At 40.0% G+C, this 136,667-nt stretch overlaps 1 protein-coding gene and 1 long non-coding RNA gene across 7 annotated transcripts; one reads left to right on the top strand and one right to left on the bottom strand.

The window, feature by feature from the left end:
- The first annotated feature begins 24,538 nt into the window (after window positions 1–24,538).
- LOC129734098 (serine-rich adhesin for platelets) lies at window positions 24,539–125,659 on the top strand. 6 transcript variants are annotated; one of them, XM_055695830.1, is made up of 8 exons: window positions 24,539–24,622; window positions 34,211–34,441; window positions 96,734–96,904; window positions 97,017–97,151; window positions 117,368–117,728; window positions 118,194–118,334; window positions 123,523–124,438; window positions 124,860–125,659. In XM_055695830.1, exons 2-7 carry the CDS (start codon window positions 34,436–34,438, stop codon window positions 124,371–124,373), a joined length of 1,665 nt encoding a protein of 554 aa, XP_055551805.1. In that variant the 5' UTR covers window positions 24,539–24,622; window positions 34,211–34,435; the 3' UTR covers window positions 124,374–124,438; window positions 124,860–125,659. The 6 variants fall into 6 exon arrangements, with proteins under 6 accessions (XP_055551805.1, XP_055551802.1, XP_055551804.1 ...); XM_055695827.1 differs by having other exon boundaries at window positions 24,539–24,870; XM_055695829.1 differs by lacking the exon at window positions 24,539–24,622 and adding an exon at window positions 24,663–24,870 and having other exon boundaries at window positions 34,152–34,441.
- LOC129734099 (uncharacterized) lies at window positions 62,212–82,361 on the bottom strand. The gene is made up of 3 exons (XR_008729779.1): window positions 82,271–82,361; window positions 81,963–82,143; window positions 62,212–62,521 (listed from the first exon to the last, which is right to left on the bottom strand). It is a non-coding gene; the product is annotated as an uncharacterized LOC129734099 (long non-coding RNA).
- Window positions 125,660–136,667: the final 11,008 nt, after the last annotated feature.

Genomic DNA, 136,667 nt, shown 5'->3' with positions numbered 1-136,667 from the left:
AGGGGATGAGTTTAATTCCAATCTCCCTTCCCTCCCCGTGCGCACGACTATGGAATTCATAAATCACGTTCCGCGTCTCCGAAAGCGTTTAACTGGTGACGAGTGCTTGAGCGTTCTCCGGGAGACAAAATTTGCTCTAACGGAAATATTTTCGTTCAGGGCAATGAGCATTTTTCAATTGAAAGAAAGGCATCCCTGCTGGAATGCTGCTATCATTGGCTTGGAAAGATTTTCCTCTAAATGGGAGTTGGTGGGGCAGAAGGATAACGAAATTCAGCGTTAGCGTTTTTATTGTTTTTCACCCTATCATAAACGACTAGCATTATCTTTGCTCTGAGAAAGAACAGCATCTGCAATCGATTTTTTTTATATCCTTGTGTAAAAATTTATTGCAATCAAATGGCCTTGAAACAGACAGCGTGAGCTTAAATCTAATTTGTATTCAGTAATCAAATACCATTAATCAATCCAATTTTCAATGTGTCACTGTGCAGCAATCGTTGGTGAGATAAACGCGTCGTCTCATGCTGTCCTCTGTTTGCAGACTATGTATACTTTCGAACTAGTTCAAAATTCAAGGCTTTCTCCGTATCGAAAAAAAAAACAAAAAAATCAATCACTATTTGATACGTTCTTTGGGAAAAATAGGCAGCAAACTGCGCTGAAAAATGCAGACCAATCATTCCGATAAACTAGCTTAAACACTAACTAATAAATGACCTACTTTTTTTACAAACCAGCCAGTGACAGATAAAAAAACACCGTGGTAATGTTTTTCCTTCATTGACACAACAAAAAACCTAACTAACCCGCCTTGAAGGAATGCTATTTTCAGAAGTCGGTGTTTGATTACTTTTCAATACGCATGGGCTTTCATGTTGCACTGAAGGTGTGCCTAGGAATGCTCAACAGTTCTGGCTACAACAAAAAAGCAAAATGGATCACCTAATTGGAAACGGATCGCCAATCCGGTTTTCTCTGGCCGCTGGCTGCTGCAGCACTTTGTGGCCGCGTAAGAGCAGTTAATTCGCTTGCCGCTCGACTGTGTCAATCAAGAGTTAGAGGAGTACAACTTTTCGAACAAATCTTTCCATTTTCAAGGAGATTTACTTCTACACCCCGTAGTAAGTGAAACATGTTTGTGACCATTGACAGAAATCCTTCACCTTGGGTGTGCGGGTCATTATTTTATTTCGTAATAATAAACCGGGCGACGAGTAAAGCTTATTCATTGAATAATAAATTATATTTATGTTCAGCTACAAGCAAGGAGTCATAATTTTTGCAATAGTGCAAAAAAGTGTGCGCGTAAGTTTACTGCAGCTCGTAAACTAGAGAAGCAGGCAAGGTCTAGCAGATGTGTGACATCCTGAAATGCTTTATTTTGACCTGAGGTAAATCTAGTTGATAATTGGGTTGAGCAACAACTATGGAGAGCATAAACTTTAAGATTACAGGGTCAGAAAACCGTATATGTCTTGTGTCGATTTCATCCTACAAGCTTCGTTATAAAATAAACACTTCCTAGCAAATAGAGCTTTAATTTGAATTGTGATTTCAATTGAGGAAGAGATTGTATGGATGACAATTTGATACTTGCAGCTACTAAAGACCGAGGAGTCCTATGCATCGTCCACAAGTATACATAAGGTGCACAATGAAGTGTCTCTCTCCGAACCTCAATTGCTCTCTTAGGGAGATATTATTTTAGTCAGTGAACTCTAGTATACGTCCAAGAATTAGTTTTCTGAATAATTTCGAAATCAGTGATAGAAGGGTAATGGATCATTAGCTTCTAGCAAGATTTCCCATTATTACCATCAGCATCAGCAGAAATTTTCGATTCATCTGTGACAACTGGAGGTGTCACAGCAGTTGTAGACATTATCAAAGGGGCTCAACAGGGAACGGCCAAGGCTATACTATACTAAGCTTTTATAGTTCTCAAACACAAAATCGATATATGCAAACAATAGGTACATTGTTTTTACTTACCAATCTTGTTACAAACTGTACGCCCTGAAATTCATCAGTGCCGTATCGGTTTCACATTAAATCGAAAAGCAGGAGGAAAAACTTTCGCCGCGGTGGCCGTTTTCCGCTATGCCCTGGCCAGTGACCGCCATTCGGTTAGCTAATTTGATGTCTGTCCCAGATATGCCTCCATAACTCACCCGGATGATGTAAACGGTCTTCAGTACACGAGCCTGGTGCGCATTCTTTACCATAGCTATTTCTTTTCCTAGTACGGCTGGTATATCGCCAAAGGGGGTGTACGCACACAGTAAACACCCAAACTGGCGCGTTAAATGACACTGATAAAAACGAATCTCATTACCAGCGGGGAAAAAACAACCAATTCCAACTATCCGTGTGACATTTGGAGAAGCAATCGGAGCAAAAACAATTCATTTACAGCTCAAATCACAACACCATCTCGCGCCAACATAATTACCAGCTCACATCACACTGGCCGGCCACTGGCAAAAACGAACGTAAAATTTGAGCTTTATTGCGGCTTAATGAGCGGTGCGAAGGGTGATAAACGTACCACAAGATGGTCGTTACCGTGTGGGGTTGCAACACAAATTTGCACCTATTCAGTAGTCCATAGCAGGATGCATGATCTTTGTACACCTTTTTTTAGGTACAGGTATAACAATGTTTATGCAATCATATTGATCCTAAGTCAAAGAGATGAGATTCTTTTCTCGCAGGACAATCGGGTTAGATTGTGTATAGCAATAATCTACAAATTCTACGAATTTATTTGAGAGTCATCGGTGCTATTAAATACTATTCTTACCTTTATTTTAAATGAAACGTTTAAGTAAAAAAATCAGAGTGAAGCATTGTCGATTTTTTCATACAAACTAAATACACAGCATTTTTAAAATTTCAGTTTCGTTGTTCTTCGTAAAAGGGTAATCGTATTTTACTGTTAGAAGAAATTACACTCAAGCCTGCACACTTAACCGCGTAATGTTCTCTCGGTAAAGTAAAATACCGAACTACCTGAAAAAATTTTAGTTTACCGTTGTTCAGTAAGAAAATTACTGAGAAATTGGAAACCGTACGTGTTTACCGGAATACCGTAATTTTTTTTACAGAAAAAATCCGTAAAACCGAAAATTTCCGGGTTTAGTAAACTCAAATACCGAATCTCGGAACCCTGACATCATTTAACCGAGATTTCGTCGAACAAAAAAAAACTCTTTATTCTACCGTACTCGGTGATAAAATCTAAGTGTGTGTTTTACGCTGGGGATTCGTTCCAAATTGGTATGGAACCGCGTCAAAAAAAACTTTTTTGCGTTGGAAATACAGCGAAGAAAACCATCTCAAAATGTTTGAACTTTGCTTGACTATTATAGCTAATCCAAAGGTCAAAATACAATGTTTTAAATTTATAGTATATACACTAGAAATTATGATTTTTTTTAAACCAGATATAGGATTACTTATGGCCTAAAACATAACATTATTGAAATGAGCTTGATATATTACACCATTTTCGAATTATAGTAAAAAGCAACCCGAGTAAAAAACGCATAAAAATGCCTTAGTGTACTTCATTCAATTCATGTTATACATTAAAAAAATAGTTTTTTTTTCTGGAACGTTTCGGCGACGTGCGACGTTCAAGTCCAAAGGCCGAAACGTCGGACACAAAACATAGTAGACACATTCCAGCGTAACGCGACACCATGAGGAACCGACTTTGGCCTACATTTTAGCCTGAATACTGGAAACTAGCTTAAAGAGTATATGAATAAGCAGGTCGTAAATAACGCCAAATAGATGTAACTAAATGGTTAGAAATTAAGATAGCTGTATCATCTACTGCAACTCGATACATTTTGTAACGCGACACCATCGCAGAATTTCAACCTTTGAAGGCATACGTTTAAATATCAGCTCTGCCGTAAGTTCTTGGACCCGGGTTTCTTCTGGGCATTTGTTCCGGGGACCAAATCCAACAAAATGACATATCGCAACATAGTAAATACTGAATTTTTAGCGAAATGTTTCCAAAACCATTTCGGTATGTCAATAGTGTCGCGTTACGCAAAACAGTCTCCTTCAAATGATGTCGCGTTACGAAAATGCGAGCTTCGTAAATGTGGGCATCCGGATTTGTTTTTAGTCATACTATCTTTGACAAAGTTGTTGTTAAGACTAATACCAATAAGTATATACTATGACAATTACATTTAGTTTAAAATTACACAGATGAAGGCGTTACAGATTTACATAACTTTAGCCCGTATCGTACTGGAAATGTTTTCTTTCATAAAAAAGCTATATCTCACTCAGATCTTGACCTTTTTAGATACAGTTTCTTTAAAATCAAGGGGAATCAAGTAGTAAACAAAGAGGTAAACGAAAGTAGCTGTATTTTTATGCAAATTTGGGCCCTTTTACAGAGGCCTCGTTTGAAATATATGCATTTTTCAGCTACAATTTTACTCGAAATTGCACGAATTGGTCTCTGTCCAGAATAATTGTTCCCGTACTGTTTGTTGTTTGACCACCCAAATGTCCTTCCTGAATTAGGGTATCGCAAAAAATCTACTTTTTCACCAAAATGACTACTTTAAAAAAAAGTAACTTTTCAGTCCCTCGACCGACTTCAAATCTTTTAGCGAAAAATGCAGGTATTTATTAAGACTTTCATGAAAAACTATTAAACGTACTTGAAGTAAGAAAAGATATGTTAAAAACATGAATGAATCCGTTTTTTGGGGTTTTGTGTGTTGTCGTTAAAATATTAGGTAATGTCGTGACCATCAGGTATTGAGAGAATTTGGTAGGAATATTTTTAATTTATGTTGTACCTAGGGTTTGATGAGCTTGAATAAATGTTGAAAAGGTATGAATCAGTGACTCTCTAAGAAACAAGCTGGAGTCGAATTATCCTGGTTGTTTTTGTCTTTTAGCATTGAGAACCAAACAGAACCATCCGCTTGATATATTTCTCAGAAAGCTCATACAAGTTTACAAATAATATGAAGTTTTGAATGATGTATGCGTTTTATCTTGGAGATAGATTTTTTTTTTGCAATTAAAAGTCATGATTTTTATTTGAATTTTGGCCAACAATTGAGGTCCTCCAGGGACAATATTTTTTGATTTTTGAATAACTCTAACTCCAAGCCTGCTCATCCGCTTTTCAATTTTGGGGTATCAAAACAAAAGTAATTGAAAGGGGTTTAAAAAAAACAGAATGCGAAGGCAAGTATTTTTGGCTTTATATTCGACACGTCAGCGCAAAGCGCTATGAGATGTAAAATGTAACTTTGAGCCAAATATATTGAATATGTTTATAAAAATTAAATATTTTATTATTGATGTATTTTTCGTAAAATACATGAATGCAAAAAGCAGTAATTACGCCAAAAAGCAAATAAAAACTGGAAACTAAACCTAACAATTAAGTCAACTGCTTAAGAAACAGCGTAAGTCTATTTGAGGTTACAATAGTCAAATACACTGTTTTACACTATCTTTGAAATTATAATCCAATCGCGTTTCCATAATTAATTTCAATTTTCAAGCACGAAGACTTTTTAACATTTTCAATATAATCTGAAAACCATTCTAGCAATCCCCATGGAGTTTCATTGGCATAATGATCTAATTTCTTTGAAAAGCAAATTCCTCACTTCTAGGTGGATGTAATTTGTTACAGATGACTATTATACAACATGATTCCATGTTGTATTATCAATATTCACTGATAAAAGCGCAAAAAACTCGTTTTCGGTAACTTTATAAAAACACATACAATTTCCGTAACGCGACACCATAACTTTGACCCTATTGTAACTTTGACTAGAATGCACCAATTTCACATACCAACATATGCTAAGAAATGTCTCATCGAGTACTAAGAAAATCCTGAATACTTCTTTTCTACAGTGTGTAACATTTGCATAATACGAAAAAAACAACCATTTTTGTAACGCAACTTCAACGCGACCTGTTTTTCAGTGACCTACCAATTAAATCTACTAAACAGCAGTAATAACTACACTTAGGCCATAAATACGTGCATAAAAACCCTTTACTTTCTAAAGTATCACATGTCCATAGCTCTAAAATAAATGATATTAGGCATATTTTAAAAAAATGGTGTCAAAACTATGATTTTTTTAATCTTTTATGAGTGTTTTCATTTAATCGTTCAATCAAGTTTTGCATGTCAATTCAAATAAAACCAACGTTTTCCGTGAAGTTCAATATATCCTTTTTTACCCACACAACAGTTCTGGACTAAATATGCAGTTTGAAATTTCGATGTCTTGGCGTAGAAGAGCGTGGAATGTGTCAAAGCATTTTGATGCACCCTTAAAACTGAAAGAGCCGTGTTTCCTTTGAAAGCTACATTTTTCTAAGAACAGGATTAGAAGATTTTGATTGATGCTATCACTGAAGGCATCAAGCAACTTTTGTACTGAAGATTTTTACATCGTCTGCAGAAAAATGCCGAGTACCTCGTGGAAATATCGTTGCAACTTCATTAATATAGAGTGAAAGCTAAAGAGGGCCTAGGTTGGTTCCTTGCGGCACTCGAGAAGAAATTATGACTACCTTAGAATGTAATGACCCAAGACTATCACAACTACAACTATGCCACAGTACACAGTTTCCACTGAGCAATTTGAAAAAAAAAAACCTGAATTAATTCACCTATCGGTCGGACCCAGCCTTTCTCATTCAAACTTATTATTTGTAAAAATAGATTTACATGAACGCTTCAATCCAATAAATGTGTATTCACTTTTTGGGTTCTAAAATAATATGTTGTAATATAAGTATAAAATATGAAATTTGACGTAATGTAAATGCACAATAAATAGCGAAATAAAAGTAATGAGCGATACCGGGAACATTCAAATGGTACGATAGCACATTTAAATTATATTGTGGCCACATATATTGATCAAAGCAGGTATAGTTTTAAATAGCCTTTGAATTTCTTTTCTTTCCATAACTTTTGAAATACATATTAAATTGTTATGAAGTTTGTTATTTGTAATTTTGAGAGATGACTCGTTCGTATGTCACTAGTTATGTTCAAATAAGTCGTGTAATCTTTGAGATAATATAATTTCGTTGTTTTCTTATCAATTTAATACATAACGGTTGCTTAGTTCGTTTATAATCAAATGAAATGGGAACGTAAAGGGCAGCCGAACTTTTAAACCACGTGTTGAATCATAATTCATCAGTTAACCCTTAACTAGCCTGTTCATCTGATAATACAATTGATCAAATCGGTTGTGTATCTTCTGAGATAATGAAGTTTCGTGATTTTCACAATCTGGTACTTTACAGACGAAGTTACAGTCCGATTACATTGAAATTCGATAGGGTGTTATGAGGCAGCTAGACCTTTCATTTGATACTAATTTCGTGGAAATCGGTTCAGGCATCTCTGAGAAAAGTGAGTGAGTTTGAGTAGTCTTCGGAATATGTTCCTTTTCATAGCTGGATTTCACATTTTCACAGTTTCCAAGAAGTTGGCTCTGTTCATTGAAGCAAGAGAGAAATCAACAAATTCATGTAAATTTGTTACCGTATACCTCCCGTTGGTCTCGAGCTATGATGCTGGTCGAACAAACCAGTCATCGTATGTTCGAGTCCCGGCCCGGGGAAAAACTGTTAGTGTTTTGTACACCAAAGCAGTTAGTTCTAACTCTGGGTAAGAAGAAGAATGGCTACCGTAGACCTTTCATTGTAGAAAACTTGTTGTCGATCACCGGTCCAAGGATTGGGGTCCGAGGACGAGAAAAAAAGTAGGAGGGTGGCATTCAAGACACGACCGCATGACGTTGACTACCGTATTCTTAAAAAAATAGTACCGGTCATTTCGTGCCGGTTTCACCCGTTATGCTGGTGGCTGTTAGTAATAAATGGCTACTGCAAAATACTAAAATGGCTGGAATTCTGGACGAGAATAATCGGAAACTGGTACCTTTTGGAGCCACGAAATTTTGTTACAGAAGTTTTGTAAAAGAAGCGTTGCAATTCCCTCTACTATTTGCTTCAATGGAATATTTTTTTTAAGAATACGGTAGTCAACGTCATGCGGTCGTGTCTTGAATACCACCCTCCTATTTTCCGCTAGCAGCAGCATTTTGTAATAAAACAGAAAATTCAATTAGCCGCTTCTGTAACAAAATTTCGAGGCACCAAAAGGGGCCAGGTGCCGAATATATCCATGTTTTTGGTCAGTCCGTTTAGAATTCTTTCAAGATAGCGTCCGTATGTAGCCGGTACGGTTTAGTAATGAAACTGATGGGGTGAAATGTTCGAACGGTACGTTTTATACCAAGGCTTCGTCAGATAAATTAAAAGAGGGATGGGCTACGCAAATTATGGAATGGAAGAGACAAATGTTTCTTGAAAGCTGCGCCGGCCGCTGTCATAATATTAACACCAACACAAACATGCATTTTTGCAAGGTTTTTTCCGCTAGCAGCATCATTTGGTAAAACAGAAAATTCAATTAGCCGCTTCTGTACCAAAATTTCGAGGCACCAAAAGGTGCCAGTTGCCGATTATAGTTTCCTGGTTAGTCCGTCCAGAATTCCAGCCATTTAAGTGTTTTGCAGTAGCCATTTACTACTAAAGCCACCAGCATTACGGGTGAAACCGGCACGAGATGACCGGTACTATTTTGTATTTCCTCCTTTCAGCTGCTATCACCTAGCGTCCGCATGTCACTGGTGCGGTTTTGGAATCAGAATGATGGGGCGCTGGCCGCTGTCGTAAAATTAACACCAACAAAAAGATGCATATTTGCAAGGTTTTTTCCGCTAGCAGCAGCATTTTGTAATAAAACAGAAAATTCAATTAGCCGCTTCTGTAACAAAATTTCGAGGCACCAAAAGGGGCCAGGTGCCGAATATATCCATGTTTTTGGTCAGTCCGTTTAGAATTCTTTCAAGATAGCGTCCGTATGTAGCCGGTACGGTTTAGTAATGAAACTGATGGGGTGAAATGTTCGAACGGTACGTTTCATACCAAGGCTTCGTCAGATAAATTAAAAGAGGGATGGGCTACGCAAATTATGGAATGGAAGAGACAAATGTTTCTTGAAAGCTGCGCCGGCCGCTGTCATAATATTAACACCAACACAAACATGCATTTTTGCAAGGTTTTTTCCGCTAGCAGCATCATTTGGTAAAACAGAAAATTCAATTAGCCGCTTCTGTACCAAAATTTCGAGGCACCAAAAGGTGCCAGTTGCCGATTATAGTTTCCTGGTTAGTCCGTCCAGAATTCCAGCCATTTAAGTGTTTTGCAGTAGCCATTTACTACTAAAGCCACCAGCATTACGGGTGAAACCGGCACGAGATGACCGGTACTATTTTGTATTTCCTCCTTTCAGCTGCTATCACCTAGCGTCCGCATGTCACTGGTGCGGTTTTGGAATCAGAATGATGGGGCGCCGGCCGCTGTCGTAAAATTAACACCAACAAAAAGATGCATATTTGCAAGGTTTTTTCCGCTAGCAGCAGCATTTTGTAATAAAACAGAAAATTCAATTAGCCGCTTCTGTAACAAAATTTCGAGGCACCAAAAGGGGCCAGGTGCCGAATATATCCATGTTTTTGGTCAGTCCGTTTAGAATTCTTTCAAGATAGCGTCCGTATGTAGCCGGTACGGTTTAGTAATGAAACTGATGGGGTGAAATGTTCGAACGGTACGTTTTATACCAAGGCTTCGTCAGATAAATTAAAAGAGGGATGGGCTACGCAAATTATGGAATGGAAGAGACAAATGTTTCTTGAAAGCTGCGCCGGCCGCTGTCATAATATTAACACCAACACAAACATGCATTTTTGCAAGGTTTTTTCCGCTAGCAGCATCATTTGGTAAAACAGAAAATTCAATTTGCCGCTTCTGTAACAAAATTTAGAGGCACCAAAAGGTGCCAGTTGCCGATTATAGTTTCCTGGTTAGTCCGTCCAGAATTCCAGCCATTTAAGTGTTTTGCAGTAGCCATTTACTACTAAAGCCACCAGCATTACGGGTGAAACCGGCACGAGATGACCGGTACTATATTGTATTTCCTCCTTTCAGCTGCTATCACCTAGCGTCCGCATGTCACTGGTGCGGTTTTGGAATCAGAATGATGGGGCGCCGGCCGCTGTCGTAAAATTAACACCAACAAAAAGATGCATATTTGCAAGGTTTTTTCCGCTAGCAGCAGCATAAACATCGGAAACAGAAAGTGACAACAACAATAACAACAAAGTCAGATCGATTGTATCCGTTAGTGTCGACTGTGCTTGGGAAGAGAGGTAGTGATTGGCTGCGCGGTATGATTTAGACAATCGATATTAATTACCAATTTTTCAATAGTGTATCTCAAACAATAGTTTGTTTTTGTTACATAAATTTAACCGTAAAAGAATTTCTGATCGATTGATGCCAAAACCTCGACAACCTGATTATAGATGACTGCAAAATAAGCGCTCAAAACCTGACCACTTTTCTCTGGTTTTCCTTGGTTGAATTACTAGATTTTTAAATTCAGGGGCCTAACTTCGATATAGACGTTAGTCAACGTCAAAAGCGATGCGTTTACTGTAGGAGACTACACGGCGCACACCTGAGGAAACGCACTTCGAAACTGAGTTGCTGTTTAACACTGAAAATCCAGACTCTCCTGACAGTTACCCCATGGCTGTCCGACATCTGGAGGTACAAGATGTAGACTTCAACGAGGTCCAACGCTGCAAGATCCATGGAACGGGGTGAAATTGAACAAGTACTGGTATGTGCTCCAGTAAACCTCTATGGCTATTGGTGAAGTTTCTATCGTCTACTTCATGAAATAAATTCGATAAGAAGTTCTTGTCCGCGCCGATCAATTGAGTTCTTGTTGCGAAAAGTGCCATGATCGCATTTCGATTAGTGTTTCGGTGGTGTAATCACAATTTTTTAATAAGTGTAGGGGGTGGAGAAGAGGGTTATAGGAAATGAGGCTGTTTCGTCTTGCCGGTGTGAAAGTGAGGCCATTGCTAAAAACCTCCTGTTCTCGGTGGCGGAACGCGTTTCTCGCACGGACTCGCAAGCGCTTGCCGTGTGTTTGTATGAGTGAAGTGTGAACTTGGGTAGCAAGAGGAGCGCGTGTGCAGGAAGATTGTGTCGCACCCATGCGACGATCCTCGACTAATACCATAGCTCAGAGAAAAGACGCACGATAAGTATTAGTATTTTGCTTGTTTTTTTTTTATTCGAATGGCAGAAGGAATAGGGCGAGAGAGAGCAACTTTGTTCTCTCAAGCTTTGATCGGGTTTTTCCCTCGACGCTTGGGCCGAGGATGATGCGGCGCGAATAACGTTGAAACAGTTCGGGATATTTTCGGACGTGCGTCAGTTTTGACTGTTGAGGCTATTTCTACAAGTGGGGAAAGACGATGCTCGAGCCGCATCGTTTCCTGTATGACCTCGGTCTTACTGTGTGTGCTAAAACTTGAGGAGCGCAGACTGAAGAATTGTTGCGAGTTTGCGATTCCTTCTGTTTTAGTTTCTCTCTTTCTCTGCAACGCATACATCCTTTTTTCGTTCGATTCGACCGGTGGCCACCGCGTGGGAGAGTTTTGTTTTTTTTTCTGCAGCTTCGAATAGGCTGATTTTGAAGCTGTTTAGTTTTTTGCGTTCTATCAAGTTGTCTCGCCAGTCGTGTGCGCAGTGGACTGACGTCGATAGGGATACTTTACGTACCCTGCCTGCGTTGTCAATTAGCCGTTTCGCAATCAAGCGGTCTATTTATTTATTTATTTATTTTCGTTTTTGGTAAATGCATATCTGGCTGCATTGCTCTCAGTATATAGAGATTTGTTAAAGCGTGATTTTATGGAGTCGATTCATTTGCTAGAGTCTATACTCGAATAGACAGAATTGCTCCAATAGGTGGGATGTTTTAGGCCTTTGAGCGCGCTAGCTTTCACATTTTGACTAGTTTCGTGCCCTTGTTTTGTGATTTTTCTAGCTTTTGAACAAATACTGAAACACATGGACATTTTTAAATTTAAATCTGTTGAAATCTTGTCGGTCAGCATAGCAACTGGATTTTGATTGTTTTGGCATTTTGTAAATTGTACTGTGTCTTGTTTAGTATGCATATTTGCATTTTTTTCTAGCTCTGAATGCATGAAACTTTGCCAGTTTTTATACTCAGTACTTTATTATTCGAGAATTAACTGGTAGTCGGCGCGAAACACCGTGTCCCTGCGCGCGTGCATCGGTGGGAGGGAATAGAGCGGTCGTGCATAGCGTTCCGGGGTGAACGTGTCTTCGGCCCGGATGAGCTTTGCTCATCTATGGTTTTTCGGTGTGTTGTGACTTCCAGGGTGGACCGGGTCATTTATTCGAAGACTGTTCGCTCAATAAATACCGTAATTAATTGGTCGCGACAATACATCGTAATTATTCGCCACAAAATATCGTAATTATTCGTTAAATATCAGAATTATACGCGACTCGTATGTTAACGTACACATCCTTTTTTTGTTCGATTCGAACGACGGTGGCCAAGCGAATAGGCCGTTTTTGAAATTCTCTTGCGTGATCGCTTGCAGTATGTGTTGAGGGTCTTTTTATTTATTTATTATTATTTTTTTTTTTTTAGTAGATGCATATCTGGTTGCATCGCATACAGTATATAGAGATTTGTTATATCCTGGTTTTGCGGAGTCGTTTCGTTAGCTAAAGTCTATACTCGAATAGACAGGATTGCTCCAATAGGTGAGATGTTTTGAAACTTTGAACACCCTGGCTTTCACAAGACGGAATGGGTAGCATTACAATATAATTTAGAAATTTATCGTTCGCGCCCCGACCGGACGGTTACGAACATTGTGCCCAGTTTTATGCCCTTGATTTATGATTTGTCTAGCTTTGGAACGATTATTGAAACAAGGATTGATTTTTTTTTAACTTTGTTGAAATCTCGTCGGTCAGCGTAACAACTAAATTTTGATTGCGATTGTTTTGGCATTTTGTAAATCTACTTAGAACTCGGTCTTGTTCGATATGCATATTTGCATTTTCATAAATTTTCTAGCTATGAACGCATGAATCTTTGCCAGTTTTTATACTCAGTAGGTATCTTCGCTTAATTATTCGAGAAGTAAGAGATAATCGGCCGAAATACCGTGTCTCCGCGCGTATGCGTCGGTAAGAGGGAATAGAGCGGTCGTGCATAATGCGTCTAGGTAAACGTGTCTTCGGCCCGGTTGAGCTTTGTTCATCTATAGATTTTCGGTGTGTTGTGACTTCCGACGTATACCAGATCATTTATTCGAAGAATGCCCGTCCATTAGTTCTATACCAGTACATTCGATTCAGAGATGGTTCCGTTTGTTTGATAAATATCGTAAATAATTATTCGCGAAAAACATCTTCATTGATCGCCACAAATATCACCATTATTCGCAATAAATATCAGAATTATACGCGATATATACCTTTTCAAGTCCCGCATCTACTGAAGAGCGTTTGCTTTCTTGCAGGTATTCGAGTTTGGTAATAGACATTTATTCAAATACGTAGATGCTTCGTATAATTAATGATCTACACGCGCGTCATTTATAAAGCATCGCGTGGTTTATAAGAAACATACACACCGTTCGTATTCGTAATATGCGAGCCTCGCGCGCATTATCATTCGATTCCATCACTTGCCAAGGAGACATAATAACCCAAACCTTTCTTTCCGTCGCAGAGTAGAGATGCAGGGATAAGCTTAGTCGTGGTCTAACCGTTCAGTCGAAGAAATAACTACACAATGTATACCTCTTAAAAAATCGCATCTTCCGGAGTGCCTTTGCTTTCTTGAGAGTATTCGGAATCGGACATAAACAAATATTTAAATATTAAATATATTTGGATAATAAATATATTTGGATTCATCGGCTGGTGGATGGTTGACGCGCGCCGCTCGTATATATTCTCGGTGACTGACATTAAAGATACCTCGTTCGTCACCGTAATGAGCTAACTTCGCGCACAACATAGTTCGATTTCGTCACTTACCGCGGTGATGCAACCCTTCCATTCGGTCACAGTCGAGGAGATGCAGAGGTAAACTCGGTCTCCGACAACGAGGGGTGTTACACTTCCTTCCTTACAATATCCTTTATTACCCTAACGATCGTAAGGACGTGGCCGGCGCCGTTATCGATCTATACAAAGCGGTAGCTACTGAATTGTTGTACACTGGAGATGGCAAACTAATCCCAAGTAGCCATTTACGTGGTTCCTTGTGCAACTTTACTAGCTCAGATCGATCACGGAGGAGCAACTACTCAAGCTCAAGCTCTACTTCATGAAATAAATTCGATAATTCTATAAGGTACTATGAGGTGAATTGGGGTGAAATTGATCACCATTGAAATCCATACATTCTTTTGGCAATGTGCTTTTTTTTTTCGATATGCCAAAGATTAATGATGATTTCTGTACTGAAAAATATCATTTACGACTAATTTGGAAACGAAAATAACGATATTTCAGGTTAAAATTTGTTAATTTTGATGAGCTCTCCACATGCCCGGTGTACATGCAGCGCAGAGATAAAATCAAGCGGTCACTTAAGGAGCGTTCAAAGCGATCTTACGCTTAGATGCTGAAGAGAACCGTGACCACTTCTACCATAACATCGAACCCCTTTGATCTGTTGCCCTGTGATGAAACCGATTCTGACGATTCATCAGCGGGAACATCTTATGCCAATCCTGGGGAGTCTAGGAAGAGGAAAAATGTTTCTTCTCCTAAACTTCCCCGTAAAGGTCCTAAGATTTCCCAAAGTGTAATGAAAAGTACGAACAAACCAAACAGTGCTGCGGATAAACCGTAGCAAACTCCTCCTGGGCTTGCAAACTTAAAGTCCCAGAAGGGGTTCCCAGCACTGCCAGGAACATCTAAAACCCCAGTTGCAAAAGCACATCCAGTTGATGAAACAAACTCTGGATTAGTGAAATTATTTGACATTGTGGACTGGATTTTTGAAAATTTCAATGTACCCGATCCAATTAAAATTTTTCTTACAGCATTCCTCCCAACAGTTAGATCATTTTTGAAGCAGTTGACTGCCCAATGGCCCCTCCTTGCAGCGATTGTATCCTTCGATGCCTAATTCAACTGCGTATATGAAGGATTCTATCTCTGTCTTACAGTGGAATTGTAGAAGTATTTTACCAAAAATTGATTCGTTTAAAGTTTTGATAAATAAAAACAAATGCGATGCATTTTCCCTTTGTGAAACTTGGCTTACTTCAAATATTGATCTCAACTTCCATGATTTTAATATTATTCGCCTTGATCGAGACACCCCATATGGAGGAGTACTTTTAGGGATTAAAAAGTGCTATTCTTTCTTTCGTATTAACCTCCCCTCGATTCCTGGCATCGAAGTTGTCGCATGTCAAATGACAATACAAGGTAAAGAGCTTTGTATTGCCTCAATATATATTCCTCCCAGAGCACGGGTTGGGCAACGGCTGCTCTTTGATTTAATAGAACTTCTTCCCTCGCCACGTTTGATTCTGGGAGACTTCAACTCTCATGGTGTGGCTTGGGGTTCCCCTTACAATGATAACCGCTCCTCTTTAATCTATAACCTTTGCGATGACTTCGACATGACTATTTTGAACAACGGTGAAATGACACGTATCTCGAAACCTCCAGCGCGCCCAAGCGCTTTGGATCTATCCTTATGTTCGACGTCGCTACGGTTGGATTGCACATGGAAGGTAATCCCCGATCCTCACGGTAGCGACCATTTGCCTATTCTTATTTCAATTACTAACGGGTCAACTCGCATGCGGCCAATTGACATTCCGTATGACCTCACACGGAATGTCGATTGGAAGTTATACGAGGAAATGGTTTCAGAAGCTGTCGAGTCGATTCAACATCATCCACCACTTGAAGAATACAACCTCCTCGCGGGCTTGATTCTCGACGCCGCGTTGCAAGCCCAAACGAAGAAATATCCCGGCGTAACGATCAAAGAACGGCCTCCAACTCCGTGGTGGTAAAAAGAGTGCTCCGATGTCTACACGCAAGGATCCGACGTGTTTAAGGCCTACCAGAAGGGAGGTATACCTGGCGATTATTTACGGTATTCGGAGCTTGATACCAAGCTTAAAAGCTTGGCCAAAGCAAAGAAACGCGGATATTGGCGTCGGTTCGTGAACGAGACATCGAGGGAGACATCGATGAGCACTCTTTGGAACACAGCCCGAAGAATGCGGAATCGCGTAACGGTCAACGAAAGCGAGGAGTCTTCAAGTAGGTGGATATTTGATTTTGCCAGGAAAGTATGTCCGGACTCTGTTCCTGAGCAAAATATTGTTCGTGATGCGTCTCCGGGCCACGACGCGATAGAATCACCTTTTACGATGGCAGAATTTTCAGTTGCCCTCCTGTCCTGTAACAATAACGCGCCTGGGTTAGATAGAATCAAATTCAACTTGTTGAAGAATCTACCCGGCAATGCCAAGAGGCGCTTGTTGAACTTGTTCAATAAGTTCCTGGAGCAAAACATTGTACCGCAGGATTGGAGGCAAGTGAAGGTGATCGCCATCCAAAAACCAGGGAAACCAGCTTCTGATCACAACTCTTATAGGCCGATTGTAATGCTATCCTGTATCCGGAAATTGATGGAAAAAATGATACTCCGTCGTTTAGACCATTGGGTCGAATCAAATGGTCTACTATCAGATACTCAATTTGGCTTTCGCCGTGCCAAAGGGACGAATGATTGTCTTGCGTTGCTTTCAACAGATATTCAGCTTGCGTAGGCTCGCAAAGAACAAATGGCGTCTGCGTTCTTGGACATTAAGGGGGCTTTTGAATCCGTTTCTATTGACATTCTTTCGGGTAAACTTCACCGACAAGGATTTTCTCCAATTTTGAACAATTTTTTGCACAACTTGTTGTCCGAAAAGCACATGCATTTTACGCACGGCGATTTGGCAACTTTTCGCATTAGCTACATGGGTCTTCCCCAGGGCTCATGTTTAAGCCCCCTTCTTTAAAACTTTTATGTAAATGACATCGATGAATGTCTGGCAAATTCTTGCACGATAAGACAACTTGCAGACGACAGTGTAATCTCTGTTACAGGAGCCAAAGCTGCCGATTTGCAAGGACCATTGCAAGATACCTTGGACAATTTGTCTGCTTGGGCTTTACAGCTAGGTATCGAATTCTCTCCGGAGAAGACTGAGATAGTAGTTTTTTCTAGGAAGCATGAACCTGCTCAGCTTCAAACACAATTAATGGGTAAAACGATTTCTCAGGTTTTGGTACACAAATATCTTGGTGTCTGGTTCGACTCTAAAGGGACCTGGGGTTGTCACGTGAGGTATCTGATGAAAAAATGTCAACAAAGAGTGAATTTTCTTCGTACAATAACCGCACAATGGTTCGGAGCCCACCCAGGAGACCTTATAAGGCTTTCCAAACAACGATTCTGTCTGTTATTGAGTACGGGTGTTTCTGCTTCCGCTCCGCAGCAAACACACATTTGATCAAACTGGAGCGAATACAATATCGTTGTTTGCGTATCGCCTTGGGTTGCATGCAGTCGACCCATACGATGAGTTTGGAGGTCTTAGCTGGAGTACTACCATTGAAAAACCGCTTCTGGAGCCTGTCTTTTCGTATTCTTATCAAATGTGAGGTCTTGAACCGTCCCGTGATTGAAAATTTTGAAAGGTTAATCGAACTTAATTCTCAAACCCGTTTTATGACATTGTATTTCAATCACATGTCCCAAAATATTAACCTTTCTTCGGATATTCCAAATCGTGTCGACTTATCAAATACTTCTAATTCTACTGTGTTTTTCGATACATCCATGATAGAAGAAACTCGTGGAATCCCGGATCATTTACGCGTGCAGCAGATCCCTAAATTTTTTTCCAATAAATATCGAAACATCAACTGCGACAATATGTACTACACTGACGGATCACTTCTCGATGGGTCCACTGGCTTCGGTGTCTTCAATAACAATTTAACCGTCTCCCATAAGCTCGATAATCCTGCTTCAGTTTACGTCGCAGAATTGGCTGCAATTCAGTACACCCTAGGGATTATCGAAAAAATACCCACGGACCATTATTTCATCTTTACGGACAGTCTCAGTTCTATTGAGGCTCTTCGACCGATGAAAGATGTTAAGCACTCTCCGTATTTCCTGGGGAGAATACGGGAACATCTGAGTGCTTTATCCGAAAAATCGTATCAGATTACCTTAGCGTGGGTCCCTTCTCACTGCTCGATACCGGGTAATGAGAAAGCGGACTCTTTGGCTAAGGTGGGCGCAACAAACGGTGATATTTATGAAAGACCAATTGCCTTTAATGAATTTTTTGCATTTGTACGTCAGAATACGATAATCAGTTGGCAAAATTCTTGGACCAAAGGGGAACTGGGAAGGTGGTTACATTCAATAATCCCCAAAGTATCGACGAACCCGTGGTTCAAGGGGTTGGATGTAGGTCGGGATTTCATTTGCGTGATGTCCCGGCTTATGTCCAATCACTATAGATTTGGCGCGCATCTCCGTCGTGTTGGGCTCGGGGAAAGTGGTATCTGTGCCTGTGGTGAGGGTTATCACGACATAGAGCATGTGGTTTGGTCATGCCCTGTACACCGTGACGCCAGGTCTAAATAAATAGCTTCCCTGCAGGCCGAAAGTAGGCAGCCGGCTGTTCCTGTTCGTGATGTCTTGGCGAGCCGTGACATATCCTACATGTCCCTTATATACGTTTTCCTGAAATCCATCCACGCCCCAGTTTAGTCCTATCCCCTTCCGCCTACATCCAACCAAACGACAAGAACACGTTAAGACCCCGGATCCGGAAACAGCAATCAGACCCGCACGATACCCTCAAGGCCCGATGGAAACAACCCAATATGCCAGTCCGTAATCTCTTGGCCCAGCAGCGAAACAAATTTAATATGCTGCTTACCTATGGCAATGAAAACCATCAAACAGCAAACCTGTGCTTTTAATGCAAAATATTTTAGCTTTAAGTTCGATTTAGTTTCAGCTCGTAGACGGCAGTGAGGATAAAAAATTTGCTTTTAGTTATTAAGATACTTCAGAAAGTAAGCTTCCAGATATAATTGGCGCCGTTAAACATTGAATTGTATTTGTGCCGTGTCAAATAAACTATAGATGAAAAAAAAAAATAAGTAAATGATTGGTCATTTTTTGGAAACATCTTCGTTTGTATCTTATTTTCTGAAATCGGAACGAAAGAGTAATACTTTTGTGTGGCAGCTATTATTATAGATTTTTTGAAAATATTGCTCCATTCTGTTACTCCTTGTTCATATTCTTCATATGATACCCAACTAAATGACATTTTTGATGAATTTTTATTACTTTTCTGATTAGACCAATCATACAATTCTTTTGCGCTTGTAATGGGATGTTCATGTTCTTTAGCTAAACTTGCATTTCCTGCCATTCGTTTTAATATGCCATCAATTGCATCGCATGGGCCTTTACCATGAGAAGTCGCAAAAAAATGCCACTCTGCATCGACGTTTTATTTTGTTGCAAAGTTTTTTCTATTTTTATATTGTGAGGCAGCTCCATCAGACATTAATATCGCTTTTTTCAACTCTATTGTTGTTTTCAAAAAACTCATTATTTTTGGCGATGAACACCTGAACCGCAACAATATCATGAGATTCTGATTCAGTAAGTGTTCCAGATTCTGAATAGTAAACAACGAAGGGATGAATGGTGGCTTGACTATCATTCCAATAACTACACGAATCACAAATTGATAAAGACGTATTAAATTGAGCTTGACTGTTCAATATTTTTAATATTGCGATAACGTTTTCGTTTAATTTGCGTAAGCTTGATGAGCACCGATGATCAGGAAAGGGTTTACAGCATTTGGGCTTGGTGTATTCCATTTTCACTTTATTCATCTACACAAAATGCAAACTGTTACTAACACATCTGGAGTAGTGCAATCGTATTTATAAACGAAAACAGATATTATAGGTAACCCAGTAGTTATTGGTTGCGTACTTTACAAACAGTTATTATTGGTAAACAAGTAGGTAGTGTTGCACGACAAACATATTTTTTTATAAAACATTCGGCAAGGGGGAACGTGTAGGTAGGCTAAGTTTTAGCGCTTGAGTTATTTATCCAATCGTTTTGTTGTCAAAGAATGAATTGTATATTTTTGATCAAACATTCCAATGAACGTATGGTTTTTGCTGGAGAATCATGGACAAATTAAGAAAAACGTGTATTTTCCGAAATATTAACAATTTTTTGAGCTTAAATTCAAAATAACTCGAAAACCGATGCCTTAAGAATGTTTACTACCAAAAGCTTTTTGATTTAAAATAACTCTTTGCATCTTTTAAAATCATTAGAATACAAATATTTTGAAAAATGTTTAAATTAGAATTTTTATAAAAAAAATAATCTACCATAACAAAAATATTTTTCATTTCTCCATCCTGTACTTTTTTTTAAAAGTTGCGTATTAACGTCAAGTTCCTTAAAAAAAAATTAAAAAAATTCAATTTTTTTTTTAACTGAAATTTAATCTTTATTTTTAATTTTTTTGGTCAAAAAAAATTTTTTTTGTACAGTGTATATTTTGTTTATGGTGCATTTTTAATTTCCTACAACTCATTCTCAGACAGTTTTTCTATACAACCAACGGTTTCTGGGCTACAATGCTTCGAATAAAACCTATGCCAAAAGGCATACGCCCTTTTAGAATGTAACTCATGGGTGTAAAAAATCGTTCCATCTGTGGAAAATGCTCAGTTTGCTAAGCCAAATACGTGTGCAAAGTTTCATTCAAATCAAAAATGGTCGATTTTCGACCATCGGTGATTTGGCGCGATCTTGCTCTTTAGTTAGTAACAATTTTCAAAAATTATTCTCCCCTAGTGCTTCATTTTTCAAACCCATTTGTTCCGTTTTTCTCGCATAAAATCTGGTCAGCCTATTGATTTGCTTAGACACATGCTGTGTCAAATTGTGATCAGTCATATTCTGGTGTCAATACGTAATAATCAAGTTATACTGGCTCAAACTGCGTTTCACATCTACCGAGTTTACAGAAATCGATAAATATTTGATTGCGAGCCCAGAAAAGGAAAATGTCTGCGATTTGATTTTTAAAATGCTAATGGCGTCACACCAAAATTACTTGCTTGTACGCCCCGAGTTCATCTTGCAACTTAGATTTATGGCTGCACACTCTGGAATTCCATCTTGCAGGTCATCACTTGCCAAAACCTATGCTTAAAATGGATCCAGCAACCGAATCGCTCGAAGAAATGTCAATCCAGAGTGATAAAATTAAATGAACAACACAAAATCTTGCTTTTCTCATCAATTTCGCGGGATTTTGTAAATTTCGCGGCCGATGCTGAATTTCCACTGTCCCTAGCTATAATATTTTGAATAAAACACATGTGCTAGAATGCACGGCTTTAAAAATGTTTTCCACCCATGGAAGCAATCAGTTTTCTAATGCGTGTGCCAAGATTTACACTGAGTAATTGCATATTTGAAGCTCATACTGACCAGAAACACTCTCTACATTAACCTCCATCAAAACCATTATCATCACAACACAATTAAATTCCGTCGAATGGTTAGAGGGACATTCATTCATCCGAACACGAGGCTCATAAAAGATAAGTCCATACACTAAGACTAAATTTTTCGGAAAAAGTACGGTCAGTCGCTTCTCCCAAACACGTCATTCAAATTCACATTCCATAGCTTCCTGCATACAACAGCAAGATGACAGTCTAATGGCTTTGTGAGTCAGCAGAATAGCGTGACAATCTAAATATTTTGACTCAAGTTACAGAGCGATTATTAATTCAAGATACATGTCACCTGTTTAAGATTAGGTCATATACTACAAAATTCAGGGAGTAAACATGAATTATTTAATTGAGTGTTCACACGATTGTATGATTTGTAAAGAAATTATAAAGTCCATATGTAAAAAATATAGTAGGACAAAACCATTGTCTTCTACCTTAGTGTGTTGTTGAATGCGACAACTGTCTAGTTAATACAACTCGTTAATAAAGCTTCTAATTGCTTCGGTCAAGAACCTTAAACGACGGTCATAACGTCTTCTAAAAAGCTTTTCGAAGAAAAACCTCTCAGTCTTGCTAAATATACTCGTCTAGCATGGAAATATTTCAAATAATAGTAGCATTAACCCAATACTACCATACTATAACCTTCATTCTATGCCGTTATTATGTAGTTAATAGCCATTTGACGTTAGTTGTTATTTACGCATCTAATTAAACGCCATCACTATTCATAATTACGATAAAATGTGCCCTGCTGAAACCCTTTTGCCGGTCGGGTCAACAAAGTTGATACGCAAAAACGAACATGTTATATGTTCACTAGTCCAATATTGTGTACCTACTTCGAGAAGAATTTGCATTCCAATCACCCCAAAGTGGGCTGACTTGATCAATGCTGAATGATGGACAGCATCACTGGCCGGCCGGCGTGGTGTCACGCTACTATCGTTTTATTAATACAGAACTCATAGCACAGCAAACAGCAAAAAATCTTTGAAATAAATCCGTGGAAAAGATGTTGTCCTGCATGTTTGGTATATACATTTTTAGCCTTTTTTTTTTTTTCAAAAATTACAGTGGAAACTAATTTGTGACGTAATATTTTGAAATGACGGTTGAATTCTTTTCGCAGAATGGAGCAGTGAGAGTCAAGTCTGTTCATCTGTGGTTATAATATCAAGTGTACCGTTGCATGCTAAACTAGGTAAGTGATCCTATTTCAGTAATGGTCATATAAATTATCGTACTATTTATTGGGGCTGAAACTTTGATATAAACCGAAATCTGCCATATGGCGTATAGTAGTTGAATCAACCGAGTCCAAGTCCAAGTCCAAGTCCAAGTCCAAGTCCAAGTCCAAGTCCAAGTCCAAGTCCAAGTCCAAGTCCAAGTCCAAGTCCAAGTCCAAGTCCAAGTCCAAGTCCAAGTCCAAGTCCAAGTCCAAGTCCAAGTCCAAGTCCAAGTCCAAGTCCAAGTCCAAGTCCAAGTCCAAGTCCAAGTCCAAGTCCAAGTCCAAGTCCAAGTCCAAGTCCAAGTCCAAGTCCAAGTCCAAGTCCAAGTCCAAGTCCAAGTCCAAGTCCAAGTCCAAGTCCAAGTCCAAGTCCAAGTCCAAGTCCAAGTCCAAGTCCAAGTCCAAGTCCAAGTCCAAGTCCAAGTCCAAGTCCAAGTCCAAGTCCAAGTCCAAGTCCAAGTCCAAGTCCAAGTCCAAGTCCAAGTCCAAGTCCAAGTCCAAGTCCAAGTCCAAGTCCAAGTCCAAGTCCAAGTCCAAGTCCAAGTCCAAGTCCAAGTCCAAGTCCAAGTCCAAGTCCATGTCCAAGTCCAAGTGCAAGTCCAATTTCAAGACCAAGTCCAGGTCCAAGTCCAAGTCCAAGTCCAAATCCAATTCCAATTCCAATTCCAAGTTCATGGCGGGGGGCTTAGCGTAGTTGGTAACATCTTCACCAACCACGCTCTTCGCCTGGGTTCGTATCCCAACGCCGACATAGGTGTCGATGGTTGTGGGGTGGCGTGATCCACTCATAACCAACCTAACTGGTCTAGATTCGATCCTAGCAGGCACCAGGAGATTTTCTGAGGTGAAAAATCTCTGGGATCACGCTCTCCATCGCATGAGGAAGTAAAGCCGTTGGCGCCGGTCCGTTAATCAACGGGTCGTAAGTTAGGGTCTTGAATGAAGTCGTTTCTCCGGGTGTCGGTGATAGGCACAACAACAGTGGCGGAACTAGACCGACGGAAAATAATCGAGAACAAAAAAAAGTCCAAGTCCAAGCCTGAGCCCAAATCTGAGCTCGAGTACAACTTGGACTTGGAAGTCCAAATTCTGATACAGATTCAGATACATGTCCAACAGTAATGATAACACTACAATGGTTTTGCGAATCGTAGACGTGAAATGATTGATGATTTACTAAAGTTCGTTGCTTGTTACTTGCATGTTCAATTATAAATCGCTTAGTGCTTCAACCCTTCACATTCGCTGCTCGATAGACAAGAAACCGTTGTCTTAAATTGCGCTTGCGTGCAGTGAAATGTTTATGCAAATTAATGTATGCAATTTCGCATGCATTCCATTAAACTCTTCACAATTTAATGTGATCGATTGCATACAATGTGAACCCTATAGGAAATTACTAGTTTCACTTGATTGTACCATTCCACAACTATCGCTCTGCAGTTTCGTCCTTATGCTGAGTTACATAATATCAAATCATAACCTTATATATACGAAGGTCACTTGTCACGATTGAATCCAGTTCCAGTCCGCATCAAATCCGCGCCCTGTTAAGTGATTAGCCTTCCGCGCTTCCAGCAGGGTCGGACATCGTCCGGTTTTGGTAGCGAATCTATAAAGCAGGGTGCCCCGAGTGCGACCATGATCAGTGCGTAGCTTGTCGCGTATCACCCTGCATCTAATTTCTTCAATTGGTCAAACCGGCACCGGTCGCGCGCTGAGAGATCATTCCACGGACAGGTCAGTGCTGTCCGCCGGTTTCTTCCGAATGGCCATTAAGTCCTGAGTAGGGGAAGTTCGTGTGACGAATAGCAAAATCCAAAACGGCCACAAACCGCACCAGACATCAAATACCTTGGCGGGGAGGGCACTGCAAGACTCAGAGCGACCTAACTACGACGAGACCACTTTCATTTTCATTCGATCAGTCGCCGCGTACGGAGTGTCGTCGAAGCAAGTAGACTCGCGAGCGCCACGCCAAAGTGACGGTTAGTGCCTAGTGCTTTTTTTCGTTGCGGTCGAGTTGCTGGAAGAGTCACGCGCAGTTCCTGCTGCTGTCTATAATCATCATAATCGAACTGCTGAGCCTCAAGTGGCGTGCTTGGTGCGGAACAATTGTCCGAGACACGGGTGTGGCGGGTGCGCTGTGTGTGAAGAAAGCCCACCGTCATATCGCTTCCCTCTTTCGCTTTCGAGCGCGTGCGATGCTGCTAGCCGATTATTGTGTGGTGCCTGTCTTGAGCTGACTGTTGTTGTTGTTGTTAATCGGTGCCGGAGTTTTTCAAGCAGAAAGAGAAATGTGCTTATTTCCCATAGCTTGCATTTAAAATTATTCAACTTTTCGGCCCGGGAGCCGCGCACAGGGGTAAGTGCGAAAGCTGGGGCACGTGGTGATTTTCATTTCGGGTTACGGTTTCTGTGGGTCGAAGCAAACTGGGCCCCGATGATTTGATTGAGCGATGCTTCGAGATCTGATCACTCTGCTGGCGTCTGCGCTACTCCAAAACAACGAAACGAAACTAATGGAAATGCAGCCAGTTTTGCGATTGCGTAATTTTGCGAGTTGATGAACTCGGATGGTGGCGTCCGTCGTGCCGGGCGATGAGAGCGTTGCGTTCGATCGTTAGGAGTAGTAGAGCTTACGGCGAGGAAAACAATCCTGTTGGATTATGAGATGTGCATTAGTTCGAATCTGCTTGGTTGGCTCATTAACGTCGTTTGACTGGACTAACAAAACCACAAAAAATTTATGACTACATATAATACGATCGTGTCATGACCAAATATTGTTTTCAAAGGTTGCTGAATTTCTCAGCGCTGTGACTTAAGCATACGTAAAAATTTTTTCTATTTGAAAGAAAATTAACAAATTTGCGATTTCTCTAATTTTAAAATTTAGTGAAACTGTTAGTGTCTGAAAATTTGACCTTCGGAGCTGTTAAATAAAATTGCAGCAAAATATTGTACAGAAACATTAAATCCTCATTGAAAAGATCTATTTTATTGACACTGAAAACTAACTATTATCTAACAACTTTCTAAGTGGTAATTATTCAAAGTGTAGCTCGAAAGGCCAAAATATGTTACCAGGCCGAAATGACTCAATAAGCCCAGTAACTCGGAATACCATAACCATCAAAGGGATCCAGAGTTGATTCACTTTTTTATTTTTGTTTTAACCTCAATGCGCTTCCTCAACTGTTGCCAAATGTTTGGTTTGATTCACTTTGCTTAGTTTATCTCATGTATTAGCTCAGGTATAAGTTTAGTTTCGACTCATTACTTGCATCATAAGATGGTCATCTTTTTGTTGGCTTTCTTCTATCGATGGTTTTTGGCGAATTAATTACATCAGCGTTGTTTCACTTTAACTGCGAGGTGGAGTTCACTTTTTCTCGTGTTCATATCACACCCTTATAATATTTCGGAGAAAAATAAAAATGTTTTCATCAAAGCCGATCAATAACTTATTTGGTTTGGTTAAAGCAAAGCCTTGTTACTGTATTTCGATTCAGAACTCGACCTTTTATTTATTATTCACAGATTTCGTAGCCAACTGTTTATGTGCAAGACAGCTGCGGAGCTAGCGCAACGAACTTGCTGACACTAACAGTTTCCTTCGAGTCGAGACTCGAACCTGCGACGACTGGCCTTTTTTTTTTTGTTCATCTATTGCGACGACTGGCTTGTTAAACATGAAAAATAGTGTACAAGTGGTTCCAAAATATATTGGTTTCAAGAAAATTCCTAGTTTTATACCGATATTTCGACAAACCCCTCATAGCGGGGAAAGGTTTGAATATAATGATTTATTGTATTTCTGAAATGTTACATCTACCTCGCGAATGAATTTGTTGATTTGATTCACGTTAAATTTCTCCAAGCCATTCTGATCAGAAAGAATACGAAGTACAAGAATGACAAATAATGACGTTTTGCGTTGCTTCGAATATTCTTCTCGAGCAAACCACTCATGATATCCCATTTTGACGCCAATATTCGCACCATGCCACAGTGGTCTAAACTCGAAAAATCGTCATCGTTTTAGATTTGGCTGTGAAATATTGATTTTATGTACCCAGTGTCTTCAGCAAGTTTATTTCATATAACAAGGCCTTTCTTTTGGCGTTTTCGGTTTTTTTGATCAATCCCCCTAGTAGTTAGATAAAAAAATTATTTTTTCAAATTTTTAAAATACTCGATTGCTTTCTTCAGCAAAGTTGTAGAAAAATCTATAAGAAAAAGAATTGCTTAACACTGTAATCTTCTATCTGTACGTCTGATATGACGAAATAGAGTTTTACGAGAAACAGTCCTCAAAATTAGTTTTTTGTCCATAACTTTTTCTGTAATAGTCGAAACAGTTCAAGATGTTCTAAGATTTCGTTCATTCTGCTAAACCTAGCATTTTTGTAGAATATATAGGTTTAATATTTTCATTTGTTCTCAAGATATTTCTAGTTTTTTGCCATATTTTGAGTTTATATTTCTCCGAAGGTTGCAGATAGTTGCAAACCAGACTGTATGCATTTGAAAGTTTGTCGAAAGAATTTGTCGAAAGCCTGCATTTTGAACGTTTTCAGTTCAGTGTCATCGAGGATCATTTTTCTGGCCTCTTGAGGTCTCCTCAAGTGCCACTACAATTAATGCGAATAGCCAACATATTTGTCATCCTGGTGGCTGATGGTTGCAAACCAAGTAATTGAACCTACAGTTATGGTCTTCCAGAATTCCTCCTTTTGCTGATCGGTTTCCTTGAAGCCAAAAACGACAAACAGAACAAAAAAAACCTAAATTAATCCACCTAGCGGTCAGACCCAGCCTTTCTCATTCAATTTTTTATTTGTTAAAATAGATTTACATGAACGCATCAATCCAATAAATGTATATTCACTCTTTAGGTTCTAAAATATTGATGTTGTAATCTTTACATATAAAAATGCAGCCAAGTCTGTCTGTCTGTCTGATCCATATAGGCCCGAAAACTACCGAACCGATCGACCTGAAAATTTGTATGTAGGGGTGTTTGGTGCCGATAAAGGTTCCTATGATAGTTTGAGACCCCTCCCTTATCTGGAAGGGAGGGGTCCCATACAAATGAAACATAAATTTCTGCACAACTCAAGAACAAACCAAGCAAATGAAACCGAATTTGGCATGTGGATGTTTTAAGGGGTAACTAATATGTCCATAATAGTTGGATGAAACACAAATTTGTGCACATCTCGAGAACTAATCAACCAAATGGAACAAAATTTGGCAGGTGAATGTTTTTAGTGGTAACAAATATGTACATAATGGTTTGGAACCTGACTCCCTCTTCTATAAGGGAGGGATCCCATGAAAATGAAACACAAATTTCGCACAGCTCAAGAACCAATCAAGAAAATACAACCAAATTTGGTATGTGAATGTTTTTAGAGGTAACAAATATGTCCATAATGGTTTGACGCCCCTCCCTCTTCTGGAAGTACATGTTTCTTCACAAATTTCTGCACATCTCGCGAACTAATCAACTAAATGGAACCATATTGGCAGGTGAATGTTTTTAGTGGTAACAAATATGTTCCATAATCGACCTCAGACAACATTTTGGATTGAAAGATGGCAACTTCCGGTTTCTGGAAAACAGCCGAAAATGGCCGATTTCCACCCAATATAATAATATCCGGATCTAGAATAATACACAGGAGCTGAAATCCAAATACCAAATACCACCCAATATGAGTTTTTCTTTAACCAGTATGCCGTTCAAAATCCAGAAATTGTTTCCAAATGCCATTATGAAATCCAAAATGGCGACTTCCGGTGTCGGAAAAACAGCGGCAAATGACCAAATACCACCCAATATGGGTATTTTCGGAACCGTAATGATGCACTGGAGCCACAAATCGACTTCAGACAACATTTTGAATTGTAAGATGGCAACTTCCGGTTTCTGGAAAACAGCCTGAAATGGACGATTCCCATTAAATATTAGTATTTCTGGAACCAGAAAGATGCACAGAATCTAAAAATTGAACACAAACACAATCTTAAATTTTAAGATGGTGACTTCCGGTGTCTGGTAAACAGCCGGAAATGACCAAATACCATCCAATATGAATGTTTTCGGAACCAGACTTACGCCCAGATGACAAAAATTGATTTCACAGGCAATTCTAAAGTCCAAAATGACGACTTTCGGCTTCTGAAAAACAGTCCAAAGTGACCAAATATCACCCAATATGAGTTTTTTTCTAACCAGTATCCTAAATACCGTTCTGAAATCCAAGATGGCGACTACCGGTTTGTGAAAAACAGCCTAAAATAAACAAATACTATCCAATATGAGTATCTCTGGAACCAGAATGATGCAAGGAGCTAACAATTGACCTCAGGCACCATTTTGAATTGCTTAATGGCAACTTATAGGCAACAGTCGGAAATGACCGAATAATACTCAATATGGATATTTCCGTAAACGTGAAGATGCATAGAAACCAAACATTGACCCTGGACACTATTTTGAATTTGAAGACGACAACTTTTAGTTTCTGGAAAACAACCAAAAATACCTCCCAATATGGGTATTTCCGGTGTCAGATTGATGCCAGAAAGTCTGCTGATAATACAGAATACCACCCAATATGAATATATTCAGAATTAAGGCGATGTACAGAAGCCAAAAGACGAGGATGTTGTCATTTCGATAAAACCAATCATTTCAAACGATTTGTTATTTGACTTTGATCATATCCTATGGCCGATTCGTCGTGCATTTGCAGACTACAAACAAACCGCAAGGAATCAATGAACTTGGAACGTTCAAATAGTACGACACCACATTTAAATCATGTTGAGGCCACATATATCGATCAAAACAGGTATAGTTTTGAATAGTCTTTGAATTTCTCTTCTTTTCATAACTTTTGAGCCACATATCAAATTTTTATGAAGTTCGTTATTTGTAAGTTTGAGAGATGACTCGTTCGTATGACACTAGTTAAGTTCAAATAAGTCATGTAATCTTTGAGTTAATAGACTCTCCTTGTTTTATTAACAATTTAATACATAACGGTTGCTTAAGTTCGATTATAATCAAATGAAATGGGAACGTGTAGGGCAGCCAAACTTTGAAACCACGTGTTTAATCATAATTGATCAGTTAACCCTTAACTAGCCCGCTCATCTGATGATAATAATCAAATCGGTTGTGTAGTTTCTGAGATAATGAAGTTTCGTGATTTTCACAAGTCGGCACATTACAAATGAAGTTACAGTTCGATTACAGTAAAATTCAATTGGGTTTTCTGAGGCAGCTAGACCTTTCATTTGACACTAATTTTGTGGAAATCGGGTCGGCCATCTCTGAGAAAAATGAGTGAGTCCAAGTAGTCTTCGGAATATGTTCCTTTGCATAGCTGGATTTCACATTTTTAAACATAACAGGCAAAGTAATAGTTCGATTGCAAAACAAATCAATAGGGTCTTATGGGGCAAAAAGACCTTCCATTTGACACTGATTTTATTAAAATCGGTACAGCCATCTCTGAGAAACATGAGTGAGATTAAACAGTCTTCAGAACACGTTTCTTCTCATAACTTTTGAGCCACAAATTCAATCTTGATGAAATTCAAAAGTTAAGGGTTTTTTAGATAGCCCGTTCTTTTGAGATCAATTTTGTTCAAATCGGTTGTGTAGTTTCTGAGATATTGATGTTTCATGATTTTCACATTTTTAAACATAACCTCTTAACTAAAAATCCGATTACAATGAAATTTAACATGGTCTTATGGGACAACAAGACCTTTCATTTGCAATTAATTTCATGAAAATCGGTCCAGCCATCTCTGAGAAAAGTGAGTGAGAATAAAAATCTGCACATACACACACACACACATACACACACACACACATACAGAAAATGCTCAGCTCGTCGAGCTGAGTCGAGTGATATATGCCATTCGGCCCTTTGGAGCACTTTTATACTTTCGGTTTTGCAAGTGATTGCTATACCTTTCTAGGAGAAAGGCAAAACTTGGTTCTGGCTTTCTGCTATCAAGTTTCGTTTTTTTTATATAACGATTTCCCACCCTAATACGTATATTAATTGTCAAGTTACAAATGAAAATATATCATCAGTTAATGTTCAGAATTTAAAAAAGATTTTGAATAAATCTTAGAGAACATCAGAGGGAGTGGTTGGAGTCTATTGATGTTGTCTGTGTTAGGAATGCTCAAATGTAACTGGTTCTCGTTCGCGTAAATTTGTCCTCGAAACTTTTTATCGATTTTCAGCGCAGAGCAATGAAATAATAGTAATAACCAGCATTCAAGTTCATTAGGCAGACAATGTGTGGAGTAGGGAAAGCGAAAAATAAGCGAACTGGAAATATGATACAGATTTGGAAAAATATACCGCATCCCGACGAGATGCGGTATATTTTTCCAAATCTGTTTCATATTTCCAGTTCGCTTATTTTACGCTTCCCCTACTGCACACATTGTCCGCCTAATGAAATTGATTGAGTCACCACAAAGCGAAAATGGATTATTTTTGGGAATTTTGTTTTACCGCAACCATAGATCGAAGATGTGATTTTAAAATAGAGTATGGAATTAATTCCCGGCTTCTAAGTAGTATCCCGACTCCGGGAATACCCACATTGGATGACATTTGGTCATTTCAAAGTGTATCCCAGAAACTGCAGTCGCCTTATGGATTTCAAAATGACATTGGTAGTCCTTTAAAGTATTCCTTTCTTGATACCGGGAATCAAAAGATATTCGATCACTTTAGGATATTTCTTCAGAAGCCTTCTTGGATTTCAGAATGGCCTCTGGAGTTATTTTCCCGATCCCAATTCCGAAAATAGTCATTTTTTTAACATTTAGTCACTAAAAGCTGTTTTTCAAAGGCCGAAAATCGTCATTTTGAATTTCAAATAGCGTATGGAGTTGATTTCCCCTATTGGCCTATTTGGCCATTTCAGGGTGTATTCGGGCAAACAACGCAATCAAAATGACATCTGGTATCGAATTCTGGACTTCATTTCGGTTCAGAAAGTATCCATACTGAATGATATTTGGCCTTTCTACAGTCAAATACATTTCTGAAACGAAGGGAATAAGATCAAAATCATGTTTATATATTAAAACCCAAATTAATCCCCCTAGCGGTGAGACCCAGCCTTTCTAATTCGAACTTATTATTTGTTAAAGTAGATTTACACGAACACTTCAATTTCTAGAAAAGAATACACCTTGAAAATTTCTGCTGGATTTATTTCCACTTTGAATAACGAAATACCGAATATTTAAAACATAACCTTTAAACACATATGAGCATACATTGACACACACACATGCAAATACCATAAAATAAAATTGTTTCAAATACATCCCGCAAAATACCAAGTGACTACTCCTGGTTACCGGAATACATCCTAAAATGGCCCAATTCTGCCAAATCTGAGTATTTCGATGGCGAAGATGGCGACTTTCAGTTTCTGGAAAACAGCTTAAAGTGACCAAATATCATTCCTTATGAGTATTGCGGAAACGTTATACCCAGAGGCCAGATATCAAATTGAGACATCACTTTAAATTTCTAGATAGTAGTTCCGATTTATGGGAAACAACCTAAAAAGGACAAATATTACATAATGTTTTTCAGGAACCGGGATAAGACTCGGGGTGAATTCTATACTTTACTTAGGAACCCGATTTTGCTTCCGGTTTGTGGAAAACATCCTGAAATTGTCAAACACAATCGAATGATATCGTATATCCACTCTTTGGGTTCTAGAATATTGATGTTATATAAAAAGTTATAATTTAAGTATGTTTGAGACTAATTTTGTGAAAATCGGTCCAACCATTCTGAAAAAATTTAGTGAGCTTAAGCAGTCTTTGGAATATGTTTTTTTTTTCAAAAGGTGATTTCCTTCTTCCATACATAACGAACAAAGTTATAGTCGAAATGCAATAAAATTCAATAGGGTGTTGTTGGGTAACTAGACCTTCAATACGACACTAATTTTGAAAAAAATTGATTCAGCTAAATCTAAGAAAAATGAGTGAGTTTCAAAGCCTCTGAATACGTTTCTTTTAAAAAATTTTGAACCACATGTTTATCATTAGTCAAGGATTATCAAGACAGTCCGTTCATTTGACACCAGTTTTATTTAAATTGGTTGTGTAGTTTCTGAGATAATGAAGTTTCGTGATACTCACATTTTGAAACACGGTGCTCAAACTAAAAATCCGATTACAATGAAATTCAATAGGGTGTTATAAGGCCACTGAGAGCGCAATAATGTTATTATTTTCTTCGATTTCACAAATAATCGAAAAACTTAAAAGTGAGACTTATTAACATCTGCAACCAGTCGGTGCATGTTAACCCTCAATAAAGAAAAGCACATCCGACACAATTCGCAACGTGTTATCACGAAATAGAACCGCAATAAAATTCGCTTCCTTAACCTAATTCAATATTTAATTACCAATCACCATCAAAATCGGCATACCACCAATCATAAACAGGTTATTGGTTTGCGAAGCCCCAGTTATAAACTCCATCGTAAGAAATTTTCCACACATGTTGAACCGAGTTTACTGTATTGAAAACGCTTCACGGACAACTGCATTCGTTGTCCTTACCGGATTGAACTTCTGCATCGTCCAGGAAAACTGTCGAAACAGTGAAACGTAATCAGCTCATCGCGATACACAATGCAACACAACAAGAGCCACGTAATTGAAGGGCCCCCGCAAACTCACCACACCTTGCCATGCGGTCCGCACGGTCGCCATGTGGGGTTCCTATATAGAGTGTGTAAAACTTCCGCACGAAGCACACGAAGAGACACGGGCGCGATAGTTAACCAAACCGACAGACAGCTCGACAGGTTCTTTCGCAACATCAAAGCAGCAACAGCAGCAGCACCGTACCACCGCAGTGCTCTTAGTTGGCAGCAAATCCTGTCACACTCTCAGCTTCCGAAAAACGATGGACCTAACCGTGTAGTGATTTGCAATTTTGCCACCAATTTTCGGTGACTCATCGTTTGCCGCGAACTCCGCCAGAGACAATTAGCTTTCTCGAAACGCAAGCATAACAATAGACGCCGAAAGTGACGTTTCATTTGCTCGTCTCCTGTTGTTGGCTACAGCAGCTGCGTGATGAAAGTGATAACATCTAACCATTGAATATTAATATTTTAGCTCAAGCATATCTCACATCTTCCTCTTCCTCTCACACAGTTCATCTTTTGTTGTTAGTTGGAGGCGCGAAACTTTGAATTGAATAGAGTGAAATTTTGATTGAGGTATTTTTTCAGCAAAACAGAAAAAACAAAAAGTGTTTTACCAAGGGTGACAGAAATACGCCAAAGTTTTCCGCGTAAGGTCGGGAAGAAAATTATCAGTGCCAGCTTTACGGATAGGGGAAACAGGACAGTGTAGTGTAGTGTAGCAATTAATTACCTCCGGCACCCGTTTTGTGGCCGTAAACCGCCCCAAGGAACAAGCCTTTGGTCAAATCGATTTCCGGATTGGACACCAAGATGAAGGTAAGCAATTTTAACCTTTTGATGATAGGGTAAGGAACGGCTTAAGCAGTAGCGCCTATTTTAATCAGTCGAAGAAAACAGACCTCAAACTCCAGCATTTGGATCAATATCGACAGTTTCAATGATGGAAACGAAAACTTTGATTGTCTAGCTGCCTTACGAATATATGTAATACCGTTAATCACAAAAAAATCTGTGAATAATTGCAATTGAAACAAATCGACTTTTATTGCAGCCATTCAGGAGCCACTTCGGGTGCTGAAAAAAAAAACGCTTGCAAAACAGATGGAAACTGCTTAAAATAGGTTCGGGGTGATTGGAATAGTGTCCCTCGATTCGTAACTTTGATTGACGATTGTTAAAGTTTGCTAACTTAGTTTTACAATCTGAAAACAAGTTCTGATAGAGAAAACGGTAGCTAACAGATTGATATAGGGTAAACGCTCCTATATTCATCTCAGTACCTATATTCGTCTCATCACGCCTTTTGCATCAATTTATCGTCAAATTTTACCATATTTTCAACGTACAACTTTCAACCACTTGACAAAATCGAGAAGCAAATAGATTTACTTTCAAACATTTGTAGAAATGTGACGATAAATTGGACAAATGAGAGAAATAAGATGGATATAGGTGCAGCTGGCTGTTGAGATGAATAATGGAGCAGTTCCCCTACTACTGTTTGAGTTTCACCCAACACATTTCGAGTATTTCGTCTGAATACACAGGCGGTTCCTAAAGCTGCTTAAAATATGTTCCCTACCCTAATTTTAATCATGTACCATAGAAATGAGTTAACACGAATTAGACTTCACTCGAACAGAAATTCGATTATTGGAGCTTATATGAACATTCGTAATAAATTACCGACAATAGGACTCCGTGGAATTGTAACCATCCAATTGCTCAATTACCTGCGCTAACAAACGTCATCGAACATGAACACACTTCGTAAGCGGCAGCTGCGATTTTTTTTTTTTCAAGCCACGTTACGATCATACTCTTTCACTGTCTAATTGTTATGATTTATTAATTTTGACGGTTCGCTGCGTTACGCATAAGTGGTACAGATTCAAACGTTTGCTGGTGAGTGTCGATCTTCGGTAATTGAAACAAACGTAACACTGGTTATGATGGCCACTTGAATGGTCGTTCATGAATGCATTTGGTACTTGATTAGGACTTCCAAAATTGTACCGGCAGATGCAATCGTTTGCAATGGGAGACCTATTTCATTATGCATAGACTGGCAGAAGGAATTGCAAAAGCGATGTTAGTTTTTTGTTCTATTCGTTTCTCTTAGCTAAAGCGATACCAATTTTGTATTACACTTTACATGAACGTTTTATTATAGCAAATTAATAATTGTACGTTATACAAATGTAATAGGATATTGTGTTTAAAGATGACTTCTGGAAACTTTATTGCTCATTTTTTAAGGACATGTACAAAGTGGAATTTCATCCAATATGAATAATTTTATAATAACACCTTATGAAAATTATTTGGTAAATTTCATAAGTAAAAAGAATTTATCCACATATGATAGGTTTTTCAGATTATGCACCACAGATCACAGACTTGGCGTATAATTACGACATGGTATGATCTTCCGTTTTTGTTATGAGTCATATGGCTTTATGTTTTAAAATTACCTCTTCAATACACAGGGCGGCAAAAAAAATTGCTACGGAGGTTGCACTCAACTGTACGGGTCAGCAGAATCGTAAAATCCACGAGATGTGTTTCTACATAAAAATGAAAAGACACAAGAGCTGAAAATTGCTTGCCAATGCTTGGAGGAAGCTTGCTGGTAGAAGTATAGGCTTAGCAAGGATTTAGTATAGTTGAAGGGCTAGTTTTTTAAACCTTTGCTATTCTATGTTTGGGTGTATTTTTATTTTAACCTCTTTTACATCCTTCGACTTAACTAAGACTTAACATATTGCTACTAACGAGACATATTTCAATGACCAATTAGCTAGAAACTCGATAAAAGTCAAATATTCGAATGTTCGAAAACAACATTTGAATAATAAAAAGTGTTCTATTATGCATTTATTAGAGGAATCAATTTCGATCTTTGAACATCATTGAGGAAAAACTAATTAATTTTATTCTACAAACTTCTTAGTTTCCCCATGAAAAATATGTCAAGTTCTACTGTAAAGTCTGCCATATGGTCGGCGTGCGACCAGACCGAGCCAAGCGCCAAACACATAGTTTTGAGTAACTAGCATTTGAAGTTTGACCACCCATAAATTAATCGTGTTTGAACTTATCATTAATTCAATGCTAACACGTTATGAACAGGGCTTAATGAATGTCCTGTTATCATAAATACACGAAAAATAGCAATAATTGATAAAATATTTGGTTTTTATTTTTGACACTTATGCATTCAGTTCACTCTGGTCGAACAAAAATTTTCAAAAATGGTCTTCATTTCGGTTTGGTCAAACGTATTTACTACAACATATCAACTTGACTATTAAACAAGCTAATTTTTCTCTCTAGTCAAACGTAATTCATATATATCAACGCTGCTTTAACTCTCAGTCCAATCTGTATCAAAAATTATACAGCTGATAGACAAGCAAAGCTTTATTTCTGTTGCTCTATTTTCTGGTGCCAAAGCGCATCAAGTGGTAAGTGTTAAGATAGTATCATTATGATATGCTCCGGTATTTTGAATCGGGTATTGTCTAATTTTATTGATTCAACGTATATTAACCTAGTCCTGACGTTTGTTACAAGAATAAATTAAATTTTATTTGAAAAATATCAAATGAAAATAAAATGCACTTGGTTCCGTCTGGCTCAACAAGATCTTCAAAAAAAGTGATGTGCCCATTGAAACGAAGTTCGGCTCTACGAAAACCACCTGGCTGTTTATTTATCTAATTCTGATGACAGTCGTATTAACGAGCTGTCCGGAGCGGAGAAATCAGCTACTGGTTAGAATAAAACGCAAAGTTTGCTTTTAAATCACAAACAATCACTTTCTTTAGATGCCATGTCTGTGTTTACGGTTCACTCTGGTCGAACGCAATTTCGTTCTTTTCACAAAGTGCTACAGAGATTTTTTATTATAAAACGCCTATGAACTGTTCAAATGATTTCATTCTTTAATGGAACATAGATTATCAGTTTGCACATCCACTAATGCTAATAACTCATTTTTAAAGAAAATGGCGCTTGGCTCGGTCTGGTCACACGCCGACCATATATCAGTCTGTGGTCTGTCGCACAAAGCCTTAACGAAAACATCTCAACTCTACTAAGCAATATATGGGTCATTTCTTCTCAAGTGTTCAAAAAATCAGGTAAACGTGTCAACGACCTATTATGATTTGGCATAAACTTTGAAAAATTGTCTATACAAGGTCATTATGCGAAATGTGACATTTTTCGTCGAAAACCCCCATATTTTTTTAACTCTGGCCAGGAATACATGATGAATGAAAATAGTATTAAAGGAAATTGGTAAAGTAAAAATAATATCAAGTTAGGCGGAAGTGTTGCCAGATACGTCTTTTTTGCATTTGGTCGGCGTGCGACCAGACCGAACCAAGCGCCAAAAACATTATTTCGAGTAATCGGCGATCAAAGTTTACTCACCCCGTATGCTTCCTGCAAACTGCTGCAGAGAAATTTTGTTATAATACCATTATAAACTGTTCAAATGATTTCGTTTCTTCATGAAACATAGATTATCAATTTTATCATCCACTAGTGTTAAAAACTCAATTTTCAAAAAAATGGCACTTGGTTCGGTCTGGTCGCACGCCGACCATTTAAAAAAGTGAGTAGCGCTTTTTGCAAATGAGTATGTCTGGATTTGAAAGTCATTGACTCCATCGTATTTCTAAGAAAATTTTAATCGAAAAACACTTATTGCCTCGAGATGTCATGAGCAAAACTCGAGTCACAGCATTTTTAAAATCTAAAGCTGATTTTTTTTGGTTTTAAGCAACCTTTTTCTCTTTTTCATATCTCCAGATATGTTTTATTAATGAACATTTTCGAAATTACATTTTGAAGAAAACTAGTCAGGGAATTTAGATATAATAGCAGTTTTGAGTGGCAGTGTTGCCAGTAACATTATTGTTATTCTGTTGAAAAATTAATTGGCTTTTCAGCCAATGAGTACACTTTTATTTCAAATTTGAAAATTTTATAGTCTTTCCGGGAAAGTTAAAATCTGACTTAACCATTATCAATTATTTCGATTTTTATTTTGCATATATTTTCTTCCGATGTTGGACATCCTGGCTGATGCAATTTGAAAAGAATTAGGAAAGAAATTCATCAAACATAAATCTCTACTGGAAGTGTGGCAAGATGTCAATAGGAAAGTTTTTTTTTTCGATTTAGATCTTAGTTTTTTTTATTTTACTACTACAGGTTGTAATAAAAAATTGACTTAACAATAAATACTATTCCACAAGTAATCACGAGCTTCGCTCTAGATATCCAACTGGAAAAAATTAGAGATTCTAGCATTTTAACTATCCCTGTTAATTTTGGTGCTCCTAGTAAAAGAAACTTTTTAGAGACTAGAGACTCAGGAATGAGTGTTCACGCAAGCAAACGGAAAAACGACGAACTCGGGGAGCATTCACTTTACGGCTTTTTGACGCACTCGAAAATTTAAGGTCAGCAGAACTAGAATGCACCAGTCCATTTAGGTATAACTTTTCCTCAAGCATTAAATAACAATCGAAAACCTGCCTCTAATATAATAATAAAATCTTCGAAAACATACTACAACCTCTTCAAATCCTAAGTGTTTTTTGAAACCCAACCAAAACAAAACTAGTGAGTTTTGTAGAAGCAACTGGCAACACTTCCGGTTAAAGTTTATATATTTTATGAAATTCGTGGCTAATTTCCTTCAAATTGCATCATCCAGAACGTCCAACAGCAAAACATAGGTATGAGCAAAATTAAAATAGAAGTGAATAGAAATTCTAAGCAAATGTAAGCTAATTTGACTTTTTCCTCAATAATGCTGTAACACGATTTTTTAATCAAAACGTTTATTTAGCACGGGTCTATACATACATATAATATAACCCGATTCTTGCTCATAATACCACTGTTATCACTCAGTTCTATATATGTTAAATTTTCCCAGAAACAAGAAAAAATTATCGAATATGAAATCGAATTATGTTCATTTGCTGAAAAATGCATAAAAGAGGCATATTTGGCAACACTGTCGCTTAAATTGACATTATTTTTAGATTCCTTGACTTATGTCTCAACACTCGTGTATATTATTTTATTTCTAAACATAATGTTTTTTCGCCATTATTAAAATAAAATACGGATTTTTTAACGAAAAATGTCACTTGCATCAAAAAACGGACACGAAGCTAGGAGTACTCCAATCAGCACCAATGATAGAATTTTCGCATTGTGACCTCATATGAACAACTCCCCAATGTTTGAGTCATTTCTGAGAACGTCGTTGACATTAGGTTTTTACATTTGGGATGATCCATTATAGGAGCCATCCTCACTCCACGTGAACAGATTTTTAACGATTTTAACCCCCACTTAAATGCTGAATAATTTGTATGGACCATGCATATTTCACAACACCTCCCTCTCTCTAAGCTGTCCGTGTGTTCAACAATCTGTTAAAGTAAAGATCAAACCGAAAAGATTATAGGTTATGCAGGTGTACCATGATTTTAAGCACATTCTCATTTTTAAATTTCTCTGCGTCGATGGAATAGTTTGAATAAGTTGCCTAGACCGAAGAACACGTGTGGGTGCATAAAGTTGCATACAACTCAACAATTCAGTATTGAGTATATTCACTCCAAAAACATATAACATATTCCAGGATTGGTCTCACTAAAGAGCAAAATAAAGCTCGCAATCATGTGGGATCGTTGAAATATTTTTCAATTTTCATAATCAGTCCCAACTTCCGATTAGCCTTGTCAATTTTTGCCGAGTAGTGGGACTTAAACCAGTATAAAGTAATCCAACAAAACGCCTAAATCCTTGATTTTTCAACCCGATCCAGCTTTTCACCTTGGATCGTATAGTTCACTGTAATGGATTGTTTATGTCTTCGGAATTTTATCACGAACATTTTGCAACTCTCAATTTTAGAAAGTTTGAGGTGAACGAATGTTCAAAGTTAGTAAAAAAAAAATTATTACGTCTTTAGGAAAGAGTGTAAACAACTGGGGTCCGAAGTTGCTTCCATGGGGCACACCAGAACATGGCGAAAAAGGAGTTGATTTCTCGGACCTATTTTTACATATAGAAATCCATCGCTTAAATATGAACGAAGCCAGGTGGATATCCTATTAGTAACTCCTAGTCAAGACAGTTTTCCAAATAGTATATGATGCTTCGCAGTGTCGAATACAGCTTTGATTTCGGTGTACACAGTATCAGTCTGTGCACTTGGTAGGTAAACTTAGCATTGTCTTTGGAACTAAATAGGAAGATTTCCAAACAGAAGGGAACTGTTGCAGTTGTAGAGACCAATTAAACATTGTTTGAAGAGGCGGGGCCAGAGAGGTGGAACATCTCTTAGATACGCATGAGGGTACTCGATATTAGGAAAAAAACTCACGAGGGTTGTATGCAAAGCCACGACCGCAAGGTTGACGTAGAACTACCTAAGGTTTTTTGTTGCATTACTTGTATTGAATATGTTTAAAATTTTGTGCAAAAGAGGAGTTGAAGTTCTACTGAATTTTAGTTTGCACAAACATCACTGAACAGGAATGAAACAAACACTATGAAACGCAAACAAGTTTCAACAGTCAAAGTGCATGCAGATTAAAATAACATTTTACTTTAAATTCCAGCGCAAAACATATTAAATTGTCAATAATTTGTTTGTTGTCCTTATAAGGACTGTTGTTGTTCAATTTCATATCGGATATAATATTGATCGCATCTATGTGCTACCCCGACAGAGAAGATTAAGTAAATCAAGTTCCAGATACAGATGCTCAGATTTTTTCAAACGAAAATACAGATTTAAATGTGGAAACCCTGCTCGCTACTGTACAAAGGCAGCTTTTACTAGAGGAAGAGCAGCTGCACCAGCTGGCCCCAATATCGCCACTGCTGCTGTTAAGTAAGGATTGTAGTGATCGCTGTCTGGAACTAATACCTCGATATAAGGCAACCTCGATATAACGTAACTCGATATAACGTAACTTTTATCTCGTAATTGAAAATAAATGATACAGACACTGTTTTTGGGCTATAAATTGCTACAAAAAAATGTTTGTACTCAGTTTTGGAACCAATGAAACTAATGCGAAATTGTCAAAAATGTGCATAAGAAAGGTTTAAATATACTAACAAGTGATGGAAAATAGGTTTTCACGCATCCTTCAGTAACAATTCACGGTCTTGCATCAACAAAAAAAAAAATTTGTTTTTTGCTTGTTGAAATTTTCCTCTAAATGGGCATAAGAAAGGTTTAAAAATACTGATAGGTTATAGAAAATAGGTTCTCGCGCATTTTTGAGTAACCATTAACATTCTTGCATAAATAAAAAAAAATTTTTTTTTGCTTCGATATAACGTAACTCGATATAACGTAACGAAAAACGCTTCGTGTAAATAAAAATAAATATGCCTTATATCGGGGTATGACTGTATGAGCAGTATCGACTGAAACATGCTTTTATATAGGCCAAATAGCACATTTCAAATTACTTGGTCTACAATTCTGTCGACCGTGCTTGGGAAAGCAATCAGGCCATCAGATTAATTGAAATTTGCGCTTCAACAAGGATTGGTCATTTTCAATAATATAGTTGCTTTATATTCAGGTTTGACAGTTTTTGAGAATTGATTATGCGACAACTTAATTTTTATGCTGATAAAAAAGGCTGTTCAGGTGTTGAGCTTATTACTGAAGGAAAAGGTTCTGAGGCACAGAGATGAAGTCAAATTTATATCTGTTCCATCATCTGAAGGTGTAATTAATTTAAGAGCAAATATTAAATCTTCAATAAGGCATTTATTTTATTCTGAAAAGGACAATTTGCTGTTTATTTCAATATCGGATAATATGCTGATTACATTTTTGCGTTATACGACAGTGCGAATGAGGTATTTCTTGTGATAGATAACAAAGTGAAAAGCTGCTTTAACACTCAAAACTAGACGGCTTATGTATTTTGAATGCCAGCTTATCAGAACGTCGGTATGTTGTCAAAGTAAGGCCACTTTTCATTCAATGCATCTACACTAGAGCCCGCTATCGCACAGAGCCAGCATTTCACTAAAGGAAGTGCTGCACTGTATCAGCTGGCCCTGTTACTATCGATGGTGAGACACGCTACAACTGCTGCGCTATCCGTTGCCATGCCACAGCTGTGGCCGCTATCCATTGCCGTGCCACAGATCTGGCCGCTATTCGCTGCCATTGGTATCCGCTGCACTGCTGTTGTCACTGTGTAGAACTAATACAAGCGGTTTCGGCTGAAACAGGCTCTTAGGGCATCTTCAACGATGCTCCAAATCGTTGTTTTGTTCTACTTTTTTGGAACAAACTCAAATCCACTGCTGCACCGGTGGTGTAAATTTCGTTTCATACCAGATCTAAATTGAAAAAAGTTGAAACTGGTCTACGTTTTGGTCTATTTTTGTAATGTTTTGGAACAATAAATAGATCGTTCTAAGACCCTTTGTACGCTAATGTTTTATTTTAATTGAATACCTCTTTTTTGGCTACTTCCATATAAGCGTTTGCAAGTGTATGGGAATAAACAGAACAAAGATTTTTCATGACAATTCTCAATTCGTTTCTGTGGCTTTTCTGAAGAAGAAAATGAACAGGTTTGTCGTTTTTGGCTTCAAGGAAACCGACCAGCTAAAGGGAAATTTTGAAAGACCATAACCGTAGATTCAACCATGGTAAATCTAGTATAAAGTTCTTTCAAAAAAATACCACCGCTGAAGATTCCCCTAATAGGCCAAATAGCACATTTCAAATAACTAGGTCTACAATTCTGTGGACCGTGCTTGGGAAGCAATCATTTAACGACCAATCAGAGGTCGAATTTTGCGTTTTGGCAAGGCTTGACAATTTTCAATAGTACAATTGAATGATAAAATTACAATTTTCTGCATTTGCGAGGAATCTTAGAAGATGTTCCAATCTATTGCTGCAAGAACGAAAAAAATCCATCGAAAGCTAACCGATATAGTTCTACGTCAAAAACACATGAGGGTACATTATCCGTTGCATTTATGTATCGCAGACTCAACTAGCACATCTGATATTTCGAAAACGTGAAATCTGCGAAACCATCCGCAAAATGATGCGAGAATAGATCGCACTTTCTCTGTGCAGCCCTCTCCTTGCGTTTCGAACTCACAAAATTCCAGAGCCTCATAGAATTATGTCGGAGATCATCCTGTTTCCGCTTTACATAACTTTTATACAGCAAATGATTGTATTCATGGAAAAATCGACTAGCTTCATCAACTTGGCGTTGGATATCAACGAACTTTTAAATGTAAAAAACGCATGTCATCGCTTCGAATTTTACTCTAGAGACAATTTAATCATAAAAAGTCATACTTCTTCTCTCAGAGCGGCCCAACAAGTGACATCGCATAGGAGCAACTCTTTCATGTCTGTTGGTGGTCGAATGATTAGATCATTTTTCTAACACAGACATTAGAAAGGTAGATAACAGGATTTCAAACTCCCGGTTGTTGGTTAACAATTTACGAATGGTCTCAAATCCGTCCAGATATTATAGAATTCTGAAACTAGCATTTTGTGAACTTCAATGGCTCTTAGTTAAAAGGTGAATATCATTATCTCTGCAAAATTCTTTTGCAGCTAAGCTTTTGTGTTATTCGTGGTTGTCCAGAATCAACAGAAGTTTGAAAATAACCAAAAACGTGTCCACCTTCATCCATCTTGTTGAACTTACAGCTGAAGCTGTACAATAGGCCAATGAACAAATTTACCATAAAAACTGGAAACTAAAAAGCCATGAAGTGTCTGAGTACAGCCAGAAAGGTGTCCGCCGTCATTCATCTTATTGGTTCATTATGCAAACCTCACACACCTGCGCGGGTCCTCAGGAAGACGTGAAGTGAGAGGCCATGAAGTGTCAGGGAGCATCTTAAAAAGGGTGTCCGCCTTCAATCATTCCACTAGACTTACACCAAATATCTTATAATACCAGTATAGTTCACTCCCGCATTTTTCATATATTTCCGAAAAGACGTGAAGCAAAACCCCTCCTCTAACACAAACACAACAACAATTTCTCATGGTGGCCTCACGCAACACAACGGCACTGGTAGCTGGCCAAAATCTTTCGGCTCACACACGCACTCGGAACGGCATTCAAACGCTTTAGTAGCACAAAACCTTCCGGTGGTTCACAACGATCCCGCGCTTTTCGCCGTGGCATAAAAAACCACAGCTTGACTTTTTCAGTCACCACGTCCAAAACAAAACGTCAGCCCTAGCAACCGCATTCCGCTTCTTCGTCGTTAATGCTCTCGCCTTTATTGCCACAGGAGGAGAAACGGGACCTAATCTTATTACACACGCGATACAATTTACACCAATAGTCCGAAAACTTAATTCTAAAACACTTAACATAAATTTTTGAATAAAACCTAACGAGCAAACCACAAATTAAAACTTATTAAAAAACATGCAGTGTTGAGTATGTTGCTTGTCCAAAATAGATCAAAATAAAAAAAACTACTATATGCAACTTACAAGCAACATATTTGTACACAGTCGGCTTTAACTGTACAGACTTAGCTTAATTGCATCCTCGAGGGTTGCAATACGAGAACGTTACAAGAATTCGGTCATCGCTTAGCAGTGCCCAACAAGTGGCATCGCATAGGAAGAACACTTTCATGTCTGTTGATGGTCGAACGATGAGCTCATTTTTCTAACACAGACATCAGAAAGGTAGCTAACAGGATTTCAAACATACAGTTGTTGGCCTATAGAAATTATAGAATTCTGAAACTGGTAATTTGAGAACTTAGTAAAAAGGTGAATATCATTATCTCTGCAAAATTCTTCTGCAGCCAAACTTTTGTGTTATTCGTGGTTGTCCAGGATCAGCAGGAGTTTGAAAATAACCATAAATGTGTCCACCTTCATCCATCTCATTGGTTCATTAATAAAACTTTACACACAAGCGCGGATGAAGTGTCAGAGAGCATTTAAAAATGTGTCCGCCTTCATTCATTCCAGTAGACTTACACCAAATATCTTAAAACACCAATATAGTTCACTCCCGCATTTCTCATATATATGGTGGCCTCACGCAGCACAGATCTTTAAACAAAAGTCAAAAAAACAAACGTAAAAATCTTCCTAAAATGAATAAAAATGACAATTCAGGAGTGCTGAAAGCATTTTGACGTAGGACTACGTCTTACCGCACTATATCGAGATACATTCTGCGGAAAACTAGAACCAAGGTGTGACATTGGAGTGAAAGATTTCAAACGGTAATGCTGGTCTAACCACATGACGGATCACAATAATCAATATGTCGTTGGAATGATAAAATGATGGACAATTTTGTGATTCTTCATTTATCGTTATTACTTCACTAGTTGAACGTTCCCGGCGATGCTCGGGGTCAAAGGTTTCAAAATTGAGAATCATTGTTTATATTTCATGGTCGCATTAGCACAATTCACTTCAGAAATATTTCGCATCGTATACATCAATATTTTTAAAACGCACAGAACCCATTTTGGGTTGCACGTTGTGATTTTATGCTGTTTAACATAAACTGGAAGTCGCCATTTAGATTTTTGAAATTACGTATGGAGTTCCACTTTCGGAAGGATTGAAATTGTTGGTAACCGGAAGTCGCCATTTTGGAAAATGTGTGGGGTCATCCCAGTTCCGATTATACCTATATTGGATGAAATTATTATCTTTTTATGTAACTTTTGGAAGAAAGAAATTAACGTAAGAAGAATTGAGCATGACCAGCCATGCTAAGTTGTCTCTACAATGAAATCTAAAAAAAAAACATGTGATATTTTTCAAAATGGAAATGCTTGTTGGTGTCCAAGGACCACGTCTGAGAAGAAGTGAAGGTTTTCTAATAACTAACAATTGTGCTTCAATTCACAAAACTACGTGGAAATTAAAAAAAAAAGCATGAGTTGCAATGCAGAAGTCGCCTCTTAATCTATGTTCAAACTAATGACTTGTGGTCTTTCCTCCAGTAATTATTTTTTTATTATTTTTTCTCAAATGTCTTTCCTGAACATTAATGAACATTTTAATAAAAAATGAATTATATGTCATCGCTTTGAATTTTGGTTTAAAGACGAATTGGGTATAAAAAATTATAATTATGCTTGTTTAACGTAGTTTTGTGAATAATATCTCAAATTTTAGTAATCAGATACCTATTATTTTGCTTCAAATGTCTTTCCTGAAGATCAACGAACATTTTCATGTAAAAAAACTCACATGTCACCGTTTTGAGTTTTGATTTAGAGACGAATTGAGCATGAAAAGCCATAATTTTGCATGTTTTACGTAGTTTTGTGAATAATATATCAAGTTTTAGAAATAAGATACTTATTATTTTTCCTCCGTTGTCTTTCCTGAACATTAGCGAACATTTTAATAAAAAAATAATCACATGTCAAAGCTTTGAATTTTGATTTAGAGGCAAATTCAGCATACAAAGTCTTATTTTGCATGTATCACGTAGTTTTGTGAATAATATCTCAAGTTTTAGTAATCAAATACCGATTATTTTTTCTCAAATGTCTTTCCTGAACATCAACGAACATTTTCATGTAAAAAAACTTACATGTCACCGCTTATTTTTTTGATTCAGAACGGTTCAAATGATGATGATAACTGTACAGCTTAGAGACGAAGGAAATAATATCAAGAAGATCAAGCGTTACGGAATTCCATTTTTATATAGTAGATTGTTAAACAGTGAATATTGATAAAAATTTCAAGATCGACTTTCCAAGAACTATGTACCAATCACTTGCGAGCACCTCTATATAAGTGGCAAAAAAAAATTGACAGAATCTCCCCGTCCCAATAGGTCAACTAATATTTGCTTCTATGAGCCTAGACTATTGTGATGTCTTGAAGGTGAAGCTTTATCGGAAAGTTCGTAACCACCTTCTTTATCAAACAATTTAACGATCTACTGTTATAATGTTATTAAAACTGATGTCTTGAAGGAAAACATGTTGGCACAGGCAACAGTACTGCACCGAGCCATGTATGAAAAAAGCGCTGGTCGCGCGTCTTCAGTGCAGTAGAACTTGATTTCCATTTGTGTGCAGCCAAGCCGAGTGAAAACTACATTGCCACTGTCGACGTACAGTGGTGCGTTTTAGACTAATGCGGAGGTATCGTGTTGTGATCTGGAGGACAATCAAGTTACCTTCTTCTTTTCTGTCGAATAGAATAAAAAATACTACGCTGTGCGGCCGGGGACAAAATATTTCTGTACGCAGCAGTATATCACGATGTTGGATGTTGCATCCAGAAGGGTTATTACAATTGAACGGATTTTGACCACCAATGTTTTGGTCGAATGACGAAGGTTGCCAAAGCTTGGGATACAATAATTGGCATATTATTGAGTAGTAAATTAGTAAAAAGTTTAGTTGAAACCCACTTTTTCCACTTCAGCTTCGCTTTTTCGATTGGTTAATCAAGAGTTCGCTTTCTGCTTTAAAGTGCATTTTGTATAACTACCCCTGAACAGATTTCAAGCTTCGATGTCTTGATCGACAGGTGAAATATTGCGAAAAAAATAATATAAAAATTAAAATATCTGTTCAACAGAGGGTGTGTTAAAAATCGTGCACATTCAACTAATCAGAGCTTGCTTTTCCGTTGCTTATTTGGTTTTTGTTGTCGTGACGAGTAGATGATATTTGAACTCCAACCGTAAATTCTCAAAATTTGAAGCTGCATTAGGTTGCTGCCTTGTTCAGATAAAAATCGTTGTTAATTTTTGAATTCTACACTCTGTTTTTCTCAGATTTATTTAAATGACCAGATATAGGAAATCTAAAAGACAATAGAAAACCAAAACTTTAAACAGATAGTTAAACGAGCTATACTGATGGTTATATTTTCCAGCTAATTCAATATGACAATCAATCAATATCACCCTCTTGTTTTTTGATATCAGAAAATGTTATTCACCGCAAGAGCCGTTAGACTTACCTATTAAAAAATTTCTTTTGTTCTGATCCTGCTCACAGTTGGTACACTTGTTTCTTATCGATAAACTTTAGACCCGTAGTTTTTGTTTGATCCTTAGGTAGGGTTACCATTTGGGCGGGGTTAAAAATCAGGACAACTTTTTCCGGTACAAATTTGATATGAGGTGTTTTCTTTTTTTCTTTTTCTTTTTTGATGTATCAATAAATAAAACACGTAATTTGAGACTGGACTTCAAAATAAGCCAAAACACTCATTCATTTATCTAAAGTATTTCTCGGACGTTCCAATTTTGCCCCTTTAATTCATTAGGCGTTAGTAGATACCTAAAAAATACAGCATACGCAGGCCCGGATTTGCAGATTTGAGGGAGGCAAAGGGGGGGCAAAGCCCCGGGCCTCCCGATTGAAAGGGCCCCCCTAGTCCTAGGGGCGACCTTTTTTTTTTGCTCGTCACCTTCCAGAACGTTACCTCTAATTGTTTTAAGAAAAGAGGGCCTCACAAACAAATTTGCCCCGGGCCCCATAGCGTCTAAATCCGGCCCTGAGCATACGTAAACTGTTTAAAATTGGGCCCTAAAGTTTTACACGATTTTATGATTTTATATATCAGTTAAAAAAATGCAATTTTCTGAGCAAAATGTGATTTTTGAAAAAAGTTTATCGTTGTCTTTCGATTTTTAAATGAAGAAACAAACTGCTCGAAATACCTTAAATGACAGTTCTCCTATATACCTGTGCGAAATGTCATTTAGGACATTTCGAGCAGTTTTTTATTCGTCATTTAAATATCGAAGGAAAACAATAAACATTTTTTAAAAAGCACATTTTGCTGAAAACGCGGCTTTTTCAAATGATATATAAAAACTGGTATCCAGCTTTTTACGCACCATAATGGCGGCCGCTAAAATGCATAGTTCGTATTGAATCACCCACTTTTTTGACAACTCTGCTCACGTCAATTTGAACTCACGTATTGTATCAAAAGAGAAAAAAATCTGGCAACATATGTGTCGTTAATTCCTCAGAAATCCCAAAACTGATGTAAGCAGAGAGGTTCGCATATTACGAACACGCATTATAGCGACCGCGATTATGATGCGTATAAAGCTCGATAGCTTTAGGACCCAAAAGGCAGATAGTTGAAGCTTGCAAGGGCTAGACTATTTCTCGCGTCAAAATTCAACCAAAAAAAAATCGTTTCGTACCGGAGTCAAAGTAACAGTAGGGAAAAGTAGGTAAAGACGGACACTGCGGGTAAGATGGACACTTTTAATATTTCACAAACTAGAATGTATTATGATAGTTGAGTGATGCGAATGCTCTCTTTATGGTGTGTTATGGTGTGTTAGATTTTCGATGTTCCGATGAAGAGCCACGATCGTTTGAAAAATTTACAACCAGGTCGGGCAAGACGGACACATTAAGGTAGGGAAAGATGGACACACGGATTTTCCAAGAATTTTCACATGTAGCATCTGTTGTGTACTACAGATGTTCACAATGTACACCTGCGAGAAAAACCAGCAGAGATTAATCACTTAGCAGTTAGAACAGGCCTTATAGGCGGAGAATTTTCGCCTTCATCCTAACCCATCCTCTCAAACTGTTCACGTGATGTATAGATGGACTCTAATAACGTAGAGTAATGTATGGCCATCACTTAACACATAAATCAAAAGAATACTCAACGTACTACATCTTTTTTATGAGTGTCCACCTTTACCTTCGTAGTGTACATCTTACCCACCCCAAGTGTCCGTCTTTCCCAACCATGTCAAAAAAAACAGCAATTTGTAGTCTTATTTTTGAAGACCCAAAACACATAAAACTTGGAGGACGTTCACTAATACCAAAAATGATTATGAAAACAAATGACCTTAAGTTTCAATTTGTATGACTACTGCGATCTAAATAGCAATACCTAAGCAATTATTTAGATTAAACCTTAGGGTGTCCGTCTTTACTTACTTTCCCCTACTGAACAATCTTCAACATTTCTGAACATCCGGCATCATTCAGAAAAATCAGGACAAATGCTAAAATATGAAAAATAAATCAGGACGCTCCAAACAGGTCTCAAAATCAGGACATGTCCTGCTTAATCAGGACGGATGGTATCCCTATCCTCAGGGTCCTACTTTTTGAACGAAGGTTGTTCAAAAACCGACAAACTTTATTTAAAAAAATTGTAACTTTTAAGTCTAGACAAGACTGACTGTTCAAAAAAAGGGTCATTACAGAAAACTGGAGAATAATTACCAGTCTAAAATATCAATACTAATTCCATACTCTCCGCAGTCTCCGCCTTTAGATATGAACAGCTGAAGTGTAAGTCTCTAGGTATACGTAGCACCATTTATTTCTACAGAGCTCTTTCCGCATGAGCTATCGAACGTAAGCACGTTTGTATGTCTGGATTCATATATCATCAACTACGAGCCGCTCAGCTGGTCATGATATCGTAATCGGCATCCCGGTAACCAGTTTTTCCGGTGTCAGAAACACAACCATACGGCCGGTAGCCGACGATGCCCACGGCCGCTCACACGCTGTCGGTATGAGGTAATATAGAGATGCAGCCACTTTGTCAGCCAGACGTCAGAGAAGATTGCAGGAGAGTAGGCCAGAGAGAGTCTTTCTCTTTGTTTTGACGTAAAATTGGTAATGGGTTGTGGGAGTTATCTTTTTAATGCTGAGCAACAGCAACCGAGAGCCTTTCCGAACCACCATGGTGTAGCATTTTTACGTGTGTCGCATGAAACTTGAATCCTAAAATTCAAGTAAAAAACTGTCTAAACTTCGAAGTCCACGTGTAAAAACTTTTCGCGAGAGATTGGGATTGCTCTCACTTTAAACTTTCTTGCTTACTTATGCAACTTATGAAACTTATGGGACACATCAACAACGAAAACGGTTGAACACGTCAACAAAGAAATATGTGAGTTCAATTGGATGTTCACTGTAGGTCAGGCAACGTACGTGGCGAATAATTTGAATAATTTGGAAAAAAAACTAACGTCTCCGGAGTATTTCCAAAAACCCAGCTGTTTGTTTACATGTATTTTCAATCTTTCTCCGTGCGTATTGTTGCGCCACTGGCCCAGTTCGGACGAATAACCCGAATTCACCTTCACGACAGACTGCCATGATAATCAACGAGGGCACAGTGCAACAAAATGCTTGGTAGACAAAAATTCGAAAATAATGGAAAAGTTCATAAACTGCAGGCTTTATTGTAAATGTCCCATTGTGCGGTCTGGTTGAGATGGCATACCCCAACAACGAATAGGAAAACACATTTGGCGCAGTTTGTTTTGGTTGGTACCGTCTCGTTCGTAGTCTTCGGGCAGCAGCCAACACGACTCGTCGCACGACTTAATAAACATCATAAAAGGAAAGTGATATGCTGGCGAGGCGCGAGTGGGAGGCAATTTTCTGTGCGATTCTTTTTTTTTCTTCCTTCATTTTGGTCGGTCATCGCTTTTGCCTAGCGCAGCATATTGGCAAATGGATGTCGCATGTAGTCCAATATTTGATCCGATAGCACGCGCATAACGGTTAACAGTGTCATCGCCATTTATTGCTTCGCGCCAACCAGACACGTTTCGGTTGTTTTCTATTGCGTAACGCATATATCTGTTCCAAAGTTTGACTGGCTGAGTAAACGATGCGCCGGAATGCTGCCGCATTTCTGAACTGTATGCTCTAAATTGTGGTTTCAATGAATAACAACTGTAAAAAGAAATTTAACAATTCTAATCGGACCTCATTTGCTGTAATCAGTGTACAAATTGCATCACTTGTATTCAATTGTATTTAAACGCATTTTCTACCGCGTAGAAACACTTTTCAATAGCCTTAGGTATTCCAACGCTACTCTTTAGGCTATAAAAAATTATCGTCAAGCTAGGATTTCTACGAAACGATCAACAGGTAAACAAAAACCCAATGTTGCATTCGCTATTCAGATGAAGCTCGTGGAGGCACCGGTAAATACTATTCTAGAACAGGTGATTAAAAATTCTGCAGCATCAAATATCCGGCGGCACGACAGTGTGCTATATTTATCGCTTTACTTGAAGACGATTTCCTAGTAAATATTCATCCCACACCACAGCACGACCATGACCTTCCTGCGGAAATTGTCTATTTGTGATAAAATTAAAACCAAAGGGAACAAATACTTTCGGTCAATTGTGCACTGTTTATAGTATCGACTGAAAAACATTTATTCTATGAGGATGGGGGAGTAATTTACTAATATTGACTCAGAATTTATATCGTGTGTTCTGCCACAATAATAATTATATTAATAGATAGTAATTACATCCGCAGTTAAGAGAATTTCTTCGAAAGAAAAATTATAATAATGAGCTGATCAATTCAATTGAGGATCGCAATGATTTTTGTTAAATTATTTTGATAATTTGGTTTGTCAGTATTTCTTTACTACACTAATACAATGTATACAAATACTAACTTTTTTGATTGCTGCACTCGACGAATAGTTAAAATGATATTGATTAGTCGAACCCTATAAGATGTTCCAACAAATGTGTACAAGCTATATTCGCACAACTAAAACAATAAACACCACTCATATTCTGCTAGTAATACCTCTGCGGATAAAATAACCACTAATGACTCAACTTAGCGGTCGTTATCACGCGCGAGCTGTGCAGCATTTTTTTTTTCTACCATTTCACATCAAATCCCAACCGGTTCGGTACCGACAAGCGAACCGCATTTGGCCAGTGAATCAGCCGGGAGAATGGCGCGCTAAAAGCTATTTTATACCAGCGCGGTTCTTTTGAGGCAATCAACATGACCATACTGCCGGATGGGTTCCGTTTCATGCCCGTTACCAGGCACCAGTGCTGCAATTCTGTCACCGTGGAAGCACCCATTTTCCGTATGAAGCTGCCGGCGCCTGGCATTAACAGCTTTTAAGGGTTATGGATGTTCTCCAACTGAAAAAAGAAGACTCATGATCTATTGCGATTGCAATTGTTTATAGCGTGGCTTTGTTGAACATCTCTCCCGAACTCTTTTAACTCACTAACTTTACCAATTTACCAAAAAATTCGTTCGTTGCCGAGCCTTCACGATATCAAAAGAATGACATCTTTTCCTTGATACCGCAGAGAAGGTCTGTTCCTGATAACGACTCACGGTATTTTGCCAGGCCACCGCTGATTGGATTCAAACCCAAATATGCCATACTCATAGAAACAAAACCTCGCAAACAATCAACTTAAAAGCACCCTTTTCGTCGTCGTGCAATGCAAAACAACAATTTGTTTTCGGTTCGCTGATTGAATTAATTTTTCTCGCCCAAGCAATTTACAGTTGAAGAAAACTCCCACGTGCGACAATCAACGACAAAATGGTCCAAATGAGCTGGCATTATTGCGAAGCACGTGGTTTGCATCTTGTAAAATTTCTTTCGTTTTCTCTCTTTCACTATGTTTCCAGTTTGCACTTGCCGAAATGAAAGAATTATTAGCCTAAGTAGTATTCTGCTCAAAATTTGAATATCTAAAACGCGCCACGTTCCCCGTAGGAACATATCAGAAAAATCAGATTAGACGAAGAGGTGAATCCAAAGGGATGAAGGTTTATTTTACAATTGAATAGAAAAATGCACAATCATGTTGCAGCGACACGGGGTGGCATCCTTTATTCATCGCCATCCAGCCTCTAGCAGCTTCTTAGGCGTTTATGCTAGAGTCTGGCACGTTCTGTTGGAGCGCGTTTCTCATCCATTGGAGCCCGCACAATGCAATGGTTGGTTTCGTACCATATCTGTAGAATCGAGGACTCGTTACACCCGATATTGTATTCAATTTTCTTCTTTCTACTCCCCGGATCGGGCTAGCGAAGCTGCCCGTGTTCAATAGGGAGTATCAATGAATGAGAATGCAATGAATATACGATAGATTTCGGAAACGTGCGATTTTTTTAATCCGGCTATCTATTGTTCGTTTTAAAAAGCTTATTAGTAAACATAACAATAACAAAATTCGTACCGCTAATACCTCAAATTTAAAGCAAAATATACTTCGAACGAAATCCTTCAATCAATTGAGCTTTTTTATCTGCCGCACAGGTACTGACAGTATTCACTATAAGTACTTCCTCTGAACCAGCCGATGCTATGCAACTACCAAAGGGATATTCTATACCCACTCTCAAGTGTTTGCTGAACGGTTGCCGATTTCACTCGGTGAATTGAATGTTCATTACCAATTCCAGTAACACAGCTGATATCTCTTAACGACGCCGTGCTTTAACAACCTAGGTAAACGTTAGAGTGAACGAGAAGGAGTGCTGCTTCAGAACAATTGCAGCAGCGCTGTAAGAACATATATGTAACACCTTTTTGATTACTGCGACGATAACGTTGAGAAATGATGCTTAGTATTATAAGCAATATTTTAGATGAACTCTAAAATTATTTAAGTTTTTTTTTTGTTAGATTTGGACCACTGCGGTCATTATTTCGACCTTTTGTGGTATACTATTTCTTTGGTTACTCATGGTAGTCATATCAAGTTATGGAAGTCGTTGTCATATTGCACCCTCTCTCCCAACTAGACACTGAATTTCGTATGAAATGTATTAGCTCAGCAGGATTTGCGAGCAGACTTCGAAAGGCTCCTTCTTTTCCTAGTGAAGGGAATAATGGTTGTTTTAAAAAGGTTAATGATCAGCCCCCTTTTCCACATAACGGGTGTTAAATAAAAAATGAGAATTTTTCCAATACCTTAAGTAACTCAAATACAGAGCGTAAAATTTTCTTTCTCCGAGAAAATTGCTCTTTGGGCTCCCTAGAATCAGTAGGCGTGTTTGGTTTTGCTAGTTTGAATTTAGTCAAAGCAAAGATGGCGTCGAAACAGCACGTGCTCCGCGAACGCATTGTACGGTTCTACGAAACGCAATTTCCAACAAGGAAAAAAGTTCACGGTGGCTGACTATGTTAATATGACTGACATTAGTGAAGTTAGTTCCAAGTTTTTCAAAAAATCGCCGATGAAATATTTTTTAACTTCCCGATCCTTGAATCTTATCCAGTTGGCAACACTTTTGCGAAAAAAAAATCAGAGGTACATGAAAATTCGGTAATAATCGAAATTTTGACACCGTGCGCCGGCCACTTCCTTGCAATCAGATGGGAAAAGGAAAGGAATGTTAGTGTGACCTTTGCTATTTGGAGACCGTTCTAACCTCTGCATCTCCACGAAGGTCACAGGAATGAGGTTATTATTAGTAAGGGAGGAGTTTTGGATCAGGATTTACTTTGATAAGTGATTTTTTTTTTCCTGTGTGGACTCATCACTGCGACCAGAGCTTAGATAGCTTAGATCTTAGATCTAACACCTGGGCAATATTGCCCAGGTGTTTTCTGTACTCCGCACTTCATATTATTGGCAGTATCACTAATGAAGTAAGTGATTCGCTTATCATTCATATCCGTGCCTGTGTGTAAGTTTTACCTTTCCGTTTCAAGCTTACTACTCTACTATACCGAGCCTCTGTCCCTCCTAACAATATCGCCTAGTTACAATTCCCTGGAGAGAACTTTCATACGTTACTCACACCAGTTTTATTATAACAGGGACTTAATTTTGTTAGAAGGAGAGTCATCAGAGGTACTGTAGAATTCAGATTACAGGAAAGGTACTTGGTGGGAAGCCTGAGAATAAACCCATGCTAAAGTCCTTTGGCAACCAAATGGCCTGATTCTACTAAGATTCGAACCCACGACCATCCGCTTACCAAGGCGGACACTGTAACGGCATACCAATACTCATACTTGTCATTCTTTATTGCGACAATATTACATTCGAATCTCTCTATTACGACATTGCTAAATTTATAACGACGTTCTCAACGGTACCTTCTGTTCTACATATTGCTTTGCACGCTTACCATGAAAAACCTATACGTAAGTAGAAATCACTCAAAATCCTCTTAAAGCGCACAAACTCAAAATTTGAGTAGACAGGCTGTACCTACTTCTGAGTTGTATGATCATATTTATAATTGGATAACGAAATATACCTAAAAATTGGTTACATATAAGATATTGGGATGTTTGAGTTCATGACTATCAACAAAAATAGGTAGTTTTAACGATTAAGTTCGTCAATTCAACCCACAACTAGTTTGTTTTACAGATTATTGGTAATGCAAAGTGGGTAGTTTTAAAATATCCGTGAGCTAACTTTACCCTAAACTAAGTAGCTTCTAATGACATATTTCTACAAAAATAAGTAATTTCAACCTAAAATAAAGTTTTTTTACTCAATCCTATAGTATTGAGTACCCAAAAGTAAGTAATCTGGTATAAACTACAAATTGGGTAAAAATTACTCAACGATCGATAAAACTATCCGAAATTAAGCTCAAACTATTCACTATAAGCATTGAGAATTCCTGCAAAAAAAATTGAAAATTTTGGTTTTTTAATACAAATAAAACTCAAAACACTAAAGATAATGTTTATAACATTGTTTATATTCCCTTCAACAACCGAAAGTTGCTTGTCACACAATCGATTTTGAGGTGCGTCCGTTCGTTTTCTTGGTGGGACCTTCAACGCTGTAAATTTCCGGAAAACCAAAATCTGGCCCGTGCCACTCTGGCGCGCACCAATAGTTTATTCTCCGGTTCAGTGTCCCCGCAGGCAATACCACTTTCTGTGCGGGTGGTTTTGCTTTCGGAAGGAAGTCTACAAGAAACAGGATTTTTATTAGATTATGGAGAATTTCGCATTTGAAAATCACAAACCTTACCTTTCGCTAATCGATGAGGATATTTAATTCATTTTGAATATTTCAAAGCAAACAAAATACTACTCCAAACCTTCTTGCACTAGAAACCCGAAGTTTAAGCACTCGTAGAAAAAAAAACACTGTTGATTTCACAACTGTTTCTTTCTTGACAGCACTGGCAGGTTGAAAATTTTCATCCAAAATTAGGTAAAACATAACCTCTCGAGCAGCGAAAACTCTTGATGGAAGGGATCGAAGAAAACTATTAATTTCATATTAAATACAACCTAAAACATTCCATTCAAAAATAGGGAAGCTGTATTGATCCATCATATGAGTTTTTTCTACAAATTTCACTTGATCAAAGTTACTCAAAATCTCAGTTCGCTTAGGCGAACTCAAAAATTGGTAGTTTTCGTACTCATAATTAGGTAGCTTCATTAAACCGTGTGTATCTTCGTATTATTGCGACATTTCGCTATAACGACAGTCTCTTGCGATGTCGCTATAAAGGGATTCGACTGTATTTTAAGAAAGAAGAAACGATTTAGTTCACGTTTTTTTTTAACAGTAGCATCAGATGACAGAACTGTATTCTAGAGAAGCCGTAAAAAAACAAAGCATAGTTTTCTACGTTAAAGAGTACTGTACTGTACACGAATTGAACTTAAATGGTATGATGACAGTTTCAAGTTGTATCGAAGGTTGAATTTATACAATTTATATTTACCTTTTCTTCACGTCTGAGTTCGTGATTACTCACTAATGTTGGTTTTTATAATCCTAAACGATCCGTTGGATAACGTCTTAAGTTCACATTTATGTGATTGAAATTCTGATTCAACCTGTACAGAAATTAGTAAAGCTGTGTTAAGGATTGCCGATTAAAATTTATATTCATATATTTAGTTTTAAAATATAGGTTTAACACCTCCTTGTAGCGTGGGGGTAAAAATGTTATTTCATGGTTTTATTATTGCCATTAGGATTTGTCCTACTTCAAAGTAGATATAACGTAACAGCCATTACAGCAATGCCGAGATTATAAAAAACCTTTCAGTGTTACTTGGGTATTTGTGTTATTAATATCATTTCAGAAAACACTCCTTAAATTGTCGTTCAACCACGCGAGTGAATCTGCTTAGGATAGCGTTCTATACATTGTAAACAAATTTCAGCTGCTGGGGACTAGTGGTAGTGTAACAAGTGGTATTGTGTTTTTAATAGTATTATATTTTCTTGAAAAGGAAATTGCACAGCGGAAGAAACCTTTGCAGGATCCAATCAAGCGTAAACAAATGAATCATGGAAAATCATCTATCACCTGATTTGATGTCATATATATATAAGAGCAAATGGTAAAAAAAAAGTAGGAGGGTGGTATTCAAGACACGACCGCATGACGTTGACTACCGTATTCTTAAAAAAAAAATATTCCATTGAAGCAAATAGTAGAGGGAATTGCAACGCTTCTTTTACAAAACTTCTGTAACAAAATTTCGAGGCTCCAAAAGGTACCAGTTTCCGATTATTCTAGTCCAGAATTCCAGCCATTTTAGTATTTTGCAGTAGCCATTTATTACTAACAGCCACCAGCGTAACGGGTGAAACCGGCACGAGATGACCGGTACTATTTTGTCTTTCCTCCTTTCAGCTGCTAACACCTAGCGCTGTCGTGAAATTAACATCATCATAAACATGCATTTTTGCAAGGTTTTTTTTCCGCTAGCAACAGCAATTGTAAAACATAAAATTCAACTAACCGCTTCTATTATAAAACTGCGAGGCACCAAAAGGTGCCAGTTGCCGATTTCTTGTTTACTGGTTTCCGTCCAAAATTCCAGCCATTTTAGTACTTTGCAGTAGCCACCAGCATCACGGGTCAAACCGGCACGAGATGACCGGTACTATTTTGTTTTTCCTCCTTTTAGCTGCTAACACCGAGCGTCCGTATGTAGCCGGTACGGTTTAGTAATGAAACTGATGGGGTGAAATGTTCGAACGGTACGTTTTATACCAAGGCTTCGTCAGATAAATAAAAAGAGGGATGGGCTACATAAATGATGGAATGGTAGAGACAAATGTTTCTTGAAAGCTGCGCCGGCCGCTGTCATAATATTAACACCAACACAAACATGCATTTTTGCAAGGTTTTTTCCGCTAGCAGCATCATTTGGTAAAACAGAAAATTCAATTTGCCGCTTCTGTACCAAAATTTCGAGGCAACAAAAGGTGCCAGTTGCCGATTATAGTTTCCTGGTTAGTCCGTCCAGAATTCCAGCCATTTAAGTGTTTTGCAGTAGTCATTTACTACTAAAGCCACCAGCATAATGGGTGAAACCGGCACGAGATGACCGGTACTATTTTGTATTTCCTCCTTTCAGCTGCTATCACCTAGCGTCCGCATGTCACTGGTGCGGTTTTGGAATCAGAATGATGGGGCGCCGGCCGCTGTCGTAAAATTAACACCAACAAAAAGATGCATATTTGCAAGGTTTTTTCCGCTAGCAGCAGCATAAACATCGGAAACAGAAAGTGACAACAACAATAACAACAAAGTCAGATCGATTGTATCCGTTAGTGTCGACTGTGCTTGGGAAGAGAGGTAGTGATTGGCTGCGCGGTATGATTTAGACAATCGATATTAATTACCAATTTTCAATAGTGTATCTCAAACAATAGTTTGTTTTTGTTACATAAATTTAACCGTAAAAGAATTTCTGATCGATTGATGCCAAAACCTCGAAAACCTGATTATAGATGACTGCAAAATAAGCGCTCAAAACCTGACCACTTTTCTCTGGTTTTCCCTGGTTGAATTACTAGATTTTTAAATTCAGGGGCCTAACTTCGATATAGACGTTAGTCAACGTCAAAACTACAAAAGATCTGCTAACGATGTTGAATTTTCTTGAGAATGTGCACTAAGCTCAATTTTGCAACTAAGTATCGTCATAATAGAAACTCATCTTTAAATCAGGATTTGGTCTTTTAAACAAAACACTGCATTTAGTAATTCACGTTTGAAACTTCGTCTTTTGACAAGTAAGAAATACTGAATTCTGCTGCCTCTACAGTATTCATATAAAACGCGCAGACGAAAGGCAAACCCGCACTGGTTGAGTGAGAGCCGAAACAAAAAAGTCGTCGTCGACTATGCAACAGTCATTAACCAAACTCGAATGGATGAAAATGGAATGGATGAAAAGGATGAATCTGTTCGGCTGCTACACTCTGACTTTACCAGCATGGGCGTGTTGTTCCGTTTCCTGCAAAAGCTTTTCATTGCCACTACTGTCGATAACGGCATTCATTGGAACAGGAGGCAAACAGAAAGCGAACTGTAATTTGATAACGCATCATGTTCCCAGACCGTGTGGTGGGCGCCACCACTACCAGCAGGACATCAAACAACCAGTTGCGGTTTTGCTCCGGGATATACGTCAAACGCATTCCAATATTCCGGCCCGATTACCGCTACTGCTGGTTTGCCACAGAAGTGGTTGAGTATGCCTTAGCCGTCATGATGATTTCACTAAAGCAGCCTCGAAACGTGACTGAGTTTAGATTGCGAATCTAATCCGTATTGTTTCTGGGTTCGTAGAGTGCGAATATGACGACTTTGGAGCAGATTAGACAAACCGATAGTGACGGCAACAAGTTGAAGTCGTTTCCGAAGTGCCGACCGTGTCATTTACTATTGCGTGTTCTGTGTAGGTGGTTTAGTGATGATGTAGTGGGTAAAGCAGGAAAATTCAACGTGATATATTGCTCACCAAGCGCCTCCATTATATAACAATCAAACGAAACGATGTGTACTTTGTTGAATAATCCTTTTAATTACTGTTCAAATTATCTAGGAAATAATTTCGTCCAATAGCTAAATTTTATTAGCGAAAAAAACAATTCCGGTAGCCTACAGGTTATCGATAACATACAGCTGAACACGGTGAGTCGTTGTTTACAATTTGATTAGCGGTTCAGCATATCACGATACTATAACCGGTAAGGTCTTACCATGTCCCGGAATGGTAACGGTATGTGATTGAGGAAACTTTTATCATCACCTGTTCGTTCCATTTATCTACACCTCAATAAGGAAGACACTGGTAACCTGTCTTCATGTTTATATTTTTACTTACAATCGATGATGCAATTTCGCTGTCAGGGCCAATTCGATTGCGTGTGCATGGGTACATGTGTGGGTGCGTCTATACGGATCGAATTGGGTTGCGTGACTTGGCGCAAGTCTGCTTTGCCAGTGGGTTTACGTTTTGCGTGCATCTTTAGTGTGACACATCTTGTGAGGAGAAAGTTACCGCGTCAGAGATGAGTGTTTCGTAATTTTTCTGCACTTGCGGCCGAGCAGGAAGCGGTCAGTTGGAAACTTGACTTTGACCAAGCTGATTGAGTACGGTTTCGCACTATTCAACCTTGTAGTTGAACTACAAAAATAAAGTAAAGTGAAATAAAACTCGAAAGATTGTGTTTGCGACATCAATTAGGATACCCGTTTTAAGCACAAAAAAGGAAGGCAAATAAACTTCCAACCAAACAACACACGAAACGGAATGCTGCCATAAATAGCCACCACCCATAACTGGCAGACATTTTCCATTTCCGCAAACGGAGAAGTTCGTTCGCGCTGCAGAATTGCTCATTGTCGCTTTGAATTATGAGCTTGACGTCTGCCACAGTCCACAGAGCCCGCGTGTCGTTCGTTGGTGAATCAATTTCGCCGGCCCGGGGCATTTGTCGTTCGGCGGCCTGCCATCTACCGACACGGTGCGGATTTCCGCCGCGTACAGCGCACCGTTGTTCCGTTCTTCCACACCGTTTGCTTCTTCTCGGGAATCGATTCGTATCCTGGTCTGAATATTAAACAGACAAATAACGCCTCACCCAGCTGGATAGAAATGGTCCGTCCGACGCTAGGCAGGTGTCAAGAGACTCCACACAAGAACATTTCAATCTTCTCCAGCAGATGACATACAGCCTACAGTTGAAACCCCTTTCGGAGATGAATTTTCCCTTGGCGTAGGCTCCGTGTCCGGTATAGTTACGGCAACGTGATCTGGAAAATTAAAACATTGTTTGGGTAAAATTGCTCACCAACTTTGCAAACAGTTTTTTAACCGTTTCTGTTCATTTCTTATTTTTTTTTATATATCTATTGCAATTTATTATAACAAATTTAAAAAAAAAAATATCAGAAGAATCGATACCACCAAGTGATCTATTTGCCAATATTTAGGTAACTCTATCTACTCTCTGCCATCCCATGAATAAAGCAACATCAATTGTTTAATTGAGCCTCAAATAACTTCCGCTCAATTTCAACCACGTTGCGAGGATACATATCGGCCTCGAGAAAAAAAACTACTTCTGTTTACCAAGCTTCCGAAACCTGAGCTACTCTGCGTGGGAGCTCTAATTAATCTTCATTCTTCTCTTTTCGGTTCTGCTGAATGGGCACTAATCGGTCGAATCGCATTCCGTGGGGGCAGCTTCAAAATACATTGCGTGCCCAAGTGGCCAGAAAGAATTGATCCCTGCTGGCCAGCTTACAACAACAACGGGAGGAAGAGTGTTCAGCTGGAAAAATCGCTGATGACAACTCCAGCGATGGTTCCATTTCCGCGTGCCTAGTCCGTGTGCCATTTGATTTATAGGATCGGACCTGTCACCGGGGTGGGTAGATTGCAGGGAGAAACAGAAAACAGATTACTTGCTCCCCGGAAACGGTCAATTCGGGTAATGAATTTCGGGTTTGGTGACATAATCGATGTTCGATGGTTGTATGGCAGAACGTTGTTCCAAAGATTGCTTGCTATTAAATACTCGATGAAGATGTTGGAAGTTAACAAGACCGAATTATTCAAAAGGATTCTCCCAAATGGAATAGAAATGGACTTATTATTTTCGGATTCATGTCTTACTCTTCCCCATCAATCAAAATAGCTCAAGATACTGATGTGGTAATAATTTATACAGCTCTCTGTCATGCATTCATAATACTAATTCAATCGATTTAATGGAGCATTATTCTTTTTATTGCAGGTAAAACAAATATAAGTTTGCTGAAGAACATAAAACCAGCCAGCGTTTGGATGGTGAACATCACACGAAATTCGGTATGTAAAAGTACGTGTTTGGGATTACCTATAGTGCGAGGATCGAACTAACATGAGCCGCACATGGCGATTCCAAATTGGAAAAGTTCTATTATTTCACTTTTCTCGGAGGAAGCGTCATGGCAAGCGTTTTGTCACTCTTACGATGGACGCAGTTTTCTTCCGCTAGGGTTCACAGCATACATTGTAGTATAATCAGCATTATTATTTGGAAAAATCATCTGTATCTTCGGATTTCAATCTAATGACATCTAAATAGATAAGACTACGAGTTTGTTTTTCCCACCGTGCATTGGAAAGCTTGTTCTAGTATTCTTGCGGATTTGATTTTTTTGGTTTTGATTTGTTCTATTTTGCTATTCGACATCCGCACGCTCGTCTTCATTTCAAATTGGCACGAACGGAAGCGGGAAGTCAGCAGCAAAAATCGAAAGTGAATTTCGATTTTTTCAATCCCTTTACTTCAACGTTTTATTGCGCTCCTGGTTTCAGGAAATTGCGACAGATGTGTTAAGGATTTCGGATCTGCCAATTGTCGTAAAAGTGGTTTTTCTTTAATTCTGCTATTGCGGAAGGTACAAATATGTTGGAACGACAACGGCCATAAACGTGCAGGTGATTACCCCTGGGGGGAGTAATCAGTAAGAACAAAATTTTGGGTATTAAAAAAAATTAAAAACGCAAAGGACTTTTCCAGTGTTTATTTTTCCAATGTCGTAGAATGGTATACGAGGTTTTTATAATATATTCAATCTTAATTAAAATCAGATTTCAATATCGTACGTAATGACACTTTTTTTTTTTTTTTTTTAAGGGGGGATTTGTTAGTAGCTTAAGTATTTATGATAAATATTAGTAAATAATGAGTATGTGTGTCCAATCACAAATGGTGACTTCTCAACACTGTTAGAAATTTGTAATTTTAATTGTTAGGATTTGTTTGCTTTCGCAATTAGGACTTATCATTCGTAGGGATTTAAACCTACTTGTCAGAAAAGGGGAAGTAAACTTACAACTAACTTAATTGCTAACTTATTGGCTATAAAGAGAGCTTATCGTAGCAATTGAGGATTGCAACGATTTTTGTCGAAAATTGTTAATAATTTTATTTGACATAGCTTCTAATGGTTCAACACCAGTAAGTCTATGTAATTCGAGTGTACCAAACCAAGGAGGACGCTTCAAAATCATTTTCAGAATTTTATTCTGAATCCTTTGGAGCGTTTTCTTCCTTGTTGAACAGCAACTTGACCAGATCGGTACAGCATAAAGCATTGCTGGTCTAAATATTTGTTTGTAAATCAAAAGTTTGTTCTTTAAACAAAGTTTAGAATTCCTGTTAATGAGAGGATATAAACATCTCGTATATTTGATGCACTTGGCTTGTATACTCTCAATGTGCTCTTTGAAAATAAGTTTTTTATCATAAATTAGTCCCAAGTACTTAACCTTGTCGGACCAACTTAAAATAACCCCATTCATCTTGACAACGTGATTATTGTTTGGCTTGAGGAAAGAAGCCCTAGGCTTATGCGGAAAAATTATCATTTGAGTTTTAGAAGCATTGGGAGAGATTTTCCACTTTTGCAAGTAGGAAGAAAAAATATCTAAACTTTTCTGCAATCGACTGCATATGACACGAAGACTTTTTCCTTTTACGGAAATGCTTGTGTCATCGCAGAACAATGACTTTGTGCATCCTGGAGGCAAATCAGGAAGATCTGAAGTGAATATGTTGTACAGGACTGGACCCAAGACTGAACCTTGAGGTACACCTGCTCTGACAGGAAATCTATCAGATTTTGAATTCTGATAGACAACCTGCAGAGTTCGATCAGTAAGATAATTTTTTAAAATTTTGATTAGGAAAATTGGAAAATTAAAAGTTTGCAATTTCGCAATCAAACCTTTATGCCAAACACTGTCGAATGCTTTTTCTATGTCTAAAAGAGCAGCTCCAGTGGAATAACCTTCAGATTTGTTAGCTCGTATCATATTAGTAACTCTGAGCAATTGATGAGTTGTGGAATGCCCATGGCGAAATCCAAACTGTTCATTTGCAAAAATTGAATTTTCGTTGATGTGTGACATCATTCTGTTAAGAATAACTCTCTCAAACAGTTTACTTATTGAAGAAAGCAAACTGATTGGTCGATAACTTGAAACTTCAGCTGGGTTCTTATCCGGCTTTAAAATGGGAGTAATTTTTGCATTTTTCCATAATTTGGGAAAATATGCAATTTTGAAGCAGCAATTGAAAATTTTCACTAAAAAATCCATTGTGCTCTCAGGGAGATGTTTGATTAGTATATTAAAGATTCCATCGTCACCAGGTGCTTTCATATTTTTGAAATTTTTAATAATTGATTTAATCTCATTCAAGTTAGTTTCAATTATTTCTGCAGGTAAAAAATTCTGGGAAGAAATTAAATCAAATTGACGTGTGACTTCATTTTCAATTGGACTCACAAAATTCAAATTTGAGTTATGAACACTCTCAAACTGCTGAGCAAGTCTTTGAGCCTTTTGTTCATTGGATACAAGAAAACGTTCACCATCTTTTAAAACTGGAATAGGCTTTGAAGGTTTCTTAAGAATCTTCGACAGCTTCCAAAATGGTTTTGAATATGGTTTCAATTTTTCAACTTTAGTCTCAAAATTTTGATTTCTCAGAAGAGTAAATCTATGTTTAATCTCTTTCTGTAAATCTTTATAAATAGTTTTAAAAACAGGGTCACGAGAACGTTGATATTGACGTCTGCGGACATTTTTCAAACGAATTAGAAGTTGAAGATTTTCGTCAATTATTGGTGAATCAAATTTCACTTGAGCCTTTGGAACAGAATAATTCCTGGCATCAACAATTGCACATTTTAATGCTTCCAAAGCGGAATCAACATTCACTTCGTTTTGCAAATCTAGCTCATTATTGAAATTTCTCTCAATATAATTTTTGTATCTTTCCCAATTAGCTTTGTTATAATTAAAAACAGAGCTCATAGGGTTTAAAACTGATTCATGTGATAAAGAAAAAGTTATTGGAAGATGGTCAGAATCAAAGTCAGCATGTGTGATCAAATCACTACATATATGACTTTGATCTGTCAGCACCAAATCAATTGTTGAAGGGTTTCTTACAGAAGAAAAGCATGTAGGACTATTCGGAGACAAAATAGAATAGTATCCTGAAGAACAATCATTGAATAAAATTTTGCCATTGGAATTACTTTGAGAATTATTCCATGAACGATGTTTAGCGTTAAAATCGCCGATTATGAAAAATTTCGAACGATTTCTGGTGAGCTTTTGTAAATCACCTTTAAAATAATTTTTGAGCTCGCGTGTGCATTGAAATGGTAGTACGTAATGACACTACTTTTGCGGATTTCACCTCGGCACACATTTTGGGGGATTCAGAATGAACCAAAAAAAATCAGTCAAAAACTCACGAAATCTTGCCTGAATAACCTGTAGTGTCTAGTATATTAAAAACGAACTTACAAAGGCGATTGATTTTCAAGAAGTTATCAATAACGTTGCTTCAATTAAGGTCCGATGAGAAAATTTCTGTGATATTTACCATTGATTATAATAGAGTGTGCCGGATGTAAAAACTTCACAGATCCACGACGCCTTTTATAAAAACAGCTGACTAGAGATGGTCGGGTATGGGAAATTTGTTACCCGTACCCGACCCGTACCCGACTCATCGAGAATTTTCAAACCCGTACCCGACCCGAACCCGAAGTCAGGTTTGTTTAAAATACCCGTACCCGACCCGAACCCGAAAAAAATTTTTTCCAGCTACCCGTACCCGAAAGAAAAATGCCCTGAAATTTCCGATACCCGACCCGTACCCGACCCGTTTTTAATATTTTTTTATTTTATTTATTTTTTTATTTTTTTTAAAATCCCTGGTTACCTCTAGATGATGGCCGGAGTTAGGCTAGAACCGAGTGTTCATGTGAACGAATGTTAATGAGCCCAGAGTTCCAGGCGATGTATTGCAGGGTGGCCACCCAACCGGGAAAACCGGGAGAACCGGGAAAAAACCTGGAATCGTTTGGAACCGGGAAAAACCCGGGAATTTCACTAAATATTACAAGCCGGGCCAGTGGGGGTGGGATTGTGCCATACAAACCCATTTTTGTCTCATGGCGATCACAAGACCAAAATTTCTTAAGTAAGTTTCCTCGAATACTTAACCAAAAAAGACTTGTCCTGTGACCCGGGAAAGATGGCTAACATATCTTACAGTGCATAAAACAGTTTTTGTTTTTATTCATCTTCCTCTTGGAAGCTAACTTGACCAAGGTAAGCTCCCCGGAAATAGCATTCAAATGGCTCGAATTTTTCCTAGAGCAAATGGTTCACAACGATAATCTCGCGGGAACTGTAGCTGATAGATGTCGCCAAGAATACTCACAACTATTGACTATGCATTCGACGAAGGCATTGCTGGCTTCCTTGTTACTTTTTGTAGAGCGCTGCTTCAGGCAAGAAACTTCCTAACTTTACTGTGTTTATTAAGAAGATTCTGATTCTATCGCATGGCAATGTCACGTTGGAGCGAGGTTTCTCCGTGAACAAGGAGTGCGTAGTCATGAATTTGGAAAAAGACAGACTTGTAGCGCAGCGCTTGATGTACGATACAGTACAGGTTGCCGGAGGAGGACACGAAATTGATATTGATGAGGAGATGCGTGAGCTGCTGAAGTAAGGTGTTTTAAGTGTTATGAAAATACTCTTTTATATATTACTCTTTTATATATTACTCTTTTATATATTACTCTTTTATATATTGAATCTTATCTGGTTGAGGTAAAAACGATTCCTTCAAACTTAACTTGACCTAGAGCTCCTCGGTAATAATTATAATATGCGTTGTTTATAAGATACTTGTAGACATCTCCTCTCGGAAAGGTGACAACCGTCGCATTTTTCGATTTTTTGCGACTATATCTCTTGATTTCAATAAGGCTGAACACGTCAAGAAGTGACTTAGAGCATTTTGAGATGTAAATCGAAAGTCACGCTTTTTTATTCCTTAACTGCATGGAAAACTACAGAATTCAAAAGTACAATTAACCAGGAAATATATTTGAACAAACCGGGAAAAACCGGGAGAAAACAGGGAATTTAATTTCGGGTTTTGAGTGGCCACCCTGGTATTGGTTCACCTAGAATCCAGCGTAGCATCTGTCACTGAGTACGTCCGCTCGTCTGTTATAGGAAAATTTGACCATTTTATCACGCAGCAAAATTTCTATTCGTAACTGTGTACGGAGAATTTGGGCTCCATTTTTCCTGTTAGTTACCCCATAATAAAATTGATCTGGGATTTCAATTATTGATGTTGTACGTATACGTTTGATTCATACAAACTGCTGAAATTTTTATTTTGTTTTCGAGAGATTAATAAAAATTTTAATAGAAATTTTGGGCAACTCTCGCTGAAACCAGGCCACTAGTGACACGAGGTCTTTAAAAATTGATTTTTTTATTTTAGTTCGATTAAACGCAAAGAAAAATTATTAACTGCATATAAATTTGTTCCACTTGGTGGACCCCTTGTTCGCCAAGGGGTGAACAAATTTTTAGAAAAGTGAAAATCGAATATTTTTATCGAGCTATATTTCAAATATTTGTCCCTAACCCTCTACAAACAGCATTTCATTATACAGAAAACATCTAGGGCTTTCATGTGGAGTATTCAAAAGTTTGACCGCCATCTTGGATTCGCCGCCATTTTGAATTTTATCATTAAAACGCGTTTTTGAATAGGTTGGCAACCACCGATTTTAATTCTGAGACAACCATTGGAAAGCTGAGAAAAAATCCTACAAGATACATTTAAAAAATCAGGTGTGTCGCGAAAGAAACATGGCCGTCGAGCCAATTTTCTATACCGAGTTTTAACATTTCCAACGCGCGCTGCGCGATCGACATAGCAGCAAGCGCTGCTTGCCATGCAGCGCACACTGAACGCACATCGTTTAGTATGCACGAAGTACATGTTTTGAATAGGTCTTTATGAACAACTTATTTGGATAGGGTAAAACTGCCATAGATGGACTACTTTCTTAAGTGGACAAGATACTTCGCCAGACAAATGGTGACCATTCACCCATTTGTAATTTACTACTTAGAGAGGTTAGAGCAAAAAAGTTTAATCATAATAACACCTGTTCTCGACCACAACTATGTGCTTGTTCACTGTTGCTTCAATGGATTGTTTAGTTACATGAAGAGAAATCTGCCACACGTATCAAAAACGCATATTTTCTCTAACGGCGCTGAAAGTCAATACAAAAATAAATATAATTTTACAAACATTACGTATATGAAAGATGATTTCCAAATGGACGCGGAGTGGAATTTTCACGTAAGCTCGCACAGGAAATGCCCATGTGACGGAGTTGGTGGAACCATCCAGCGAGCTGCCTGTAAATATAGCTTATCTCCCAACAGAGACAGGCTGATTACAGATGCGGTATCGTTCTACGAATGGGCTGTGGAAAACCAAAGCAAAACAATGACATTCGCTCACGTCGAGCAAGCGGATTACAAAGCGGCTCAAACTAAACTTCAACATCGGATGGAAAATGTCAAAACTATCAAAGGAACGCAGAATTATCACTATATTTTACCTCAAGAACAATATAATTTGTTTGCTAAACAATATTCCAATAGTTCTGAGAGTGAAGTCAAAAACCTCAAATGCAAAGCTTAAGACGTTGATGAATGTATTGGTAACAATTGAGTATTTTCTTCGTGTTTCCATTATTTCACTTGTATCTTGTCCACTTAAGAAAGTAGTCCATCTATGGCAGTTCTACCCTATCCAAATAAGTTGTTTATAAAGACCTATTCAAAACATGTACTTCGCGCATACTAAACGATGTGTGTTCAGTGTGCGCTGCATGGCAAGCAGCGCTTGCTGCTATGTCGATCGCGCAGCGCGCGTTGGAAATGTTAAAACTCGGTATAGAAAATTGGCTCGACGGCCATGTTTCTTTCGCGACACACCTGATGTTTTAAATGTATCTTGTAGGATTTTTTCTCAGCTTTCCAATGGTTGTCTCAGAATTAAAATCGGTGGTTGCCAACCTATTCAAAAACGCGTTTTAATGATAAAATTCAAAATGGCGGCGAATCCAAGATGGCGGTCAAACTTTTGAATACTCCACATGAAAGCCCTAGATGTTTTCTGTATAATGAAATGCTGTTTGCAGAGGGTTTTGGGACAAATATTTGAAATATAGCTCGATAAAAATATTCGATTTTCACTTTTCTAAAAATTCGTTCACCCCTTGGTGAACAAGGGGTCCACCAAACGGAACAAATTTATATGCAGTTATTAATTTTTCACTGCGTTTAATCTAACTAAAATAAAAAAATCTATTTTCAAAGACCTCGTGTCACTAGTGGTCTGGTTTCAGCGAGAATTGCCCTTTTTGAAAGATTTATTCAGCTTTCAACCGTGATGAAGTTGTTACCAAAAGATTTGTTTTTTATTTCTTTTGATACCCGAGTAATAATTACAAAACTGTCGCTACATAAAACAATAGTTGGTTAAGCAATTTCTCAAATTTCAAAAGAAAGCCGGCTTTGACCGTGAATCCAGAAAGCTCAAGTTTAATAAGCGAAATACGCTGGCAGGATTATTACTGAAAGTTTATGAAATTTATTATTTCACGTAAAAATAAACCAAAATATTTTGTATAACCATACTAAGTACAAAAAGTGCTTGCGTTGAATATTTTTTCAAGCAAGGCAATACTTTCAAGTTATAACAATACCTGCTACAAAAAGATGCTTTTTTTCTACTGGTTCAAATTGACTTGGCAAGTTAATAATTAAATTCTTATAATGCACGGAAATCGAGTTACCCGTACCCGACCCGTACCCGACGAGTTGAAAATTTTCCAAACCCGTACCCGACCCGAACCCGAAGCCTTGGTTTTTGAATTACCCGTACCCAACCCGAACCCGAAAAATATTTTTTGGCGTTACCCGAAACCCGACCCGAACCCGTCGGGTACGGGTCGGGTACGGGTATCGGGTAAAAATACCCGTACCCGACCATCTCTACAGCTGACCTATATGAGTAAATTATTAAATAAGTAGATCTGCAATAAATCTTTTTTAGTTTTATACATATTTAAGGCAATCATGTTGAAAAATAATTATTTGAACTCACTTGAGGTTAGAGCTTTAAATGGTGAGTTGCCAACCTGGCAGGAGCGTGAAAGGTCCCTATCTCAAGCCTTCACGAGTCATACGATCACAGAAGATTGCCAGCTATAACATGAACTAATATAATAAGGTCAATGAGAAGGTGGTTAAGGAGTCAATCCGCTTCCGCAAAGGTCCGGCAGGGACCCAGGTAGCGTCGGCGGATGCTAACCTGGCCCAGAAAGAAAGCAATTTAAAGGTGCCCTCTGAGCATACTACAGCAACCGGACATTTGCTTCCGGTGCTTTGAAAGAGAACATAAGTCCTGGACATACAAGAAGCCCGATAGGAGTCAGTTGTGCAAGCGATGTGGAGGTGCAAGCCATAAAGCAAAGGACTGTGGGAGTCTCCCAAGTGTGTGGTATGTTCTGGGAAACGGGACGCCAGCTGCTACACCAAGCAGCCACCGGACCCTACCGCATCCGCTCCGGAAATGGTAACTAGGTTACGGATAAGTCTAGTATGACGGTTATATAAACGACGAGCAAGTTGAGCCGGGGAAGTGGTTTCAACCTCAGAAGAAGGAAACAAAGATGCCAAGGTGAACAGAGTGTTCTACTGCAGTTGCTATGCTCCACCACGTTGGTCTACCGAAAGGTTCACCCAGATCGTCGACCTGTTATCCATGGAGCTAACGGGCCTAACGCCGTTGGTGGTAGCGGGCGACTTTAACGCTTGGGCTGTTGAGTGGAGAAATCACTTCACGAACCAGAGGGGTCAGATCCTGTTGGAGGCTTTGGCAAAGCTTTAGCACAAAAGGTGCGGAGTCGATCCAGGACTGATCAAGAACTGGAGGGTAGACGATGGCTACACTAATAGCTTTCACCAGCCGGTCTGCTATAGTGTAGACAACAACGAAAGGCGGCAAGCGACGGATAGAGCCAGCAATCCGACCGTCCGCGAGTGGAAGACATCGCATTTCGATGCCGAGGTATTCGAAGAGGCAATGAGAAGAGAGCCCGAGTTGGTTCCGCCCGACTGCTGACCAACTAGTTGCTATGCTCTGGCGTGTGACGTCACCATGCCTGGGACTCGCCAACCTAGAATGGGAAGCCACCAGTTTACTGGTGGACAGACTCGATAGCCGACCTTTTTAGTGCGTGCTTCCGGGTAAGACGGAGGATGCAGCGGGCGCTAAATGAAGATGAGAAGACAAAGCGCCGCGCAGCATTCGGTTCTTGTCTTCGGGCATCGGGCATCGTTGCTAAAGAGTGCGATAGAGGCTAGCAAGAGGGCCTGCTTCGATAGGCTATGTGCGAGTGCCAATACGAATCCGTGAGGTGACGCCTACAGGATCGTAATGGCCGAGACTAAAAGCGCGAGGGCGCCTGCAGAGTGATCACCAACAATGCTGGAGCGTATCACCGAGGGACTCGTTCTGCGCCAGGAGCCAAGCCCTTGGCCTCCGGCGGTCGAGTGTCGCGTCCGACGATCCAGTATCTCAGACACAGACCAGGGATGGTCGGCCAACCTGCCGAACATCCAATCCGTGAGCGATGACAGCCGTGTCGAGATCGAAGGAAAGGTTAGGGTTACGAATGAGGAACTCATCGTGATCGCCAACTCCCTAAAGGTGAGCAAGGTACCGGGTCCGGATGGAATCCTTAACCTGGCAATCAGGAGTCATGCAGAGGTGCCTGGATTACTGCCTCTTCCCGCACAGGTTGAAGCGGCATAGTTTGGTCTTACTGCCGAAAGCTGAGAAACCGCCAGGGGACCCATCGGCATACAGGCCTATCTCTCTGCTGGACACTGCGGGCAAGGTGATTTAGAGAATTATCCTCAACAGACTGGTGATGTACACGGAGGGTGTCAACGGTCTGGCAAGTAACCAGTTCGGTTTCCGGAAGGGCAGGTCCACGCTGGATGCTTTCCTCTCCGTCACCAAGACGGCGGAGGTAGCACTCCAGCGCAAGAGAAGGGGCATACGCTATTGCACAATCATCACGCTTGACGTGAAGAATGCTTTCGATAGCGCCAGTTGGGACTCCATGGCGCTTGCGCTCAGGAGCATCCATGTACCGGTGTCGCTGTACAAGATTCTGGAAAACTACTTCTAGAACCGAGTGTTTGTTTACAACACGGAGGAGGGTCAGAAGGGCGTCCCAATTACCGCAGGAGTTCCGCAAGATTCTATCCTGGGACCGGTGTTGTGGAATGTCATGTATGACGATTCCCTGTAGGAGTTGTGATCGTCTGCTTTGCAGACGACATAACGCTAGAGGTCTACGGTGAGTCGATCGAAGAGGTCGAGTTAACGGCCGCGCACTGTAAACGCAAGGGCGAAGACCAGATGCACTCCAGGAAACTGGAGTTAGCGCACCATAAGACGGTTGTGAATAAACGCAAATCAGAGCAACAAGCGATAGTCAGAGTCGAAGACTGCACCATTACCCCAAAGCGATCTTTGAAGCTCTTGATGGTTGACGATGAGCTCACATTTAAGAGTCACTTCAACTATGCTTGCAAGAGGGCTTCAACGGCTATTGCAGCACGTTACACAAGGGGTATACGAGGTTCCAGAAGATCATTATCGATGATCAGATGGCAGCTGGAATGGTTCAATTCCACAAAGGGTAGATGGACGCACCGACTTATTCCGGCGGTATCCGGATGGGTCGGGAGGCGCCAAGGAGAAGTGAACTTTCACCTGACACAGATCCTGTCAGGTCATGGTTGCTTCAGGTAGCACCTACCAAAGCCTGACAAAGTCATTTTCAATTGACAATTATCAGGTTATAGTGACGCTTTGACCCGTCGCTTTCAATTGAAAAGGTTTTGTATCATTTTCGAGCACTTCGTGAGTCACATGACACACAGTCGAAAGCTTTTGCTGTGATTCTGACAACTAAAGGGCCTTCAATTGATACAAACGCTTTTCAATTGAAAGCGGAGATTATCACTATCACTCTTACAAGACGAATCTCAATTGGAAATAGCAATGAGGGTTAAGGAAGACAGAAGGCTTCAATAAAGTATATATAGGAAAGAGGAAGGGAATATTGATCGGAACTTGCGTAACGTATTTATTGGATGCCATTGCCGTTCTAACTATGGCCTGCGGTATTAGAAAACTACCATCAATCGACGCGATGCGGTGCTAATTTCTATTGAGACGCTGAATGAAAGGAAAGAGTTTCTCCCTCCGTCACTCTCTCCGAAGATTGAAATAGTCATTAGTTTCATTTGAAATGATCCGAAAGAAGAAAGAGGGAGAGAGAGAAAGAAGTGATTCGTTGATAGTAGCCGAAAGGAATCAAGGGAAAATGAAACTGTTCGAATCGAAATGACAGCGCGAGTATATCAGTTTCATTGTTTTGTTTCGAAAATGTAGAGCCCTGACACCTACACAGATTCGGACATGCGGGTCCCCCATATGCCCCTTGAGCGTGGATGCGGAAGAGACTGCTGAGCATGTCTTCTTCGTATGTCCTTGTTTTGTGCGTACGTGGAGGGACACGATTATAAAGAGCGGGCCGGTTCGTTTCCTACATTGCATACGTTAACGTTGTTAGAAGTAAAGTGTTCAAGCAGGTACTCACCTTGTGTGTTTACATTTGAACTACCCCATATTGTGTGGTGTGCGCTGACATCACAGACGAAGATGAGTGTTTGTAGATAGCTCGGCAAAATCGCACATGTACTGCGACTTTGGATGGCGGTATCTCGTCCAAGTCCCCAGGAAACACGCAAAGACAATCTTCTTGTTCATGGGTGGGGACTTTTACCGCTAAGCCAACCAAGCACTTCTTTAGAATTGCAATCCTAGAATTTGACTATTGGCTGCAATAGATCAGCTTTCCTTTAGGGTTGGCTGAACCAAGCATCTTGGTGTCGTGGACCCATGGTTTCTGGATCAGCGCGAAGGGTAGCTGATTTTTGGTGAACCTCCCTCAAAGAACACTAAAAGCACCCGGCAGCTCCTAATTGATGGTCTGTAATGCAGTTCAGAATAGCATAGTTTTTATATGTTTGAGGATATGTAGGGAAGCTGAATGGTCGACCGAAATCCTAGCCGCCAGAATTTCCCTATAGGATATTTTATGACTGGTCCCGAGGCGTTCTGCTGCTCGGGCTCTTCGCGCTTTAACCCAGCGGCTTCTTCAGACTTCGCCGTTACGTTTGGGACAACCGTTTGACTGCAGTGCAAGGTGAATTATGCTTCACCTTGTTATCCAGCTGCGTCAGCGGATCGGAAAGATAGTCCGTCGGACACGTTCCCGTGAGGTGAACCGAGAAACCGAAGCCAATGGCCCTCCTTTCAATTCACTGTCGCATCTCTTCGGGCGCCTTTTGCGTGAGGCCTTATAGGGCTGCACGCCGTGGTGTGTGTAAGCACCATTTTACTCGGCGAAGTTTGCTTTATTAATAAAGAAAAGGGTGGTTTTGATCCAACGAGTTGTCATGAAAGAAAGTTCGCTGAGTGACACAATAGAATAACGCGATAAGACTAAACTACTGAGCATGCATAAGCGAAACAAAAAGTTCTGGCATAAAGAGTAGAGAAAGCTTACATATACATTAGGGTGACAATAACTTTTGGAAAAAATTTCATCATCGAATCCCAAAACCGACCATGTACATTTTGTATATTGGCCAGAAAATACAACCTGTCGAAAATTTCAGCTCAAACGAACATAGTTTAGGGGTGCTTAAAGCGCTCAAAGCTGTGATACTTTAACCCTTGAAAATCTACTAAGGGGCAGTACATGAAATTGAAAAAATAGAAATTTCAGCTCCATACCCCATGTATTTTTTTCTTATATTTAAAGCATCAACATGATTTTCATTAGGGCGGTTCATTTATTTTTTACTAGCGTTGTACCAAATCCAATTAAAATTAAATTTATTGTTATTGAATAGAAAACCAATCTATGAAGGAAACTTATTTCTTCAACATTTTATTATTTGCATCATGGCTAGCAGTATCTACATCCTATATCTTTGAATCTAATAAAAAAATTTCTAATAAAAATTTTTCTCGAGAATCTTCCTATGTGAACCAACCAATTTCTTAAGCGCATATAATCTATGGCACATTATCAGCAAGAAGAAGGAAATGAATGAGCGATTCTCTGGTTGATTGTTTTTTTTTTTTCTATTAAATTTCCGAAAATTGTTTTGGAACACCTTGCACTCATAAAATCCTATTAAATCGGATTTTTAGTTTAGAGGTTATGTATCAAAATGTAAAAATCATGAAACAGCATTATCTCAGAAACTACACAACCGATTTTAACAAAACCCTTAACGTGTGAGTTTTATAAAGATTGAACTTATGGTTCAAAAGTCTCACTCGATTCAATCTCACTCGATTTTCTCAGAGATGGCTGAACCGATTTTCATGAAAGGTCTAGTTACCCCATAAGACCTTATTAAGTTTTATTGTAATCGGATTTTTAGTTCGTATGTTATTTATCAAAATGTGAAAATCACGAAAGTTCATTATCTCAGAAACTGCACAACCAATTCTAACAAAATTGGTTTTAAATGAACGGGCTACCTAAAAAACTCTCAACTTTTGAATTTTATAAAGATTGAACTTGTGGTTCAAAAGTCATGGAAAGAAGCGTGTTCTGGAGACTATTTAATCTCACTCATGTATCTGGACCGATTTTCATAAAACCAGTGTCAAATGGAAGGTCTAGTTGCTCCATAAGACCCTATTGATTTTTTGGCAATCGAACAATTACTTTGCTTGATATGTTTAAAAATGTGAAATCCAGCTATGGAAAGAAACATTTTCCGAAGACTACTTATTCTCACTCACTTTTCTCAGAGATGGCTGAACCGATTTCCACAAAATTAGTGTCAAATGAAAAGTCTAGCTGCCTCATAACACCCTATTGAATTTTACTGTAATCGGACTGTAACTTCGTCTGTAGTGTATCGAAATGTGAAAATAACGAAACTTCATTATCTCAGAAACTACACAACCGATTTAAACAATACTCTGTTTGTCTGTGCCTAAACCATGTCCGATTGAACTGAAATTTTCCACAGGTTTTTTTTGGGCTAATAAACAAAATGTGCATGGCCGGTTTTTGAAATTTGACTCTTTGACTCTTTTCGCTGCCTCCATTTCTCTCTGAGTGTGTACCTAGTTGATTAAAAGAACTTTAAAAAAATATCTAAAATTGTAGTTTAGACAGACTTATTTTATTTTCATTGTCTAATGATACAATTCTATTCATGATATTGGTTTGGTCCTCTCAATTCTCACATCAAAAGCATTTTCTTTTCTTTCCCCTGGGGTGAACAGCGAGAAAGTAAGGTATCGTTGAAAACAGCCAATCTCCTCTCCACCTGGCGCACGGCTATGTTAACGGCAGAAGTTTTCAGTTGCAAATAGAATTTGGACTTCCGTTGTATCCAATTACTCCGCTAGATTAGATTACCCTATCGGTAGTAAAGTTCGGGAAGCGAAAAATGGGTCAAAAAAATTTCTACCTATGTTCAACCAGTTAGGTTTTGCTTCTTACACCGTGATAGGGAAAATCTGTGAAAAGGGGTGATAAAATTTGAAGCTTCAGCAGAATAGGTTTGATTTGGATCAAGTACAAAAGAGAACAGGTATTTTTGATAAATTGGCCGGTTAGCTTCATTAAAAAACAGCTATTTTCAAGAGAATCAAGATTTTAAATCTAGTTATACTATCAATATGGTTCAGGTGTATTGCCATTACTGACACAGTGCAAAGTATCTGAGCTAGGAGGTCATCGCATGCAGTACGTGCAGTATTCAGTACAAGCGCGCAGTGAAACCAAAGGAAATGCATGTCGTATTCCAATCGAATGCGTGCCGTCTAGCGAACAAAAATAGACCCACTAACTCCGGGTCAGAAGGGGTAACAAATTAATCCATCCATTATGTAACGTACTAACGAGTGCCGTGGTTGTGCCGACAGTGCCGTGAAAGGTGTACAATTTTTCAAATCTTGACTCCGCTCTCCATCAGGTTCGAAATCCAAATCCCGCTTGGTTGAAAATGAAAGCATTTCATGGTAGCGAACTACAGTACCTGCCAGGTGAGAGGTTAGTTGACAAGCGATTGTACAACGTCTCGATGCAGTGCCGACTGATGAACATTCATAATAAGCTTTTTGAAGTTAATTTAGCAGCCTTAAACAGCAGAAAGGAGTGCGTATTAGAAGTGCTTCAGCGGCTTATTGGATAGGAACTGTTTTGAAATTTCCTTCTACAATGTTATTTCACCTAGACGAGGCGACAGACGAAGCGAATCCTAATAAATGCGAATGAATTATTATCGGGCGTACATCCCTAGTAACAATATTGGTTTTATCAAAGGTTTATAGCGCTTAATACAGCCAAAACAGCGCTATAAAACTTTGATTAAACCAATTTTGTTACTTGGGATTGTCGAAGAGAATTCGATCATCCACTCGACAGTGTGTACAGAATGGAATGAAGTGCGGGGTTTCCTACCTCTGAATTATGAAAGCAATCAGATTGTACTGTTGCACTGGTCGCATTTCTTGTTATTTTTAACGTTATGAAGCTAATCGAAAACCATCCTCGTGACTTTCTCTTGCTCTTGGTAGTGTGAGACGCTCGCACACTGATTCCCAACGGCATCTTGATACTATAGCTAGCGAGCAAATAGAAAAGAATCCATCCTTGTAGATCGAAATCAATCTTCACAGAAGAAGGGGAGCAGCTATAGTTTGCAATGCTACCATTCCTATATCGGAAAAAATTAGTTTAATACAAAGGTCAATAAAAACTATCGTATGCATTTCAGAGAATGCTTATTTTATGAAATTTCTTAGGAATTTTTAGTTTAAGAAATAATTCTTTTTTAAATAGACATTAAATTTTTTTAATATACTCTTATAGAAATACGTCACGACGAGTAGATGTTGATGATACTAGACGAAAACTAAGAAGATACAGCACGTAGTCGAAATATCACTGCACATATCAAGCAGTGACATTTTCTTACCCAGCTCTCCTGTGTGTGTCGAAATCTGTCCGATACTGTTAGGATAGGACCTTTTGTATTACACATGCCGAAGCAATATAAAATGTCGTTCTAGAATTACCAAGAGCAAAACGTGGAAGAATTGACAATCTGTTCATTTGTCACAGACATCAGCTCCGAATGTCAATTTACACACATCGTTCTGAAGTGGCAAATGCAACTCTCAATGCAGCATTCAAAGAGCTTCATAACTCGCACCATCACTCCTGATCAATTTCTAAATAATTGATTAAATAAAATGAGATTGACGAAACAGGAAGCGCTTTTTTAGCGAATATGATGAGATCCTTTGCTAATCATAATCAAAACCCTAGCAAACTTTCGCGACAATATTCAATTCAATCAAACGAGTTTTGAAAGTACAACGAGACTCAACTGAACCAGAACCCTTTATCAGTAATTAACATACAATAATATAGCAAAATCTATTTGAAATTATTCAAACGATAATGTGTTTCCGAACTATTTTACATCCGGTTTTCAAGTGCACTGAAAACTTACCTTCGCAGGGATGAAAACCCACGACAGGCAACCGGTGAATCAAACAGCGCCGCAGACAAAAGCCAAAAGTCGTTCTGCAGCGAGATAACTTAATTCCCAAGAAGCTCGACAATTGCCATTAATATTCCGGTGACAAGTGTTCGTTACCTCTGCCGGTAAAATTTACATATTGAAGATGGGATAGTTCGCCAACCGTAAAATCGGAGCACTAAACCAGTCAGCTGTGTTCGAGGTTTAAAAACTAAAGAGAGCGTGCTCGAGAAAACCGAAATTTATTGTGTTTTACTTTGCACTGCCTGGATTGCCAACAGCACCTGACTGTGGTGGGGCGAACGGTAGATTTAATCTTTACACAGCACGCGAACAAGCTGAAGCTTTATCGAAGAGTCATGCTTTCTAGCTGGTTAGCATAAACCATGCGACAGGTAGACTACGTGCTTGGGAGAATCCCTCTGGATGGCGGGATGATTTCTAGCTTTCGCTGCCAGGTTGCCTTCACGACTCGTTGCACAAGCTTTGGACAAGTGTTCAAAGCGGTGTGTGCTTCCGATGTAGAATCACGCACCTGCCGAATTCCGCTGGTGAAGGCAAACATCGGTAATTAAACTCGATTTTGTGAAGGCAATTGAGCGCAACCATCTGCTGGGATGGCTCCAGGACGTGACCAACAGGTACTTACTTTTGGAAACGCTAAATTCTGATACACTCCGGATTATATTACATGATAACTAGTTATTGAAAAACTTTTCATAATTGTACAAATTTGAATTAGTGTAAAAGACTGATTACTGCTCACATTGCAGTCAACTTGTTTTATTCCACACTCGGGTCTGCTTTATGTCAAACATTATTACACATTGACCCTGGTGAAGAGGCACACCATGTCACTATTTGGTTGATTAAAAAAGTTTCCCCCCGTCCGGTTGAACGGATAAATACCAGATGAAAAACTAGTATAAACAAACCATCCTAGCATCATATGGAAATTGTAGAAAATGTATGCAAACATACTACCATTTAGTCATTTCCCGACTTTAAACGCGGAAATTGAAAGCGTGCGTCGGACAGCCGCGCTACTTTCAGTGTGGGCTGTCTGTGTACCAGGAACGATGAATTTGGTAGATTATGCGACATGGTTGTCAATGACAGAACGCAGGTTGCTAACATACACGTGCACGGTAGTAATCACATCATCTTTGTCTGCACCGGAAATTCCTCTGGGAAACTTACCTTAGCTTTCACTGCCAGTTAGGATACGCAATTTGATTTCAATGTACGCTATTAGGTTATTTTTAGACAGAGCCGACGTAAAACTATTCGTAATAACATTTTCACTAGAAGATCCACTACAAACAGTGAGTCCGGTAATTTTTGCCCAGGACTATGTCTTTCCGGATTGTGTCAATCCAAAATTGTAACTATTGAAGAGTGAGTCAGAACTCACTCCAATCATTTCTGATCTAATGCAATGGTGCTTCTGCGATGTAAACCAATAATAAATGGCCATGCGGTTCGGGGGCAGTTCAACTAGGAGCCAGCCCTAGTAACAATATTGGTTTTATCAAAGCTTTGTAGCGTTTGATACAGCCAAAACAGTGCAATACAACTTTGATGAAACCAGTTTTGTTACTTGGGAGGTACCTTTCGATCAGAGACAGATGCTCGTCATCCATCGTGTCTTTCCAGAGTTTCGCTTTCGGTTTTCTCATGCCTTACGTAAAATCTCTTTTTGACGTATGGGTGGGTGCTAGTCTTTGCTGTTATCCGCTTCAGATTCAAGACGGTTGCAGCGTCCTCGTTAGTACCAGGCTGCCATGGCTGTCTGAAAAACAATTAAGTAGGTAGTCCTTTGATTGAAAAAAAAAGTAGGAGGGTGGTATTCAATACACGACCGCATGAGTACAGTTGGACTACAGTATTTTTATATTCCATTGAAACAAATAGTATACCGAATTGTAACTCTTGTATTTTCTGCAATTTCATCTAAAAGTGCCTTTCTAAATGCGGAGACGTTAGAGCGTTAGCGCTTAATATAAGCGCTGTCACTTCAGAAAAACCTTTCTTCGTAGTTGCTCTAACAAGACAATCATTTAATTTAGCGAATTCGGTAAAATTTCCCTATCTTAGCAAACTCAGCAAGACTATCTGAAATTGAGGACCAGAACGATTCAAGCGGAAATTCTAAGATTGGAAATTGTTTGACATTAAACCGATCAAACTCATGCTAGGGTGGCTCCTGCCCAGCATATAAATTTATGTATTTTAAGAAATTACGTTTGTTTCAATAACTTAAAAAGCAAGAGCTCAATTACGCGCTTTTTGCGTAATTGTTATCAAGGTTTTGGCAAGTTGCCGCTTTTTTGCTGACAATGGTGAAAACTACACAATAATCATATAATTGAGTTCTCGTTTTTCTTCTAATTATTTATTTTTCGACCACGGCCGTTGCAACTATGGAAAATGTTTTATTTTTTTGCCATTTTCTAGTCTATGATTTGTTTTTTTTTCGCACTCGATACGCCCGCTAGAAGTATAACTCTCTTTAGTCACGTATAAAAGCTGACTGAAATTAAATCTTTATTGTCTAACCGATCACTGTTGAAAGTAAAACATCCTACTGGGAACTGGATCGACCAGCAACAAGTAGAGCTGCGTTAAACCACAGCGCAGCAGACAGCGATTTTATGTATCAAAAATCTTCTATGGCGGACCAACCAACAGCGGAAACCGGCAGACGGCGCTTTACACCCAACACAAACGGGGAACATTTTATTACTTTGGTGCAACTTTTTATTACCTATTTTGTATTAGACCGCGCATTATACACAAAGAGTAATAACCAAAAAAGTAACAAATATTATGACGGTCACACGCTTGTATGTGTTTCTGCAGGAGAACATACAGCCAGGAACCGCAATGCATGTGTTAGCAAAACTTCACTCGTTGCATTTGTATTGATGCAATGATCGGGTTCATTTCTGTCCTCTTATTCACAAATAATAAGAATCTCACCCGTCAACCTCAAAGTCTAATTGGTCGGCGTGCGACCAGACCGAACCAAGCGCCAAAAACATTGTTTCGAGTAATCGGCGATCAAAGTTTAACCACCCCGTATGTTTCCTGCTGCAGAGAATTTATGTTATAATACCATTATAAACTGTTCAAATAATTTCGTTTTTTTCATGAAAGATAGATTATCAATTTTAACATACACTGGCGTTAAAAACTCAATTTTCAAAAAAGTGGCGCTTGGTTCGATCTGGTCGCACGCCGACCAATTAGAAACACCACTGTTTCGTTCCCCAGTGTTTACTTTAAATGAAAATATGCAATACCGTGAGCCCAGAGTTGCGAATGTGGTTCGGGATGGGCACGAATTTTGTATCTTCAAACAGGTCCAAATGAATTTCTATGAGGCACACTCATTGCGCGTTTTAGATAGCTTGCATGAAGGCAAATGTTTGTGTTTTTCTCTGACGCAGTTTACAAATCGTGATGTGATTCCAAGACGCATTTGACGTTTTTGAAATCTTCAAAGTTTGCATACTGTATGACTGGAAAAAAGCTGCTTGGCAACACGGTCCCAGGTTATCTTTTGCTGACGACATGAAAATATATGCCGAAGTCAGATGCTCAGAAGATGCTCTCAATGTACAACATGAATTTGAAAATTTTGCTAAATGGTGTGATATAAATAGGATGACTTTGAACTCTGATAAATGTTCTGTGATTTCGCTGACCAGGAAAAAGCGGCCTATAATGTTCAACTATCACTTAGGTGCAGTACCAATTAAACGAGAAGGATGCGTGAAGGATTTGGGAGTCTGGATCGATGGTCAACTCACATTCAAGGAGCATATATGCTACACTGTTGCTAAAGCTTCTCGAAATTTAGGACTGATTATGAGAATGGCAAAGAATTTTAAAGACGTGTCCTGTTTAAAAAGCTTATATTGCTCATTAGTCCGCTCGACGCTAGAATACTATTCGGCAGTGTGGAACCCTCATTACTTCAATGGTGTTAACAGAATCGAGGCAATTCAACGAAGATTTGTTCGTTTCGCTCTTCGTCATCTACCATGGAGTGATCCTCACCAGTTGCCAAGTTACGAAAATCGGGCGCAGCTTATCGGTCTCGACACTTTGCAAGTAAGACGGGATCTTTCGCGCGCTATGGTAATTGCCGACACCCTCATGGCGCGAACTGACTGTGCTGTACTTCTGGGTAATATCGACATAAACGTGAATTCCCGAATTGTTCGAAACATCCCTTTTCTACGAGTTCCTTTTCGTCGCACAAACTATGGGGCAAACGGAGCTCTCATCGGACTACAACGTGTTTTCAACAGTGTCTCCACCGGGTTAGACTATCACCTTCCTCGCACTAGGATTAAAAGTAATTTTTTAAGTATATTAAGACACAATCATTAGGGCCAGATAGAGTCTGTTGATTTTTCGTGGAAATAAATAAAAAAATAAATAAATAAATAAACACTTGTCATATTATTTCTTTATTCCGTATGGGTACAACAACTAATACACGCACACCGGATGAATTGAAGATAAAAGGAACGGCTTGAGTTGCGATGACGGTTTGTCTTGCCGTGAGTTAATGTACAGCTCCAAGTAGTGCTTGAACCAGCAAAATTGCAAAATGAACCTCTGGTAACTTTTTGGTAAATGATACTTGTGTTACGCGAAACTAAACTTCAATTATCACGAAGCTTATTGTGCGGACAGGATTGTTCTTTGGCTACATTATCTTGCACGGGAAGTATTTCCGTAAATACTGGATATACAAACAAGTATAACCTATAAATGTGAACCAATTACACCTACCTCACGAGTTACCTCGTATTGCTCTCAACGCACATAATCCTAATTTCAACTCGATTAGTTTCTTGTGCTGATCTGTCTTCTAAGCTAATAAACTCCACACCATAACTGGGTTATACAAACATAATATTCGCATGCAGTCTGAGGCGAGTATTTAAATGATCCCAAAAAAAGTTGAACACTTGTAACATTATCATTCAAGTGTGAATCTTTTTCTTCCCACTCACTTCACTCATTACATTGCACTAATCGGCAATGCATGGTAATCAAAATCTAATTTACTTTATGTATAAACTTTATGTATTCTGGAATGATTTTATTTGTTGTGGTTCAAACTAGATTTTCGATTTTGCTATATTGTAGTATTCTAACAACCACCTGTTTTTTGAGAAATTATTCCTTCAACAAATGTGGACCTTGTTTTGAACACGCACACGTTATTTTCGCGTAAACAACAATTTTAGTGTATGTGGTACGGAATCGACGATGGCCTTCTGAAACAAAAACAGACATACAGACATAAATCTTCCAATTTACATAACAAATGTATCATTGTCGTCACCATTATTTCTATGAAAGAAGACAAGATTGTCAACTGGATCGCATTTTCGCAATGCAGAAAACTTAGGACTACACTACTGCAGATTTAGCGAAAGCCCAAATATTTACACTAATCTTTAAAAAAAACACAAATAAACACAATGCCCAATAAAATTAGTTTTAGTTCATTATTTCTTAATAAAATCACCTTGTCACTCATACAACTACGAAAAAAATATAGATTTATAGTGGTTATAGGTTGTACTTATCTATTTTCTCGTTGAACAAAGTTTCACATATATACTACATACATAACACTAAACAAAATCCGTGGCAGACACCGGTGGCGTAGTACCACTCCATATTAGCTATTCCAGCCATTTGTCGATTGATGTTCCTGGCATTTATATATATATATATATATATATATATATATATTTGGCAGAGCTGTATGCCACCACGGGTCGGTAATTGGCGATCACCGAAGGCCACGGAAGTGCTCACTGCTAGCAAGCAGTCCCGGACCATCAGCGGGAGCTAGCCTAGGTCGTGGCGAGATTCAGGCACTGGGCCGCTGAATTCTCGCAAAAGCCACACTGGCCGGAAGCAGCTCCGACGGAGCGAGTAGTGCCGCTCCCACCACCCAAATGCACTATACCGCCCATTGGGACTGATGCCAGTAATGTTCCCAATTACGGCAACTGGTCGCATCACTATAGGATACGAGTCGGATTTCGTTTTCGTACCATGATTTTGGGCTGGCACCTGCGCCGAGCTCCCTTAGTAATGTCGTGTGATAACGGCTTGAAACGGCGAGATTACAACCGGTGCAGGGGTCTCCGTCCCGTAAAACCTGGCAGGCCTTCCAGTACGTTCCGAGTCCATTGCCTGGTGGGAACCAGGCAGGAGTAGGATCAGATGTCTTTTCCTGACTTGCGCCGGTCGGGGGTGTCATAGTTGCCCATAAGGCGCTATGGCAGCCGCCCCTAGCCATGGCCTCACTGCTCCGGCATAGACTACCTTGGGACCATTTAGGCGACTACTCCATTATGGATAAGGATAGCGGCTGGTAGGGGGACCCAATAAACAAGAATGCAGAAAAACAAAACTCTGGAGATGGGGGCAGATGGGTTGGAAAACCCATTTGCGCGAGGTGGCATCCAGCGGTCTCCGCCTAGAAAAGTGGAGACGGATGCAGTGAAGGTCGCCTGCGAAGACGGTAAAGGCAGTACGCCTACCGGATCTACGCAAGACATCGCGGTGGCTGGTCCACAGCTATTAAAGGCGGTCGGAAGACAGCGGGACACGCTACCGAGGGTAGTGGCCCTGTCTGAGCAGCTCGATGCTATAATCGAGTTTGCGAAAAGTCGCAGCAATACAACGAAGTACTTGAAGCAGGCCCTCTACATGCTTCGGTCCTCCGTCGATGCTGCGAAAAAGGAGCACGCCGAGCTCGAAATGAAAGCTGCGGCTGCGGAGAAAGAGGAGACGAAGGTGACCGAGCTGGCGACGAAGTCGGTCCAAACGGACGCTAGCACGTTTGCGGCGGTTTGCGCGGCAGGGCCAGCTGCCAAACGAACGCGACAGTCCCCGGGAGAGACGGCCCCCGGGGGCACCAAGAAGCGTTTAATCGCAAACAGCCCTCAGACCGGTGTAGGAGTGGCGCAAGCAACGCCCACGGTGGCAGCCAAGGAGCAGAAGGCTCCCGGTAACCCGTGGGTAACGGTTCCGGGAAGGAGTAGGAACCAAAAAGTGGTGGCCAAAAAACCGCATCCGGTTACAAATCCTGCGACGAAGAAAGTTAAAAATAAGGGCGACGCACTCATCCTTAAGACAGAAAAGTCAAAGTACTCGGAAGTCCTTAAGGCAATGAGAGGCGATGCGAAGCTCAAAGATCTGGGGGCAGATGTGCGTAGCATCCGCCGATCCCGCAAGGGAGAAATGATCGTTGAGCTCCGCAAAGAAGCCAGAAACAAGGGCCCAGCCTATCGGGCATTGGCCCAAGAGGCGCTTGGAGATAGAGTGCAGGTTCGGGCACTCACGTCGCAGGTAACCCTACAACTTAAATACCTGGACGAAGTCACCGAGGCATGCGAAGTCGTGGATGCCCTCAAGGAGCAGTGCGAAGTGGTTGTGGCACCAGAGGCAGTTCGACTGCGCAAAGGCCCAGTAGGAACCCAGACCGCCACTGTCAGGCTTTCGTCAGTAGACGCAAACCAGGCGCTAAAGGTAGCGAGGCTCAAAGTGGGCTGGTCAATGTGCCCACTCAGCATCTACCAGCCGCCGGAGGTCTGCTTTCGATGCTTCGAGCAAGGACACAAGTCCTTTAGCTGCAAGGGGCCTGACAGGAGCTCACTATGCAGGCGGTGTGGTGCTGCAGGCCACAAAAGCAAAGACTGCGGAGAGCCCCCGAAGTGCTTGGCGTGCGCCGGGAAGCGTGACGCAAAGCACATAATGGGAGGCCCGAGGTGCACGGCCGGTAAGCCGACTAGCAAGCCACGGGCGTGAGAGTGACACAGCTAAATTTGAACCACTGCTTCGCGGCTCAGCAACTGCTATACCAAGCAGTCACTGAGTCGTTGTCGGACATCGCCATAATCTCGGACCCCTACCGAATTCCTTCCGGAAACGGTAACTGGATTTCGGACGGGTCCGGTATGGCGGCAATATGGACGACGAGCAGGTTCCCGGTTCAAGAGATAGTGTCAACTTCAAACGAAGGATACGCGGTTGCCAAGGTGAACGGAGTGTACTACTGCAGCTGCTATGCTCCGCCTCGTTGGTCTACCGAGCAGTTCGCAAGGATGATCGACCGAGCCACCGGGGAGCTGATCGGTCTATCACCGTTGGTAGTGGCGGGCGACTTCAACGCATGGGCAACTGAGTGGGGAAGTCGACGCACAAACCAGAGAGGCCGGATCTTGTTGGAGGCTTTGGCGAAGCTCAACATAGATCTGGCCAACGTCGGCTTGAAGAGCACCTTCAGTAGAAACGGCGCGGAGTCGATCATCGATGTGACATTCTGTAGTCCAGGATTGATCACGAACTGGAGGGTAGACGATGGCTACACTCATAGCGACCATCTGGCGGTCTGTTATAGCGTAGACTGTAAAACGAGACCGCATGTGGCGAGTAGAATTAACACTCCAGCTCCTCGCGGGTGGAGGATATCACACTTCAACGAAGAGGTATTTGCGGAAGCAATTAGACTAGAACACGAGGCAAGCAGAATTCGTAACCCGAGCGCTGATCAGCTTGTTGCCATACTTTCGCGGGCGTGCGACGCCACTATGCCTAGGAACCGCCAGCCTAGGCATGGAAGGCCACCAGTCTACTGGTGGACCGACGCGATAGCGGACCTCCGCAGAGCGTGTCTTCAAGCGAGAAGAAGGATTCAACGTGCGCGAACCGACGAAGAAAGGGAAGATCGTCGAGGGGAATTCAGTTCCGCAAGAGCGGCGCTTAAGAGAGCAATAAAAGCTAGTAAACGTGCGTGCTTCGAAAGACTGTGCGCTAGTGCCAACACTAACCCGTGGGGTAACGCCTATAGGATGGTGATGGCCAAGACTAAGGGTGCGATGGCGCCCGCAGAAAAATCACCAGCGATGCTTGAGCGGATCATAGAGGGACTCTTTCCACGCCACGAGCCAAATCCTTGGCCTCCGGCTGGCGAGTCACTTCACCGACGTTCCAGTATCTCAAACTCAGACCAGAGGTGGTCGGCCAACCTGCCGAACACCCAATATATGAGTGACGGCGTTAGCCGTGCCGAGGCAGAGGAGGCGGAAACGGTTACGAATGAGGAACTCATCGCGATCGCCAACTCCCTGAAGGTGAGCAAGGCACCGGGATTGGATGGGATTCCGAATCTGGCTGTGAAGAAGGCCATCAAAGAGGCCCCCAGACTATTTCGGGAAGTCATGCAGAAGTGCCTGGATGACTGTACATTCCCAGACAGATGGAAGCGACAGAAGCTGGTCTTATTGCCGAAGACAGGGAAACCACCTGGTGACCCGTCGGCATACAGACCGATATGTCTGCTCGATACGGCGGGTAAGGTGCTCGAGAAGGTTATTCTCAATAGACTGGTTAGGTACACCGAATGTGCAAACGGTCTGTCGAGTAACCAGTTCGGCTTCCGAAAAGGCAAGTCTACGGTGGATGCTATTCTGTCCGTCACCAAAACAGCAGAGGTAGCACTCCAGCGTAAAAGATGGGGCATTCGCTATTGCGCAATCGTCACGTTGGACGTGAAAAATGCGTTCAATAGTGTTAGCTGGGATTCCATAGCCCACTCGCTTCGGAAACTAGACATTCCGGTGTCTTTGTACAGGATTCTGGAAAATTATTTCCAGAATCGTGTGCTAGTTTACAGCACAGACGAGGGTCAAAAATGTGTCCCAATTACCGCAGGGGTTCCACAAGGTTCCATCCTGGGCCCGGTACTGTGGAATATCATGTACGATGAAGTGCTGAAACTAAAGCTCCCCCAAGGGGTTGTGATCGTTGGATTTGCGGACGACATCACACTTGAGGTCTACGGCGAGTCGATCGAGGAGGTTGAGTTGACGGCTTCGCACTCTATAAGCGTCGTCGAGGACTGGATGCGCTCCAAAAAACTGGAGCTGGCGCATCATAAGACGGAGATTTCAGTTGTCAATAACCGCAAGTCGAAGCAACAGGCGTTGATCAGTGTCGGGAATTGCACCATCGCCTCTAAGCGCTCCCTGAAGCTGCTGGGGGTGATGATCGATGACAAGCTCGCCTTCGGGAGCCATGTCGAATATGCCTGCAAGAAGGCTTCAATGGCTATTGCAGCATTATCTCGCATGATGTCCAATAGCTCAGCAGTGTACGGCAGCAAGCGGAAACTTCTAGCTAGCGTGACTTCGTCCATACTGAGATATGGCGGGCCAGTGTGGTCCAAAGCACTAGGTACTAGTAAACATCGGAGTAAGTTGGAAAGTACCTACAGGCTCATGTGCCTGAGGGTTGCGAGCGCGTATCGAACTGTGTCATACGACGCAATCTGCGTCCTGTCCGGCATGTTGCCTATCAGCATAGCCATTAAGGAGGACGTAGAATGCTTCGATCAACGTGACACAAGGGGCATACGAGGTACCAGAAGATCATTCTCGATGATCAGATGGCAGCAGGAGTGGTCCAATTCCGCGAAGGGTAGATGGACGCATCGACTTATTCCGGATGTATCCGGATGGGTCGGGAGGCGCCATGGAGAAGTGAACTTCCATCTGACACAGATTCTGTCAGGCCATGGTTGCTTTAGGCAGTATCTACACAGATTCGGGCATGCGGGGTCCCCCATGTGTCCCGAGTGCGCGGATGCGGAAGAGACTGCTGAGCATGTCTTCTTCGTGTGCCCTCGTTTTGTGCATGTGCGGAGCGACATGATGGTAGTGAGCGGGCCAGACACCACTCCGGACAACCTAGTTCGGAGGATGTGTAAAGACCCAAACATTTGGAGGGCGGTTTGTACAGCCGCCTCTCAAATAGTTTTAGAATTGCAAAACAGGCGACAGGTTGACCACCGACACGCCAGTGTTAGCTAACGGCCAGTCTCCAGGTTAGTTAGCTAAGTTAGCAAAAAGACCTAAAGAACCAAGAGGGTGCACAGAGCACAAAAGCCGCTCCCCGAAGCAATACCTAGCGGTGGTCCCGGGGAGTATTATGGGCTGGAGACTGAAGGGGTTTTAGTGGGTCCGGTCACTGATTCAAACCAACCCCACACTCCCTGAGGTTGGTCACCTCAGGGGTTTGGATGCAAATTTCCCCTTCACCTGAAACAAAAAAAAAAAAAAAAAAAAAAAAAAAATATATATATATATATATATATATATATATATATATATATATATATATATATATATATATATATATATATATATATATATATATATATATATATATATATATATATATATTTATATTTATATATATATATATATATATATATATATATATATATATATATATATATATATATATATATATATATATATATATATATATATATATATATATATATATATATTTATATATATATATATATATATATATACATATATATATATATATATATATATATATATATATATATATATATATATATATATATATTTTATATTTATATTTTGAAAATCCCTGGAACCGGGGATGAAAAAAAAAACCTTTGCAAAAATGAGATTTCAAATAAAGTTTATTAATAAACGGTATTGAACAATCGTTTACAATTTCATTATTAATTCGCATGAAAAACGGAATAAAAAACAAAACTTATTCAAGTTCACTCCAGAAATTCATGATCAATTTTTGTGGCAATTGTTAGCAGAAGAGTAGGTTTCTGAGTTTTTATGCCGTCGAACAATCGCCTCAGATCCGCTGACAATTTTTCGTTAAGCCCAAATAGTGTAATTCCTTTCTGTAAAACTTTGCTTAACATCGCTGAATCACCGCTGTTGTCTGATTTCTAGAATACTTCTAAATCACCGATTCCAGCTCTCGCTACATTTTATTAGAAACTGAAGAGTCCAATACTTTTATTTTGTCGAAGATAAAGCTGAGTGTTTGGCAGGCAGGAAATTAATGTGAAATCGCGGCCACCACCCAAGTTACACTGACTGAGTTTTATTAAATCATTTATCAAATCATTCAAATCAATTTTTTTATCAATTTACAGCTTTCAAAATTTTTTATCAATAAACAAAGAAAAAATCAAGCAACTATCCGCTTGGCAGGAAAAAACATTAGACGAAGAAAATGTTTCTTAATTTTTCGTTTACTGAATAAGACAGCATATATTTTTGACAAATAATTTAAGGAAATAATTTGATACTACACGGCAAGCAAATATCGATCGTCATTTCAAGCAAATATTTGCTTTGTATAAGGCACACTTTGAAGCTGCTTTACACTTCCACTATGTGAGTTTTGTGTTTTGATACGATATCAAGTTTTATTGCAATATTGTATGGAAAATTTTTCGAGGAGCTCGGGAATCCCGGGATCCCGGGAATCAATATTTCTATTCCCGGGATACGGGAATCCCGGGAAAAGGTAATTCCCGGGAAATCGTTCCCGGGATTGCAAACCCTAATTGGTAGAATGGAAAACGGCTTGTTGTAGCAGAGCAGTAAGCTTAAAACGGAACGGTACAACTCATACACAGTAGCACGGATATAAATGATAAGCGTATCACTAACTTCAATAGTAGTACTCAGTGTTATGAAAATGACTGCAAGACAATGACAGCAAATTTTCAACTGATCCGGCTCTCATTGTATTGCACAGCTATCTCTGCTCCCCACACGTTCGGTGAACAGTCCGACAGCAACTGACGACAGCACACATGCAACTAGGGATGGGCGAACGGCTCACGAGCCGTTCATATGAAGCGATTCTTAAAAAAGAGTGAAAGAACGAACGGCTCACGAAAAAGAACCACGGTTCTTTGAGCGCACTAAAACTGTTTGGTTCGCGCGAACCCGAAGTTTACCGAGACAACACGAACTGCCAACGCTCGTGAATCATTTTGAACCATGAGCCGTTCATATGAGTCGGTTCAGAACCGTGAGTGAGCGATTCAGAGCAGCTCTTAAAAAAAAACCCGTTTCGCCCACCCCTACATGCAACTCCATACGGACTGTTATTTTTATCTTCATATATCTGCTGGTATTTCCAAGCTGTCGCGAATGACAGCGTGTAATCTTCCGACATCCTTCAACACGAATCCGAGCGGGATGTCAGGTGATTATGATCACGACAGTAAGGCCGAAGAAAGAATGAATGAGAGATGGTGCGAAGCACGTTTTTTCTTACGTGGGGAATAATATCAACAATGGAAACGGTTTGCTTTGTATTCAATATGCCACTGGCATATTGAGGAGAAACAAAAAATGTAAGTCGACGACAGCCGCAGCCGATCAGCAGGCTATCAACAGGAACAGGACATCCTCGAAATGAGCAAACTGGGCTGTCATGTCCGAACGAACAAAATACATGCGCAAGAATGAGCTGTCGTACGCAACACAAGACAGTTTCTTTGCCTTGTTTAAGATGTAGCTGTATGTGAGCTCTCATGAATAGCTCATGCATGAGGCTGTTAGAGTGAAGAGAGAGAAAAGTCGTCAGTATAGTGTCGCTCTCCAGTCATTTTCCTAAGCTTGGTAGTACTGCATATAATGTGAAAAGCGGAGTACAGAAAACAGCAGGACAATATCACAATAGATCAGCGGTTCTCAACCTGGGGTACGCGTACCCCCGGGGGTACTCGAAAGCCTTCAGGGGGTACGCGAAAGAAAAATCAGTAATGGCGGACAAAGAAATTTTTCTTTGTAATGCTTCATTTGTTGTTCAATCGTGCTCTTAAAACATGATTGTAGAAATCAAACAAACTATAGTTCAATTTGAAACCAGAAATAGAATACCACAACATGACCTACCACTACCCTCTCGCACTCTGCGAAAACATTCCAAGCCAGGGGGTACAATCGATATGAAAAATGTCGCCAAGGGGAACGCGGACAAAAAAAGGTTGAGATAGATCAAATGTCTCTAATCGCTGTGATGACTCCACATAAAGTAAAAATAGAGCGAACAACCGAATCAGGAATTGGATCGTGTCAGTTTCTGCCATGTCAGGGAGTGGAACCTGATTACCGATAAATCGCAGGTAGCCAAGCATTGAAAACAATACTTAGGAGAAGCGTTAAACGGTGAGGAAGATAGGAGATTCATCAAGGGGAACAGGAAAAAATTGGGAATAATGGACAAGCTGTGGATCCATCATCCTGAAACGAGGCGAAAAAAAGCTTGCAGAGAACTTAAAACCCGCTGGGAAGGACGACTTACTGGCCGAACTTTTGAAAAACGGAAGCGAGCGGTAGTATAGTCATCAGATCATCTTGCGGACTGGTTGGAAGGTCTCATATGTTTTATGTATGAGAAGGGACACAATCTATCGACAAAGCAACTACCGAGGTATAACCCTCCCCAGTTCCACAAATGTAATTCACCCACATGAGGTCGTTACAGAGAACCTTTGATGATGAATACCACTGCGGTTTCCGAGCGGGATGATCTACAATGGATTAAATGTCCACCTTGAGACTGATTCTCGACAAGTTTCGTGAATACACGAGCACTTGGGGTCTACGAGTGTAGAATCCTGCGTTGAATCAAACAAACGTAGCACGTGTGGCGGCTGAGCAACAGAAAAAGATAATTTTCAGGAGAGACCCGAAAAGATTCCAAAACTGAACGTGTTGGATGTGTGTTGTTGACTTGGATACCCGAGCAGCGGATATAAGGGGCGACTAAAGAAAGGCAGCCAGCCCAAGACCGAGTTTTATGGAGGCGTATCCTAGCTTCGGTATAGAATCTCTCTGATCTGTCGCCATACAAGTTAGTAGGCAAAAGTAATCTGAGTAAACAGGGATGGTCACATCAACTACTGGATTACAATAATCTTCATCATTGGTTGATTCGTCTTCCTCTATCAGTTCATCATTATTTTTAATATGTACAATTTTACCAAAAAACGGGCAGCCATCTCAATCGAACATTTCTGATCTAACTGAAATTTTGCACAGATGTTCCTATGGGCAAAAGATGTCATTTTATCCTATTGTGCGATTAATCCATAGAATAACCACGGTGACACAACCCTTCTTTTTCGTCGCAGTCGTGGAGATGCAGAGGTAAACTCGACCTCCGACAACAACGACTGTTATAATTTCTTCCTTACAACATCCTTTCTGACCTAAACGATCGTAAGGAAGCGGTAGATACAGAATTGTTGTACACTGAAGATGGAACTAATCTCAAGTAGCATTACATATGGTTCCTTCACTAGCTCAGATCGATCACGGAGGAACAACTACGAAATGTGCAGTCATCAATCTCAAGCTCGGTGTGACGTCTTCAAAACAGTTGTTGATAATATTTTTGTTTTTCCAAGAATAAATAACCGTGAAACGAAAAATGTTTTTATTCTTCAAGGTAAAATCTGATTTCTTTCCGCCGGGAAAGGGTACCAGATATATACTTTAATTTTTGAAATTGAGCTGTTCAAATTAATTATTCAAGAAAATGCAGCAATATAAAAAATTACTTGACAATAATTTCGCTTGGCAAAGCATTCATGATACTGTGATTGATGCTTCGTTTCCCAACACCAACAAGCTGTTTTATTCTAGTATATTTTCTAAGTGAGTATTATCTTAAGCAGTGGTTGAGTGCTCTAGATAAAAATATCAACTACTTCAGAACCTTTTGTCTCTGAGCATTCCGCGGAAGATCGTCAACCTTTAATGACCAAAACGGAAGAAATCGATCCTTCGCTGTGAAGAAAAACAACTTTAAGTTACGGTCACCATATTTAGCAATCATCCAAGTCTTAAAGTAATTTCTTAAATTGTATGCAAGCTACAAAAATGCTTTCACACCTTAGTCACGAATGCAAACACAGCGATGATCTTAGATTTACAAGACAAATCGGTAAATCTTGTGTTATCTTTAGATTCCTTTAGTTACTTTTCAAAAGCTGAAAATTGCAACAAACCAATTAACATCAATAGTACTGGATACGGATAATAGCGCTCGACTTTGTGCAAGAAACAACACATGTTTACATTCCAATTTACGCGCAAAAGGACATTGGTATAAAATGATGCTGACCATAATTGCAGCTAGTACATCTCTGTTTCCAACCCTATGACTATGATATTCTTTCGCACTGTAACCCAATGTACTAGTGATACACTTTTTGTCTGCATCTCGAATCAAGTTGACTGTATTAGATTATTAGATATCACAATATAAAAAAGACCGTTTTCTTTTGTTAGGGCTTCAATCGCGAAAAATTTGAATACAAAGCCTTCCTCGTGCCTCAGATGCATTTGAACAATTGCAATTGCTCAATTTTGTAATGGTGTAACCAAACACCAGACCTTTGACAAGCGATATCATAACTAAAATTTATGATTACTAATTAAATATATAAATTTATTATCTTCCAGATACTTCTCTTCCTGCTGGCTTTATTGCCGCTGTTGGTGCATTCGAAACCAGCCTCCACCTTATCGGAGCCAGTGGAAAACTCTTCGTCCGATGCTGCGAGCCCCATTGACCGTTCCGACTTGGGTAGAATCAAACGGTCCGGTTTCGATCTCGTGTCCGGTCTCAAAAGTGTAAGTATTGCGAAACCACATTTTCACCATCCTCAGTACCACCACCAGCACCCACAAATGCACCAAATGCACCCACAAATGCAGCACCCCACAGTAACGCACCTTATTTCAGACACTGCTATCGGGCATAGGACATGCGTCGGCTTCCCTGGCGGCCAGCAGCAGTGGGTCCGCATCGTCCACTGCAGCGATGCACGCTTCCGGTGCGTCGTCGTCTAGTGGCAAGAACACATACGAAAAACCACACGTAAGTTGCACGTTTGAACGATTGTCTTCTTAATTTACACGGTTTAAGCAAATCATCACCTGACTGCTGGTGAATTTCCGGTGCCCGGAAGAGAACTTTCAGCTGGTTAGATTCTCGGTAAAATATTACCTCGATTGCAGCCGGGATTCCGCACGTTTTTGCTTGCAATATATTCTAACATATGTGGTGAGACGATTCAGTGGCGCAGGGTTTGTAACCTTATTTACTTGTTATCTTTTTTTAAAGTAATTAAAAAATTAATGGTCTTTAGATATACAATTCAGTTGCTCAAAGCTCTTTTGAACAAACCAAAGTGGGCGCTCTTAAGGAAAAAACTTTATCTAACAGAAACTTTTTAAAACGGCTCCATATATGGTTGCTTAACAGCCGCTTGAAAAAGTTTTTGCTACAATCACTTTGGTTTTTTTTTCAGTGAAGCATCTCAAGTTTAGTTTTGTCAATATTCTCTTATGAACTTCCGGCAATTTTCTAAAATTCGGTCGACGAAATTGTCAAAACAATGGCGTGAAGCTGAAACACGAATCGGAAACTTAACTACTCGTCGACAGGCGCATAGAATAGGAGACACTTAACTTTTCAAGTAACGAAATCTCAAACTCGAACTCGCGAACGAAAACTCTACTTGACGGAAGGTCAATTTGCTACTTATCGAAAGAAAGACGTTTGAACTAGCTGTTTCTCTTCATTTCACTTATTCAATGGCATTGTTTTCTCTTGCGAAGGTACAGTTTTCGATCTGAAGCTTTTGTTATCTAATTTAACCACCAGCTGTGGTTCTACAGTTCAACCGCGGGACCAACGTTAGAAAGCTTCTGACCTCAACAGTCTCTCTTAGATGATATTTAAACATGTGACGACTTGATTGCTGAACCAGCACTGTAACCGAGAAAATGGGACTCAAAACAAACATTGCATTCACCACATTCTAACTCTAACAGTTTCAAGTGCGAATCCGGGTGACTATTATTTGCCACCTCAACATATCTAAACCTTTTTCCTTAAGCCAGGGCAGAACCGTTGACAAACAAACTTCAAACAATCGTCCCAGCCAACGGGGCCAGTCTTTACTTTCTTAGAAAAAAAAACATAGAAAAGGATTACTCGATTCAAGCGTTTCAACAGCAGAGAAAGGAAAACCAACGTAGGTGCCAAAGTGTATGGGTGGCTGCGGTTTCCTCACCGAATTTCTTGACCACGGAAAAGTGCTCTTCGGTGACGGTAAGTGGATGAGGAAAATTAAATTACCGGCTATATCGTTTCGATTGACTCCTCGCTGTGATGCTGTGCAAAAACGGATTGTAAGGATTGTAAGGTGTTCGTGCTATAGTACTCCATGGTTCGATTATCAAGATAGTATCTGTTTTACGATCCGTTCAATTACTGTATTAATTGAAGTTAAGCCCCCGAACAAATCGTGATGCGCTCTTGTGTTATTATCAGCTGTTCATAAAAAACTTATTCTGTACTATGATAAAGAAATCTACAGTAGAAACCGACATAACTTTTCGTTGCGGAAGGTTGTGCGGTTCAATGATACGAATAAAATTCTGATTCTAGAATCAAAATTATCCTCTCCTTTCGCCAATAAATCTGGGGTACCTCAAAGTATAAAAAAGAAATTGGATAGAAAGGATCATTTATCTAATTGATGGCCAGTTTCTTTCCAGAGCATTATCAGGCGTCAAAGTCATGACAAAGGTATTTATAATTTTTCGGTTTAACACAGCAGTAAAAAAATCCCTCTAGTGGCTACTGTCCACGAAGCGAGAAAAATGGGAAATAATGCCAACGATTGCAGCTTCCGCGATAATCAATAGTCGCTTTTTGTGTGAAAATATGAAATTGGATCAACTCAATGTGCTTTCAGTTTCCGGTGTGTCGGGTTTACGCTTGAATATTATGAAATATTATTAACAACAATGGGTTTGTTACATTTTTTCTGTTCAAGATAGATAATAAATCGAAGAATAGGAGTCCACTAAAGGAGGATCTGTCGCAAATTAAAACATCTTGTTTATTATTAACCGGCCCTTTACGAAGTCAGTAACTTCTTATGATTTCATTAACAAGTGGCGGCATAGCTGGAAGCTGACTTGGAAAAACACTTTGTGATCCACATTGGATAGTTGTCACAATCTAGTTGGTCACTCCGGCAACTGTTCGGCATCTCAAATCTTGACAATTTTTCGATATTGGCTCCAAAACCCCAACACCATCCAAGTTTTTAATTCTTCAGCCGCTTGATGCTTTCATCTGTCGGTCACTTCACGATAGATCGCTTTCATCTTTATCTCAGCTCATTGCGACTCAAAGTGATTCAGCTGTTCTAACGTCTCCATTAAAAACCTAAATTAATCCACCTAGCGGTCAGACCCAGCCTTTCTCATTCAAACTTATTATTTGTAAAAATAGATTTACATGGACGCTTCAATCGAATAAATGTATATTCATTCTTTGGGTTCTAAAATATTGATATTGTAATTGAAGTATAAAATATGAAATTTAAGGTAATGTTAGTGCTTAAGAAATAGCGAAACAAAAGAAATGACTTTTAATTTCGAACAATTTCATCACGAGCGATATCGGGAACGTTCATATAGTACGAAACCACATTTAAATTATGTTGAGGCCACGTATATTGATCAAAGCAGGTGTAGTTTTAAATAGTCTTTGAATTTCTCTCCGTTCCATAACTTTTGAACCACATATCAAGTTGTTATGAAGTTAGTTCTTTGTAAGTTTAAGAGATAACTCGTTCGTATGACGCTAGTTATGTTGAATAAGTCGTGGATTCATTGAGATAATAGACTTGTTGTTTTAACAATTTGATATATAACGGTTGCTTAAGTTCGATTATAATCGAATGAAATGAAAACGTATGGAGCAGCCGAATTATGAAACCACTTGTTCAATCATAGTTCATCAGTTAACCCTTAACTAGCCCGTTCATCTGATATCAATATTGTTCAAATTGGTTGTGTAGTTTCTGAGATAATGAAGTTTCGTGGTTTTCACATTTCGATACATTACAAACGAAGTTACAGTCCGATTACACTGCCCCTGTTTACATAGTTGACGTAACAACCAACACCATAATTGCGAGAAAAACGCGTTTTTGTTATATTAACCCAAATCATTAGATTGAGATACAATTTCAACAAAATAGTCTGTCAATTTTATGAAGATTGATGTTTGAAAAGAGCCCCCATGGATTATACGAGTTGGCCCGTGGTAATTGATCTAGAGAATCCGCTACGCCAGTTTATGCGAATAAACATGTATTTTTCTCGCAGATTGTTCGCATAGCTTGGCGTAAAAACTTGAATATTTCCTACTCTGCCTCGCAGTTGATTCAGTTTTATCAATCGTGTTTCGGTCAAATGTCAGTTATTGTCCATCGGCAGTTTCATTTAGACAAACACGCACAAACACACATACAAACACACACACACACAAACACATGCATTAAGACTTACATTTACGCTAAGGTGGGTAATCGTTACATGGAAAAATGCAAACTTGACAGCACAGAGCCAGGACAATATTTTTCTTTGGTTCAATTTTGGCTCCCAGACAATGCTGAACCTGCCGGATATGGATTACTCGTGCTTCTGATTGGTGCATTACATATGCATGTACATAAATTTGTATGAAAATTAGTATAGGAAAACTTTTGCGCATGTTTCTTTCGAGAGAGCTATCGATCAATCCACTTCCGGTAGTGTCAGGATTGTTTGGGGCCCCAAATAGAACCTTAAAAACGTTCTTGCAAATCGATTAAGTTTACCCACCGTATTATACACACACACATTTTTATTATTTCATCTGATGCAAATATCCACTAGTAGGGGGAAAGGACACGGTGACTTTACACCTTCCTGAAGCTGAGTGTTTTGTGGAAATATTCAATATTCAATCCCACTTTCCCCTTTACCCCTTTCCATGGAATATTTGTCGAATTAAACGACTTAACTTAGACAAACAGACCGTAGTTAGACAGTCGAATAAAACGACTTAAGATGAACAATTACCCTTGTATGGAGTGACGCCAGTTTTTGCAACCAATTGGCAGTTACGCCAAAACGTTTTTCCAATATTTCTCAATAGTTTCAGAACAAAATGGTTTCTTTTTGTTTGTAGTGTATGTATCTTAGGGAAAGTAAGCTGAATCAACGAAAAAGTGCATTTTGGTCATTTTGGCTCTTACGTCAACTATGTAAACAGGGGCAGTACAGTTAAATTCAATAGGGTGTTATGAGGCAGCTGGAGCTCTCATTTGACACTAATTTAGTGAAAATCGGTTCAGCCATCTCTGAGAATATCGAGTGAGATTGGGAGAGCGTTACACACACACACACATACAGAAAATGCTCAGCTCGTCGAACTGAGTCGAGTGATATACGACATTCGGCCCTTTGGAGCACTTTTATACCTTTAGTTTTTTCAGTGATTGCTATACCTTACTAGGAGAAAGGCAAAAATGAACAAAAATTGCCGATTTTTCATGTTTCCCTTCACACGCACTGAAAGCAGAACAAAAATTGCTGGTTCCATCTTTCGAACTTTGATGGTGAAAACAGTGAAGCTACTCCGTTCAGAAATGTCCGCGTTCAAAGAACAGCATCCCGCCGCGTCGGACATCGTGCGGCACTTTGTTGACGCTGGATACGCCCGTTCCGGTATGTACAGCATCTTGGCACTATTGGACAATAACCAGGGCATCGAAAGAAAGGCCAGTTCCGGACGGCCAACGACGCTGAGCGACAATAAGCTCCAAAGGATGCTGAAAGAGGAAGCCCGAGGGACGCTATGTGCGTTTGGCCGGGAGGTCGGTACAATCGGTCAAACAGTAAAAAAGTTTCAGGCGAACATAGAGCTGCAGGAAATAACGCAGCGGTAGCGACTGAACAAGATGGTCAAGTCGATTTTCTCGGTCAATCGCGACGTGGCGATGGTGATAAACGACGAGACCTATCTCATCCTGGATGGCAATGACTGGCAGAGCGCTTCGTATTTTACTTCCCCCACGAAGGAAGTGAGCTTCGAGGTGAAGTTCATTCCACACACCAAGCTCCCCAAGAGAGTGCTGCTATGGCTGACAATCAGCGAGAAGGAGATGTCAAAGCCGCTCTTCTTTTACTCTGGACTGGCCGTGAACGAGGGACGTCATTTTTTTTTTGTGCAAACATTAGTTTCTCGAACTCCTTCTCTTCCTGGCGGCGCTGAGAAACAAGGGAGAGTTGGTTTTGCTGCTCCTTTGGTTGGCTCCTTTTCTATCTATATCGCTTGACACTACATTAGTATCAGAGTTCTTTTGATCCAACACTTGCCAACACTCTGGAGCCGTTCCTAAACCACGTAGTCATATTTTGATCACTTTTTATACCCCTCATACCCCCCTCCCCCGTAGTTTTTCATGGTCTTTAGGTCAACCCCTCTCCCCCCCCACCTTCGACTTTAACCACGTGGCCTTTTCGTTTGTTTCTAAATTTCGGAGGAAAAAATGCAAAAGCTTCATTTTTGACTTGGTGGCAACAATAAATTATAAGTCAGCTCACGTAGTCATTTCGTTAACCCCCACCCCCGTGCGTGATCTTTCGTGGTCTTTTGTCAAACCTCCTCGTCCCCCTCTTTATGACAACGTGGCTTAGGAACGGCCCCTTTGTAGTCGTAATTCTGTCGGTTTCGTACTACATACCCCAGGATGTTCTCTGTGACGCTGTTAATAGCTGTTTTACGGAACTCCAAAAGTCCTCGAAAGAGACTTCAACCAATTCACCCTTTTCTGGCAGCACAGCAAATGCGCATAGTTTTCAGCGACGCTGGATTGCTTTAGTCGCACGAGATTGTACCGTCACTGTTGTTAATGTTGTAATAGAGGAAGAGTTTTGCGTACTTCACTAGGTGTTGGTTCTGACGTTGGTGATGCCCGTGAAATTGCGATCATCTATCGTTTCGCGAAATCCTGCTTGATTAGATGACCTTCAGATATACCGATGTGGGAAGCTGTGCTGCAAGAGGTGCTACATACGACAATTTTCTTGGAGGCGGCGAAGTCGATGGTCATGTTTTGGGCAGTGATTGAGTTCGCGCTCCAACCTTCTCAGAAAACGGGACCACTGCACAGTGGTCCAATAAGGCAAAAAGTGGAACCTAATTCCATAGCGCCTTTAACCTTCATCCTAGCTTAAAAGTGTCTTCGGAACAATTGTTTGTATGAATGACCCGCATAATCGCAAATTGTCAAAAAGTAGGGTAACGGGGGTATTTTGGCCAGCTTTGGGAAGTGTTCGCACAGTTCATTAAAAACAAACACAATTCTGCAACATAAATACCTACTCTATTATACCTTTGTTTAAAGCTAAGTGTCTATTTCAATATACACCGTTCAACAATGCAATATATTGAAAAATATCCTAGAAATATCAAAATTTCTACGAAGTACTAAAAACATATTTTGATCCACCAAATTTTTTCCTTGGCCCTCCTGTATATTTACAGACGTGTATGGAAATAGTTCGGACTAATTATATTTAAGATCATCATCGGTATTTTTAGAGCAAAAATAGTGGGTTTGAGGAGAACATCCTTCTACTGTGAATTTTTGTAAATTTTAGGCATCTATAAATGAAATGATTCGGCTTATAGCGGTTTGACAGGCATTCTTATCTAATTTCATATCGTTAAATGTGATAAATTAAGAAGTAATTACCAGTAAATTGTCACAAGCTGCTTCTTTGTTCACGTGCAACGGCCGAACGGTAATCAAGGAGATGTCAAAACTTGGCATGGCCAAAACATGTTTGCTTCAGAAAGAGGCAAACATATTTCGGCCATGCGTTTAACAACTTTTTCAACTTTTTTCAACATGTTAGAGTATACAAACTGTTTCTATGATATTTTATTAGGGATACCATCCGTCCAGATTTAGCAGGACATGTCCTGATTTTAAAGTCCTATTTGGGCGTCCTGATTTATTTTTTGTGTTTGAGCATTTGTCCTGATTTTCTTGAGACATTTAACTTTGTTGTGTGGCAATAAGCAGATTTTTTCAGAATTGCCTCAATCCGTGTTTTCGATTCCAGGTCGCAACGCTCACTGCGATCGAAATTTTTCATTAGTTGAATCTCACTAGAGTGATAAGACGAATCTCTCGAGCGTTGACCGTTACCATTAAGCATCTGGAATTTGTTAAGTTTAAGTTGAAGCAGTTTACGTGTGTTGAATTTTTAAAGTATCTACTAATGCGTAAAAATTCGAAGTGGTTTGATGAAAGTGGATCGTCAGAGATACACTCAGATTTTTACTAGGTATTTCTCTACACGGATTTTCGAATTAACGTTTTTTTTTCACGCGGATTTTTAAATCGAAGGATTTTCAAACTACGCGTTTTCATACGCGGATTTTTTTATTACACGTTTTTCTGCGAGGTACGTGTCCCCGCGTAAAAAAACTGAGTAAATCAAATATTACGTGTTATATTTGCTCATACTTCGAAGAATAGAATAAATTAGTCAAATTTGTGCCCAGAAAAGGTGTCCTGATTTCTAACTTCGACCAGATGGTATCCCTACATTTTATTGATGTTACTACAACAATGAATTATTTCAGAAGCATACATATTTGTTACAATAGCTTCCGGACGTTGACTTGTATGTTACCACTTCCTCTTGACTTTGGGTTGACTCAGCCATGACTTTGAATATGTATGAACTAATTCCAAAATAACACTACCTAGAGCCAAGTTCTGGCCGAAAATTATAGCGTAGTATGATTTTTAGGTGTGTTATTCAATGTTGCATGCATAATTTTCTAATATTAATTGAGTTTATCAGATAAAGTGCGTAAAATGTTACCGGGTGGGCCAAAATATGCATGTGGGCCAAAATACCCCCGTTACCCTATATATCGCTTGCTTAATTGATCGTCGTAGTTGCAGCGTATCTAAACCCAGGAGTAGACATCGGTCAGGATACGAAGGAAGTTCTGATGAATTGCGCCATGGTAAATCTTTTGGGGCCAGTCTGAGAAAACGCTTCTGTATGCGCTCGATTCTTACACTCCACGAGGTTTACTACAGCAGTACCATACTACAGCAGCAGTTCCAAAAGAGGACGAACTAGAGCTCAATATAGTGCCTTAAAATAGTGGGGATCGGAAAAATCCTTAGCTATTTCCGAGATAAATCCCAGTTGATGACTCGCTTTGGATATAACCGCTGAACGATGAAGATCAATCGTCAATTTAGTACCTAGCAGGATGCCGAGGTCGTTTACCTGATCTACTCTCGTGAGTGTAACGCCATCAATTTCGTACGCAAACTCAATAGGCTTGGAGATGCGATGAAATGTAATTACTACACATTTGCCAATACTTAGAGTCAGTTTATTTCTTTGTCATCAACTAACAAAAATATTAAGTAATAATTGCAGACGTTCACAATCCTCCACGGAACGCACAACAAAATAAAGTTTCAGGTCATTCGCATAAATCAGTTTACAGTTATTCTCAAGCAATAGGGCGACATCGTTGAAGAATAATATGTAAAGCAGTGGACCCAGGTTGCTTCCTTGAGGAATCCCTGACACGTTATTGAAAGGTTCCGAAGTGCAGGAATCAATTTTAACTCGCAGTGCTCTATCCGAAAGGTACAATTCAAACTACGAAACTAGTTTACTAGAGGCACCGAGTTGAGAGAGTTTACAGAGCAATATTCGATGGTCAATCTTGTCGAAAGCGGCTTTCAAGTCGGTGTATCACATCCATCTGACCCCTCATTTCCATGGTCGCAATACAAGTAGAAGTGAATTGCAGTAAATTACTAGCCACCGATCGGCCGGGCATAAAACCATGCTGATCAAAAGCGATGTAATTTTTAGTTCGCTCTAACAGTACGCCGCAGATGATGCAGCAGAGAGGCTTGTTATTCCACGGTAGCTTGTCACGTTTCTTCGATCGCCATTTTTGTATACAGGAAACATGTAGGACTGTTTCCACAAAAGTGGAAACTTTCCTTTATGGAACGAACGATTGAAAATACAGCACAGTGGATTTACTATTGCAGCTATACAACGGGTCAAAACCACAGCTGGAACTCCATCTGGACAAGGTGAATACTTCAATTTCTTCGCCGCGTCAACAACCATTTCATTAGTAATGACGAAAGATCGTAAATCGACCAAATCAGCCGGGACGTCGGAGGCAGATGTACAACCTGAGTTGAAGACCGAAGCAAAATGTCTAGTAAAAAGGTTACATGTGATTGCAGCGGTCGAGGCGGTTTCTTCGTCGAGAAAAACACTCGATGGGATCGAAGAAGTATTTCGTTTGGAATTTACAAAGTTTCAAAAACCTTTGGGATTGCGCCGAAGACTTGATTGAATTATCAGGACGTACGACTTATAGAGTGCAGCGTTAACTTAAGCGTAAGCCACCTTTGGGAATTCTAAGCAGGAAGCCATGTAACGTAGTCAAGATTGTAAAAAAAGATCATTTGAAATTACTAGGAATAGCACCTTCTGATGAACATCCGTCGACAAATCGTCTCAATTCAAATAAATGGAAATGATCGTTAAGCCGAGTGTAGAAGTGAGATTTGAAGATAATCCGTTCTTACTAATGACGACAGAGGAAAGCGGCACTGGATCTCAGACGCCTGGATTGGACACTGACCCTAAGCTGTTCCAAAAATGAACCGCAATCAATCTCAGACAAAAGTAGTTAGACAGCAATCCCCAGCAATCGTTGTTATCCCCAGGAATTTACAACGAGCTGCATATGGAGGCAGAACTAACGGTTTGAGCCACCTTCGGTTCCTGGACGCGTACCAAACGAACTTTTTTTTTTTTATTCTCGCTTATTTTCCGTCGGTCTAGTTCCGCCACTGTTGTTGTGCCAATCACCGACGCCCGGGAGGCGACTCCACCCAGGACCCTAACTAACGACCCGTTGATTAACGAACCGGCGCCAACGGCTTTACTTCCTCATGCGATGGAAGGCGTGATCCCAGAGATTTTTCACCTCAGAAAATCTCCCGGTGTCGGCTAGGATTGAATCTAGACCAGTTGGGTTGGTTGTAAGTGGATCACGCCACCCCACGACCATCGATACCTATGTCGCCGTTGGGAACCCAAACGAATTTGAATGCTTTCAATTCTTCATATCCAAGCTGCGTGTTACGGTGACCAAATGACGGTGGAAGACTCCAAGTGAGACCGTACAAACGCAAAATAAAGTGATCTAGGGCATAGCGGGTCGATCGATTTTAAATAATAAGCCGAGCTGTCGATTTTTTCTTATCAATCACAAACTGCTGCTGCTGTTGAAGGATAGTTCCGAATCTAAATAAACACCAAGATCTTTTACAGTTTCATCACGCTCCGATGAGTGTCCAGTGATCGTGTATTTATAGTGGTAGGCTTTGCGGCTCAATTTATAATGAAACGAGATGGTTACACACTTTCCGAAGATTTGATTGACAATACCGTGCTGGATCGAAACCCGTACAGTATCGAAATCCGTACACCTTGATGTTTTCCTTCAGTTTTGAGCATTATAAAAGTGAAAATTCATATGATAGTTACATGTACATATCCGTTGAGCTGTTGGCCTTCTGTAAAATTAAACTATGCGCCAGTAGGCCATAAAATAAAAATATTTAAAATGAAAAATCAATCGTGTATCGGTTGTCATTTCGTTGTATCGTTAGAGAATTTACTAAGGAAACGATCTTGAGATAAAAACGATTTTCAAGTGGGATATAAGTGTTTTACTCTGTGAATCTTTTTAAAATTGAAGGAAAAGGTAAGTCTTTGTCATTTTCGAACTGTATATTGCCTAATAAATAGTGTAAGTTGTATTTATTCAACAAAAACTGTGCCGTAAGGATTTTGATTCTTTTTATTTGCTTGAATCGAAATCCGTACAGCGTGTGTATCATGCATATATTGTTGAACTTTCTTCTTGTTTTCAGCATATAATGAAAGAAAACAAGTATAAATATACGGCAAACAATTTTAAATACACGGCAAACAATTTTAAACGAAGCTTCGAGAGGTTCCGGCGTTCCGGTTACTACGAAACGCTACGAAAATTGCACTATTTCAGCTGATATCAAAAATTTGAAAACCGTGTGAAACTTTAGGAGCCAGTTGATCCTCAAATATAATTTTTCGGTAATTTAAAGATAAATTATAAATAAAAGATGTTCATTTTTGTACTTCTTCATCTATATGGAGTTTGATTTATTGTTGTATGGACTTTGATCCAGTCTATATCGCGTGTGTGCGGATTTCGATTCAAAAGTGTACGGGTTTCGGTTCAGACAAAAAACTGTGTACGGATTTCGATTCAAAACATGTTCTATTTAAACATGATTTTTTCGAGTTTCGGAGCGATTTTAATCATTTTGCTGGAAAATAGTGATAAAATATAAGTAGACCTATAACTAAACATGTCAGTTTAAAGCAATATGTGATTTCTTGATTTTATATTGACCGTCGAAGATTATCATGTACACCTGTACACCTAAGCGTACGGATTTCGAGCCAGCACGGTACCTATTACTCGGTGACGAAATCGTGAGAGGAATCGTTTCTGCGATACGGATTAAATCTGTGCGAATCACATATGGAAAAAATTTATTCCTCGAGAATCCAAATGAATCGCACGAGGAACCATTTCTGCGATACGGACAGAATTTGTGCGAATCGTGTATGGAATCTAAATGTAGGATTTTTCAAAAATTTAAATGCTGGAATCTTTAAATTTCTTTTTGAGAAATCTGTTGGAGCCGCATACACGCATTCCTAACTAACACAAAGAGAATCTCAGTGACTCGCCGACAGAATCGTGAGATGAATCGTTTCTGCGATACGGACGGAATATTTTTGCGCGGTTTTCTTGCTAGGGGTTTTTACGCGATGTTTTGATTGAACGCGTATTTTTTACGCAAATTTACGAATCAATCCAAAACCATTACGAATAATATACGAGTGATAGAATGGTAAACTCGCTTCCTTTTTTAGATCAAATCGCTCCTGAGAAAATGGTGGATCTGATTGAGTAAATAATGACTGCGATTTATGTATCTCCTTCTCAGAGTGTTCTTCTAGCCAATTCAATCCTGTAACTTGTTAATTCTGTTCTGGAAGTACACAAAACCTATGTTTGGAAGTAATATTGACCATGCGCTCGTGTAATTGATGGTTAACAAATGGAAATTTTTCATTGAAAAAATTCCCTTCCAGCCTAACTAGACTCACCAATATTTTTATTTAGTTTCTTCTGATCTGAATCTGAAATTGTATCATCTAGAAAGACTCAAAATAATGTTTGATTTTTATCAACGGCGTAAATTGACTGACCATGGACCTTGCGTCCAACTAGCATCAAGCCGAAGTTGCTTACAAAACTGCTCAAAGAATTACAAATTTCAACAACTGTCACTGACACGGACAGACTATTTGACCTGACTGTCGTCCCGGTTAGAATAAACTCATATATATGTTTGTAGCATCGATAGGTTTCGCATATATTCCCTAGGATTTCTCACATCGGAATCGTGGGCGTCTTCTATGAGGTATCCTGGAAAAACAATCCTCAGGAATACCCTGTATATGGGACTAGGATTCTTGAATGAGAATCGTGTTATGCGAAGTCTTCGGATTCCAATGTGGAATCCTGCAGAATCCGATGGATTCTCACTACACGATTCTCATTCAAGAATCCTAGTCCCATATACAGGGTATCCCTGAGTATTTTTTTCAAGATACCTCATAGAAGACGCCCACGATTCCAATGTGAGGAATCCTAGGGAATGTATGCGGATCGTATATGTGTTCGTATACACGAGCTTGCAACTACGGTGTATAGGTTCGTAGCATCATCAAGGAATAAAATTAACAGAATTGGCCCGTGATTGCTGCCATGAGGCACACCGGAGTAGTTGATGAATTCCTGGGAGACAGATGCGTCGATTCTGACTTGTAATTTCTTCTGTTTCGAGTGAAAGTCCAGCCAGACTCAGAGGCGAGCAGAAAATTCAAGTTGTTCAAACTTTTCGAGAGCTATGTCGTAGTCAATACGATCAAAAGCGGCCTTCAAATCGTATAGATTGTATCGACTTAGTTACCTCGAGAAAATCCGTCAAACACAGAGAAGTGACACCGTCCTGTCCAGACGAGAATAAAGGTTTCAGTTTTCGCGTAGCTTTTAACAGCATCTCTACGAACTGCAGTCAAAATGTTCAGCGTATAGTTCACATTTTCGGCGTTGAAGAAGCCACCACACTTCCCCTATTTGTTGTCGCAGGAAACTCATTCTCTTTGTGCTTTGATCGCACAAACAACCCGAATTTGGCTGGATACTAACGTTAGTGATTTTTTTTTTTTCTTCACATAACATTTATTTGACACGGCACAAATACAATTTAATGTTTAACGGCGCCAATTATATCTGATGACTTAAAAACTAAAGCAAATTTTTTATCCTCGCTGCCGACTACGAGCTGAAATTAAGTCTAACTTAAAACTAGCATGGGATTTCCAATCAGTGTTTTGTTGTTCAATGGTCGTCTGATAATCGTCGAATGGCATGTATGGATTCGTTCTGCTGAGCCACGATGTCTTGAGTTGGGACAGAGGCTCGTAGTCCTTGGGTCCTGGTTCTGTTGTGCGGGGTCTGGTTGCTGGTTTTGTGCTTAAGGTTCAAACGTGTTCTTGTCGTTTTGTTGGGTGTAGACGGAGGGGAACGGGACTAGACTGGGGCGTGGATGGATTTCAGGAAAACGTATATAAGGGACATGTAGGATAGGTCACGGCTCGCCAAGACATCACGAACAGGAACAGCCGGCTGTCTACCCTCGGCCTGCAGGGAAGCTATTAATTTAGACCTGGCGTCACGGTGTACAGGGCATGACCAAACCACATGCTCTATGTCGTGATAACCTTCACCACAGGCACAGATACCACTTTCCCCGAGCCCAACACGACGGAGGAGCGCGTCAAATCTATAGTGATTGGACATAAGCCGGGACATCACGCAAATGAAATCCCGACCTACATCCAACCCCTTGAACCACGGGTTCGTCGATACTTTGGGGATTATGGAATGTAACCACCTTCCCAATTCCCCTCTGGTCCAAGCATTTTGCCAACTGATGATCGTATTCTGACGTACAAGTGCGAAAAATTCATTAAAGGCAATTGGTCTTTCATAAATATCACCGTTTGTTGCGCCCACCTTAGCCAAAGAGTCCGCTTTCTCATTACCCGGTATCGAGCAGTGAGAAGGGACCCACGCTAAGGTAATCTGAGTAGATTTTTCGGATAAAGCACTCAGATGTTCCCGTATTTTCCCCAGGAAATACGGAGAGTGCTTAACATCTTTCATCGATCGGAGAGCCTCAATGGAACTGAGACTGTCCGTAAAGATGAAATAATGGTCCGTGGGCATTTTTTCGATAATCCCTAGGGTGTACTGAATTGCAGCTAATTCTGCGACGTAAACAGAAGCAGGATTATCGAGCTTATGGGAGACGGTTAAATTGTTATTGAAGATACCGAAGCCAGTGGACCCATCAAGAAGTGATCCGTCAGTGTAGTACATATTGTCGCAGTTGATGTTTCGATATTTATTGGAAAAAATTTTAGGGATCTGCTGCACGCGTAAATGATCCGGGATTCCACGAGTTTCTTCTATCATGGATGTATCGAAAAACACAGTAGAATCAGAAGTATTTGATAAGTCGACACGATTTGGAATATTCGAAGAAGGGTTAATATTTTGGGACATGTGATTGAAATACAATGTCATAAAACGGGTTTGAGAATTAAGTTCGATTAACCTTTCAAAATTTTCAATCACGGGACGGTTCAAGACCTCACATTTGATTAGAATACGAGAAGACAGGCTCCAGAAGCGGTTTTTCAATGGTAGTACTCCAGCTAAAACCTCCAAACTCATCGTATGGGTCGACTGCATGCAACCTAGGGCGATACGCAAACAACGATATTGTATTCGCTCCAGTTTGATCAAATGTGTGTTTGCTGCGGAGCGGAAGCAGAAACACCCGTATTCAATAACAGACAATATCGTTGTTTGGTAAAGCCTTATAAGGTCTCCTGGATGGGCTCCCCACCATTGTCCGGTTATTGTACGAAGAAAATTCACTCTTTGTTGACATTTTTTCATCAGATACCTCACGTGACAACCCCAGGTGCCTTTAGAGTCGAACCAGACACCAAGATATTTGTGTACCAAAACCTGAGAAATCGTTTTACCCATTAATTGTGTTTGAAGCTGAGCAGGTTCATGCTTCCTAGAAAAAACTACTATCTCAGTCTTCTCCGGAGAGAATTCGATACCTAGCTGTAAAGCCCAAGCAGACAAATTGTCCAAGGTATCTTGCAATGGTCCTTGCAAATCGGCAGCTTTGGCTCCTGTAACAGAGATTACACTGTCGTCTGCAAGTTGTCTTATCGTGCATGAATTTGCCAGACATTCGTCGATGTCATTTACATAAAAGTTGTAAAGAAGGGGGCTTAAACATGAGCCCTGGGGAAGACCCATGTAGCTAATGCGAAAAGTTGCCAAATCGCCATGCGTAAAATGCATGTGCTTTTCGGACAACAAGTTGTGCAAAAAATTGTTCAAAATTGGAGAAAATCCTTGTCGGTGAAGTTTATCCGAAAGAATGTCAATAGAAACGGAATCAAAAGCCCCCTTAATGTCCAAGAACGCAGACGCCATTTGTTCTTTACGAGCATACGCCAGCTGAATATCTGTTGAAAGCAACGCAAGACAATCATTCGTCCCTTTGGCACGGCGGAAGCCAAATTGAGTTTCTGATAGTAGACCATTTGATTCGACCCAGTGGTCTAAACGACGGAGTATCATTTTTTCCATCAATTTCCGGATACAGGATAGCATTGCAATCGGCCTATAAGAGTTGTGATTAGAAGCTGGTTTCCCTGGTTTTTGGATGGCGATCACCTTCACTTGCCTCCAATCCTGCGGTACAATGTTTTGCTCCAGGAACTTATTGAACAAGTTCAACAAGCGCCTCTTGGCATTGCCGGGTAGATTCTTCAACAAGTTGAATTTGATTCTATCTAATCCAGGCGCGTTATTGTTACAGGACAGGAGGGCAACTGAAAATTCTGCCATCGTAAAAGGTGATTCTATCGCGTCGTGGCCCGGAGACGCATCGCGAACAATATTTTGCTCAGGAACAGAGTCCGGACATACTTTCCTGGCAAAATCAAATATCCACCTACTTGAAGACTCCTCGCTTTCGTTGACCGTTACGCGATTCCGCATTCTTCGGGCTGTGTTCCAAAGAGTGCTCATCGATGTCTCCCTCGACGTCTCGTTCACGAACCGACGCCAATATCCACGTTTCTTTGCTTTAGCCAAGCTTTTAAGCTTGGTATCAAGCTCCGAATACCGTAAATAGTCGCCAGGTATACCTCCCGTCTGGTAGGCCTTAAACGCGTCGGATCTTTGCGTGTAGACATCGGAGCACTCTTGGTCCCACCACGGAGTGGGAGGCCGTTCTTTGATCGTTACGCCGGGATATTTCTTCGTTTGGGCTTGCAACGCGGCGTCGAGAATCAAGCCCGCGAGGAGGTTGTATTCTTCAAGTGGTGAATGATGTTGAATCGACTCGACCGCTTTTGAAATCATTTCCTCGTATAACTTCCAATCGACATTTCGTGTGAGGTCATACGGAATGTCAATTGGTCGCATGCGAGTTGACCCGTTAGTAATTGAAATAAGAATAGGCAGATGGTCGCTACCGTGAGGATCGAGGATTACCTTCCATGTGCAATCCAACCGTAGCGACGTCGAACATAAGGATAGATCCAAAGCGCTTGGGCGCGCTGGAGGTTTCGGGATACGTGTCATTTCACCGTTGTTTAAAATAGTCATGTCGAAGTCATCGCAAAGGTTATAGATTAAAGAGGAGCGGTTATCATTGTATGGGGAACCCCAAGCCACGCCATGAGAGTTGAAGTCTCCCAAAATCAAACGTGGCGAGGGAAGAAGTTCTATTAAATCAAAGAGCAGCCGTTGCCCAACCTGTGCTCTGGGGGGAATATATATTGAGGCAATACAAAGCTCTTTACCTTGTATTGTCATTTGACATGCGACAACTTCGATGCCTGGAATCGAGGGGAGGTTAATACGATAGAAAGAATAGCACTTTTTAATCCCTAAAAGTACTCCTCCATATGGGGTGTCTCGATCAAGGCGAATAATATTAAAATCATGGAAGTTGAGATCAATATTTGAAGTAAGCCAAGTTTCACAAAGGGAAAATGCATCGCATTTGTTTTTATTTATCAAAACTTTAAACGAATCAATTTTTGGTAAAATACTTCTACAATTCCACTGTAAGACAGAGATAGAATCCTTCATATACGCAGTTGAATTAGGCATCGAAGGATACAATCGCTGCAAGGAGAGGCCATTGGGCAGTCAACTGCTTCAAAAATGATCTAACTGTTGGGAGGAATGCTGTAAGAAAAATTTTAATTGGATCGGGTACATTGAAAGTTTCAAAAATCCAGTCCACAATGTCAGAAAATTTCACTAATCCAGAGTTTGTTTCATCAACTGGGAGTGTAAAAGGAGCAACTGGGGTTTTAGATGTTCCTGGCAGTGCTGGGAACTCCTTCTGGGACTTTAAATTTGCCAGCCCAGGAGGAGTTTGCTTCGGTTTTTCCGCAGCACTGTTTGGTTTGTTTGTAACCTTCATTTCACTTTGAGAAATCTTAGGACCTTTTCTGGGAAGTTTAGGAGAGGAAACACTTTTCCTCTTTCTAGACTCCCCAGGATTGGCGTAAGATGCTCCCGCTGGTGAATCGTCAGAATCGGTTTCCTCAGAGGGCAACAGATCGAAGGGGTTCGAAGTAACGGGAGAAGTGGTAACGGTCTTCTTCAGCATGTCAGCGTAGGAACGCTTTGAACGCTCTTTGAGAGACCGTTTTATTTTATCCCTGCGCTGCATGTACACCGCACATGTCGAGAGCTCATGCAGATTTTCTCCGCAGTGAATACACTTTTCAGCGTTAACACTGCAAGAATCTTCCGCATGAGACTCCCCACACTTGCCACAACGTGCCTTATTGCAGCAGTAGGCAGCTGTATGGCCTAACTGCTTGCAATTCAGGCAGTTCATGACGCGGGGCACGTAGAGCCTCACAGGGAGACGAACCCGGTGGATCGAGACGTGGCTTGGTAGTGCAGACCCGGCGAACGTAACTCGAAACGAGTCTGACGGAGTGTATACTGTTTTGCCACCGATGATCGATGCTGACCGCAATTGCTTGCAGTCGAGCACCTTTACTTCGGGACACGTTTTGTTCTTAAAGCACCCTTTGGCACTTTGCAGTATACACTCGACGGACAGACTCGAATCGGTTATGACACCGTCGATCTCCACGTCTCGTGCGGGTATGTAAACGCGATACTCGCGTGTGAAGAGCTCAGAGCAAGCTATATCGTTGGCCTCTTTCAGGTTACCGACCACGACACGGAGCTTGTTAGGCCGGACCTTGGAAATTTCGGTCACGCCCTTGTACTCCTTCGTCAGGTCTTTAGAAATCTGCAAGAGGTTCAACTTTTTCGATTTCGGTCCTGCCTTTGGCCGAAAATAAACAGTATAGCTGCCCTGGGCTCCGTCTGGGTAAAGCCTGGGGCGAGGGGGGACTGAAGGATGAACAGGGGAGGGGGTAACAGAAGGGTCAGGGTCAGAGGGGTTCGGGGATGGTGGCGCGGGAGGCGAGGGATCTACATCCATCGCGCTATGTTTAGCGCACTAGCGCTGACAAGAACACGTACCTTTTTATTTCTCCCTTCCAGTAAGGTTGGTTGTCCGATCGTTCGAAGTAGCAGCCGTTACAGCCAGCAGCACCAATACAGCAGCACCAAACAGCCACCAGCAGCGAGCCAGGTGTGAGATCACTCCACACAGCGATACGACTTGCTGACACTGATGGCTTCTTCTTTTTCCTCGTTTGTGTCTCGTCCACTGCTGTAGCACAATCCAGCCAGCAGCCAAATCGGCTTACGCACCAGCTGGCAGTCACGATGCGAAACAGTTGCACAAAGGAACGACCTTGAACCCGGATTTATTTCACTCGACCAGGCAAACAATGCCAACACTTGTTCACACGTCTTTTGTTTTATACTCTATCGGACCGATCACCAAACACGTCCAGTACTGATGCGTGTTCGGCACAGAATGAACGTTAGTGATGACAAATTAACTTTTAAGTCTCACATTGACAATGTCATCAAGAAAATAGCAAAAGATACGATATTCTCTGTCGTTAGAAAAATGAATTGATCGTTAGTAGTAATATTAGTCTTTTTAAGTCAATCATTCCACCACATATAGATTAATGTTTGTCTGTATTATTTCTTGCAAACAATTAGTGGAAATTCAGATTCATTTTGTGTCGTGTGCATTGTTAGACACAACAGCTTTTGATAGAGATGAAAATTTGTTTAGACATGTTTTCATTTCAGGAACTTAATCTTGATCATTCAGATTCATTTTTGTTATCAACTGCATATGGGAAAATACAAAATCATTCTTGAAAATTTTATTTGGATCTCCTGTTGATAGAATTTTGTAATTTTTTATTTATGCTCTTCTGATAGGGTATCCTTCTAACGTATTTGAACAGCTCTCCGTTCAAGAGCTTTGCACGGCATCCCGCGAGCGTGAATCACCGAATAAAGTCAATTTGACGAGGGTTCTTCCGTTATTTATCAATTTATATTTAAATATCATATAACCGTTAAAAATGCTTGAACTTGTTTGATTCTTTGAAAAGTTTATCTCTGCTAGAAACACAAAAACTCACAGCAATTGTAAAAAAGCTATAATTTTTCATTTTTTTCCAGTTCAGCTCTACGGCAAAACCTGTGTTTACCAGTTTAATCGACCCATATATTACACTTTCTAAAGTATCGTGAATCAAAAAAAGTGTCTGTTTACGTTAGCACATTTTCGGAATAGCGGTCTATCATACAAAATTTTATTTTATTCTTTCTTTTTCTGTCAGCTTGAAGATACAAACAATATTGTTTTGCGGCTAATCCAAGGCGAACCTTATTAAACACATTTACTTCATCGATTGAATTACATATGTACTAAATGCATCGTTCATTTTCGGTTGCAGGAGGAAGCCAAATTCGACGGATGGGGCCTGAAGAAATCCATCCTGAACACACTGTTCCAAGCGGTGAAAGCCATCACCGGTGGCATCACAATCCTGAAGGGTCAACTCATTAAGGGCTCCGGCTACGCAGTCAGTGGCCTTGGCAAGGTGATCGCCGTCGGCGGAGATGCCGTGTCCGACGTGGGCAAGAAGATTACGACATCGGCGCATCTCGTCCCATCTGCCCACTCGCACATATCTCCGTTCGCCAAGCTGAGTGGTTCGCTGTCGTCCGGTTCAGCGGGACTCGTCTCGTCTGCTTCATCGTCCTCTTCGGGTTCGTCGTCATCGTCCGGACACCACACTGGACCAGCAAGTGAAAGTACGTACATATCCGTTGCTATCAATGCTGGTTTGGGTGCTTCATTCGGAGCGTGTGATTCGATAAACACCACTCTGGAAGATGTTATCTCTCGTTAGGAACTGGTTTCAGAAGAGCAAATTGCGTCTGAAATAATCATCACCTACAATGCGGTGATGCTGTTTCATTACCGACTATGGAGTCTTAGATTGCAAGAGCAATCGATAAAACCCAATCTAATTGTTTTTGTTTCTTCAATAATAATCTAACACCGTTCAATAGAAGAACGTACATATCCGTTGCAGTCAATGTTCGTTCAGGTGCTTTTATCGGAACGTGTGATTCGATAAGTACTACTCTAAGATGTTATCTATCATTAGAAATTGGTTTTAAATAAACTTACGGATAAAACAATCGGTTTTATCTGATTGGCATTGTATCCATGGTTGGTTAGTATTAATAACGCCCCGTTCCTCCTATTGACAGGTTTCACCAGTTATGAAACTCCCGGAAGCTATGGTCATGAAGTACACAGTGTTCCCTCAGCAGCCGCCTATCTGCCACCGAAAGCAACGAGCTACTACAAATCTCCTCTGACGTCGTACGGTACCGAAACTGAATCTTTTGGTAAGATTTTTGATTATCTGTTTATTAAATTTTCAAATCGAATCTCATCAAACATCTGGTCATCTGGTGTGAACAACACTTTTGATTAAATTTGACTCTGCGGGAGGTAGAACTCGTTTTTTCAATACAATGTACAATTTTTATTTACTCTTCAAAAATAAATTCAATTTCTGTCTACAATGATATTTCGAAAAAAAAAGTACAAAGCATATTCATCCGCGTTTTTTATCGGCATCAGTTGATTTTCTATTCAAAACCGCATCCAACGCAAATTTATCGTCCCTTATAACCTCGTTGTCGCGCATATTATATTGACTGCTATAAATCGCGCGAAACCTAAACTTTGTCTCGGGTCGCTGCCCTGTTGAGAGTAATTAGAGCCCCGTCAATCGTACGCGGAGTGACATCGGTGTCATGTTGTCACTCATGTATCTAATTCGTAATCATCTACAAACGCTTCTGACAAGAACGGGTTAAGATTGAATATTCAACTATGCCACCCAGTGTGATGAAAAGCTTAATTCAATCGCCACATGTTTAATTTAATTCGGTGTTGTGCTGCAAATTGGAACCCTAATTATTCACCAAAGTGTAACTCAATTTGCAAATTTTACAATAGCAATTAAGAAGTGTAAAATTTTTTTCCAGCTGACAAATTCAATTACTATCTACAATACGAAACGAAATTTTTCCATATCACACAATACGTTATGAGCATACTTATAATATGTCGCAATCCGTGGAACCACTCGCCCATATCGGTAACCGATGCATCCAAAATGACCGGAAATGGTAATCGTTTTCGTTGGCCACGATTATATTAATTTAAATATCATTTCCAAATGGCGCACGGCAACCGCAGCAGGTGCCCATCATCATAAATTCGTAATGTTGTACTTTGTCATTCAGCGGCATAATATCGGTTGACCGAGCGATGCACCGATCGACATCAGATATCTTCCCCCAGCACAGAACACTCGTTGTAAAAGTATAACCAATCGACCGTGCATCACAGCCACGCCTAGAGACGTTCCGCGCGGGTAAAGTTTCGATTGCATATAGGAAACGTTAAGCACAAGTAGTGAGTCTCCTCCGAGTGTAGTTCAATTCGTTAAAGCTTTTTACCGCAGAAACATCTTATTAATGTAACCGAGAAAACGTTCAGTTTACGATATTTCATTCATAAATTCATTCATTCATGAAAAAATACAAACTGGTATTTGAGCTCGAAGAAAATTGTGTACTGATGTGAGTACCTATCTTGTAACTTGGTGCAGGTACCATCTTATTACTCTAGTTAAACTTTACGAAATTCAGAACTTTCGAGAAAATTCCAGTCACAGTATTCGTATGATTGTAAGAAAGACGTGTTTAAGTATAAATAATATTTTTCTCAAAACTAATGCTATTTCAGCTAATTAACCTTTTTCTACATAGAACGGGTCAAAGCATGCCGATAAGCGCTTCGATTGACCGGATGTTGAAAACAAATTCTTCATTCTTCATTCTTAATTCTGCATTCTTCATTCTTCATTCTCCATTATCTAATCTTCTTTTTTCATTCTTCATTATTCATTATTCATTCTTCATTCTTCATTCTTCATTCTTCATTCTTCATTCTTCATTCTTCATTCTTCATTCTTCATTCTTCATTCTTCATTCTTCATTATTCACTCTTCACTCTTCACTCTTCACTCTTCACTCTTCACTCTTCACTCTTCACTCTTCACTCTCCACTCTTCACTCTTCACTCTTCACTCTTCACTCTTCACTCTTCACTCTTCACTCTTCACTCTTCACTCTTCACTCTTCACTCTTCACTCTTCACTATCAGAATCATGAGAAATATTATTAAATTTAAATTTTCATTTGGAGGAGGTAGGGACGAATGACCGCCACGGTTAAAATCCCTTAAAAAAAATGGAGGAGAGTGGAGCTGTAAAAATGTGCGTGGCCCATATTGAGACGTGTTACGTTGCATGAAAATACGAATTTACTCACTTTTTTACGCAGGTATTTCATCAGTATTTACTAACACTTAGTCGATTGCATCATTGAAATAGGAGAGTCGTTAAATTAATGTAAATAGATGGTACATCTACTAAATGAGCCATAATAGGATAAAATACTCAATAGTAATACAAGTGTTTTATTTAACCTATTGTGGAACTCTTTGCTTTATTAACTTATAGTGGACCACTCTTCAGATTAACACAATTTTTCTTAACATAAATCGGAATACATGAATGTTTGTTATGCAGATTGGATGGATATGATGTTTCTCGAAAGAAAGTTTTCTAAAAATCTCTCGAATTTAAGCATAAATTGAGTTATTCTGGCGGGTGGTCCACTATAGGAAAAGGGATATTGCTATTTTCCAGAAACCGGAAGTCACCATCTTGAATTTATAAATGGCATTTGGAGACAATTTTTAGCCCCTGAGCGTCATTCTGGTTTAAGAAACACCTATATTGGGTTAAGTTTGTTTATTGTTTATTTCTTCTGCCCCATCTAACTTCACAGTCATGATGAGGGGTGATGGGGAAAAGCCTTTGTGTATAAACCTGGAGTTTCCAGATTTACAACAAACGCGTAAAAACCCCATATCTTTTACACAGTTTTACATAAAATTAATGTCACAGAATTACATAACACAATTACAATCAAATACATAAACAGTTTTGTCGTGTGAATAAAATTGTGCTCCTAACCCTTGGGTTGCTGTCTGGAACCTACGTAGTTAGGCGGTTTTCTCGGTTATGTTTCAGTGTGTACCGGAAAAAAAGAGAACAGGAAGCAATTGCTGTTATTTGGTCATTTCGGCTGTTTGGCAGCCACCAGATGTCGTCATCTTTGAATTCAAAATGGTGCCTGTAATCGATTTTTAGCTCCTGTGCATCATTCTGGTTGCGGAGATACTTATATTGGATAGAAATTGGCCATTTTTGGTTGTTTTCCAGGTACCGGAAGTCACCATCTTACAATTCAAAATGCTGTCTGATGTCGATTAGTGGCTTCAGTGCATCATAACCCTCCCGGAAATACCCATATTGGGTGGAATTTGGTCATTTGCCGCTGTTTTACAGAAACCGAACCTCGCCATCTTAGATTTCAGAATGGTATTTGGAGATATTTTCCGGATAGAAACTGGAAGTTTCCATCTTAAAGTTAACAATGGCGTCTGGAGTCGAGTTTTGGCACCTGTGCATCGACCCGATTATTCTAGGGTGTCTTTCGGAAAACCTGGTTGAAATATCTGTTTAGTATGTATGGGAGACCCCCCTCCCCTTCTGGGGGAGTGGCAAACCACCACAGAAATTTGTGTTTAATATTTATAAGAGCCCTCCCATCAAGAAGAGGGAGGGGGGTCGACAACAACAATATCGCACGCTTAGCCTTGGGGCTAATAGCGGTCTCGATCAACTAGATTAGTTGAGAGAATTCGTTATCGATATTGTTTTTGGCACATTTTGCATGTGTAGGATAAGTACAACGATACACCGTGCCCCAGTGCTGAGTCGAGAAAATTTCCAGCTCGAAAAGATCCTCGACTCGATCGGGAATCGAACCCGATATCACAACCGTGTGGGAGAGCTAGCCGACCGACATCGCTAACCACAGAACCACGGGGACCACATAGCTAACCACAGAACCACGGGAGGGGGGTCGAACTACCATGAAAATATTTTTTGCTCTTAAAAACCTCCACATGCCAAATTTGGTTCCATTAACTTGGATAGATCTTAAGTTGTGAAGAAATTTGAGTTTCATTTGCATGAATCCTCTCTTCCAGAAAAGGGAGGGGTGCCAAACCACCATGAAAATTTTTCTTGCTCTCAAAAACCTCAACATATCAAATTTGGTTCCATTTACTTGATTATTTCTCGAGAAGTGCAGAAATTTGTGTTTCATTTGTGCGGAACCCCTCCCTGCCAGAAGAAGAAGGGGTGTCGAAACTTTATGAACATATTTGTTGCCTCTAAGAACATTCACACGCCAAATTTGGTTGTATTTGGTTGAATGGTTCTCGAGCTGTGCGAAATTTGTGTTTTATTTGTATGGGACCCTTTCCTTATAGAAGAGGGATGGATGTCAAACCATTATGGATATAATAGTTACCCTTGAAAAAACATTCACCTGCCAAATTTGGTTCCATTTAGTTGGTTACTTCTCGAGATGTGCAGAAATTAGTGTTTCATTTGTATGGAACCCCTCCCTTCCAGAAGAGGGAGGGGTGTCGAATCATTTCGGAGATATTTGATACTCCTAAAAACATCCACATGCCGAATTTGGTTGTATTAGCTTGGTTAGATTTCAGGATGTGCATAAATTTGTGTTTCATTTGTTTGGGGCCCATGCCTTTCAGAATAGGGAAGGATCTCGAACTATCTTAGTCGCCTTTCTCGGCCCCTAAAACCCCTATTTATAAAATTTCATGCTGATTGGTTCAATAGTTTCCAAGCCTATATGGATCAGACAGACAGATAGACAGAGCTGCATTTTTATATGTTTAGATAAGCATACAAATACTTTGATATGTGGCCCGATTTGTAGTGAAGTATTTCATTTGATTCATTAAAACAAATTTTGAATCCGTTACACATTGTTGACCTTTTTGGTACGTATGTCCCTGTAGATCGAAGCTCTTTTACCTATTGACAGTTGTTTGTTTACAATCGAGCAACATTTTTGTGATCATCGCTGTTCCACTGTTTGAAGATAAAATTACGCCGTTTCTTTTTCAAGACTGCGCTCTTTTCAATGAGATGAGATAGTGTTATGAAAGTTAAGTTTTAATATGGATTTATCTAAATGATGAGTACTATAAAACTCATATCTTGTTTTATGACAATTTCTGAATTTTGATGTGAAAGCTCCATAAAAGTAGAAAGAGTTAAGTGAAAAAAGGAAATTGTTTTGACAGCCACTTGCCTACTAGATTTACTACCTGTTAAACTACTTAACAAGAGATGTCATCAGAAGGAATATTCTCTGAGAAGAGCTTTACACAAATATTTAAGTATTAAAGAACACAGTACCCTTCACTATTTCTAACCTGTTTTTTACTTCTATTTGAGCATGGACAATATACAAAGTAATCTCCGATGAGAATGTGAAACGTGCCATTTTAACCAAATCGAAACGTGCTATCAGCGCTGTTAACAATGCTTTTCACTGTCTTCTTCAGCCTACCCAATGGCGTCACACTACATTGCAAAGTCGGGCAAGACCAGTGTCGTAGAGGCATCGGACGTGCTGAGGGAAATTTTGAAACAGAAAATACCGACTGGGACTGGACACAGCTACAACAGTTACCATCCGATAACCGGACCGATGAAGTACGACAAACAGGTCATCTCCCAACATACCATCCCAACCGATCCCTATCCTCCGCCATTCCGGCCGCTGAAGAACAACAACAACTACCTACCGCCGCTGTACGGTTTACCGCATGGTCCTATTGAGTCCGTTACCCACTCACAATCGATCACAACTTCCTTCGGTGGGTCTGTGAACTCACCCTACATCGACGAGACCGACTCCCAGTTTCCACCCTCCTATGACATATATCGGTCCATGAGCGTCAAAATGTCCGGTAAGAAGGAAAACACAATTTCGCACTCCCACTCCAGCCAACCCGATCCGCGGTCTCGAGGGACCTACACGATCAGTTCCGATTCTCTTCCAAGCACTAAAACTGTGTCCCTGTTCCTATCCCCACCCCTATCGACCGCACTGACAGATGACCGCAACAGCGATGACAATCAAGTTCACCAACAGCAACTTTACGATCTCAGCCTGAAACTAGGGCCCGGAATCGAGGTGCAGAAGTCACTGGCCTACGAGCTGGACGACCCGGACCGATCGTCAAAGCAAACGCCGACCAAACAGGACCGCAACCGACGACGACCGGCCGACAAGAGAGAACAGACCAGCAGACAGACCCGGGACAGTAGCAGTAGCAGCACGAACAACAACGGCAGCAGTGCTGCCATCCGAGAAGACAAACGAACGAAAAAAATCGAGACAAAAGACTAAGGGTAAACAGCCCGTTTTTCACCAACGGGGTGTTTTAGAATACCTTGGAGGTTGCGAAAATTCAGGTAATTTTGTGCTGGTTTGACTTTTGAGTTGTTTGTTTGCTGGGCACTTTCCATCACCGTATCTAATGCATGCTGGGGACTTCCGTGTCTAGAAATATTTCTAGAGAATCAAAGGACATGATGCATTATTTCAAAAATATTATAATCATAGTTGCAAAGCACTTTTTAACCCCATAGAAAAACAGAATTTTTTGATCAACCAACTTAAACATAACACAAAATCACCAGGCACTGAATATTTTATCGAACGAAATCTATTTATCTTCTTTTCAAGGCAACAGTTAATTAGTTACTACACCACAAAAGAAAATCAATCACAATTTAATCGTGATTTATTATCCAATTGTATCGGCAAGCACGAGCCGGACTAACCTCCATTCGCAACGTCTAACTCACCCTTTTTGTCCAATTTTCGTTCCAGATAACGATGACTACGCCAAAATCATTGTAGGCTAAGCCAAAACAACCCCATCAGCATCACCACCACATCAGGCATTATGGGCACGTGACTGCTACGGAAGAATGCCATCAGACGAATTCGAGAAAAAGAAAAAAAAAACAAACAGGACTGACCTCAAATTTTCAAAAATCACACCTCAGTTGATGTTTCTTCTGTTTACACTCCGGACCTCTATCACAACAAAGAAAGGTAGACGGAACAGTTAGGTACATGCGATAATAAACCCTACTCCAGCCGGTGGCTTGATTCCGCAACGGTGAACGCCGTGTCCGTTCCGGCACCAAACAATGACTAAGACAAGTTTTCATTTTGTTTTTCAAAACTGTCACAGGACAAACACGATTGATTGAGACATGAAACATGATGAAAATCTTATTTACTCACACCCACGATTTCGGTGGTATACGAAGGAAAGTAAAGAAAACAGTATCCGCCCCATACAAGCAACTCATTCTAGTGATATAACGATGCCTGCCCCCCCAACTTACTCACTCATTTTCTGTTTTGAATTAAGTTTTTTTTTACTTGTTTGGAATAGTGGTTGAAAACACACAAGCTAGAGACTGTAGCCAAGTAGTTAATTTATGTTTGTGGCTGCAAAACGTTTGCACCTTCACTCTCTCCAGTAACGGTTACCATTAAATGGTCCTTGGTGCTACAGCTGCAGGCAACCGAATCCAGTGTAAATGTACTCTTTTCTCTGTATTTATTGTTTTTATTGTGTTAGCGTCTAGTGTTAGGGTAAATAAAAGTGAATGAAATTTGACGATACGATTTACTGCTACGTTGATTTGGTGTATCACATCCTGAGAAATGTATGCGTAGCGAGGCGTTATAATTTATCCCACAGATAGAATTGATTAACCTATAAACTAAAATTATTTGCTCGAGTTTCAAATACTCGTAACCCACAACCTGTACAACGTAGAATGAAAGTAAGTATATGAATGAAAAATTTGGGAAAAAAGGCGTGTTCTTTCAAGGGTAACATCTTCAGAAGAAATTTGTGCAAACAAGCAGATGCTGTTTTTGTTGGAAAACGTTTAAAATAATTATTACATTAATTTAAGAGTGATAACATTAAAAAATTTCCAATATTAATATCTAAATTTGTTTATATAACGACAGAAACGGTTTATTTAACGGGTTTATCGGCTTAATCAGTCCCTGTATAGTAGCAAAAACGATTTGTTTTTTCTTATTCCGGCAGTTTCGGTGACTTTATTTCACCTTTTTCAAGGAGTCTGAAAATATACATTTGTGTAGGTTTCCTCTTTCGTTACTGGTTTATGTTTTATGTGTGTGTTTGCTTACTTACAGAAAGGATTATCGTTCTATTGTTTAGTGTGTTGGTGTCCAACATCGGTTGTCTGGTGTGTATTACAAATGGCGTCCCACCTTGGCTATATGTAAAAAGATATTGTTCGCATGAAACCGATCTGTAACTTTCCTCGCTAGACTGTACTTACTGCATGTGTACCTATTTTTGTGTGTTACACTGTATAAGCTCCTGAAGCTTTTTCTAGCACTTACTTTTTCTAGCAGTTTTATGGCAATTTCACTTTGATCGGGTCATAAAATATTCTGAGCTGTTGGTTTTGCGTCTTCCTCTGTAGTCTACTAATTCTTGACGGTTTGCTAAGGGTGTGTTTGAGAGTTTGTACAGCTTTGAGTTGTGGTGGTAGTAGATTGGCTGTCATGGTTGTCTGTTTTGTTTTGATTGATGTTTTTTATCGAGTGTATAATGCCAGCGTATATGGTGTTTAGTCCCTCAGTGTCTGTGCGTTTGTTTATGCTATTTTCTGTGTTGGCAATATGGCAAATTTCTAAAAACGGGAGTGCTTGTGGTTTATTGTGTCTGTCTACAATTTTTGTTTGGTTGAAATCAAACCGGTGATTCTGTGCGATACTGTGATGCATTAGTGCTGTTTTTTCCTTAAGTGAACTAATTTGGGTATCTGTTTCGTTGTAACCTTGTTGCAGTAGTTTGTCCCAGGTGTTATAGTGTGTCCGGTGTCCACTAATTCTCGTTTTGAGCATGTTTGTTGTCGTTCCAACATAGCAGGCGCTGCAGTCTTTGCACGGTATGTTCTAGATGACGTTGTTCTGGTGTTCATGGGGAATGGGATCTTTAACATTTGTGAACAACTGTCTAACTGTTTTTATGTTGCGGTGTGCAAGTGGTATGTGTTTGTACTCGTTTTTCAGGTGCTTGTCGATTCGGTTCGACAGGTATGGTATGTACGGTATTGAACGGTAAGTATATTCCAGGTTTTCCTCAGGAGTTTCTCGCGGTGCGGTGATGTTTTCCTGCATTCGGCTTATTAATCTGTTCCTTAGTGCTTTTGGGTAGTTGTTTAGGCTCAATTGTTTGTGAATGATACGAGCTGATATCATCGTTCTGTAGATTTGTGGATAACTTGTCGACTCGTCTGATGAAATTTTTAGCCATGTTAATTTTGTGATGGAGTGGGTGAAACGAGTAGTAGTCCAAAAATTTGCCACTGGCTATTGGTTCAGTTAGCGCTCAACTTTCGAAGAAAGCAGACGTGTTTTTTCTCTGGAAGTCATACGCAAGCTATTTAACAACGCCATTTTGTTTAAGTACCGTTTTGAGTGATTTTTCGCCGCGTTTATCTGCGCGATGAGTGTTCGACGCGAAAACACGTTTCGCATCGACTACGCGAACGTACCGAAAAAGCCGTCCTTTGAAGAGCTTCACGAGTTTGTCGGTACCGTGTTGGGTCTACAGTACGAACAGGTGCTTCGTCTTTAACCAAGTAAGACACTTGGATGTGCTTTTGTGAAGGTCGTTGACCTGGAGCTGGCGCAGAAGATCGTAGCAGAACACGACAAAAAGCACGAAACCGAAGTAGATGGCAAAATCTACACGCTTCGGATTACACTGGAGGACGGAGCGGTAGAAGTAAAGTTATCGGACTTGTCTGAAGACATAACGAACGAGCAAATTGCCGAATTTCTAAGTGACTACGGTGAGGTTATGTCGGTAACCGATCACGTATGGGACAGTAAATATCGCTTCGGTGGTCTTTCGACGGGAAGCAAAATAGTGCGCATGATGGTAAAGCGCAATATTGAAAGCTACATCACGATTGATGGACAAACGACAAGTGTGACGTACTCCGGCCAGTTGCAAACATGTCGCCACTGCAGCGAATTTATTCACAACGGCATCTCGTGTGTGCAGAATAAAAAGCTGCTGGTGCAAAAGACATATGGAATGTTGCAAAACAAACGGGACAAAAATCCGCCACGAAACCCTCTGTTACTACACAGAAGAACACAGCCGCCAAACCTTTCGGTCCCAAGCCCGGAGAGGGAGGAAAAAATGAAAAACCAAAACCGAATCCGCTATTTCAAAGACCAGGCATAGCTAAACCTGCACCGGTAGCTCCGAAGCTGCCCTTAGCTCACACGAAGCTCTCTGTACCGAACACTATCGATCTGAAGTTCGCGAAAACGAACATTTCCGATCAACTCGTGACGCTCATGGCTCCTCCGGCAATGGTAGCTACTACCAACAGAATGACTACCCGACAAACACCTCAACCGATGGAAATGACACAGACTGTTCATCAGCTTCAGGAAGCAGCAAGCGCCGAATTGGTCGGCCGCCAGGCAAGAAATCGCGACAAAACAACGCTGACGACGAAGAAGTTGAGGAGATTGAAGTTGATAATATATAGATCTCTTTAGACTATATAATATTTAATGGATCTCGTTAGCTATAACATCGCATCGATAAATATAAACACCATCACAAACTCAACAAAACTAAACGCGCTTAGGACGTTTCTACAAACAATGAGCATAGACATTGCACTTTTGCAGGAAGTAGAAAATGATCAATTCAGTCTGCCTGGGTACAACGTTGTGTAATATAGATTACTCCCGTAGAGGAACAGCAATAGCACTGAAAGATCACCTGCGTTTCTCGAACGTTGAGAAGAGTCTCGACGGACGAATAATCGCAATACGGCTTCAAAACACAACCATCTGCAACGTTTACGCTCCATCTGGTACGGCCCTACGAGCGGAGAGAGAGCGTCTCTTCAATAGTACTCTCGCTTACTATATTCGTCATCCTACAGAACACACATTGATAGGAGGTGATTTCAGTTGTGTTGTCCGGCGATGTGATGCTAATGGAAGCAACCACAGTCCCGCTCTTTCTGCAACTGTGCAGCAGCTAAACCTTCTCGATGTTTGGGAACAACTTCACCCAACTACCTCTGGCTACACCTACATTTCACACAACTCATCATCTCGGTTAGACCGCATCTATGTTAGCCCAGGACTACGAGGTATGTTAAGGTCAACCGATGCGCATGTGTGTTGTTTTACGGATCATAAGGCGTTAACAGCACGCATTTGCCTTCCTCAATCAGGCCATGAGCCAGGACGCGGTTTTTGGTCCCTACGTCCCCATTTGTTGACAACAGAAAACATAAACGAATTGCAGTTTAAATGGCAATACTGGACTCGTCAGAAACGAAACTATCCCTCATGGATGCAGTGGTGGCTATCGTACGCTAAACCGAGAATAAAATCTTTCTTCCGTTGGAAATCGAAGCTGGCCTTTGATGACTTTCATCAAAAACATCAACTTTTATATAGAGAATTACGGCAAGCGTACGATGGCTATTTCCAAAACCCAGAAATGCTATGTACAATAAACCGGGTGAAAGCGAAAATGCTAACTCTGCAGCGCAATTTCACGCAGGCGTTTATGCGCTTAAATGAATCATTTATAGCGGGAGAACCAATATCAATGTTCCAGCTGGGCGACAGACGCAGAAGAAAAACAAATATTTCACAGCTACGCGACGAAGAAAACCAACTCATCGACGACGCTACCGAAATCGAACGGCACATGCTTCACTTCTACCAATCTCTGTATGCTGTGGGTGAGACGGAAGAAGATACGGAGAACACATTCGAGTGCGAGAGAATGATTCCAGAAAACGATCCGGTAAGTGAGTCCTGCATGCACGACATAACAGCGGCTGAAATTTACACAGCCATCAAATCTAGCAGCCAAAATAAATCCCCCGGTGGAGATTCCCTGCCTCAAGAGTTCTATCTTAAAACTTTCGATGTGATATGGAGCGAGCTCACCCTCGTCATAAACGAGGCTTTGTCGGGAAACTTTCCGGCCGATTTCGTTGATGGTGTGATCGTGCTCGTCAAAAAGAAGGGCAATGGTCAAACAGCGAGCGCTTACAGGCCGATCTCGCTACTAAATTTCGACTACAAGATTTTATCACGCATTCTCAAACAGCGTCTGGAGAGTGTCATGAGCACCCACCACGTGCTTACCGAGAGCCAGAAATGCGCTAACACTGGCCGAAATATTTTCCAGGCTACTCTCGCTATGAAGGATCGTGTCGCACAACTGATTAAACGTAAACAACTTGGCTTGCTGGCATCCTTCGATCTTCGTCATGCTTTCGACGTTGTGGACCGATCTTTCCTTTTTCGTAACATGTGCTCGCTCGGGTTTAACCCGAATCTCGTGCGCCTTCTCCAAAAGATCGGAGAGCTCTCGTTCTCTCGCTTGTTGATAAATGGACATCTCTCAGCAGCCTTCCCCATCCAGAGATCGGTTCGCCAAGGGGATCCGCTCTCAATGCACCTGTTCGTGATCTATTTACACCCACTGCTCAAACGACTGGAAGAGATCTGTGAGTCTGATCTCGTTGTCGCATATGCCGACGATGTGACGGTGATATGCACTTGCCTGACAAGAATGGATCAGATACGAGAAACACTGCAACGCTTTGAACGCGTCTCGGGAGCAAAACTGAGCCTGGAGAAATCTACTTCGTTATCAGTGGGGTATACCGATGTCATGCCACTCACCGTGCCATGGCTACGAAACGAAAACACCGTCCGTGTGTTGGGAGTGACCTTCGCTAACTCCATTCGGCAGATGAATAAACTGAACTGGGATGCGATCGTATTGAGTTTCTCCAGGCAGATTTATCTACACTCACTCCGTACACTCAACTTATACCAGGAAGTTATACTCCTCAACACGTTCATAACGTCAAAGATCTGGTATCTCGCATCGATTCTCACTCCAACTGCCGCCCATACGGCAAAACTGACTTCGACTATGAGAATGTTTCTGTGGCGTGGTATTACGGCATGTGTACCAATGCAACAGCTGGCGCGAAGCAAGGAGGCAGGTGGTTTGAAACTACATTTACCGGCACTCAATTGCAAAGCGCTTCTAATCAATCGGCATATGAATGACATGAACTCCCTCCCTTTCTATATGTCCTTTCTTTCCCAAGCAAATCCTACCCCACCCATAGATTGTCCTTGTTTAAAAATAATTTTAAATTTCCGAACACTACCTCCACATGTCCAACAAAATATATCCGTAGAAACGCTTCATAATTACTACGTTGAACAGACTGATTCACCCACGGTGTCCAATGACTACCCCACAGCAGATTGGCGGCTGATTTGGAGAAATATACGAGGAATTAATTCAAGCGAAAGGAGTGTCTTGTTTCTTTTGATCAATAGAAAACTTGAACACCGAAAGCTGATGTTTCGGATGAACAGAGCCGACGATGAAAATTGCTTATATTGCAATAACGCTGTTGAGACATTGGAGCACAAACTGAGCGAATGCAGGCGTGTGGAACCAGCCTGGAGTTCACTACAACGGAAGGTGAACATGCTGCTGAACGGATGGCGCAGACTTCAGATAGGAGAACTCTTGAGACCACAGTTGAGAAACCTGCGAAAAACAATAAAAACTAAAACTTTGACATTGTTTGCAAAATATTCAAGCTTTCTTATACATTGTAATACTGTGATATGATATTGATATTGACCTAACTTCCCGGAGTTTGAATTAGATTGTTGAAATGTAAATATTATCTGTTAAAGCTTTTAACTTAGAAATAAACAAATTCTTACAAAAAAAAAATTGGTTTCATATACCATTCTGTTTTAATGCTTTGATTTTCTTGTCTTATTAGTGTCATGTCTAGGAACGGTAGTCGTCTATTGCTTTCCATTTCGTAGGTAAATTGGATATGTTCGTTGTAACTGTTGAAAGTGTCTAAAACGTGATTTAGTTGGTTCTCGGGCATTGCTAGTAGAAGATCATCTACATATTTTTTCAGGAATGGGGGCTTGAATGTTAGTAGCGGTATCACTGTGTCCAGAAACGTTTCTAAACTAAATCTGCTAGTGTGGGCGAGATGGGATTCCCCATTGCGGTTCCAAAGACCTGTTGGAAATGCTGTCCGTTGTATTTACAGTAGCTTGATTCTATGCAGAACTCAACTATTTCAATAAACAAATCTAGGATTATGTTCTTATGTTTTTTGATTTTCTCCCATTGTTTTATTATGTTGTGTGTGACTAATGTTTTGGGGATTGATGTGAACAGCGATGTAACGTTAAGGGAAATTAGGATGTAGTCAGGTGGCAATGTAACTGTGTTGATGAAATTGCAGAACGTGAATGAATCTTTTATGTTGTATCGGCTCTCGATGGAGTTTTGTATAATTTTGCCTATATATTTCGACAGGTTGTAAGCGGGAGCGGTCATGTTTGGCACTACTGGTCTTAGTGATAGATTAGGCTTGTGCGTTTTCGGTTGTCCGTATATTCTGGGGCAGAGGGCATTATATGTAGTTAATCTTGTTGCGGTTTGTTTGTCGATAAGATTTAGGTTGAGCAATCGTTTAGCGAATTCATTGTTTGTTCTTTGGTATCGTGATGTTGGATCGCGTGGTATTGGGAGATATGTTTTGTCGTCGGTGAGCATATTAAGCATCTTCTGTTGGCATTACGACTGTTTTATTACCTTTATCCGATTGGATGGCTAGCACGTCTGGGTTATCGCGAAAGAAATGTTTTGTAATTTTCGTAGCTTTTTCACAAAATTTCGTCAGTTCATCTTTATGGGTCTTGTTTTTGTTGTAATGGATATAGTTTTGGATTGAATTCGCTATTGCGCACCTTGTGCGGTCCTGAATAGAAGTGTCTGGATTAGTTTTTAATATACTTTCAACGTCGGCTAGGAGATGATAAAACGGTATCTGGGCGATGTTGGTTGGGAGTGCAAATTTTTGGCCTAGGCTGAGTAATATTTCTGCTTCTATTGGTAAGGATTTTTGAGTGCTATTATGTATAGCATTGCTTTTGCATACAGATGTTGCGTTCGATGACCGAGTACGGTCAAGGATACGGTCAAATTTGTTCTTAGTGTTTTTGGATTTTTCCTGCATTAGTTTGTTTCCGAAGGAAATCTGACTGTTGAGAAAGGATTCGACTACTTCATTTGGTATGTTAGAGTTTTTTATCCTTTCCGTGAGTGTATATTGTATTTGTTTTAGCATTTTCAATTTATGAAACGTGTGTTTGATTTCAATATTTAAAACTGATTTCTTGAACCGGTTGATGCATTTTTCCAGATTTTTCGTAAATGGGCTGTTTTCTTCCAGTAACGGGAAAACGAAGCGGAAATTCGTTGTAATGTGTGCTGGGAGCACACCTGTTTTTCGACATCTTATGAGGAAAGACTTTCGGCTTGACATGCTGCCCATTTTGTATACTGTATTCAAAAGTCCCTTTCTATCGGAAAGTTGAGTTAAGGTACGGCGTACACGCGAAAAACATGCTGAAAGAATACGCGAAAACCATGCTGAAAGAATACGCCACTTTCAACAGTTACAACGAACATATCCAATTTACCTACGAAATGGAAAGCAATAGACGACTACCGTTCCTAGACATGACACTAATAAGACAAGAAAATCAAAGCATTAAAACAGAATGGTATATGAAACCAATAGCCAGTGGCAGATTTTTGGACTACTACTCGTCTCACCCACTCCATCACAAAATTAACATGGCTAAAAATTTCATCAGACGAGTCGACAAGTTATCCACAAATCTACAGAACGATGATAAAGCTCGTATCATTCACAAACAATTGAGCCTAAACAACTACCCAAAAGCACTAAGGAACAGATTAATAAGCCGAATGCAGGAAAACATCACCGCACCGCGAGAAACTCCTGAGGAAAACCTGGAATATACTTACCGTTCAATACCGTACATACCATACCTGTCGAACCGAATCGACAAGCACCTGAAAAACGAGTACAAACACATACCACTTGCACACCGCAACATAAAAACAGTTAGACAGTTGTTCACAAATGTTAAAGATCCCATTCCCCATGAACACCAGAACAACGTCATCTAGAACATACCGTGCAAAGACTGCAGCGCCTGCTATGTTGGAACGACAACAAACATGCTCAAAACAAGAATTAGTGGACACCGGACACACTATAACACCTGGGACAAACTACTGCAACAAGGTTACAACGAAACAGATACCCAAATTAGTTCACTTAAGGAAAAAACAGCACTAATGCATCACAGTATCACACAGAATCACCGGTTTGATTTCAACCAAACAAAAATTGTAGACAGACACAATAAACCACAAGCACTCCCGTTTTTAGAAATTTGCCATATTGCCAACACAGAAAATAGCATAAACAAACGCACAGACACTGAGGGACTAAACACCATATACGCTGGCATTATACACTCGATAAAAAACATCAATCAAAACAAAACAGACAACCATGACAGCCAATCTACTACCACCACAACTCAAAGCTGTACAAACTCTCAAACACACCCTTAGCAAACCGTCAAGAATTAGTAGACTACAGAGGAAGACGCAAAACCAACAGCTCAGAATATTTTATGACCCGATCAAAGTGAAATTGCCATAAAACTGCTAGAAAAAGTAAGTGCTAGAAAAAGCTTCAGGAGCTTATACAGTGTAACACACAAAAATAGGTACACATGCAGTAAGTACAGTCTAGCGAGGAAAGTTACAGATCGGTTTCATGCGAACAATATCTTTTTACATATAGCCAAGGTGGGACGCCATTTGTAATACACACCAGACAACCGATGTCGGACACCAACACACTTAGCAATAGAACGATAATCCTTTCTGTAAGTAAGCAAACACACACAAAAAACATAAACCAGTAACGAAAGAGGAAAACTACACTAATCTATATTTTCAGACTCCTTGAAAAAGGTGAAATAAAGTCACCGAAACTGTCGGAATAAGAAAAAACAAATCATTTTTGCTAGTATACACGGACTGATTAAGCCGATAAACCCGTTAAAAATAAAATCTAATAAATAAAATTGCCAACATTTCTACAAAAACTTCGTTTGACTTCTATATCTGTTATGTGATTTTTTTTTGTATAATATTATTTTGATTCTGTTTGAAACCTGAAGGAAAAATGTGTCTTAGCTACAACGCAACTTCTACTAACCATTAATTCTAACTACGTTTTAACACCTGTGCAGGGCAACCTTCTCACGAACAAGTGTGAGATGATTGGAAGGTGGAAGTAGTTCTACAACGAGCACCTTAACGACGATGTAGCAGAGAACGACGATGAAGAGGTAGTAGATCTCGGTGTACGCACAGATGACGACAGAATTCCAGCCCCTTGACCACAAGGTTAAAGAGGAGATCCGCCAGCTGAAAAACAAAACTAGGGCGGAGGCAAATGAACCACGAGTTGCGTCAGCTCCTGGAAGAACCACTCATCGTTCAAACGGCGTCGTAAGGATACCGGATGACAGCCCGCCGAAAATGGTTCTCGATAACGACCCGACTGGAACAAGGCGACCTGTGGGGCCGCGAAAGATAAGATACGTGTCTATAATACGATTACTGCCTATGTAAAAATTTTGTTCTGGCCTGAGGCGAGACCGACAATCCCCCCTGCTGTCCATAATGGGTTCTGATGAAACAGACACTCTACGGAAAGAAGCAGGATATCAAAAACTACATATATTTTCATCAAATCTGGACCAGAGCTGTTAGCAAGTTCACCGAAGAGACTGTACTGATGGAGTAACGGAGACGGAGTGAAGCGCAAAATACGAGATTTTGACATCAATATAGAAAAATAATGTTTTAACCTGTGAAATTATAAACCATACCATCATAACCATGAAATAAATAGTCATGTAAGAAGAACAATGCTTCATGGAAGTTTTATTACATATTTTAGGTGCTCGGATTATTGCGGATACAAGCCTTAGTTTACTCCACGTCACAAAGGTATTCAAATGTGATAGTACCGCTTCGATCACCGCTGCAGTCCGCACACTCGCGGTTTCTGCTTGGGGACAGCAGTGTGCCAGTTTTCTCGAATCGTTTGATAGTAGGGTGTGGGACTAGTTCGTCAGGGGTTTTCTTCGTCTTAATTTTTGATACATTCTAATGAGAAATATATGACGAAGAAAACCTCTGCCGAAGTAGTCCCACACCCTACTTACTTTACTTTGCTGGCTAACGAACCGTTCGTCGGTCTAGGGCCGAACGAATTAGAGATGTCCAGCTTCTTCTGTCTTGGGCAGCCGTTCTCCAGTCTTCTTGTACATCAGCAGATCGTGCATCTTCTTCCACCGCGCACATCCACCGCGTGCGAGGCCAACCACGGAGTAGGCGGCCTTTTCCTGGTTTTCTACTGAAGATAGTTTTGGCGTCTCTCTCGTTAGGCGTTCTGGCTACATGTCCAGTGTTGTCACATTTCACGAGCGTACCAAGATAAACGAATTCTTCGAATTCAACCACTTCAAATCGTTCCCCATCTATCACCACCTCAGCACCAACACCACGGGGACTCCCACGCTCTGCCACAGCTCGTTTCTTTTCAC

The sequence above is a fragment of the Wyeomyia smithii genome, chromosome 1, assembly GCF_029784165.1.
Source record: "Wyeomyia smithii strain HCP4-BCI-WySm-NY-G18 chromosome 1, ASM2978416v1, whole genome shotgun sequence".
Lineage (NCBI taxonomy): Eukaryota > Metazoa > Arthropoda > Insecta > Diptera > Culicidae > Wyeomyia > Wyeomyia smithii.
This window is presented reverse-complemented; position numbering and strand designations above follow the sequence as displayed.

What these genes read in the sequence shown, in the direction of transcription:
- LOC129734098 (XM_055695830.1), top strand. An exon ending in ACACATACGAAAAACCACAC is followed by an intron (nt 97,152 to 117,367) that starts GTAAGTTGCACG and finishes TTTCGGTTGCAG; the next exon opens with GAGGAAGCCAAATTCGACGG. An exon ending in CACTGGACCAGCAAGTGAAA is followed by an intron (nt 117,729 to 118,193) that starts GTACGTACATAT and finishes TCCTATTGACAG; the next exon opens with GTTTCACCAGTTATGAAACT.